This window comes from Sus scrofa, chromosome 13 (assembly GCF_000003025.6).
Source record: "Sus scrofa isolate TJ Tabasco breed Duroc chromosome 13, Sscrofa11.1, whole genome shotgun sequence".
NCBI classification, from domain to species: domain Eukaryota; kingdom Metazoa; phylum Chordata; class Mammalia; order Artiodactyla; family Suidae; genus Sus; species Sus scrofa.
Genome location: NC_010455.5, coordinates 138,279,295 through 138,387,691, shown reverse-complemented (window position 1 = coordinate 138,387,691; position 108,397 = coordinate 138,279,295). Strand labels below are relative to the sequence as shown.

Sequence of the window (108,397 nt, the reverse complement as noted above, 5' to 3'; positions counted from 1 at the left end):
GCGAAAGACTGGTGTTAATTCTTCTTTAAATTATGGTATAATATATCTGGGAAGCCAAAACTGATAGAAGAGAGAAAGAGACAATTCAATGATAATAGCTGGAGATTTCAATACTCCAGTTTCATCAATGGATAAAACAATTAGGAAGAAGATCAATAAGGAAATAGACTTAAGCAACAGTATAAATCAGCTAGACCTAAATGGACACCTGTTTCAAATATTCCACCTCTAAACAGCAGAATACATAATCTTCTCAAGTACACATGGGTCATCCTCAAAGATAAATTGTGTTATAGACTAAATGTTTGTGTCTCCCCCAAAGTCATATATTGAAACGTAATCCCCAATGCAATGTCATTTGCAGATGGGGTTTTGGGGAGGTGACTGGTCATGAGGGCAGAGCCTTATAAAAGAGGCCCAGAGAGCTTTCTTGCTTCCTTTCCCATGTGAAGACACAGAACCAGGAAGAAAGCCCTCGCTAGACACTGAATCTGCTGGTGTCTTGATATTGGACTTCTCAGCCTCCAGAACTGTGAGAAATAAATTTCTATTGTTTATAAGCCACATAGTTTACGGTATTTTGTTACAGTAGCCTCTGTGAACTAAGACCACAAACCTCAATTAATTTTAAATGACTGAAATCACACAAAGAATGTTTTCTGACCACAATGGAATGATTTTAGAAAGTAATTACAAAAAATTCAGGAAATTCACAAATATGTGGATATTAAACAACACATTCCTTAAAAATCAATACATCAAAGAAGATATTTTCTAGTATATCCTAAGTCCCTTTTTATTTCTTTTACTATATTTATATATATTTTAGTTTTCTTAGTGATTGTTCTAGGGATTGCAATTGACATATTAAAAAAACCCAATTCAGATAAGCACCACTTAATTTCAATAGTGTATAAAATCCTTTCAAAGCTCACCAACACAGCATTATAATTATACTTTGTGTGGTTATCTTTTAAATTAGATAGGAGAAGAAAAGCATTACAAACAAAAATACATTTACACCCTATCTTATATTTATCTATGTAATTACCTTTACTGGTGCTACTTATTTCTTATGTGAATTTGAGTTGTTGTCTTGTGCCCTTTCATCTGAGCCTGAAGTATGACATTTAATATTTCTTGTAGGGCAAGTTGCTCAATTTCGTTGTCTGGGAATGTCTTGATTTCTCCTTTGGTTTTGAAGTACCAAGTGCTGAATACAGAATTCTTGGTTGACATTTTTCAGTATTTGAACATGTTTGTGCCTTATATCAGGTGGGTCTAAAGGCTGTCTAGTTTCTGAGAATTCTTCCAGCAGCTGATCTCACTCTCACTGAGGATCCCTTGTATATGATGAGTTGCTTTTCTCTAGGTATTTTATATTTGTCTCTGCCTTTTGACAGTTTGCAATGTCTAGAAACAGTTTATTCAATTTTTCTACTTTGATTCATTGAGCTTCTTGAATGTACAAATTAATGTTTTTTAGTCAAACTTGAGATGTTTTCCACCATTATTTCTTCAAACATCCTTTATGCCCTTTTCTGTCTCTCCTCCTGAAATTCCCATTATATGTATATTGAAATTCCTGATGTTATCCTACAGGTCTATGAGACTCTTTAGTTTTTATTCTTTTTTTCTCTTGAATGAATAATTTCAATAATTTGTCTTTGAGTTTGCTGACTCTTTCTTCTGCCAGTTTAAATACGAATACTGAGTTTGTTCAGTAAAAATTTTCTTTCAATTATTGTACTTTTCGATGACAGAATTTTTATTTGTTTCTCTTTTTTGGCCACACCCACAGCATGTAGACGTTCTTAGGCCACAGACTGAACCTGAGCCATGGCAGTGACAACACTGAATCCTTAACTGCTAGGCCACCAGGGGACTACTATTTGTTTCTTTTCATAATTTCTTTCTTTTTTGATATTCTCCATTTGGTGAGACATAGTTCTCAAACTTTCCTTTAATTATTTGGACATGAGTTCCTTCAGTTCTTTTAACATATATGAAATAGCTGATTTAAAGTCTTTGTCTAGCTTTTGAGTAACTATGAAGCTAGGAGATCCTGGCCAGGAGGACATTGGATCTCACTGTTCTTCCAGCCCTTCGACCCTCCTCAAAGCCTCTCAATAAAATAGGTTGATAGCCCCTAAAAAATAATAACAAAGTCTCTGTCTAATACATCCAACATCTGAGCTTCCTCAGAAACAATTTCTTTTGACTGTTTCTTCTTCTGTAGGACCATACTTCCCTTTTAATTTTTTTTTTAATTTTGCATGTCTTCTAATTTTTTGTTGAAAGCTAGACATTTAAAATAACAAAGAAGATATGGTACATATATACAATGGAATATTACTCAGCCATAGAAAAGAATGAAAAAAATGACATTTGCAGCAACATGGTGGAATTAGAGATTATCATACTAAGTAAGTCAAACAGAGAAAGACAAACATCATATGATATCACTTATATGTGGAATCTAAAAAAACAGACACAAATGAACTTAACTGCAGAACAGAAACAGACTTACAGAATTTGAAAAACAGACTTATGCTTACCAAAGGAGACAGGTGGGGTGAGGGATGGATTGGGGATTTGGGACTGGCATATGCACACTGTAGTATATAGAATGAATAATCAACAGTGAACTGCTGTATAACACAGGGAACTCTACCTGTGATAATCTATATGGGAAAAGAATCTGCAAAAGAATGGATGTGTGTATATGTATAACTGAATCACTTTGCTGTACAGAAATTATCACAACATTGCAAATCAACTATACTTCAATAAAATTTAAAAAATAAAATAACATAACATAGTATATCAATTATGGAAATCAGATCCACCTTACTGCAAAGTTTGTTGTTGTTGCTGTTTATTGTTTCTTGTTTGGTACCATTACCATTCCCAGACTAATTCTGTAAAATCTGCATTCTTTGTGGTGTACAGCCACTGAAATCTCTGCTCAGTTAGTTTAGTAGTTGGATAATGACTGGACAGAGATTTCCTTAGGACCAGTACCACTCAGCTTTTGTTGAAAGGCTTTGTGTGTTGGGATACGCCTTCAATGCTCCCACAGGCAATTTACAACTTGCCTGTTTATAGTCTCATGGTCAGACGTGAGAAGTTACAGTATTCTCAGATTTTCCTGGGCTTGTACACAGTCCTGCACATAGACATAACAGGCTAGATTCCAAGAAATCTGTCACAGCTTTTTTAAGTTTCCTATGGACATCTTATTCCCCATATTTTTTTTTTCTTTTAAGGTTTTCAATTTCTTGTTAGCCTCAACTGGTAATGCCACATCAGGCAGCTGTGATGTTAATTACTGCTGACTGTTTTCAACAAATGCCCAGAAGGTAGGGTCGTTTGCATCGGGGTGAGCTCTGAGTGAGGTCAAACAAAGGCAAGCCCTAAAAATGGAGTTTTTAAACAAGTTTCTAGGCGGGTAAATGGTGATTATGCTCTAGGGATGGGGCTTTGGGGAGCTTTTTTCATTCACTCAGTAGCTTCTAAGCTGCTGGTTTTCACAGCTACTGTAACTGCATGACCCTTGGCTGTCAAGGCTATCACACATCTGGGGAAAGAAAGACAGGAAGGCAAGGGAAAATGCCACAAGATTTGCTGTTCCAATTAAGGCTCCACAGATTTTCTTGAATAAATACTTTTCTGATTGTTGTAAGACTTTAATTTCCAGAGTTCTGAAAAACTTGGCAATGTCCATTTTTGCCAATGTTCTAATTGCTTTTATAGAGGAGATTTTTAGAAGTCCTTACTCTATTATTCCAGAAGTTAAGGGCTTGATTAAATTTTTTATTTTTTATATTTTGCCTTTTTTTTTTTTTTTTTTTACAGCTGCTCCTGTAGCACATGGAAGTTTCCAGGCTAGGGGTTGAATCAGAGGTGCAGCCTCTGGCCTTTGCCATAGCCACAGCAACACTAGATCAGAGCCGCATCTTCAACCTACACCACAGCTCACAGTGAAGCCAGACCCATAACCCACTGAGCAAGGCTGGGGATTGAAACCTCATCCTCATGGATACTAGTTGGGTTTGTTACCACTGAGTCACAAAGGGAAATCCAGGGCTTGATTAAATTTTGATCTTTTATATTTTCCTATTAATTTTTCCATTTTATCCACATTGCCAAATATATTAAAATAATGAATTTCTTTTCAACCATTATAGCTATGTATACTTTTTGTTTCTAATGACTTTGTGATTTTTCTCTCTTTTTTGACTGACAGCATTCATCTATTTTGTTGGTTTTCTCTGGAAAAAAATAGTATTGGGACATACCTCTGGCCGGACTCACCAAGAAGAGGAGAGAAAAAACCCAAATAAAACGAGAAATGAAAAAGGAGAAATCTCAGTGCATACTGCAGAAATACGAAAAACCATAAGAGAATACAATGAACAATGGCATTGTTTTTAATTTTGATTTCCACTTTGTTACTAGTACATAGAAATATGATTGATTTTTGTGTGTTGCTCTTACATCTTGCAACCTTGCTCAATGTACTTTTTCATTCTAGGAGTTTTTCTATAGATATTTTGGGTTTTGTACATACACAGTTATGTCATCTTCAAATAAAGACAATTTTATTTCTTTTGCCTAAAAAAAATAGTATTGGGCTTTTTTTTTGCATGTTTGTATTTCATTAATTTCTCTCTTTAATTCTATTAATTTTTGTCTTCTATATTTTTAGACAATTTACTGTCCTTTAATGGACTTAAATATTTAGCTACTTTATGTCTAGTCTCTATTTTTTTTCCATGGAGAAAATTTCAGACTATACACTTTTCTCTGAATAATGCTTTAGCTAAATTCAACGGGTTTTTTATATGTTCTACTTATTGCTAAATAATTTATAATGTCAGTTTTTATTTCTTCTTTATTCTAAATATTATTTAGAATAATTTTTGTTAGTATACAACTGTAGAGAGTTTAAATGTTTGTGTGTTTCATTGTTTTATTATGATTAAGACATGCAGCTTTCATGAGGTCTACTTTGGAGTATTTGTTGAGATTTTTCCAAATGATTTAATATATGGCTAATTAAAAAAATATATTCTAGAAGTGACCAAAAAGAATTTATATTCTCTATAGACTGCAAACTTTTATGCATATATGTGTGCTTAATTATCTTCGTGTACTACTCATATGTTCTATGTCCTTGCTCATTTTTTAATCTGCTTGATTTTTTAAATTTCTTTTAAAATGTATCTTAATTTTCCCCCTATGAATGTGAATTTGACAACTGTCTTTGTGCTTCTAATATGTATTCTTTTGTACATTTCAAAATAATCTTTGGTATATCAGCTGATGTGCTTTTTGCTCTTGGTAATGTCTTTTTTTTCCCCACTGTTTTTTCCCCCATTCAAACTAGACTTTGAATCATTCATTTCTTTGGGGGAAGAAGTCTACTACAGAAAAACAGAGGAAAAGAAAGTCCAATATCAGAGTCAAAAGCTTTTGGGTTTTACATGCCTGGGTTTCAAGGCATGGATTAGAGGTCCAAAGCCATAAAATAAATTTGCAAGAATTCCTAATGTTATAATAGCTAGTTTTTAACTACCTCAGACTAGATCAGTATTCCTTGGACTAGGACCAGGAGACTGAAAAGGAATTAAAAGAATTGGAGAATGATGTGTCCTCTTGAGAAACTGACAAGCTCCCTTGCCCCTCCCTACCCTAGGATAACTTACTTTGGTTAAAGGACATACTAAAAACCAGACAGGATTAAAGGATCCAAGATCAGAGGGACCTGTGTTGTTGCTTCCTGGGTGAAGCCTGAAGAAGTAGCAAATACTCAGAGTTATCTAGCATGAAATATGTAATGGGATCAGTAGAGGTGGCTGCATTCACTAATATCTCATACAATGTTGAAGAATTTTCTAAATATTCCCATGAGGGACATAGAGGCAATTAAGAGAGAGTTGGGCCTGGAGAGGCACTAAAATGAGGACAAGAAGAATACTGCCTCACAACACTGTAAATCAACTATAATTCAATAAAACTTTAAAAGATGAAAAAACTATAATTCAATAATTTAAAAAGATGTATTGGAGTTCCCGTCGTGGTGCAGCAGAAACGAATCTGACTAGGAACTATGAGGTTGTGGGTTCAATACCTGGCCTTGCTCAGTGGGTTAAGGATCCAGCATTGCCGTGAGCTGTGGTATAGGTCACAGATGCAACTCGGACCTGGCATTGCTGTGGCTCTGGCGTAGGCCAGCGGCTACAGCTCCGATTAGACCCCTAGCCTGGGAACCTCAATATGCTGTAGGTGTGCCCCTAAAAAGACAAAAAAGACAAAAAAAAAAAAGAGATGTATTGTACAGCATAGGGAATATAGTCAACATTTTATAATAACTTTAAATGGAGAATAATCTATAAAAATATCAAATCACTATGGTTTACCTGAAACTAATTTAATGCTATAAATCAACTATATTTCGATTTTTTTTAAAAAAGAATGTCACTCTATAAAAAAAAAAATCCTGCTCAAGCAAATAATATCCTAAACTTACCATATGCATTGATCAGATCAATTATAGGAGCCCAGACTGAAGGAAACAAACCACAGCACATAGTAAAGGAAGCAGACAATGTATGAGAGTCTCTAAAACCTGCCTCATGGATAGCTGCTGAAAGAACTGAAGTGTATGGCTTTGGGAAGGGACTTGTGCTCAGAGAGAGATAAAGACTCACCACATATAAGAAGGAGGAGACTGGAGTTCCTGTCGTGGTGCAGTGGTTGACAAATCCAACTGGGAACCATGAGGTTGCGGGTTCGGTCCCTGCCCTTGCTCAGTGGGTTGGAGATCCAGCATTGCCGTGAGCTGTGGTGTAGGTTGCAGACACGGCTTGGATCCCGCGTTGCTGTGGCTCTGGCGTAGGCTGGTGGCTACAGCTCTGATGCAAACCCTAGCCTGGGAACCTCCATATGCCGTGGGAGCAGCCCAAAGAAATAGCAAAAAGACAAAAAAAAAAAAAAAAAAAAAAAAAAAAAAAAAGAAGGAGGAGATTTATTCTGTACTGTTCTGGAGGGAGGAAGTATGAGTAGCAAGTTTTAGCTCAACATAAGTTGATTCAATTCAACAAACATTTATGAAGTCTATTATGTGTCGGGAGCTGTATAGGCACTGTGGACAAAGCAGTGATTGAAATAAAAAAATTTACCTATTCTCAATAGTTTACATTTTTGAAGAGGGATAGACAATATCACGTAAATAAATAGCATATCTGATGATTAGGTGATGTATACCAAGAAGATAAATATAGCAAGGTATCAGCAAAATACAATTACCAAAATGATTTTAAAAGGATATCACATACTATTGCAGAAAAACACATTAAATACCTAGGAATAATCTAGCAAAATATGTGCATGACTTATACACAAAAACTAAAATTATTTGGAGAGATATTAAAGAAGACTTAAATAAAAAGGGCATCTTGTGTGTTCATGGGTGGCAAGCCTAAATATTATAAGGATGTCGATCTTCTTCTACACTGATCTAGTCCTTTAATGTAATCCCAGTGAAGAATTAGTGTGGGGGCATGTGTATATGTGGGTCTGTGTTGACAAGATGATTCTAAAACTGTATATGGAGAGAGGCAGGATAAAAATGGTGGAGGAGCAAGACATGGAGCTCAGGTCTCCCACAAAAACATAAAACACACACACACACACACACACACACACACGTAGAACAATTCACACAGAACATCCACTAAATGCTGGCAGAAGACCTCAGACTTCTGAAAATGGCAAGAAACCCTCCATGTAACTGGGTAGAACAAAAGGAAAAAAGAGAGTGAGTGAGAGAGAGAGGAGAGAAAAAGTTATCAAGATAGGACCAGCACTCCTGAGAGGGAGCTGTGAAAAGGGAAGGAATCTTCACACTAGGAGGCCACCTGACTGACTAGGGAGATCAGCCAGGATGGAGGGGAGCCTCATAGCCTCAGAGAAAAGTGCAGAAGCCAGTCTAAGGAGTGAAGAGCAGAGAAAGAGCAGCATGGACCATCTGTACCATTACTGGCATACCACAGCCTAAGACACTCAGGCAGGGGCTGGGCACTGAGACTTGGGCTTTGGAAGTCAGTAGGAGACTAGGGTTGGTTGTGTGGAAACAGCCTGAGAGGGCTAGGGAGTGGTGTGCCATGGGCTAAGGAGTGCTGTACCACAGCCCAGGGAGAGTGGGAGGAGGCACCATTGTAGGAGAGGGCAAGAGAAAGGGTGGGTGAGACCAATATAGGAACTTCTTCCTCTGCCCAAGCACAAGCTCACAGGAGGCAGGGTGCCTCTTGTGAAAACTACAAGGGCGAGTGCAAACTGCCATGGCCAACCCAGACTTGAGAGGTGGGCACAGCCCACCACCACTAAGGATCCCGTGAATAGGCACAGGGGCCACTGCGGTGCAGGGCCCTGCAACAAAGTACTGTCTGTTGCTTCCACCTTCCTAGGAACATAAACACCCTGTTATTGCTGCTGCCAAGGGTCCTGGGTTCTGCCTCCACCTCCCTGAGGATCACTGCCACTGCTGAGTGCCTGCAGCCCCCATCTCCCCATGGCTCCCTGACACTGCCAATGGCCCAGCAACAGGGTGCTGCCCACTGCCCCCACCTCCATGGAAACAAGTGCAGGCTGTACACCTTCACACCCACCTGCTGAGAGGATAATGGCCTGAATGCACTGAGGAAAGAGACAGCAAGCATTCAACCAAAAGGACCCCTCACTATTTTACTACCAAAAAAAATAGTAAGCCATCATAAGCTACTCAGGAGTGTTCCCGTATATAAATAGCTCTCCAAGACTAGAGTAGATAATTGTTTTCCCTAAACTCACAGAGTAAGAAAAATATAAGCAAAATGAAGAAGCACAGGAACCATTCCCAGTTAAAAGAACAGGAAAATTCCCATGAAGGAGCAAACAATGAAACAGACCTCTGCAGTCTAATAGACGTTGAGTTCAAAAAGGAAGTAATGGAAGTATTGAAGAAATTAAGAATAGTAATGCAGAATACTTTTAAAAGGACCTAGAAACTATAAGGAGGAGCCAAGGAAAATTAGAAAATCATTTGCAAAGATGAAAGCTGAGTTAAAGGCATTAAAGAGCAGAATGAATAATGCAGAGGAAGGAATAAGTGACTTAGAAGGTAAAATAATAGAAATCATCCAATTGGGATAGCAGACAGAACACCAAATGAAGAAAAAAAAGAAAGAAAGCAATGTAGGAGAGCTATGGGATAATATAAAGCATGCCAATCTACACATAAGAGGGATCCAAGAAGGAGAAGAAAAAGGGGATTGAAAATGTATTTGAATGGAGTTTCCATCCTGGCTCAGTGGTTAACGAATCTGACTAGGAACCATGAGGTTGCGGGTTTGATCCCTGGCCTTGCTCAGTGGGTTACGGATCTGGCATGGCTGTGAGCTGTGGTGCAGGTCACAGACGCAGTGGCAGTGGTATAGGCTGGCAGCTACAGCTCCCATTAGACCCCTAGCCTGGGAACCTCCATATGTTGCAGGAGCTGCCCTAGAAAAGGCAAAAAGACAAAAGAAAGAAAGAGAGAGAGAGAGAGAGAGAGAGAGAGAAAGAAAAGAAAGAAGGAAAGAAAGGAAGAAAAGAAAGAAGGAAAGAAAGAAAGAAAATGTATTTGAAGAAATTATGGCTGAAAACTTTCCGAATCTAAATAGGAAACAGATACCCAGATACAGGAAGCACAGAAAGCCCCAGACAAGCTGAACCCAAACAGACCTACACCAAGACATATCACAATAACAATGGCAAACATTAAAGGAAAGGATCTTAAAGGCAGTAAGAGGAAAACAAAATATTAACTATGAGGGAACCTCCATAAGGCTATCAGTTGATTTCTCTATGGAAACACTATAGGCCGGAAGAGAGTGGCAAGATACATTCAAACTTGCAAACTAGAATACTCTACCCAGCAGGCTTATTATTGAAAATAGGCAGAGAAATAAAGAATTTCTCAAACAAAAACTAAAATGATAACAGCAATACTAAACCTATCCTAAAAGACCAGATTAAACAAAAGCCTACAATATGCTGCCTATAAGAAACCCACCTTAAGGCAAAGGACACATATAGATTGAAAGTGAGGGGATGGAAAAAGTTATTTCATGTGAATGGAAATGATAGGAAAGCAGGAGTTGCAACAGTCATATCAGACAAAATAGACTTTTAAAAGAAGGCCATAAAGAAAAAGGACACTACATAATGACAAAATAATCAATTCAAGAAGAGGATATTACACTTATCAACATATACGCCCCTAATATAGGAGCACCCAAATATATACAATGAATACTAACAGACATAAAGGCAGATATTGATGGTTATACAATAATAGTAGGAGACTTTAATATCCCATTCATATCAATGAACAGATCTTTTAGACAGAAAATCAATAAGGCAATAGAGACTCCAAATGATACAATAAAACAGTTAGACTTAACTGATATTTTCAGAGCATTACATCAAAAAAAATATATATATATTCTTTTCAAATACACATGGAACATTTTCTAACACTGACCACATATTGGGGCACAAAACTAACCTCAACTTATTTAAGAGGACAGAAATTATTCCAAGTATCTTTTTTGACCACAATGGCATAAAACTCAACCACAGGAAAAGTAATGAGAAAAAAAAAAAACTGCATGGGGGCTAAACAACATGCTACTAGAAATACAATGGATCAACCAGGAAATCAAAAAAGAAATTTATACATACCTTGAGACAAACAAAAATGAAAACACAATCATAGAAAATCTATGGGATGCTGCAAAAGCAGTTCTTAGAGGAAAGTTCATAGCAGTACAGGCCTTCCTCAAAATAGAAGGAAAATCTTAAATCAACAACCTAACTTACCATCTAAAATAATTAGAAAAAGCAGAATATACAAATTCTAAACTCAGCAGAAGAAAGGAAATCATAAAGATCAGGGAGCAAATAAAGACTAAAAAAAGATAGAAAAAATAAATAAAATGAATAGCTGTTTCTTTAAAAGGATAAACAAAATTGACAAAACTCTGGTCAGGCTGATCACAGAGAAATACTGCAGAAATTCAAAAAAAAAATAAGAGAATACTATGAACAATTATATGCCAACAAATTTGACAACCTAGAAGAAATGGACAAGTCTCTAGAAACATACAGCCCACCAAACCTAAATCAAGAGGAAATAATCAGAACAGACCAATCACTAGAAATAAAATTGAATATGAAATTTAAAAACTTCTTACAGGGAGTTCCCGTGGTGGCACAGTGGTTAACGAATCTGACTAGGAACCATGGGGTTGCGGGTTCGATCCCTGGCCTTGCTCAGTGGGTTAAAGATCCGGCGTTGCTGTGAGCTGTGGTGTAGGTCGCAGACGTGGCTCGGATCCCACGTTGCTGTGGCTCTGGCGTAGGCTGGAGCTACGGCTCTGATTAGACCCCTAGCCTGGGAACCTTCATATGCCGCAGGAGCGGCCCAAGAAATGGCAAAAAGACAAAGAAAAAAAAAAAAACTTACAAACTAAAGTCCAGGACCAGATGGTTTCAGAGCCAAATTCTACCACACTTACAAAGAACTTATACCCATACTTCTTAAACTCTTCCAAAAGACTGAAGAAGGAACACTTCCAAAGACATTCTATGAAGCCACCATCACCATAAAACCAAACCAGACAAAGATACTATCAAAAAAGAAAAGTATAGGCTAATATATTTGATGAATATGGATGTAAAAATTCTCAACAAAATTTTAGCCAACCAAATCCAATAACACATAAGAAATATCATACACCACAACCAAGTGGGATTCATCCCAAGTTCACAAGGATGGTTCAACATATGCAAATCAATCAATGTCATCCACCACATTAACAAAAGAAAAGTCAAAAACCATGTGATTAACTCAATGGATGCACAAAAAGAATTTGACAAAGTCCAACATTCATTCATGATAAAAACTCTTACCAAAGTGGGTATAGAGGGAACATATCTCAACATAATAAAAGCCATTTATGACAAACCCACAGCCAATATAATACTCAACAGAGAAAAGATGAAAGCCTTCCTACTATAAGCAGGAACAATACAAGGATGCCCACTTCATCACTTTTATTCAACATAGCATTGGTAGTCCTAGCCACAGCAATCAGACAAAAATAAATAAATGAAAGGTATCCTGGAGTTCCCGTTGTGGCACAGTGGTTAACGAATCCGACTAGGAACCATGAGGTTGCGGGTTCAGTCCCTGCCCTTGCTCAGTGGGTTAAGGGTCCGGCGTTGCCGTGAGCTATGGTGTAGGTCGCAGACGCGGCTCGGATCCCTCGTTGCTGTGGCTCTGGCGTAGGCAGGTGGCTACAGCTCTGATTCGACCCCTAGCCTGGGAACCTCCATACGCCGTGGGAGGAAATAGCAAAAAGACAAATAAATAAATAAATAAATAAATAAATAAATAAAAGGTATCCAAATTGAAAGAGAAGAGGTAAAATTGTCACTCTATGCAGATGACAGGATTCTATATATAGAAAACCCTAAGGTCTTCACACAAAAACTATTCAATTTGATCCATGAGTTCAAGAAAATAACAAGATACGAGATTAACATTCATAAATTGGTTGCATTTCTGTATACTGTCAATGAAACAATAGAAAAGGAACATAAAAAAATACCTTCTAAAATCACACCCCCCCAAAACAAAATATCTAGGAATAAACTGACCAAGGAGGAGAAAGACTTACATGCTGAGAACTATAAAACATTAATAAAGAAAATTAAAGAGGATACAAAGAAATGGAAAGAGATTCCATGATCCAGGATTGAAAGAATTAGTACTGTTAAAATGGCCATACTAGCCAAAGCTATCTACAGATTTAACATGATCCCCTATCAAATTGCCCATGAAATTTTTCACAGAAAGAACAAATAATCCAAAAATGTATATGGAACTATAAAAGACCTAGAATTGACAAAGCAATCCTGAGAGGGGGGAAATCAAAGCAGACATAACTCTCCCAGACTTCAGAAATTACAGAACTACAGTAGTCAAGACTGTGGTACTGGTACAAACACAGACATATAGACCAATAGAACAGAATACAAAGCCCAGATATAAACCCAGACACCTATGGTCATTAATCTTCAACAAAGTAGGCACGAATATAAAATTGGAAAAAGACAGTTTCTTCAGGAAGTGGTGCTGGCAAAACTGGAAAGTTGCATGTAAATCAATGAAACTAGAACAACATAACATCATGCACAAAAATAAACTCAAAATGGCTTAAAGACTTAAACATAATACATGACACCATAAAACTCCTAGAAGAGAACATAGGCAAAATATCCTCTGACATTAACCATACAAATGTTTTCTTAGGTCAATCTCCCAAGGCAATAGAAATAAAAACAAAATTAAACAAAAGGGACCTAATCAAACTTACAAGCTTTTGCACAGCAAAGGAAACTAATTTAAAAAATAAAAAACAACACAGAGAATGGGAGAAAGTCTTGAAAAAGTGCTCACCACCACTAATTATTAGAGAAATGCAAATCAAAACTACAATGAGGTACCATCTCACACTGGTCAGAATGGCTATCACTAACAAATTAACAAATAACCAAATGCTGGAGAAGGTGTGGAGAAAAGGGAACCCTTCTACACTGTTGTTAAGAATATAAATTGGCACAACCACTATGGAAAACAGTTTCAATGATCCTCAGAAAACTAAATGTAGAACTGTCAAATGATCCAGCAGTCTCACTCTTGGGCATATATCCAGACAAAACTTTCATTGAAAAAGATACATGCACCCCTATGTTCATTGAGCACTATTTACAATAGCGAAGACATGGAAACAACCTAATGAGTGGATTAAGAAGATGTGGTACATATATACAATGGAATACTACTCAGTCATAAGAAGGACAAAATAATGCCAATTGCAGCAACATGGATGGAACTAGAGATTCTTAGACTAAGTGAAGTTAGAAAGACAAATACCATATGATATCATATATCTGGAATCTAAAGAATGGCACAAATGAACCTATTTACAAAATAGAAACAAACTCACAGACATAGAGAACAGACTAGTGGTTGCCCAGGGGGACAGAAAAGGGACTGGGATGGACTGAGAGTTTGCAGTGAGTAGATACAAACTATTACATTTAGAATGTATAAGTGATGAGGTTCTACTCTATAGCACAGAGAACTTTATCCAATCTCTTGGGGCAGACCATGATGGAAGATAATATAAGAAAATGAATCTGTGTGTGTGTGTGTGTGTGTGTGTGTGTGTGTGTGTGTGTGTGTGTGTGTGTGTGTGTGTGTGTGTGTTTATATATATGTATATATAAAACTGGGTCAGAGACAGAGCTCACCTTCTCTCATAAAAACAGCAAAAATTACAGCCAAATACAGAACAACCTTCAACCAAATGGACTGGAAACTTTCAAAAAGATATCATACTCCAGAAGACAAAGAGGAGGCCACATTGAGAGGTAGGAGGGGTAACTGATTACATGATATAAGCAACCCCACGCCTGCCAGGTGGGAAGCCCCACAGACTGGAAAGAAACTATATCACAGAGACCCACCTAGAGGAGTGAGAGTTCTGAGCCCCATGTCAAATCCCCATGCCTGGGGATCTGGCACTGGGAGAAAGGGCCCCCAAAGCATCTGGCATTGAAGGCCAGTGAGGCTTGTGCACAGGAGCTCCATGGGACCAGGAGAAACAAAGACCCCATTCTTGAAAGGCACACGGAGGCTTTCATGTACACTGGGTCCCAGGGCAAAGCACAGATGTAAGAATCTAGGTTGGACCTGACTGTAGTTCATGGAGGATCTCCTAGAAAACAGGGGTTTGCTGTAGCTTGTTGTGGAGGAAGGGATTTGGAGGCAAAGATGGTGGGAATATTAATCAGTGTGTGTTTCTCTAGAGGCGGCCTCTTGGGAAAATCTGGCCCCACCCATCAGGGCTGAGAAGTCCCAGTTCAAACAATAACCCAGATGGGATCACAGCCCTACCCATCAGTAAACAGACTCCATAAAGACCCCCAGGCACAAAGTACTTCTAATCTCATCCAGAGACAAAACTCCACCCACCAGAGGGACAGGAATCAGCCCCACCTACCAGTGGGCAGTCCCTCCCATCAGGAAGCCTATAGCAAGCCCCCTTACCAACTTCAGCCACAAAAGTGGCTGACATCAGAAGTAAGAGAGGCTACAACTCTATTGTCTGCAAAAGGAGACCACACCAAAACCTATAAAAATGAAAAGGCAAAGAACTATAACTCAGATAAGGGAGCAAGAAAAAAACCCAGAAAAACAGCTAAGTGATCTGGAGATTCTCAGCCTCCAGGAAAAAGACTTTAGATTGATGATGCCGAAGATGATGCAAGACACTGGAAATAAACTGGAGGCAAAGATTGATAACTTACAACAAACACTGAGCAAAGAAATACAAGATTTAAAACTTAAGCAAGCAAAGATGCAAAATACAGTAACTGAAATAAAAAATTCATTAGAAGCAACCAGCAGCAGAATACAAGGCGCAGAAGAATGAATAAGCAAGGTGGACAGACTAGTGGAAATCACTGATGCAGAACAGAAAAGAGAAAAAAGATTGAAAAGAAATGACGACAGTCTCAGAGAACTCTGGGACAATGTTAAATGTACCAACATCCATATTACATGGGTGCCAGAGGGAGAAGAGAGAAAAGGAACAGAAAAAATACTCAAAGAGATAATAGCCGAAAACTTCCCTAACATGGGGAAGGAAAACCACTCACTCAAATCCAGGAAGCACAATGAGTACCATGTAAAATAAACCCATTGGAGGAATACCCTGAGACACATATTAATTAAATTGACCAAAACTAAAGACAAAGAGAAAATAGTGAAAGCAGCTAGGGTAAAGAAACAAATAACATACAAGGGAACCCTGACAAGGTTACTGGCAGATTTTTCAGCAGAAACTCTGCAGGTCAGAAGGGAGTGGCACAATATACTTAACATGATGAAAGGAGAAAACCCCAACCAAAATTACTTTACTCAGCAAGGCTCTCACTCAGAGTTGAAGGAGAAATCAAAAGCTTTACAGGAGTTCCCGTCATGGCTCAGTGGTTAACAAATCCGAGTAGGAAACATGAGGTTATGGGTTTGATCCCTAGCCTTGTTCAGTGGGTTAAGGATCTGGCGTTGCCATGAGCTGTGGTGTAGGTCACAGATGCAGCTTGGATCCCACATTACTGTGGCTCTGGTGTAGGCTGGTGGTTACAGCTCTGATTCAACTCCTAGGCTGGGAACCTCCATATGCCGCTGGAGTGGCCCTAGAAAAGGCAAAAAGACAAAAAAAAAAAAAATCCAAAACAGCTAATAAAATGGCAATAAGAACATACATATTGATAATTACCTTAAATGTAAATGGACTAAATGCCCCAACCAAAAGACATAGACTGGCTGAACGGATATGAAAACAAGATCCACATATATGCTGTCTTCAAGAGACCCACTTCACTTCTAGGGACACATACAAATGGAAAGTGAGAGGATGGAAGAAAATATTCCATGCAAACAAGAATCAAAAGAAAGCTGGAGTAGAAATACTCATATCAGACAAAATAGAACTTAAAGAATATAAGAGAGAAGGAAGGACATTACATAATGATCAAAGGATCAATCCAAGAAGAAGATATAACAATTGTAAGTATATTTGCACCCAACATAGGATCCCCTCAATATAGCAACTGCTAATAACCTTAAAAGGAGAAATTAACAATAACACAATAATATTGGGGGACTTTAACACCCCACTGACAGCAATGGACAGATCATCCAGACACAAAATCAACAAGGTAACACAGGCCCTAAATGAAGCATTAGATCAGATGGACTCAATAGATATTTATAGGACATTCCATCCAAAAGCAGAAGAATACACATTCTTTTCAAGTGCACATGGAACATTCTCTAGGATTGATCACATTCTGGCCACAAAGCAAGCCTCAGTAACTTTAAGAAAATTGAAATATCAAGCATCTTTTCCGACCACAGCACTATACAACTGGAAATCAACAACAAGAAAAAAACTGCAAAAAAAAAAACACAAACATGTGGAGACTAAACAACATGCTGTTAAACAACCAATGGATCACTGAAGAAACCAAAGAGGAAATTAAAAAATACTTAGAAGCAAATGACAACAAAGATATGACACTCCAAAACCTATGGGATGCAGCAAAAGCAATTCTAAGAGGGAAGTTTATAGTAATACAAGCCTACTGCAGGAAACAAGAAAAGGTTCAAATATAACTGCGTCACTGTGCTGTACAACAGAAATTGCAAAACATTGTAAATCAACTTTAATAATAAATAATAAATAAAATTTTAAAAATAAAAATACACATGGAAATGCAAAGGTTCAAGAGTAGCCATTAAGTTGGAGAACGTACTGTACCAGATTTCACAGCTTACTATAAATAACATAGTGTAGTATTTTGGCAAAAGAATAGATAATAGGCAATCAGAGACAACTGAATTCATAAACAGACCCACACATATGTGGGTATTTGAATGCAATAGTGACACACAGAACAGTATGGGAAAGTTGATCTTTTCAATAAATTGTTCCAAGCCAACTGGACATTCTTTGGGGAAAAAAATGGATACTAGTTGAGTTTCTTACCACTGAGCCACAATGGGAACTCCCTGGCCTCACTCAGTGGGTTAAGGATCTGGTGTTGGCATGAGCTGTGATGTAGGTTGCAGACTCAGTTCAGATCTCGCGTTGCTGTGGCTGTGGCACAGGCCAGTAGTTGTAGCTCCGATTGGACCCCTAGCCTGGGAACTTCCATATGCCGCAAGTGTGGCCTTAAAAAATAAATAAATAAATAAAAATAAGACCTTCTCTTCATGAAAAGGCACTATTAAGAGAGTGAAGAGGTTGTACACCTGAAACTAACATAATATTGTAAATCGCCTACACATCAATTTAAAAATAACTGAAAAGGCAAACCACAGTATTGGGAAAAGATTGTCAACACCAATAATTGTCAACAAGCCTACAATATAAGCTCAAAATATTAGAAAAAAAATATATTGCTAAGGAAAAAGAGCAATAGTCCAATTTTTAAAGTGAGAAAGGGAAGGGAGACATAGACAGACACTTCATTAAAGAGAATATCTAAATAGCCTATAAACATATGAAAAAATACTCAACTTCACTGGTCATTAAGGAAATACAAAAAAAAAACTGCAATAAGATATCAGTTTAAACACACAGGAGATAAATAAGAACTTTCATTTATACTGGTATGACCACTATGGGAAAATTCTTTGGCAATATCTTCTAGGGCTATACGTATGCATAACTTTTAACCAAGTAATGCTACTCCTATATATTGCCTAACAGAAATGCAAGCACATGTACACCAAGAGACATACACAGGAATGTTCATGGCAGCATTATTCATAATGTCTCAAAACTGGAAGCAATTCAAATGCCCACCAATAGTAATAAAAGCAATCAATAAATTGTGGCATGGTCACACAATGGAACAATAACCAACAATGAATAGCAACGAACTATTGCACAGTATGGCTGAGTCTCACAAATTGTTGGGAGAAAGAAGCTAGGCATAAAATTGTATTTACTGAATGGTTCCATTAACATAAATATTAAAAAATCCGTGGCGTTAAAAGTCAGGATAGTGGTTACTCTCTAGGGATTTTATGGAATGGAAAAGGGTGTGAGCGCTGGTCAAATTGCACTTTTTTCTAAACATGTTACACTCCAATAAAATTAGTTAATTAAAACAAAAATGAACTAAAAAGACCCTATTTTTAAGAGTATCGTGAGAGGGGTCAGAGTAAAAAAAGGGACTTGAGCTACATGTGACAGTATGAGAAAACCTCACAGTAATGAAACAGGAGCCTAGGGACCCAGGAGGAAAGACAGACAACAAGAAACTCACAGTAGCTAGAATCCTGAAGTGTTTGTAAAGAACAGAGTATTTAATATTCATGTTTAGTGTTTTCTGTGCTGTGATTTGCTCAAATCTCTCTGTGACCCCATCACACCCACCCCAAATTTACTGCTCTCAACCCACCAGAAAATTGATAATACACTTAAAAAACACTAAAGCAGGATAAAGAAAGAATGATGGGAGGGGTGAAAGAGAGGCTATGCTATTAGAGGATAGGAATCCCAAAAGAAGGCCTCTCTGAAAAGCTAACACTTAGAATAAACAGCAAAAGAAGTGAGGCACAAGAGTGTTCCAGACTGAGAAAAGTAATCACAAAGACTCCAAGGCAGGATATGCTGGGCACTTCAAAAACCAGCAACAAGGAGTTGTGGCTCGGTGGGGCTACGAACCTGACCAGTATCCATGAGGATGCAGGTTCCATCCCTGGCCCCGCTCAGTGGGTTAAGGATCCAGCACTGCTGTGAGCTATGGTGTGGGTCGTAGATGTGGCTTGGATCCTGCATTGCTGTGGCTGTGGTGGAGGCTGGCAGCTGCAGCTCCAATTCGACCCCTAGCCTGGGAACTTCCATATGCCATGGGTACAGCCTGAAAAGAAAAAAAAACCAACCAAACAAAAACAAAACAGCAAGGGAACCCAAGGGAATCAGTGTGTGGAGCCAAAGAAAGATTATAGGAGAGAATATAAGAAAAATAGCCAGGGGTCAGATAATGCTGGCCTCCATGGGCCAAGGATATTACTAGGTTTTACTCTGAGATAGGAAGCTCTTACAGACAGGGTTCTGGGCAGAGAAATGACATATCAAAGTTGTTTTAAATGGATCAGACCAGTTGCTGTGTGAATAGACTATAGTGATCTTGGCAAGGGTGACATAGGACAAGTTAGGAGGTTTTCTAAGAGTAAGATAATGCCGGCTTAGATGAACCAGTGTTGGTGGAGGTGGAAAAAGAAGTTGATTCTGGATATATTTAGATATAAGAGCAAGCAAGACTTGCAGATGGATTGGACAGGAGTGTGAGGGAAACATGCATCTCGAAAACCTCAGGAAAGAGCTTTCTAACCCAAACAGCTGCCTGACAATTGAATGAGCCTTCCCTTGATGCAGTTATCTGAGTGAAGGCAGTTACTCCTTCATGGGACCATCTGGATGCTCTTCTCCCTCCAGCTTAGTTGTCAAATAAGCTCCTCAAAGGATTTCTACCCTTTGAGGCAATGGACCCAGGTGACCTCTAAGATATCGCATGTGCCACATATTCTAGAACTTTAACGAAGTCAGAACATGGTTCTGTACATCATAAATTTTAGGCTAAATGGTTGCAAAGCAAACTTCCTACATGGAAATAACTTTTGAAATTGCTGTTTACCTTTTCCACCACCTATGTTTTTATATACTGGTCAAAATGGGTTTAAATGAAGAGCAGGAGCAGCTGCTTTGGGGTGAGCAGACACCACAAAAGCCTGGGGCTGGGAGATGCTGATGTGTGGAAGAAAGGAGCAGCCCCGTCCTCGTAGCCCTTGGCAAGGGTTTTGAATAGAGGTTATTAAGAAGAAAATGTAATTAGAGAGTAAATGAATAAATTGTAAACAAACACCCTAACATTCTCAAGTGCTCCATAAATCACATAATTGTCACAGTGGTGCTGCTATTGCTCAAAGCTCACTTGGAACGCTTCTTCAGATTTTATCATCAAGGGGAGTTAATGTAACTTACTCCAATATCCAGATTCTCCAGTGGCCAGTTCCCTGGGAAGCTCTGCTTTTAAAAATCGCAGGTTCTGCTGGTTGGCAGGAACTATAACCATTCTAGCCCATCTGCTGTTTGATTTCCCATGGCATCATTCATGACAAACAGGCATCTGATCTCCTCTTCAACCCCTAGCATGAGGGGAATGTGGTTAACACCCCCAGGACAGCCCTTTCACATCTTCCTAGACAGCTTTGGTTGTCAGAAAGTTCTCATTCATTTTGAACTGAAACTCGCCTCATCATACCTTGCATCCACTGATCATTACAGACTATACAGCAGTATCTCCCAAATGTCAGGCATCAGTGTACCATCTCCACATTTCCCCCTTTTCCCCCATACCTAAATATCACTGGTCCTAGTAGTTCCTTAATATCTTCCTTTCAAATTACCCAGTTTTCCTGGCCAAATCATTTTATCTTAAATGGAAACTACATCACCAATTAGTGAAAAACCTACACCAATTAGAAAAATCTAGACCAATCAGAAATTAATAGTATAAGGAATAATATCAAAAGGAAGAGAAAGGGATGATGTTAAATTCCACTTAGGAGCAGTTGCCTGGCAAAGATGCTGATCCTAATGTAGGCTCTCTCTTTGTTACAACAGGAGATTAGCAAGTGTAGAGAGAGGTAAAATCAAAGTACCACAAAAAATGATACTTCTTTCTTGACATTCACAGGTTCAAGAGAACTGAAGAGAGCATAACTTTCTTCACCATGTGATACACTGTTATTTAACTTCACTGTCTGTGCACCACTCAAAAGCACAGCTTATACCTCTAGTGGGAGATGCACACACTGGGACCCACTGGCAAAGTAATCAAGCACCTTAGCTGTGGTCAAGCTGATCAGATTCAGGTACAGTTCTGCCACAGTCTAGCTGCCCAACCCTATGCACCTTAACCTCTGTAAGCCTCGGTTTCTTCATCTTTAAGATGGAAGTAATAATAACTCTTTAGCATGATGTTTCCTTAAAGACATTTGAACATTTTGCTCCAGTTGTAAGTTGATGATTAAAGAGTATAAATTCAGACTAAGATTGAAATATCATTCAGTTTTGGGGCTGAATTAATTCAGCCTTTGGGCACTGACCAGGCTGTGCTGGTTGCCAAGTAAAATCTCTACGATGTTTTTATATGCAAATCCCCCACTACGTACGAACTTGAAATCCTTTAGGCCTGAGAGAGGACTTGGCATTTATTCTTATTATCTAGATTCTCTTCACTTTAACCTGGTGCTTGAAGGCAAGGAGGTTAAACCAGCAAAACTGGGCTAGGATGAGGATGTATGTGAGACTCTAGATGTGAGTATGTGTTTCTCTGGAGCAAGAAAATGGAAACTTTTGCTGAGTATCTACTATGTATCAGGCACTTTCTCCAATATCTCATTTCATGCTCCAAGAACTCCTGAAGGTAGGTGCTACCTTCATTTTACAGAGAAGAAATCTACATTTTTATTTGATGTTGTTAAGCATGGTAACTATGAATTTTTTAACTCTTTTGGCTTAATATTATTTTGTAAACACTTCATCATGTTGCTTTATATCTTTTTTTTTTTTTGCTTTATAAATAAATAGATACCCCCCCTTGTTGTAAAAACATTTTGAGGCCCTCCTGCCTTGATGATTGTCATTATAATGATTGTATAATATCTCATTAAGTTACCCTACCATAATTTGTTTTTACCAATTTCCTATTGTTGACAGTCTGGCTTTGTTTCTTTGCTTTCCGTTGTTTTTTAAATTATTATTTTCTGTAATAAAATATCCTGCTACGAATATCTGCACATGAGTATTATTTTGTTCTGGAAATTTCCCCAAGAATGGAATTAATGCATCAAAGAGGATAATAACTTTTGTAGCTCTTTATAGACAGCAAATTGCTCACCCAAAGGAGTAGGTGTTATTTGAGGCTAAAAGGAAATAACTGGCTTTCTACAAAAGAAATTAATTTTCCACTTATTCCTAAAATATTCGAGCCCTTGATAGGTGGCAGGTGCCATGCCAGAGGCTGGGGACAAGAATGAGCCAGGCAGGCCGGGTCGCGGTCTTCAAGGAACACATAGTCGGGTTGGGCAGAGGAAATGACACGCAACAGGTGTCTGCCTCTGACCAGAAAGAACCAAAGCGCCCTTTCTCACAGGAAGGTGGAAGAAGGGAGCCGTTTGCAAGCACAAGGAGGTCTGGCGGTGTAAGCAGCGCTTGACCTGAGTCTTGCAGAATGAGTAAGAACTTTGATACGCGATTTGTATTTATTTTACCTTGACTCTCTGGTCTTTTATCAGAAAAGAAGCTTCCCACTCCTGGCACAGAGACTGTTGGCGGAGTCATAAGCCCCCAACCTCTTAAGCCTCTTTCCATCTTCAAGGAAAAGGAGGGAAGGGAGGTGGGGAGGGGGTCTCTTCGACCTCAGAAGCAGGATCTGGGGTCCAGGAAAGCCCGGCGCGGCCCCAGAAGAACAGGAGAGGACCCGAGTGCGGGGCCCGCCGCCCGGGGAACCAGACCCGACGCGCGGCTCTCCGCCTCAGGCTCCAGGGGAATCAGCTCACCTCATCCTGGGAAGTCGGTGAGGGGACCGAGCTGCCGGGGGTGGATGTTAGAGAGCAGCCCGAGAGCCGGCTCAGAGGGGAGCTGGGCCCTGCAGTCTGAGACCCCGAGGGGGCGGGCGGGCGTGACGGGGGCGGGGCTCCCAGGCCGGGCGGCGGCTGCGGCGCAGAGGGTCTGCGGGGGCTGCAGTGGCCGGACCCTAGGGCCACCAGCCGCTCCAAGATCGTGACCTTGGCGTAGGCAGCGGGCCCTGCGCGCTGTCTTAAGCACGTCTCGTGAAAGACCCACGGCTGAGGGGCCGGCGCTGCCCCGGGTGAGGGAGCCCGGGCTGGGGCGCCAGGTATGATGAAGGGCGGCGAGGAGGGCGGGCAAAAAGCGCCCAGGTAGGGGAGGGGCAGTGGCGGGGCTGGGGGCCGCGAGCTGGGGGCTAAGCCGAGGGCTCACGCCAGAGCAGCTCGGTCCTGGGAACCCTGGGCGCGGAGCGAGGGCAAAGTTGGAGCCGAACTTACAGGACCCGGGCTTAACAGCCCTCACAAGGGGCAGCAGGTTGCCCTCGCGGATGAACGGGAGTGCTCAACAAGACGCAGCTGTGGATAGCGTCTGGTGCCTCCACCGTGTTTCTGGCATGACACGGACGGAAAGAACTCCTTTTCCTTGGAAACGGGGACCTTTCTAGCGTGTATGCATGTGGAAGGGACCCAGACTCTTGGGCCATGAGTCCCCTCCAGCTGCCTTGGGGACCTTGCCTCGGTGACACCAAATCTAGGGTGTCAGTTCCCAGATCTGGTCACCAGCTGCAGTATTCTTTGGGGAGAAAAAAAGAAGTACCAATTTGATGGAGTCTTTTATTGTTTTTAAAATTAGTTTCAATAGATTTAAGTCAAATAATGCGAGTTTATCCTCTAGGGAATTGCTGTAATAGCGTTTGTCTATTTATACCTCCTTTTTTTTTTTTTTTTTTACCTATATCTTTTTCTACCCTGCTTCTTCTGTCCTCTCCTTTTGATTCTTTATCCCACCTCCTGCTTAATGAACCAAAAGAAAATGACGTCACCGCTACTGCCCGCATCCGCATCCCTTAATCTCCAGAGTTCCTTACGGGCACCACCCCTACTGTCTTCAAAAGTCCTTCTCCGGGCTGGCCCTTGGGGTAGGAAGGCCACTCCAGACGGGACATCTCTTTTTCTTGCCTTAATGTCCCAGAGATTCAAAGAAAGGAGCAGCCCTGGGGGAAAGTCCCTGGCGAGTTCTATACTGCTTGTTCTTTCTCTTAAACTGGACTTTCCAAAGGCAATTTAAGTAGAGGCTGGTACTGAGGAAAATTAATGAAGGAATTGTCCTCAAATGCTCTAGATTTCCAGAAATTAACCTTTCACTAGTCTCTATTCCTGAAAGCAGATCTTTGACGATCACACCTCCCAATCTCTTTGCTGCCTCCACCCAGGACCAGCAGAGTAAGACACATAGGATTTTTTTTTTTTTTTTTTTATCCATAAGAACCTCAGAGGGTGAATGTTTTATATTTGTGAAGAAGCTCAGGGACATAGCTTTGTGATAGACAAGAAGGGAGGGGAAGATGTAGGACGTTGGAGGGGATCAAGAGATTAGGAAGGAGGAGCAGGCCAAGACCCTTGAGAGGGGAAGAATCATGGAGCCATGGCCCTGTTATTTAAGAACAACCCCCAGATAATTTGGCTAGGAGCCACACATGTGGCTGGCTTACTTCTTGCCAACAATCAGCACAATTCAACTACTTTCCAAGACTTTCTCTAAGCAAAGCCAAAATATACTGAGAAGTGGAAAAAATCAGCAAATAAACCCACTTTTGTCTGTATGATGAAAAAAAAGTGATTTAAATTATTTTTACTGAATTAATAGGTTTTTTAGGAGTTGTGTAGGCTTTAAAATAACCCAATAGCTCCTTCAGTCACTATATGTTTTCCTTTGCTGAGTTCATTATTTCATGTTGCATGATCTTGACCTGGATCCCACACAAGTCAGGAAGTTCAGGTTGGTTAGAAGTGGCCACTTCTAAGAACCTTTTTGAATGGAGGTATGGGAGGGAAAAGGATTAGAAAATAAGGACTCAGCCTGTTTTCTAATGAAGGGGAACAATGAAGAGGAATGGATTGGGTATCAGCTTGAGTCTCATGAGGAATCATGTATAATTCTTAGAACAGGACAATGCGTGAGTAAGAGGTGAAGGAATCATTCATCATTCCTTCAAAATATTTATAGAAATCTTGGCTATGTATCAGTCACTGGGGGGAAAAATGATAAAATCAGGCTAGGTCTCTGATCTCTTGGGTTTACAGATGCTTTGGGGAATTGACCATTAGCAAAATAACGGAGAATTGACTATGTAATTACAAACTAAGATAAGCTTCCTAAGGGAAAGAAATAAAGATCTTAAAGGATATAGATAGATAGGTAGATAGATAGATAGATTGTACTGTGAGATCAGGGAAGGCTTTCTCAAGGATGTTTCCCTTGAACTGAGATTTATGGGTAGGTGGGAATGTTAGAGATATATATGGCTTTAAGGTGTGACCAGAATGTATCAATTTGGAATACCATTTGGTGGCCAGTAATGAAGAAACCAGGCTACTGTGTAGTGTTTGCCAGGCTACATATGTACAGATGTAAAGTTGGCATTTCTGGAATTTGGGGGAAGGATGCTTTATCACAGCATCATTTGTTTTGCCCTAAGTTGATCATGGTTTTCCACTGCTGTTATTTTTGCTTTTAAATTAAATGTTCAGATTGATTTTATTCTTGTGCACAACAAAATGTATGCATTGTGTTTCAAATGTAAATCATCTATATCCACCCAGCTAAGGCTAGATATGTATATAATTCCTATACCAAATTTGGTTTGTATGGTGATATCTCATTGTTACTAAATACTTTCCCAGGTGAAAACAGTTGTAACAGGTGGGCTACAGGGTCTTCTCTCCACTCCTATCCACTGCTCTCATTTTAGTTACCCTAAAGCTGCATATACCTCTTCAAAGTTTCAATATATAGTCCTTAAATAAAGAAAAAAAAAACTTACTAATTGCATTGATGCTGTAAAATAAAAGTAATATGTCTCACAGCATAATGGCATGGTGAGCTTTGACCAAGCACCATATTTTATGTGCAAACAAATGTTTTTATTCATTCAACAATATTGACAGTACCCATTTAACATGCCCAGCAATCTGTTAGGAATTGGGATAAAGTGGATTAGAAAGATGAAGTCCCAGGATTTAAGGATTCATAGACATCTAAGAGGAGCCATATTTATCTATGTAAGGGTAGGAAAGGATTGTGGTTTCTATGATGGAAGCATAAAGAGAGAACAGTGATACAAAGGGAGGGGCATGGTCACTTCTACCAGAAAAGGACATGGGGAGTCCAGAAAAGGCTCATGGAGGAGTTCCCACTTGAGCTGAATCTTGAAAGACAGACAAAGGTGAGAGGGCACTCTAGAAGAGGGATTCGTGTGCCAGAACAAGCAAAACCAGGCATGAAACAGCCTGTCAAGGTCCATGACATGCAAGTGGCTCAAAGCTGGAGCATAAAGGAGGAAAGAGGGGCTCATTAAGAGATGGGGCTGACGTTGTGAGCAGGCAGGTCACAGAGAACCTGCATGCCATTACACCTATAGTATGGTGGTTAACGTGTGTGCTCTGAGGTAACAGACCCAGATATGAGTCATGGTTCTGCCCCTTTCTAGCTGTGGGGCCTTGGTCAAGTTACTTAGTCTCACTAAGTAATGGTAGTGATGGTCGTACCTCCCTCACAAGGTTGCTACAAGGACTGAGCTGTCATGCCGTACCTGGCACAGATTGTGCACCCACTTGTTAGCTATTATTTTCGTCTTTTTATCCCAGGGCAAAAGGAGCCACTGGAGGGTTTTACATAGAGGAGGGACTTCCTGAGCATTTTTGTTTAGAGACCAGTCATACTGGCTGCACATGGATGCCTGGTTAAAGGGGTTGGGGGTAAGTTTGGAGTGAAGCAATCTTTTAAAGAGATTATAACCATTCAGATAATCATGATGATGGCCTGAACCACAGTGGCCATGGCTGTGGACAAAAGGAGATAAGCGCTTGAGATGTTTGCAAGGTAAATGCCACAGAACTCAATTATCCATTAGTTGTGGGTGGTGGGATTCTGGTCTGTCATCCTTTAGTAATATCATCTAATTGTTCTTAGGTTAAACAAAAGGAAGCCAGTTATCAAGGAGGATTGGGGAAGAGACGTCTAGGAAGTGCTTGTATGCTGAAAACTTAATGTTTGGCACCGAAAAAAACCTGTCTTTCTAATTCAGAAGACCCCTTGACAATTTCCATCTCATAACATTAAATAGGATCAGGACAGTCTAGTTCATCCATAGCAGATTTTGTTCATTCATTCATTCTCTGTCTGTGTGTGTGTGTGTGTGTGTGTAGGGGGGTGGTGTATCTCATTTTTGGGAGGTTTTTTGTTCAAGGTGGATGACATTATACTTCGTCCATTTGCCGTCGTCATAAAGTGGCACATAGAGCCCTCACTCATGCCTAGTACTTTTGGTTGACTCTTGCTTGATACTAGCATAACTGAATTTTTCCTTCTTTTTTTTTCAAGTGTCCTCCTACAACCCAAAAACCACTGGTTGAGGTGCCTGTATTAAAACCACTAAGAATTAGAGGATTTAGGTGGTCCCTAAATAATATAGTGTAGTCTTGGTAGCCATATCATCCATTCATAAGAGAAAAAAATCCAGACGTGTATGATAACATTTGCTGAAAAATTATTGGGAGCTTTATGCCTGTTCCCCCAAATTTGGATCGTGGAAAATGCTGATTGAATTGTGGTTCTGTTGGGTTCAGTTGCTTGAACAACTAATTATTTGAAGCCACAGAAATGAACAGACATTATAATTAGGCATGGCCAATGAATGAGGTGGCAAAATGTGGAATTGAGGGGACTGTCTGCCTCTACCACAGACAGTCTAGAGTTTGGCTAAAAGTGGACTTTCCATCTTTGTGACCTTGGAAATCAGAACTAAACTCTGTGAACTTCAGTTTTTACTGGTGGATATTCCTCTGATATCTATAAAACTGAGGTAATGTTTCCTCCAAAGGGTGATTGTGAGCTTTAAATGAACTGTATATGGACAGTGCTTAACACAATACTTGGCATATTGCAGCTGATTACCCGGCTGGTATCCTTTGCCCCAGTTCATTTATGAGGTTTATCCCTAAAAAAAAAAAAAAAAAAAAAAAAAAGGCAGGAAGAATGAAGATTTCTTAGGTTAAGTAACCTGAATTAATTGGCTTTTATGTATTTCTCATCTAAAATTGATCTCCACCCCCACCCCCAGGAACGGGGGTGGAAACTTGTTTTCCTCCATCCTCAGGGAATGCTTATCAGTGATGATGAGGGCAAAGGTAATATGATGCTTACAGAGAGGAAGCTAATTTTAGATATTTGTCTTTCAACAAATCGTTCACATACACACAAGCAAAATTACTAGCAAGTAGAAAAGTGGAGTTATTTGACTTCTTTCACCCACGCTTTTTTGTTGATGAAATTCCTAACATGCATGTTTCTTGTTTAAACTGTTTTTCATGTAGAAAGAAAGATGCAGGGTCAAAGAACTTGTAATTGTTCCCCCTAATAATTGTGAGCTGTTTGTCCTTAGAGAAAAAGAAAAAAGTTTTTTTTTCCTTGTAATAGAAGCTGATGGTTGAGAGAATGATGATATCCTCCAGAGTCACTCTAAATATTCTGTAATTTGACATAAGCCTTCAGTTTAGTTCAGCAAGCATCAGCTGATCTCCAACTGCATGGTAGGCATGAAGGTGTCACTGTTCACTTGGAGACATCAGCCATGGTACCCAGATCTCCAGTTTGGTAGCCCTTGCAGAAGAAGGTGGCCAGGGAGAGGAGGGGATGCCAGCTGAGCTGAGAGAGCTAGTGAGAGGGGAACCCTCAGACGGAGGTTCTCTTCCACAACTTTAGACCACATGTTGACCAGATCACGAGCACCCTCAGGAGGGGATCCGGGTCTGCTTGCCCCTGACCCACAGTGGCCCTATTGAGAGATCATGAGACGAAGGTAGTGAGGAGACCAAGTAGCTTTCTCTTTCTGCACTCTTAAAAATGGAAATTTTCCAAATAAACTTTGGCTCTGTGAAGTCGTCAGCCAGTTTTTAGTCTTGTCTTAGGCGAGGCAATACAGTGTTGATTCAGAGTCTGAGCTCTGTAGCTGGACTGCCTAGGCTTGTGTCCTAGCTCTACAGCTTCCTTGTTGTGTGACCTTGGACCAAGTTGTTTGATCTCTTTGTGCCCGGTTTCCTCATCTATAAATTGTGATTATTAATATTACCTACTTAATTGATTGTTAAGGGATTTAAATGAACTAATATACTTTGTTCAAGGTCATCGAGCACAGACAGCATGTCTTATTTAACACTGGAACACTATGCCAGAATGCAGCATAGTGCCTGGTACAATGGAGGAGCTGACCGAACGAACAAGTCTAATACGTAGGCTGGTATAACAGTCAATGATTGACAAAGTGTTCTTTTGCCATTACCTCTTTTGATCCTCAGAACATGTCACAAGAGAAATAAGGGGAGTGGGCAGGATAGGTGTCAGCATCTCCATGTTACAGATGAGGAAACCAGAGCACTGAAAGGAAGAGTGACTTGCCAGAGAAAGCTTGACTATAAATGACAGACCTGATTAATGCTCCTGACCCTGTTTCTAGCCCTGTGCTCTTCCCACTGTCTGGCTGTCTTTCAATCCTCTGCAGATTTCATGGAACTTAAAGGATATTTGTCTGAAAAAATGAACAGACAGAGCTTGTTTATCTTTCTGGAAAATGAACTTCTTACTGTAAATATACTCAAATTGTAACTTCAAGTTAAAACTTGAAGTTTGGAAAGTTTCTGCTTTGGGGGTTGCGGAGGAAAGCAGAGGGTATTTTATGGGAATGAGGAAGTTCTTTCAAAGTGCAGAAGTGACAGAATTGTGAAGGAAAATTCTGACAGATTTTATTAAGTAAACATTTAAAACAAATACTTATGTATAAAATACACAAGTTTAATATATAAAATATTTATATATAAAAAGTCATAATTAAATAAAAAGAAAAAAAATTAAAATATTGCAGCAAGTACCACATACACCCACATGTTCATTGCAGCACAATTCACAATAGCCAAGACGTGGAAACAACCTAAATGTCCATCAACAGATGAATGAATTAGGAAGATGTGGCACATATATACAATGGAATACTACCAAGCCATAAAAAAAATGAAATAATGCCATTTGCAGCAGCATGGGTGCAACTAGAAATTCTCATATTAACTGAAGTAAGTCAAAAAGAGAAAGACAAATACCATATGATGTCACTTATATGTGGAATCTAAAATAGGGCACAAATGAACCTATCTGCAGAACAGAAACAGACTCACAGACATGGAGAACAGACTTCTTGTTGCCAAGGGGCGGGGTAGGATGGATGGGGAGTTTGGGGTTAGTAGGTGCAAACTATTACATTTAGAATGGATAAGCAATGAGGTCCTACTGTACAGCACAGAGAACTATATCCAATCTCTTGGGACAGAATATGATGGAAGATGATATGAGAAAAAGAATGTGTATGTATTATGACTGGGTCACTTTTCTGTACAGCAGAAATTGGTATAACATTGTAAATCAACTATCATTTTAAAAAGGAAAGAAAAAAGTAATAAGGTAAAATGTTATAGAAAATATATTGCAACAAGTATACCACATGTTTAAAAAAAGTTTCAATATCTAAAGAGCTCATAGAATTTAAAACCTTGGTTTCAAAAAAGTGGGTTAAAGATGTATCACTTCTCATAGGAGGAAAAGCATGTGGTTGGTGAACAAGTAAAAAATGTTTTAACTTAATGAAAGAAATAAGAATTTTTTTTAATGATATACCAGTTTGTAGATCAAGAATGCTAAGACTTGGGAGTTTCCGTCATGGCTAGGTGGTAAGAAACCCCAATAGTTTCCATGAGGACTTGGGTTTGATCCCTGGCATTGCTCAGTGGCTTAAGGATCCGGTGTTGCCGTGAGCTGTGGTATAGGCCACAAATATAGCTCAGTTCCTGAGTTGCTGTGGCTGTGGTGTAGGCCGACAGCTACAGCTCCAACTTGACCCCCAGCCTGGGAACTTCCATATGTGTGGCCCTAAAAAGACAAAAAAAGAATGCTGACTTGAGGTTCCTGTTGTGGCTCAGTGGGTTAAGGATCCTACGTTGTCTCTGTGAGGATGTGGGTTTGATTCCTGGCCTCACTCAGTGGGTTAGGGATCCGGTATTGCTACAAGCTACCATAGGTCACAGATGCGGCTTGGATCTGGTGTTGCAATGGCTGTGGCAGGCCCAGCTGCAGCTCCAGTTCAACCCCTAGCCTGGGAACTTGCACATGCTGCATGTGTGAATTTAAATTAAAAAAAAAGGCGGGGGGAATGCTAAAACTTAAAAGATAGTGCTGGTAAAGTGATGAAATGGCTCCCTTCATAACAGACTGTCTGGAAAACAATTGCCTTAAAATTGCTTTCACCCTTGACCAAAGATTTTAATTTTTGGAACTCTATCCTAAAGAAATCATCATAAATATGGTTAAAAACTTATGCCCAAATTTATTCTTCACAATAATGAAAGTGAAATATTAGAAACAGCCTATATGTCCAACAGTTAGGGACCAGTTAAATAAATTATAGTGGAGGTGAAGCAACACAGGCTAGTCTCACTACCTGGGTTTGAATCCTGACTCTGTCAATTATTAGCCCTTTAACCTTGGAAACTTGCCCTGTCTCATTTTTCTCATCTATATGCTGAGGATGACATGAGTACCTACCACAATAAGGTGGTTTTGTGACTTAATCGATATAGGTTTACAATTTCAGAATCCTCAAAGCTCTAAAGATGTAAAGATTTTTTTTAGAACTTTTTTTTATAAGGAAAACATGATTGAATAACATAAACTAGCATAACCTTATCCCACTTACTGTGACTATTTTCTGCTATTATGGTCAATCTTATTTCTTTTCCATAGTTTTACTTTCCTTGTAGAATCTCCAAGGTTCTCTTTATAAATCAGTAGCCTCATGCACATGTGAAAAGATTCATTTTGAGGGCAAAGCTAACTGGAATCGGGCGAATCTACTTTGAGCTAATCTCTAGGCTGAGAAACTCTTCCAAATCCTGCAGTCCAGGGCTTTCATACTTTAAGGTGGGGGATATTATTAACATGTAGACTGCTAAGCTCCACCCTCAGAAATTCTGATTAAGTAGATCTGGGGTGGAGGTAAATTCTGCCATTCTTACAACTCACAAGGTCATGCTAGCAATGCTGATCCCCAGACCACATGTTAGGTAGGCTGTAATCCATGCCTTAATTTTTATTTATTTATTTTTTTAGGACTGCACCCTTGGCATATGAGGGTCCCAGGCTAGGGGTTGAATCAGAGCTGCAGCTGCTGGACACAGCCACAGCAACACAGGATCCAAGCCACATCTGTGACCTAAACACCAGATCTTTAACTCACTGAGGCCAGGGATCGAACCCACAACCTCATGGTTACTAGTCAGATTCATTTCCACTGCGCCACAATGGGAACTCTGTACCTTAATTTTAACCCCCTTTACATTGTACCTTTTCTATGTGAACATTTTCATTTCTGGAAAGCTTCAGCGTGTTTTTTCATATTACCATTCTCCTATCCTCTTATTTCTAGGCTATGCTTTTATGTCCAGGAGTAGTAACATAATAAACTTATCTGTCACTTCGTAAGCACTCATCATGTGCCAGTAACTGTATGCTTTATTCATATTATTTTTTCATCTTTTCTACAACCCTGAAAGGAGGGCATTGTTATCCTCATTTTAGAGGTGAGAAAACTGTGGTGCTAGGACTCCCAGTAAGTGGGAGGAACAGTTCATTTTACATTTTACTACTCTACCCCTATCACACAATAGCACACATCACCAGGTCTCCAGTGACACGCCTTCTCAGTTCTGCCCTAGCTTCTTAGCCCCCGAGTGTGGAAGCCCCCTCTCCTCATCACCTTTCCAGATCCCACCCAGGCCTTCTACACCAGGAAGCTTGCCAAGCCATGTCCTCCCACAACCCACACCCCTCTGCATCTTTTGTTCTTACCTGGCCATTGATCATATGTGTTTGCATTTTTGTACCAAGGGATTTTGTCTTCCTGACTGGACTTGGAACCCCTGGAAGGCAGGGCCCATATCTTTCATCTCTGGGTCCCCCTTGAAATAGCTATGGTGGGACTGATTGCCTGACTCATGCTCCTTGCTGCTCTTCCTATATCCCTCAATCCTCACCTTGTTCCTTCTTAATTTGCTACACCAACAAGAAGGCAAAAAACAGGCTAGCTAAACCCTTGCTAATCCCCTTCTCTGCATTGCACTTGTGGGTGGTTTGCTAGTGTTTGCCCTCTCGTTCCACAGAATCACGAGAAGGAATGTTTCCACAAGTTACTGGGCAGAGAATATCTGCAATGCCCTCCAGTATCTGCAATGCCTTTGGCTCTTCTTGAGGGTTTCCAGACAACCCTCCCCTCCTTTCATTTTTACTCAAATTCCATTTCCACTGTTTTACTTCCCAGTTTCACTCTGCATCCTTGTTTTCATTCAAGTGTATGTCAGGAGTTCTCACCGGCCCACTCCCAACTTGAATGTCTTTAGAGCCATTACACCTCAAATGAGACCTACTAGGGCCACTGTGATGGGATACATTCATCTGGTCTGCACCCTTTGGTTCTTTTCTCCCCTTGCCTCTGCTCTACCTCTCTCTCTCCCTCCCTCCCTCCATTTCTCCCTTCTTCTTTCTTCTTGAGGTCATTATTCCTGATATTGCTTGGGTGGAATTAGCCCCCCCCCCCCCCGGCAGCTTACATACCTCAGGGCGTGTATCTTCCTTTTGTAATTTTCCCAGAACTTGTGAGGTGTCTGCGGAGCAGCTGGGCCTCTTAGGAAAAGGGTAAGACTTTGAAGATGCTTTCATTTCCCCCTCATCCTTTAGTAAGAAAGTGCTGGTTGTGTCTGGGTTACAGTCTCCTGTAGCTACACTGCTAAACTGACCCCAGCGCTAGTCATAATTTTAGATTCAGTTTTCTCATGCAGAGGCTTTTTGTGACCCCCATTTACAAGCCAGCTTTGTGGTGATCCCACTGCTCTCCTGCAGGGTCTCCTGGGGCCTCAGTTCCTTGCTGCCTCATTTCATGTGCTATCTTGGAAGCTTTCAGAGTGAAACCCTAGGAAAAAGGTGATTCTGAGGACTACCGTTTACAGCGTATCAGGCATGGTGCTAAGCATTTTTATACCTTTTTTTGTTTAATCTCACCCAAAACTTTAGTTAGGTATTATCCCAATGCAATGGGGAAACTGAGGTTTAGCAAGGTTAAAACCAAGCTACCTAACTTCCTTCCTTCTTTCTTTTCTCTCATGCAAGTTTTCTTTTCTTTTTTCTTTCTTTTTTTTTTTTTTTTCCTCATTGGCCCAGTGTGCCCTGGTGTCCTGACCAGGTTGCCTCCCAACCACCTGTGCCCTTGACTCATACTGGTCTCCCACACTTATCCCACTGCCTCCCCGCCTTTCAGGCCTCAAGGCCTCTTTGAAAACACCTTCATTCTTGGCTTGGATTTTCTTTCTGTTCCCACCACCCTCATCATCTCTCTGCTGCTTCCTTCATCAACCCCTTTGCGTTCCCTTTTTCTGTTTCTGTGGGGCTCATCTATCTGTCTTTCATCTATTTATATTCTCCATTTAACTGGTAATCCGTGGTCTGATCATTTTATCCTTTGATGTGGGCCTTCCCTGAAGTGTTGTTTCGGTCTTTTAAAAGCAAGTTTTACCACACACTCTCCTGAGAGCAGGGAGGAGTCTTCTGACACATGCCTTTTTCTTTAGGGCCTAATCAGTTGTCAAAGAAACAGTTTAACCTCAGAAAAATAAAGTACTAAAACAAAACATTAATTGGCATTCACTCCATTATATATATATTATCCCTAACTAACCAAAAAAAAAAAAAAATTGTGACATGGCATCTCTACCTCTGTGAATGAATCCCGAGGAGATAATCTGGCAAATGTTAAAAGACACATTTGAGGAGTTCGTGTCTGAGTAGGTTAAGGATATGGCATTGTCATTGCTGTCATTCAGGGTGCTGCTGTGGCATACGTTCAATCCCTGGCCTTAGAACTTCTGCATGCCACAGGCGTGGCCAAAAAACAAAAACAAAGAAGTATTTGAAACTAGGTTATTTTAAATGTTTTGTTTGTAATAGTAAAAAAAAAATATATATATATATATATATATATATTCTAAATGTCCAGCAATAGATGATTGGCTAGGTAAATTTTGACTCATATATACCATGAACCACTATAAAATCATTGAATATGAGTATCATGTATTTAAAGCAATAAATAAACTAGGTTGCAGGCCAGAATGTATAAGATGATCCCATTTCTTTTTTTTTTTTTTTTTTTGTCTTTTTGCCTTTTCTAGGGCCACACCTGCGGCATAGGCATATGGAGGTTCCCAGGCTAGGGGTCGAATTGGAGCTGGAGCCACCGGCCTATGCCAGAGCCACAGCAACGCAGGATCCGAGCCGCATCTGCAACCTACACACAGCTCACGGCAATGCTGGATCCTTAACTCACTGAGCAAGGCCAGGGATCGAACCTGCAACCTCATGGTTCCTAGTCGGATTTGTTAACCACTGTGCCACGACTGGAACTCCAAGATGATCCCATTTCTGTAAAATTATGCATATATGTCTCAAGAGTCACCAAAAGGAAATCTCTTGATGATGAACTTTTTGGATTATTTTAAATTTTTCTTTCTTTTAATTTCTTCTTTATGCTTTTCTACATTTCTTGCATATTTTACAGTTAGAAAAATTTTGTTTTTAAACAAAAAAATCTTAGTTTATTTTCTTAGTAAATTACATGACTTAATTTTTGACTGTTCATTTTATATTTTCCTAACATTTGTTATGAGAACATCCTTTACCTGACTTCTTACCATGAAACTTATCATTTATACTAGAGATGATATGTAATTTATATGTATAGTTTAAAGAATAATAATATAGTGGATATCTACATACCTACAATCCAGCCTAAGAAAATTAATTTTGGGGGACCCCTATGTGCCTCTAATAAGTCTTTCTCCTTTTTCCAAAGAGGTGACCACTCCTGGATTTGTATTTCACATTCCCTTATAGTTTTATGAGATACATATGTTCAGTTCATTATGCCACAACTTGATGTTATCATAATGCACATCCGTTCATATGCAATCAGTAAATAAGGGAATTGTGTCAGTATATACTGAAGTAACATTGTTTATACAATATTTTCCCTATATATAAATATTCTGTATCACCAAGAAGCAGCAGCTGACTGCAGAGTACCCTAACACAGCTGGATGAGGCAAGCTGTGAATTTCTATTCAAGAGGCCCATCCACTCCAAGTTCTTCTCTTGGCTTACTTTGGCCTCATACCCTGGGTAGGAAGTGCTTGGTACACAGTCCTTCCTGATCTTTTGGCATTTTGTCCTAAGGCAGCTTTCTCAACCTTTCTTAAACCTTCTCCTGAGCAGCTATATTCCTCTTTTCTCGTATTTGCAGTAGTAGTTACATGTTAAGAATGTAATGTATTGGCGTTCCCGTCATGGTGCAGCAGAAACTAATCCTAGTAGGAACCAGGAGGTTTCAGGTTCAATCCCTGACCTCGCTCAGTGGGTTAAAAATCCAGTGTTGCTGTGAGCTGTGGTGTAGGTTGCAGACACAGCTCGGCTCTGGTGTTGCTGTGGCTGTGGTGTAAGCTGGCAGCTGTAGCTCCGATTTGACCCCTAGCCTGGGAACCTCCATATGCTGCAGGTGTGGCCCTAAAAAGCAAAAAAAAAAAAAAAAAAAAAAAAAAAAGGAAAAGGAAAAAAGAATGTAATGTATCTTGTTATTATCCTAATTTTTATGAGGATTTTTATTTGTCTAATATTCTCTTTACAAGTGATATAAGGGTTTTTTTTTCTGTTTTTCCCATAGGAAAACAGTTCATAATTTCTCTTTTAATCCATTGTTTTGTAGGATGAGAGGGTAGTTTTCTTAAAAAATACATATATCTCTTTATAGCAGAAACATCTGTATCCATAAACAATACTGTTTAATTTGCACTGTTTTGAATTTTGTACAAACAGCCATGTTCTTTCCATCTTCTTCAGTGCGCTTTATTAAAATATTGTATTTGTGAGCGTATTCCATGTTAACGACTATAGCTGTGGTTCACTTAGTTTCACTGCCGAATAGAATTTTATTGTGTGAGTGCACTAAAATTTATCTATTCTCCTATTGACCAGCAACTAGTATTTGCAGTTTCCTGCTGTTATTACAAAATGTTATAAACATTTTTTGCACATGATTTCTTGGCATATGTGCAAAAATTTGTAGTGCATTCTTGGATCCTGCGTTGCTGTGGCGTGGTCCGGTGGCTACAGCTCCAATTCAGCCAACCTCTAGCCTGGGAACCTCCAAATGCTGCAGGTGCAGCCCTAAAAAAAAAAAAAACTTGTAGTGCATTCTCTCGAGGGATAGAAGTGCTGGGCTTAGGGTATGTACATCTTCCTGTTTACTAGGTAAATTGAAATGGATTTGCAATATGACTTTTATCATTTCAAACTTGTACTGTTAGTGTATCAGACTTCTCGTTTATTCACATCATTGCCAGCAGGTTGAGTTGTTGCCAAATTGTTGTGTTAATTTGATTACAAATATATATATGTTTCTCCCCTTATCTACTCATTTTTTTCTCTACAAAATGCCTGATGATGTCTTTTGCCCATTGTTTTTCCATTGGGAGATTTCTATTTTTCTTTCAATAGGAATGCTGTGGGGAGTTCCCATTGTGGCTCGGGAGTAACGAACCCGACTAGGAACCATGAGGTTGCAGGTTCGATCCCTGGCCTCACTCAGTGGGTTAAGGATCCTGTGTTGCTGTGAACTGCAGTGTAGGTCACAGATGAAGCTCGGATCCTGAGTTGCTGTGGCTGTGGCATAGACCGGCTGCTGCAGCTCCAGTTCAACTCCATATGGGAACTTTAGGGGATGTGCAGCCCTAAAAAGCAAAAAAAAACAGTTTAATTTTTTAAAAATAGGAATGCCGTGTATTCTAGATAACACTCCTTTTTCAGTTACATTGCTGTGATTCTCCTCTTCCCATTTATGGCCTTATCGTTTCACTTTCTGAGATCTTTTTATGAATGGTAGTTCTTAGTTTAATATAGTTGAATTTATCCTCTTCTCTTGTTTGTGGTTTTTTTACTTGTTTAAGAAATCTTTCCATATTTGAGGTTATAAAGACATTCCGCATTTTCTCCAATTTTTTTTTTTTTTTTTTTTTTTTTGTCTTTTTGCCTTTTCTAGGGCCACTCCCGCGGCATATGGATGTTCCCAGGCTAGGGGTCAAATCAGGGCTGTAGCCGCTGGCCCACGCCAGAGCCTCAGCAACTCAGGATCCCAGCCACGTCTGCAACCTACACCACAGCTCACAGCAACACCGGATCCTTAACCCACTGAGCAAGGCCAGGGATCCCACCTGCAACCTCATGGTTCCTAGTCAGATTCATTAACCACTGCACCACGACGGGAACTCCTTTCTCCAAATTTTTTTTTAAAAAATTGCCTATCTCATTTAAATCTTCAAGCCATTTGCAGTTGATTTTTGTGTGTGGTCTGAGTATAGGTCTAATCCTTTTTTCCCACATGGTTAACCAGTTGTCCTAGTACTGTTATTGCATAGTCCACCCTTTCTCCCACCAATATTCAATGCCATCTGTCAATTATCAAGTTTCCACTTATGCATGAATCTGCTCTTGGGCTCCCTGTCCTATAATATTTGTCTTCCCTGTCATTGTTGTGTCTCGATTATTCCAGCATAATACTGTTTTGACAGCTAGTAGGGGGAGCCTTCCTTCCATGTTCTTCTTCTTCAGTATTGACTATTGCTTATCCATATAATTTTTAGAAGTAACTTGTCAAGTTGTGCACAGGTAATACACATACCTACTGTCAACTACACACACACACACGTTGAGATTTTTATTAGAATTGCAGGAATTTATAGATCAATTTGGGGAGAATTGACATCATAACAATATTGAGTCTTCCTATCCATGAACACAGTGGAGACCTCTATCTATTTCAATTTTTTCAAAGTCTTTCAATAACATTTGAAATTAAAGTTCTTGTACACCTTTAGTTCATTCTATTTTTGAGAAAATTACTTTTTTGTGTTAGAATACTGTCTCTTTACAAAGTAAATATTCCGTTATTGATGATTAATAGAAATGCAATTGATATTTTTATACTGTATAGTAACTTTGCTAATTTCTCTTATTAACTCTAATTGTATGTAAATTCTAAGATTATCATGTCTGTAATTAATGATCATTTCAATTTTTTCTTTTTTTAATTACTCAATGAATTTTATTACATTTATAGTTGTCCAACAATCATCACAACCAAATTTTACAGCATTTCCATCCAAAACCCACAGTGCATCCCCCCACACCCCAACCTGTCTCATATAGAAACCATAAGTTTTTCAAAGTCTGGAAGTCAGCATTGTTCTTCAAAGAAGTTCATTGTGTCCTTTTTTTAGGTTCCACCTGTAGGTGATAGCATTTGATGTTGGTGTCTCACTGTCTGACTTCACTTGGCGTGATAATTTCTAGGTCCATCCATGTTGCTAAAGATGCTGTTATTTCTTACCTTTTAATGGCTGAATAATATTCCATTGTGTATATGTAACACATCTTCTTGATCCACTCCTCTGTCAATGGACATTTAGGTCGTTTCCATGTCTTGGCTATTGAAAATAGTGCTGCAATGAACATCGGAGTACCTGTGTCTTTGCAAGTCATGGTTTCCTCTGGATAGATGCCCAGGAGTGGGATTGTTGGATCAAATGGTAGTTCTATTTTTAGTTTTCTGAGGAATCTCCATACTGTTTTCCACATGGCTGCACCAATTTACATTCCCACCAACAGTGTAATAGAGTTCCTTTTTCTCCACATCCTTTCCAGCACTTATTTTTTGTAGGCTTTTGGATGGTAGCCATTCTGGCTGGTGTAAGGTGGTACCTCATTGTGGTTTTGATTTGCATTTCTCTAATAATGAGTGATGTCGAACATCTTTTCATGTGTTTTTTGGCCATCTGTATGTCTTCTTTGGAGAATTGTCCGTTTAGATCTTCTGCCCATTTTTGGATGGGGTTGTTTGGTTTTTTTGGTATTGAACTGCAGAAAGTGTTTACACATTTTGGAGATTAATCCCTTGTCGGTTGCTTCATTTGCAAAGATTTTCTCCCATTCTATGGGTTGTCTTTTTGTTTTGTTTAGGGTTTCCTTTGCTGTGCAGAAACTTTAATTAACTCCCATTTGTTTATTTTTGTTTTTATTGACATTACTCTAAGAGGTGGATCTGAGAAGATGCTGCTGCCATTTATGTCAGAGAGTGTTTGGTCTATGTTTTCCTCTAAGAGTTTTATAGTGTCTGGTCTTATATCTAGGTCTTTAATCCATTTTGAGTTTATTTGTGTGTATGGTGTTAGGAAATGTTCTAATTTCATTCTTTTACATAATTCTAATTATTTGTGTATAGAGTCTAAGATTATCATGTTGTCTGTAATTAATGATAATTTCATTTTTTTCCAAACCTTACCCTGTTGCTATCTTTTTGTTATGTGACTAAACTGACTAAAACCTCTGGGAAAATGTTACAAAGTGAAGATGGGGCATCCTTGTCTCATTCCTGATTTTGAAGGGAAGGCTTTGAATATGTTGTGTTCAGCACCTCTAGCACCAAGTTGCTGTATGTTTTGGAGATACTTTTCTCGAGTTTACTCTTGGAGAAAGAGGCAAGATTGTCTGCTGTGGAGCACGATCACCCAGGCTAACACAGTAGAGAAAGAAGTTCCTCCATGTGGTTCACCCCCAGTCAGTAGGGTTTGACATTAGGGTTAGAGGCCAAAGCCCAACTAATATTTTCTGCACCTGGATTTTCCTCTGAAACCTTAAGGGCAAGATTTGAGAAGTTCTGAGTCCCCAGCCATACCACCTCCTAATGCAGTGGGTGGGTATCAGAATCACACACTGTCAGGTCCCACCCCAGAGTTTATGACTCTGCAGGTATAAGTTGGGGGCTGAGAAGTTGCGTTTCTAAGAAATTCCCCGGAGATGTTGATGCTGCTGGTTCTGGAATCACACTTTGAAAATCACTGTCCTAATACTGCCTCTTTAAAACATCCCAACAGTGGGCAGAACAGAGACAAGGAAAAAAATTATTGAAGTGCCTGAGAAGGAAGGAGGAAAACTGCAGAGTGACAGCAGCTACCATGAGTACCACCCCTGGAGGAAGACAGATAGCCACCTGCAAATATGAGAGAAAGGAAGGAGAGGGAAATGCTGGAGGAAATGGGAGATTTGGGACAGAACAATGGAAGGAACTCATGGGAGCGTATGAAGGGAGACCACGAAAAACAAATACACCAGGTGGGGCTGATTGTTCAGCTTGCCTCACACAAAGAGCATTGAGGGGAAGGATAACAGTGAGACCTGTGTAGCTTTGGGAAGGAAAGTAGCAAGATGGCCACTTAAGCCACAGTTCCTTGAGGTGATCTGTTCCACAGAGATGAGTGTCTGCCCGGTAAGACAGTAAATGCTGGATGAACTAGAAACCCAAGCCCCAGGAAGTGACACAGACCTCATGCTTTTCCTTTTAAGCTGATAAACTGGATTTATGCTTAAAGTGGAAAGGAAAAGGGGAAGTACTGCAAGCAGACAAGGCTTAAAGTCATGTTCATCACTTTAGGAGCTGCAATGCCTGCCAGAGACACTTTGATTTGGACTCAAGGCCAGCAAGGTGGCAAGAGTGGGACAGGGAGAGTCACCGGAGGAAGAGGAGGTTGGGGCATTAACCTCCTGGGTGGAAAGCAATATCAGAGGTGCCATAGAGAGAGCGCCAAAGAGTAACTCCACACATAGGACAGGGATCATATGATGCTTGAATCTGGGTTTTTACTCAACAACAATATGAATAAGGGCATGAGTTCTCCATTCCCCCTCCATACCTGCTGCCAGCCACCTCTCTGGCAAGGGCTAACTGGCTCTCTGGGACAGTATGTCTTAGAGCCACCTCTGACTTTGATGGTGTAGCCAGAGGCTGTCCCGAAAAGGTGATCCTCACTGTTTCAGCAGAGCACTGGTCCAGACAGCAGGAGTGACTTGCCAAAGGTCAACCAGACTAACTGCCTTCATTTACTTTATTTTACAAATTTGTCACTAGGGCTGCTTGACATTAAAACATATAAATCAGTATCCCCATATTTACTCTATAAAACTGAAAAGCTTGCCTTGGATTTTTGTAGTATCTTGTCTCTGGGCAAATTCAAGCAGCTTCATATGTATAAGTGCATAGAGACACTGAGAATTGTATTCGTAGGAAGGGTTTTGATCTCAGATCAACTGCGAACAATTTTTATGCAAGTTGCTTCATTGCTCTGTGTTTCACTAAATCTTGTGAGACTAGAGGTAAAAGCACTTTAAGTTCCAGGAAAGAAAGGTGCAACGTAAATTCCAGCTAGTTCTTAGAATTGCAGGTTCTGCTAGTTGGTCATGCATGTCTCACATCCACTCTCACCCAGCACCAGATACCCTCTACACTTCCCTCACACCTGATCATCTAGCCTCTTTCTGAAAGCTTTTATGCATTTACTTTGGGAGGCATTATTTCCGTTGCTGCCTAGTCCTACTTGTTGTAATGGGAAATTCTTCTTGTGCTGTGTTGGAAACCGAGGGCATTATTGTTCGGTTCTGATAGTTGGAAAATTCTTCCTTATATCTCTGAAATCGGTCTCCCTGGAATTTCTGCTTGTCTGTCCAGTCCTATTCTCTGCACCCACCTAGAAAAAAAACCTAAGATCTCTCTTAGCATCCTGAAGGTCCCAATCATGTCCCAACTAAGTTTTATTTTCTCCAGGCAAACTCTTAGGGTTAATTCCCACAGTCGTTTCCTCCCCATGGCTTCATTTCCAAGCTTTCATTGTCCTGTTTGTCTTCTCTGAACATAGACCAGCTTGTCTGGGTCGCCTTCTCTAAGATTGAAGCACATACCTGGACCCCAGACCATATAGGAATCTAGGCTGAGATTGATAGGGTTCTTAGTCCCCCGATCCTTGCTAACAACCCATTTCTTGAGTAATCACCTGACCCTGAGGCTCATTTATTGTCATCTATCTTTTTTCCTAACTATTTATGTTCAGTTACTAAGCCAGTATCAAAAACACCTATTTGGGAGTTTCCACTGGGTGCAGTGGGTTAAGAATCTGACCGGAGTGGCTTGGGTCTAGGAAGAGGTACATGTTCAATCCTCGGCCTGATGCAGGGGGTTAAAGTATACACATTGCTGCAGCTGCAGCATAGGTCACAGCACAGCTCAATTCAGTCCCTGGCCTGGGAACTTCCATATTCTGCTGGTGCAACCATTAAAAACAAACAAACAAGCAAACAAAAAAACAAAAGCACACACACACACAAGAAAACCCACCTTTCTGAATTACTGAAATCACTTATTCTCTAGGTGCCATTTTGATGACCATGCACGAAAAGGTCAAGGATAATCTAGGATGACTTGTTCAAGGTGGCTCCTTCAACCACCTTGAGCAAGTCATCCTAGTTGACTGTTTCAACTGTGGTGTCTAAGAGGTGCAAGCTCTCCACTTGAAGATGTCTTTCTCGTGTCTTCTATGTGGCTGTTCCTCTTGACCGGGTTCTGCCTCTTGTGCAGGGTCTGTATCATTGCATTGTCTGCCCACACTTAACTTCTCAACGAATGACCCTGTGTTATCCCCTCTTCTGGAAAACTCCAAGGTGACCTTTGGAAGTGCCTGTTTTTGTATTTTTGTTGTTCTTTATACTCTTTGCCTACCCCTTTGTCCGTCTGATCTCTATGCCAGATGATGTCATTTTTTTCTTTTAGGTTTGTTAAGTCTTCTTTATGATTCTGGGTTTTTTTCTATCTACTGTATCCATTTGAAGATTCTTTGAAGGTACTTTAGTGGAGAACATCCATTTTGCCCATTAAAGTCCTTGATCTGTGCTATCTTCTAAAAAAAGAAAAAAGAAAGGAAAAAAAAAAAAAGAAAGCTTTCTTCAGAATTTCTCAAAATTCACCATGGTAGCTTTATGGTATCTTAATGGGATGGGTGTGGGTGGAAAAGTAGTTTCAGAGCTAGAAGAAGACCCAGTTGTCCAGTTTCTCTCTTGTGTGTCTCAAACAATAGGAGGGAGACGTAACTTGACTATTCTTAGTTCAGAAAGTTCATAAGCCTCTGGGAGATAGTGGGGCTGGGTGGGAGGTGGGGGTGCTGGGCTGGGAACATCCAGATCCTCTAATGCCACATACTGAACACATCTGAGTCCGAGCTCAGAACCAACAGGAAAAGGTGTACTGAGCTTTCAGGTATGCTCAGTTGTCATTCATGTTGTACTTGGAATGTATAGGAACACTTTACAGTCTAGACTCTAATGGCTAAAATTTAGCCAAATAAAATCTTTCTTGGCTGCTAAGGAGTCCTTGTAATGAGAGTGACCAAGAAAAGACCCTAACTGGACACGTGGCAATGGATGTCCTTATTTGAAAATGCCCATAGCACAATATTTTTTCATTGACTTGATTGAGGGTCACATAAAAGCTCATGATAAATGCCTCACTTTTCTTCAGAGTCATTTATTAACCTCGGGAGTGTGGAATGCATCACCAAGAGACTAACCTATGCCACTGAAAGGACACAAACCAGAGTTTTCTGGACGTGTAAGGGGGAGGGTAGAGAAAGGGAGGAAGTAGATTTATCCTTGCATTTGCTACTTTCTCAAATAAGGATGCCTCACCATCTAACAGATGGAGACAGTCTTTGCCTGCTCATATGAGTAAGCTGAGCCATACAATGATCATAGCCTTCTGTCTCCAGGAGTAAACCAGGGGCACACCTGGACAGCTGGGCTGCAAATGAAGCATAAAATAACTTCCTGATTTATTTTCAACCAACACACTGGTATGGTCACCCCCAAATGAGTGTGAACTTTTGCAAGGCTTTCCAGTGATTCTATGATGCTTCTGTTGCTCAAAAGCTTGTTGGGGAATTGAGTGAAAAAAAAAAAAAAACATATGCACACAAAGACAATCTATATCTACAACTCAGAATTAGCTAATAGTAATTCGAGGAGTTCCTGTTGTGGCTCAGTGGTAACAAACCCAACTAGTATCCATGAAGATGAGGGTTCGATCCCTGGCCTCAGTAAGTAGATTAAGGATCCAGTGTTACCATGAACTGTAGTGCAGGTCGCAGACTCAGCTCGGATCTCATGTTGCTGTGACTGTGGCATAGGCCGGCAGCTGTAGCTCCTATTTATCCTCTAGCCTGGGAACTTCCATGTGCCATGGGTGTGGCCCTAAAAAGACTACTACTAATAATAATAATTTGGCATAATTGCTTCCAACATTTTTCTTTATTTAGGATATATCTGGGAGTTCCTGTTGTGGCACAGCAGAAACGAATCCAACTAGTACCCATGAGGATGCAGGTTCAATCCCTGGCCTCACTCAGTGGGTGAAGGATCTGGTGTTGCCATGAGCTGTGGTGTAGTTCAGACATGGCTCAGATCCCTGCATTGTTGTGGCTATGGTGTAGGCTGGTAGCTGCAGCTCCAATTCGACCCCTAGCCTGGGAACCTCCATATGCCACATCTGTGGCCCCAAAAAGCAAAAATAGAAAAGAAAAGAAAAAGAAACCTCTGTTGTTTCTCATTAAAATGAGATTAAAATGAAATGTGGTTTATTATAGAGATTTCAATTAATGTAGAAAAGAAAAAAAATTAAATGGCTTTTTATCAACACCTAGGAGTTCATCATTAATACTTGGTGAACATTATTCCAGGCATTTCTCTGTATTTCCCATTCTTTTGAATATCAATGGTTTGGTCAAAGTTTCCACCTTTGAAGGGGGATTTGATTTGGGGATAGGTTCAAGTTGCCAGGAGCTGGCTAGGTCTGGTAAGGTAATGATTAAGCTGAGTAACAAGATTTTGTTGCCAAGTCAGGTGTAATTGGTTTTCTTGGACAGCTCTGAAATGTAAGAAGGGTAACCATATCCAAAGTGTTCTGAGCATCAAGGGGCTGTCTCCAGAGGACATGAGCATGGAGTGGCAGAAGCCTAGGAAACCATAAACTCCGAAACTGAGCCAGGCTTGTGCCCTTTGAGGACTGTGGACTCGCTTGGGTCCTTACCCTTGCAGAGCCTCTGTTTGCTCATCTTTAATGGGATGTTCATAATGTCCACTTTTCATGAACTGTTATGAGAATCAAATTAGGTCATGGACGTGAAAGCTCTTTGGCAAACTGTCAAGCCCTAAACAAATGTAAGGCACTATTATTTAAGTATGTTTGTCAAATTAATCTTGTTTCTTGATGGGTGCACCTCCCCCAAACACAGTCACACCACGGCCACATCATTAAAGCATTGGTGGGTAAGACCATTCTCTTCTCGTCTGCTCTCCTCAAGCTGTTATTATCCCTTCAAGGCTGTTTTGCCCTTGACCTTATGATCACTGAACCTGATTTTTCCAATACCCAAGTGTACGCAGGGGAAATCAGAGAAGGCTGGTGGGACACAGGTTGAATCATTACCACAGGCATTTCTAGCTTTCAGCAGCCTCGGGAGGTATATGTGGGTAGGTGTGAATGAGATCAGCCTGGGTGTCTGTCTTGGACTTTTAAAAAGATATGGTCAGTATACTATTTACCTGAAAGTTCTTTTGACATTTGAAACACATCATTTTTCACAGAACAAGGGAACTTGAGTTCCCATGATGCATTTAAAAAGGGAAGAAAGATTCAAAACTACGGTTATCTCCTATATAAAAATGAGACTAATAACTGTACTATCCAATAGGTGGTTGAGTGGGCTAAATTCCAGGAACTAATGCAGTCTGGCACATAAGTGCTCGATAAATGTTAGCTATTATTTTTGGTATTATTATTAACACAAAGATTGGAAGTTGTTGACTGTGGGTTGGAAAGATGTCAGTGTGTTTGTTATCAGTGACTTTTGCCACATGAAAGACAACCTCAGCAATAATGAGCTACTGTCACCCATGCATAATGTATAGCATACCTTCACCATTTGGGATGTCTGCTTTTTATTTGTATTCAGTCATCATATATTTATTGAGCGTTTACTCTATCTAAGGCATTGTGCATCCACTGGAGAAACAACAGGAACCAAACAGACATAACCCTCATCCCTGTGGCGCTTACTGTGTGATGAAGACTAGCTGTAAACAAAGAATTACAGAGATGAATCTATTAGAACTTAAGTACAATAATGGGAAAGTATAATTCTATGAGGTCATGTAGCTGAGTGGACCTAATGGTGTGTGGATGAATGGGCTGTGGGTAGGGAGTATTTAGAGAAAGTTTCCTTAAGTAAATGATGTGTGTGCTGAAATCCAAATAACCAGCAGGACAAATATAGCAAAGAGTGAGGAGAAGCAGGTTTCCAGGGGATGGAATGACAGCTACAAAGGCCCAGAGGCAGGAAGGAGCAGGACATGGTCACATCTGGAGTAGGAAGAGTGATGGATTGTGGAGCAGACAACGAGGTTGGGAGCTGGCAGGGACTGAAACAGGCAGGGCCTTGTCGACCATAACAATTGTGACCTTGACCCTCACAGCAAAGGAAGTCATTGAAGTGATTTAAGCAAGAATATGAAATGACCAAATTCCTGTTTTCAAAGATCAGTTCCAGTACAAAGTGAAGCATGGATTGGAGGGGAGCCCCAGTGAATGCCAGGAGACAATGTCAGAGGCCATCACAGCTGGCCATGTGAGGGTTGACAGTAGCTGGACCTCAATGGGAGTAGTGGAGCTAGAAAGAAGTGCAAAGAATCAAGAGTTATCTAAGAGGGAACAATCTCTCAGATCATGTGATGAACTGGATGGTAGGAAAGGGGAGGGGTGAGTAATCTGTTCATTCAGCAAATATTATTGAGCTCCTACTAAATTCCAGACATATACTAAGTACTGAAGATTCAGCTATGAACAAGACAGGCAGATCCCCGCCCTCAATGGGTTACAATCGAAGTTTGGAGCTAGAGAATTGACAGAAAATAAGTAAGCAGATAAACAATTACATGTTTGCCTTTGCAAATTACAATTACATGTTAAAAAATGTGTGACTACAGATAAGTGCTACAAATTAAAAATATGCAGGGATGTTTGAGGACTGGGTGAAGCAGCTTTAGATACAGTAGTCAGAAAAGACATTTGAGGTCAGACCTGAAATATGAGAAGGAGGCAGCCAGGAGAAGAGCATTCCAGGTAGAGGTAACAGCAAGGCCAAAGAGCTTGGTGAGTCCCAGGAACAGGTAAGAAACTAGGGTGGCTGGATATAATGAGCAAAGGGAGACTTGTACAACATGGGGCTGGAGAGGCAGATCATTTGTCAGTGTTTAAAAGATTACTTTAACTGTGTGAAAAGTAGAGGTAGGGTGGGAAATAGATTATTTTATTATATTATTTTTTTCTTATTACAGCCTCACCCACAGCATATGGAGGTTCCCAGGCCAGTGGTCAAATCAGAGCTGTAGCTGCCAGCCACAGCCACAGCCACAGCCACAGCCACTCAGGATCTGAGACGCATCTACGACCTCCCCAGCAGGGAGGAGCCCTTCACATCCCTGAACCAGAGAAAGGTTCTGGAGTCTCAAGCTGCTGCCGTGTCATTACCTAATGTTAGAAAAGACTTTAGAGTAGACTGGCGTGCAAAAAGTCTATACAGCAGAGATGTCCAGAGAGTTCTGATACAAATATATGTTCTGGGGGGAGAGGCAGAGAGAGTGGGTAGATCTAGCTGAGATTCAGCTGATGAAAAATGATGGCTGCTCTTCCCAGAAAAATGCACATCTGCACGTAATTCTGTCTGTCTCAGAGGTTTCATGAACCTGAAAAACAAGGGTAGGTGATGTGCCCTCAGAGGCAGAACCAGAATGGAGGCCAAGTTTCCTCATTCCTCATGCAGCATCCTTTCCCTTGCTCCAAAATGCTTATTCCATCACGAGAGGCAACAACCTTTGAAGGCACTGGCTCTGGATGAACTCAGTGTTCAAATCTCTGCTTTGACAACTACTAGTTGGTGAGTTGGGGAAAGTTGTTTAATTTCTGTGACTTTGTTTCCTCAAATGTTGTTATATTCCTATATAACAATACAGGAATACAGTAGCAGGGTTGCTATGATGATTATAGTAAAATAATAGCACCAGATCCTTAACCCACTGAGCAAGGCCGGCAATTGAACCCACATTCTCATGGATACTAGTTGGATTCTTAACCCCCCTGAGCCACAACAGGAACTCCATGGGAATGGATCATTTTAGAGCAAGCATGAAAGCAGAGAGACCAGTTAAGAACTTGTCATCCAGGTGATAGAAGATGATGGCTTGGACTAGGTGGGGTGTCACTGAATCAAGAAGATGTAGACAGATTTAAGGTGGACAGATGGATTTCATACATAAATCTAACTGGTTTCATTTATGATCCAGATAGCACCTTGGGAATTCTTTTGATGGTTTAGTAGTTGGGATTTGTCACTTTCACCACTATGGCCCACGTTCAATCCCTGGTCTAGAGATCCCACACCAAACTGCTGCATGCTGCAGCAAAAAAAAAAAAAAAAAAGATCCAGTGGCCCTTAAAGCAGTGGCGACATGATTCATTTGCAGAGGTTGACAGCCTGGTGCAACCTACCTATAGAAACAGAATATAGGACTCATTTCCTGAGTTCAGGAAAGAATAGGGCTGAAGTTTTCCAAGTTCCAGAAGAGTAGATTGTTGGCGAGACCCAGCCTGGATGGTTCAAGAATCAGAGACCCAAACCTGGGTCTAGGGTAACTGGGATCAGAGTTCACCAAGATGAGGGTTACCAAAGTCACAGCAGCCCATAGTGAAGGGACAGTCTCAATAGGTCTAGGTCTTAACAGGAAGAGCTGCCTTCCTGGAACCAAAGGTAGGAACTGGTTCAAACCCTGGGTTAGGGCTGGGCCAGCCATGGAGGTTAGAATGGCAGAGCTGCCAATTAAAGGTTAGAAGGATGGAGATAAGGCCACCTGTGATACCAATTTGATGAGATACTTGGAGGATGATTCAGACATTGAAATCTATTGTAGAATAGCAAATAGTATGAGCTCAGTGTTCTTTATGTCTTTGTGATTTAAACAGGAGGCATTTCTGCCTCCCAGACTTGATATTTTTAAAATATTTATTTTATTTTTTAAATTTTATAATGATTTTTATTTTTTCCATTATTGCTGGTTTACCGTGTTCTGTCAGTTTTCTACTGTACAGCAATGCCAATCCATCCCACTCCCTCCCCTTCCCCCGTGGCAACCACAAGTCTGTTCTCCATGTCCATGATTTTCTTTTCTGTGGAAAGGTTCATTTGTACCATACATTAGATTCCAGATATAAGTGATAGCATATGGTATTTGTCTTTCTCTTTCTGACTTACTTCACTTAGTATGAGAGTCTCTAGTTCCATGATACTATATATAGAAAACCCTAAGGACTCAAGCCAAAAACTACTGGAACTGATCAACAAATTCAGCAAAGTGGCAGGATATAAGATTAACATTCAGAAATCAGTCACATTTCTGTATACTAACAATGAAATATTAGAAAAGGAATACAAAAATACCATACCTTTTAAAATTGCACCCCCAAAAATCAAATACACCTGACCAAGGAGGTGAAAGACTTATATGCTGAGAACTATAAAATATTAATCAAGGAAATTAAAGAAGGTGTAAAGAAATGGAAAGATTTCCATGTTCCTGGGTTAGAAAAATTAATATTGTAAAAATGGCCGTACTACCCAAAGCAATCTACAGATTTGATGCAATCCCTGTCAAATCACCCATGACATTTTTCACAGAACTAGAACAAACAATCCAGAAATTTATGTGGAACCACAAAAGACCCAGAATTGACAAAGCAATCTTGAGGAACAAAAACCAAGCAGGAGGCATTACTCTCCCAGACTTCAGGCAATATTACAAAGCCACAGTCATCAAGATGGTGTGGTACTGGTACCAAAACAGACATACAGACCAATGGACAGGATAGAGAACCCAGAAATAAACCCAAACTTGATTTGATGAAGCCTGAGGCCTTCTATTACTCTTGCTAGGATTACTTGCCTTCCTGATCCCATTCTGTTTCTCTGCCATTTCTATAGCATTTTGCACAAAAGGTAAAACATTCAGAATTCTGTGACAAGTTTCAGACCGATGCTGCCATGCTGTCAAATCTGCATGCAAATATGTGTAAACACATGTTGTGTCAACCATGATGAGCACGTGTGGCAGCTGGGGTGTGAGTAATAGCTACATCAAGGGGCATTAACTTGCAGGGCAACAAAATCACCCTGACCTAAGTTACAAATGAAGTTAAAGATAAGCAAAACTGATCTCAAGTAATAGAAATCAGAATAATAGTTGGAGATGTAATTGACTCAGGGTGGGGGTGGACAGGGGCGGGCAGTGAGGAAGTCTTCTGGGCGGCTGGGACTGTTCTATGTCTTGATCTGAATGGTGCTTTCCTGGATGTTGTACATGTGTTAAAATTCATTGAGTTATACTTTTATGATTTGTGAACTTCGTTATATGTCAGTTATACTTCAACAGAAATGCTTTTATAAAAAACAGGAAGAAAAGTGACACCTGATTCCAAGGCAGACAAGACAAAGAAGGATGGTCCATTCTGCTGTCAATCACAAGCGGCAGCAGCTTGCCTCCTCCCAGAGCTTGTCTGCATCTGACTACTCCTTCCTGCTCTTCTCCCAGTCTCGTTCCCAACCAATGCTAAATACCAAACACCACATAGAAAGGCTGACAACTTATGGTAATAACCCTGGAGCCAGTGAAGTATCAGATAGTACAGATTATTTACAACTCTTGGGAATTTAGTGTGACACAGACTGAAAATTTCTTGAGAAATACAGAGCAGCATCTCTGTTAGTCATCATCACAGAATCACAGTTAACCACAGTTGAATTAAATAAATCACAGAACACCAAGGTCTTACAGCACTTTGAACTTGAGATCCAGGAGAAGAGAAAAAAATAAGAACAAGAAAATTAACAGAAATAACTTTTGAGGGGTCTTAACCTTCAACTCTACTGTGTCCTTTTCTTGGAGATTCTACAGTGCACATTAGACTATGAAAGACTCTGATAAGTTCTGAGATTAAAAAGACATGTTTAGTTTTATATACAGTGTTTCCACATATATTTTACCAAGAAAACTTGGGGAAATTCTACTTTCAGGCTATCATTCATCTTCTTTTCCCCCTGCTGTCTTCCTTAGAGAATCATGAATCCTCACCATTTCGGCTGCCTTTCTTGTCTCAGCCCCAGCCCCAGCCTTTCCCTGCCCATAGCAAATCTTCACTAGATGGTCCACCATGGGACATAGTAGGGTCTACAGAGGTTTGGAGAAAGCTCTGAATTTATTAATCTTTCATTCAGCAAAATGAAAAACGAACCTAATGGTATGGAAGAGGCTTTATTTCTGCCATTTTTATTAAGCCACCTTGAGAACTGAACTTAGTTCTTTTATGAAAGATGCAGTCTTTACTGATCTATTACAGCTAGAAAGACTATAATAATAAAAACAACAACAAAAATCTTTAGTATACCAATGAAGTCTTCTGGGAACAATCTACCCTAAGTTTAAATTCCTTCTCCATCATTTCTTGCAGTGTGACTTGGCCAAATTGCTTCACCTCTGTGAGTCTCACAAAGTTCATCCTGTGAGTAGGGAAACCATCTATGGAGATTGTTGGGAGGATTTAATGAACAACTATGGCAAATACCTATTACCTTTAACTCGCCTCTCTTTTTTTTTAATTATTTTTAATTTTTCTTTTTTTTTGTCTTTTTGCCTTTTCTAGGACCGCACACAAGGCATATGGAAGCTCCCAGGCTAGGGGTCTAATCAGAGCTGTAGCCGCCGGCCTGTGCCAGAGCCACAGCAAAGAGGGATCCAAGCCACATCTGCAACCTACACCACAGCTCACGGCATGCCAGATCCTTAGCCCACTGAGCAAGGCCAGGGATCGAACCCGCAACCTCATAGTTCCTAGTCGGATTCGTTAACCACTGAGCCATGATGGGAACTCCACCTCTCTCATATTTTACCATTTAATTCATATTTTCCCACTTCCTTTGTGACCCATTAAGCTAGCACTTTCTCCACGCAAAATACCTGAATCCACATCTATTCAAACCCCTACTTTCTGATCCAGGAACATCAACTGAGAAATCTACCAGAAAAGAACTGCCTGGCCCCTTTCTTTCAGATTTGAGGTGGAGGTTGGTCCTTTTCTGGGAAAGCCTGTAAAAGGCAACAGCATTATTTCAGAGTAGATTCTACAAAGTGAGATAATGGGACTGGAAGGAGCCCTCGGGAGTGTCCCTTCCCAGCTGGGGTTAAAGACAATTCCCTTTGTCTTGACCCTTGGTTTACTTATTTGCGAAGTAGTTTCCAAGGTCCCCACCAGCTCTAATAGCCTAGGTACTCAGGGTGTGTGCCTAAGTGCCTGGCAGCTTGCCCATACCACTTGCCCACAAGGAATTCAGGAAGCATGGAGGATGTCTGGTGAGCATCATTTCATAAAGGGGAAAAAAAACCCTCCAAAACAAAACAAAACAAAAAATCCTATATTTATAAAGATATCTAAATGACTCTGTGGTAACATGTCCTCCCTGAAATGTATCTATGGCTGAGGGACAGCAACAATCTGAGGAAGGAGTGGATTTTCATTGAATCATGGAAGAACATTGAATCAGGAATGTGCTATCTGGTTCCAGCTAAGGCTTTGTCAGTTGCCAGTTATATCAGCAAGTATGTCACTTAATCCCCACGAGCCTCAAGTAATTTTGTTTTTGCTGTTATCAGTTTGTTTTCAGCATCGCGGGACTAACGCTAGTAAACTCTTCCCAGTTGAGCTCACAGGGATGTTAATTCTCCACCTTTGCTCTCTTTGTCTATTCATATTTTGAGAACTAATTGGCTTCACTGTACATCCTGTTCTGTAATTTTGTTTTTTAAATTTACTTAGCAGCATATCATGAGTGTAGTCTCATGTCATTAGGTAGTTTGATGGTGTGCTTTGGGGAACTACAGGCTTCCGTTGTGAGACTGTACCATCTTTGCATGCCAGTCCTCACTTGTTGGGCATGGAGTTCCATTTGCTGTTAGAAAGAGCATTGCCAGATGCAGAGAAAAGGAATGAATCTGGCTCTTCAGATCGAGATCACACCTCTTGTGTTCCACTTATATAAACCCTCCTGTCTCTGGCTGGAATTGAGACCCTGAAAACGAGGGACTGAAGGACTAGGGGTGTAGAAGGGAGGAGGGGGCTGAGTAGAACAGAGCCAGAGCTGTGTCTGTTTATTGAGGGCTGACATGCCCGACGCTTTATGTGTGTTAGAACCACAATCTTTTGAGGTGCGGGTTACCCCTGACTAAGAACAGAGCCACCACTGTGCCACCCACTCCTGTGCCTTCACCTACTCGTCCCCTCCCCACTACCCATCCTCCCCTCCCTCCCCCTTGCCTGGCCAAACCTCCCACACCCAACGCCCCTCTCCTTTCCAATACATCTTTCAGATATCCACTGATTTATCCTTTCTGCAATTCTCAGTCATATATTTAGCACTTTATTATAAATGATCTAACTCTCAGATTCTTAGGGGTACCACAGTTGATTTACAGTCTTGCCTATGGGCCATGAAGTCCCTACAAGATAGACAAACTCTTTGAGCTTAACATTTAATAATCCCGCAACACCATAAAGCTACTCTATACTAAGTGTATGTTTTATTGTAACCAGTCTTAAATTTTAAAAATACATTTTTTATGTCTGCCTAACACTTTGTGCCAACCTCTATACTTTTCCCTCCTACCCCACCCTCAAAATTGGGATACACACTGGAAGCAAAATGTTCTTGTTTCCTGCTGGGGTGTGTGTGTGTGTATGAGTTTTATTTGTATTTCTGTTAAAATGAGTTTCTTTGTTTATTTCATAACAGCTGTGGCAGAGGCATGTCCTCTTCTCAGCCACTAAGCAGTCCATAACTGAAATGAGACCATGAGCTAGAAGACCTCTAATATCCTTTCCAAATTAAAAATTGTGTCTCATGTACACCAGATATAATGGGGAAAAAATCATTATAAAAAAATTAAAAAATAAAAATTCTGTATCATTTGGACATAATATGTAAACATTCCAGTGGGATGGATATTTCTGTCAACAACAACAAAATAATGGATAGCTAACGGATAGCCGATCTAAGAAAGAAATAGAAAATTTTATTCGAGCCAGACTGAGGATTATAACTTGGGAGACAGTCCCTCAGAGAGCTTTGAGAAATGTTCGGAAGAGGTAAGGGGGGAAGTCAGCACGTATGTGGTTTTGGTGAAGCGGGGTACGTGCAGTGAAGCACACGTCTTGGTAGAAGGTCACTGCTAGTCATGAGGAACAGACGTCTTAGTTAACAGTTTTGGTGCTTTTCTAAGTAGGGGAAGATGCAAGAATCCAGGTTCGTAAAAAATTTCTCCTGACAAAGTATGTATCTGAGGGCCAGTTCTGTCAGTTTCCCCAGAGCAGATTGCCTCATTCTGATCTTTTACCCTGAATTTCTTTTAGGGTGAATGGTAGGTCAGCGACTGCAGTGGCTAATGACTTGATTATTGAACTGGAGCATGGACAACATTCTTTATGTCACAGTCCCTTCCCTTTCAGTCTTAATTTCAACCAAGGGGGTTGGGATGGAAATGCTATGAAAGTGGGTTGTGATGATCATTGTACAACTATAAGCGTAATAAAATTCATTGAGTAATTGAAAAAATTAAAAGGATTAAAAAAAATTTCGACCAAGGTTTGGGAGGCATTTTGTGACCAGTTTGTCCCACAGTGTCAGGAATGCTCATCCCTAGGTCAGGCAAGGATTTTGTTGACAGGCCACTCAGTGTGCTATTACCAGACTAGGCCCTGTTAACAGCAGCCAAAAGCTTCCGCATCACCTGTCTTACTAGTCTGTTGTGGTCCAGGAAATGGTTCCCTCTTGTTGCTTCCTCCCATTAGCTAGAGTTATACTATTACAATTATTGATCTTATAAGACTGTATATTTGATGTGTTGTTTCAAGTTGCCTAATCATTAATTTTATGAATCATGCATTTGCTAATGCTAGAAACAATAAGCTTATAAGCAGAATACAAGTAACACAGCTAGTAACATTAATAAGGTGGTACATAAGTATTTAGCCAAGAACTTCCAATAGGGGTGGTCCAGTATCTCCCCAGGTCAGAAACCCAGTTGTACCAATCAGAATCTTTAAGGGAAATAATATATATTGGCACTGGTACATAAAATTCACCAAAGATGTCTGCACATCCAAGGCAAGTTGTAGGTCATTGTGAGTTTACACTGCGACCTCTAAGGTCATCTTTATGGGATTGAGAAAGGAGTGTTATCTTCTGAGGAGTTAGATGGCTAGCTCCAGAAGAAGAAACTTGGTCTTTATAGTTAAGGAGGTATTTCTGCCATTGAGGAGGTCTGGTTAAGGCAAAATGCACACTAGAGAGAGGAGGCCAGATGGATAGAGAAAAACTTTATGTTTACATTTTTCTTGTCCTGTCTTAAACTGTGAATTATTTCATCGTGTCCGTTGTTTTACTTACTCTTGTAAAAAGTTTGCATGCTAAAAAATTTTCAAAAACCTTCAGTTCCTAATCTAAGTAAGCTCTATGAAGTGAGACAGCATTCACATCCTGCTCCTAGTTCTGCTAGAGTCTGGCCGTGTGACCTTGGCAAGCTGCTTCCCCTCTCTGAGCCTCAGTTTTCCCTTTTTTAAATGGGAGATTTAAACCTCTGGCTCAGGCATTACTGGATTCCAATTAGAGTATGTCTCTTGTCTTAAGTTATCAATAACCCACGGAGGGGCTAGAACCCTGGGACGCATCCTCCAAGCCCAGCAGAGTGGCGCAGTGACAGCCCTTCAGAGGAGTCCTGGACCAGGAAGGCGCAAAGGCAGCGTCCCCTTGCCATGGGACCGACTCCCAAGACCAGAGGGCCTCTCCTTTAGCCTCAAGCATCACAAGTCAAAACAACCTCTCTCCCCTGCTGACGCCACGGCCAGGTGGAGCTGAAAATCGATCTGCGATCTTTCTGCTCCAGCACAGCCGGCTCTGAGGCGGATGCGGGCTCGAGAACGCAGAACGCGCGGGCGGAAAGGCCGAGGGCGGCGCCTCGGCGGCGGGGGTGGGCTGCTGACAGAGGAGAAAGCCCGCGTTCCGAGGGGCGTCTTTTCCCTGCGCCACCCCTGGCCAAAGGATGGTGGCTGTCCCCAAGAGGTGGGCGGTAATTGAGAGGGAGGAGGGAGACCCTCTCACCCGAAGGAAACGAGGGGAGGGGACAGGGAAAGTGGCCACTTCCAAGCCCAGCCCTCTACGGAGGCCTTCACCAGCTTAAAAGGGGCCTCGCAGGACTCCCCATACCCACACTGCCCAACTCAGCCATCTTACAGCTGAAGGGACCGACGCCCAGAGAAGGGCGGCAGCTGGTCCCAGGGGTCAGTGGCAGAGCCGAGACTAGAACCACAAACTCCAGACCTTTCTCTTCCACCGTCTCCCCCACCCGGTTTCTTCAGCAGAAGGGCTTTCTCTTGGTTTCTTCACTAGCAGGTTTCCCAGTTGTTGCATTGACCAATCAGATTATACAGAAAGGATAAGAAATTTAGCCCATTGGAAATCTGAAACCCATCACTCCCTATGGAATTTACAGCAGACCTTTCGTGCTTGTTCTGCTTGCCATCAGTTCAGACTTTTTGCATCTTTCTCAGTGTCACCGTCTGGCCTGTGTCACCTTAGACGTGTTGGCAGATGTTTTGATCATGCTCCCATTGTAGGAGTTTGTCACACAGCTAACTTCATCCACCCTGTGGACAGGATGCTAACTGCATTTGGGAAGGTTCCATTTCTCTAATCTAGCTATTGGGTGGCTTGCCTGGCTTTCTCAAGCAGTACTGTCTCATCATCATACACTTGCTGTTTGAAGGTAGCCATGCTGCAGGTGAACTAAACCAGGTGTTTTCTAGGACCAGAGGGAGATGGCAGATTGACAGTTCTGTTCAAGTTGAGGGCGGGGAATCACTATCCTCATGATACTAAGAACCAAGGTTTCTTGAGCATTTACTGTGTGCTAGGCTCTGTGCCAAGAACTCAGGAGTATATATTTATATTTTTTTACTATAATCATTATAGCAATCCTGCTACTGTATTCCTGTATTGTTATACATATGAAGAAACAAAGTCACGGGATTAAACAACTTGCCCCAACTCATCAGCTGTTAGTGGTCAAAGCAGAGATTTGAACACTGAGTTCATCCAGAGCCAGTGCCTTCAAAGGTTGTTGCCTCTCGTGATGGAATAAGCATTTTGGAGCAAGGGAAAGGATGCTGCATGAGGAATGAGGAAACTTGGCCTCCATTCTGGTTCTGCCTCTGTGGGCACATCACCCCCCTTGTTTTTCAGGTTCATGAAACCCCTGAGACAGATAGAATTATGTACAGATGTGCATTTTTCTGAGAAGAGCAGTCATTGTTTTTCATCAGCTGAATCTCAGCTAGATCCACCCACCCTCTCTGCCTCTTCCCCCAAATCATATATTTGTATCAGAATTCTCTGGACTATCTCAGCTTTGTAGCCTTTTGCATGCCAAGGCTCTCTTGTAACATTAGGTAATGACACAATAGCAGCTTCAAACTCCAGAACCTTTCTCTGGTTCAGGAATGTGAAGGGCTCCTGGCTGCACACTGGCCTTTCAATCACACCCGCATGTCAGATAGCGATCTCAGGAAAGACGACATTGGAATGGGATCATCAAATTCATCCTCCACCTCCTTGCAGTGCCTCAGCATTTTTACTTTAGCCTGTTGTATTCTTTACTTGCAGCCATACTCTACATTTATATACAGGCCCCAAGGGAAGAGTTCAGACTCTTTTTTTTTTTTTCTTTTCACTGTACTATAAAATGGATTCTAGTGGTAGAGCCTCCAGAGGCTTGGGGTAATGCATCCATTCATTAGTGAGCATCTGCTGTGTCCTGAGCATACGGCAGCGAACTAGACAGAACCCTGATGCATGAAGACTCAGAGGGGGCTCTGGTAGTGACGTGCTGGAAAAGTGCTCAGGGTGCAGGGGAGTGAGGCCTGTGGAGTTAGGAGGGGCCTGCTTGAAAAGTGGTGTTTGAGCCAATCCCTAATGGTGAGGAGGAATGGATTAAGCAAGAGGTGCAGATCACAAGGGTAGGAGAGCACTCCAAGCATAGGAAACAGCTTGTGGGAAGGGGCTAAGACAGTAAAGACCCTGGCCCCTTGGAGGAACTGGAAGGATGGGCAGACAGGAACATGGAAAGAGGGAAAGCAGTGTAGACTCCTTACACCTCTGGATGAGGCTGATGAAAAAGGAGATATGGCCAGTGTATGCGGGGCTTCCAGAGTCAAAACAAAAAACAAAAAAAACATGGGTCCCAGTGCCAGTTGTGACACTAACTGGCTGTGTGACATTGGCAAAGCAGATAACATCTCTGACCTTTCATTTCCTGGATTTAAACATGGGAACTGTGAACTGGGTGAATTCAAAAGTCCTCTCTGATTCAACCAGCCTGTGATTTGTGGCTTTGGAAAAAACAGTGGTCAGTGAAAAAGAGAAAAATGGACCCTGGTAGCAGGGAGCTGGGTGGTAGTATGAGCAAGGCCCTAGTGTGCTCCTAGGAACATAAGCAATTTCATAGAACATCACCATCAAACACAGCCACTCTGTGACTGTGAGGATAAAGACAAAAGTAAGGCCACTCCACAATCACATTCAAACATGGAGAAATAAAAAAATTAACATTGTCCAAACCTCAAAAATGACCAAACATCCCCCTGTCCTCGCTCAGATAATGCTGCTTCTTTACCAGTTACAGAATTAGCCTCACTCTAGTCTTCCTTCCTTCTTTTTTTTTTTTTGTCTTTTCTAGGGCCACTCCCATGGCATATGGAGGTTCCCAGGATGGGGTCTAATTGGAGCTGTAGCCACCGGCCTACACCACAGCCACAGCAATGCGGGATCCCAGCCGCATCTGCAACCTACACCACAGCTCACAGCAAGGCCAGGAATCAAACCCGCAAGCTCATGGTTCCTAGCCAGATTGTTAACCACTGAGCCACGATGGGAACTCTTCCTTCCTTCTTGACAAGATTTACTAAGATACCAAACGTAGAGTGAGCCCTGCTTCCTGAGGGCATGCAAAGCTCTGCTTCCTTAAACACTCCCCAGAATCGTCACAAGTCCCAACCCCATAAGTCCTTTCTAACAGCCTACTGTTCTGCAGTGAGTAACAGACCCACCGTGTCCAACCACAGGGAGTAGGGACTGGAGCCACCCTAGCAAACAGTGTCTCTGACATTTTGCATCTTCACTGCCTCTCCTTCCTCACCCTAGTTCCAGCCGGGTCTGGTGGTCTTTGACTGAAGGGCATTACATCAGCCTCTTCCACTTCTGACATTCTCTTATCTCACCAGGCTCCCAGCTCTGGGCCTCAAGGCATTAGGGAGTGGAGCCTTGAAGTCAAGGAGAAGAGAATGAGGAAGGGACTTGCAGGAGGACAACTTCTCAAGGGAATTTTCTCCCATCCAATGGTGAAGGAGCAGGATTAAGACTATTTCCAGAGTGAACATTTCTTCCTTCACTTGAAGCCCTGGGCTCCCTCTCTTTGGGCCTACACCCCACCCAGATCATGCCCAGGCTACTTGCCAGGTAGTGATAGTTCTGTTTCCCAACCCAACGACACCAATCATACCCTCCCTTAAAGTCATCTTCACAGGAAGGTAACTCGCTCCCAGAGAACTGACTCATCTGGCAGTATTAAAGGGGGCAGAAAATGCGGCTGGTGGTGATTCAGCTTCTCAGCTTGGACTTCCCACCCTTAGCTAAAGTATTTTCACTGGGTCAGGGTCGGGGAGAGTCCCACTACACAGCCCACTCTCTTCTGTTCGTGTGACCACATGGTAAACAATCACCACCCCTAATACCTTCTGAGTCAGATGGCAACCAGGGGGCAGAAGTGACTTGTTTCTCTGGCTTCCAAGCAGATCATTGGACTCATACCTCTGAGAAAGCTAGTGGAGGCAGCTCCTTCTCCTTGCCGAAACCACTGCTTGCACCAGGCAAGTAACGGTTTCCCAAGCTGTCAGTGTACAGTCATGGCAAAAGTAAAGTTTTCTCTGTGTTCCGTTTAATACAGGGCTCAATACAAACTTTCTCTGTAAAGGATCAAATAGTAAACATTTTAGGCTTTGGGGCCAACCAGTCTCTGTCATCACTCTTCAGATCCGCCCTTTAGGCCAAAAGCAACCATTGATAGTATGCAACTGAACAGGCATGTTTGTGCTTCAGTCAAACATTATCTACAAAAACAGGTGGGCTAGATTCGGCCCACAGACTGTGGTTTACTGACCCCTGGTCAAATGTAATCAACACATGGGAACAGCTTAAAAAAAAAAAAAAAAAAGTAGGAGTACTCTTTCCCATAACTTTTAAAAGAGCTTTGTTTTTCATCACAAAGATAGGAAGAAGAGTTGGTTTTTTTTTTTGGTTTTTTTTTTAAGTTTGGAAACTTCCAGAAGGCAAAGGAAAAAAAAGAGAAGAGAGAAAAAAAGCAAAAATAAGAGAATAGGATTTGATTTCAAAAAAGGAAATGGGGAACTGAAATGGGGAGAGCTCTTTGTAAGGCCTCTTGGGGCTGCTGCTTGCCCTGCCCATCTCTTCAGGAGCCCCTCACTGCTCAGGGGCAGGCAGAGAAGAAAGGAGAAGGCAGTGGATGGCCAGGGATTGCAGAATGTCCAGACTATTTCAGTTCCTAGGAAGAGGCCTTTCTGAGTTCCTGGAAGGAGTCTCAGAGGCAGTAGAAGAGACTAGTGGTCTTGGACAGAGGGCATTTATAAAGGTGACTTCTGATGGCCCCTTGTAGACAGGGTGCTGGACTTCCCCAGGCTTCTGGGTCTGATGCACTGGTTGTGAGGAATATGTACCTCAAATTTTGCAAGTTTGAAAATGGTTAATAATGAAAGATTTAGGTTGAAAAGAAAATCTCCCAAGATTCCGCCAAGGAAAGGTAGAGGACAAGGTAACTAGGTAGGTAAATCCCCTCCATTTGGCTGGGAGAAAAGGCAAGAAGTCACTGTTCTACGGTAAATGGCCATTTTCTCTAGTTCCCATACCATCATACTGATTATAGATTCAGAAAGTCACCTATAGAGCAATGACTTCTCAACTGTGTTTCCTGGAATACTAGTGTCATAAAATGTTAGCAATATTGCATGAGAAAGATTTCAGAGAAACTGAAGAATGAACTGTGACATTAACAGGAAACTTGTATTCCTGTGCATATTTGTTTTGGTAGCTTATGCTGGGGGTGGGGGAGTTATAGTGTTGGGGAAAAACAGTTCATTTTGAAAACCATTCTTAGGAAACAGATTTCAGGGTCAGGAACAGACTACTAAGGTGAACTGATACAGTGGTTCTCAAACTTGAGTGTATGTTAGATTCACCCAGGGGGCTTGTTAAAAAAGAAACAGGTTGCTTAGATCCCACCCCCAGAATTTCTACTTCAGTAGGTTGGGGTGGGACCAAGGACTTGCATTTCTAACAAGTTCCCAGGTGATGCTACTGCTGCTGGTCCAGCAACCTCACTTGTCTTGCAACCAGCCTGACAGATACAAGGCTCTTTCTATAGTCACAGTTCTGCCTGAGGGGTGCTGCATTATAGCAAATCAATTGAATGGGTTTCTACCATGTGTGAGGGTATATTGGATAATCCAGCTTCAAAGGCAGGCTTATAGAAACTTACATGTGATTTATTTGGAAAATAACTTTGAGACAGGCTTCCTCCAGATCACTGCAGATGTCATTAGCAATGGAGAGTCTTCTCACAGGGGCAATGGAAGGTGGCATGTTCCAGGATTTATTTTTTAAATGATGCTTTATGATTCTCCTGTGCAAAGTTGGAGAGGGCAGTTAATAAATCCATAAAGATTTATTGACATTTCCTGACAGGGATATACAGTTCTGCAAAAATGGGTACAAAATCCAAAATGAATTTAACAGGGGGCTGTAATTCTTCATATGAAGTAAAATTCAGCTCGGACAATCGCAATGTGATGTATTTGGGGATTTTAAAAAATACCAATGTAAATTCAGATAGGACTGCTCAAGCAAATGTATATTAGAAAAATGAGGAGGACCTCGATGGCCAGAATGTGGATGTGAATCAGCCAAATTATGGTGTTATGGACAAAAAGGCAACAAATGCATCCTGAGATCTGTCATGGAAGGGCTGGGACACAATGCCTACCAACCTCAGGTCAGTCTCAAGCATGGTACCAATTTTTGTTAGCATACTCTAAAAAATGATGTAAAGGAGTTAGAAAATGTCCATGGAATATTAGTGTATATTTCTAGAAAATATGAAATAGCCCCAACCAGAAAGATTTGAAAGAAATTTCAGTTGTTAGGCATGGAAAAAAAAAAAAAAATGAAGGCCATTATCTTCTACCCTTAAATGGGTGAGAGTTTTCTGCCTCTGGTCTTTCATTTTAGTAGTAAAGTAAGCAAGAGGAAGTGGCCCTACTTTTAAAAATATGTGTGATTTTAGTTAACTTTGAGGAAAAATATCTTCTTTACAACAGGATGAAAAAACCTTGGGGTTATGTCATTTTGGCCTTGCAGATTTGCAAGAAACTAGTAACAGTTATCCATTGATTGATTGATTGACTGATTGATTGTCTTTTGTCTTTTTAGGGCCACACCAGCGGCATATGGAGGTTCTCACAAATGGAAGCTTCAGCTGCCAGCCTGAGCCACAGCCACAGCAACACAGGATCTGAGCCGTGTCTTCGACCTACACCACAGCTCATGGCAACACCGGATCCTTAACCCACTGGCGGAGGCAGGGATCAAACCTGAGTCCTCATGAATGCCAGTCAGGTTCTCTAACCACTGAGCCACAACAGGAACTCCAGTTAACCATTTTAAGTGCCTTTAAAATTTCATAGAGCTCTTGCATGATTTCTGCAGTCCTGGAGAAAACTCGAAGGAAAAAAATTGTCATGTTATTGAAACAGTCCAAATGCCCATCAGTGGGAAGGTACCTGAATAAATGTGATCTATTCATACAGTGGACTATTATACAGCATTCAAAATGATGAACTACAGTAAAACAATAACATAGGTGACTCTTATAATATTAAGTGATAAAAGTAAGTCTCTGAAAATTATATGCAGTATGATATACTTTTATAAAGATTAAGACAACATAAAAAAATACTTTCTAGGAATACAAGTAGATATAACCACATACAAGGAAAGCAAGAGATAACTACAATATAAAAGACTGACAGCAGTTCTCATGGCTCAGCAGTAACAATCCCAACTAGGATCCATGTGTGGGTTCAATCCCTGGCCTCCCTCAGTGGGTTAAGGATCCAGCTTGGCTGTGAGCTGTGATGTAGGTCACAGACGTGGCTTGATCTGGCATTGCTGTAGCTGTGGCCTAGGCCAGCAGCTATAGCTTCAATTTGACCCCTAACTTGGGAACTTCCATATGCCATGGGTGGTGAAAAGACAAAAAAAAAAAAAAAGACTGACAGTACCATGGGTAGATGAGAGTATGGATCAATGGAAATTCTTATATAATGCTTATGGGAAGATAAATTGATTACAACCATTTGAAAAACTTTTTGGTAGTATCTACTGGAGCTACACGTACACAAACTATGACACGGTAGTTCTATTTCTAGACATGCACTCAACAGACATGTAGGTTTTTCACCAAAAGACATGATCAAGAATGTTTGTAGAAGCACTATTCATTAAAACCTCAAATTATGTATTAATGGGTAAATGAATAATGTGTGATATATAAAAATACTGTGTAACAGTGAGAAAAAACATACTGTGGTGACATACAACTATATAGATGAATCTTGCACATCATGTTGGACAAAAGAAGGCAGACAAAAGAGTGTATATTACATAATTCCATTTATGCAAAGTTCAAAAATGTGGACAACTGATTTGTAATGGTAGAGGTTAGGCTGTTGATTACCTTGGGTCAAGAGTGGTGACTGGGAAAAGTCATGACTGGGGCCTTAGGGTTTCTGGTTCTTTGTTTGATCCGGGTGCTGCTTGCATGGATGTTATTACTTTATGAAAATTCTCGGAGTTCCCATCGTGGCTCAGTGGTTAATGAATCTGACTGGGAACCATGAGGTTGAGGGTTCGATCCCTGGCCTCGCTCAGTGGATTAAGGATCTGGCATTGTGATAAGCTCTGGTGTAGGCTGCAGATGCAGCTTGGATTCCACACTGCTGCGGCTGTGGTATAGGCCAGCGACTACAGCTCTGATTAGACCCCTAGCCTGGGAATCTCCGTATGCCTTGGGAGCGGCCATAGAAAAGGCAAAAAAGACAAAAAAAGAAAGAAAGAAAGAAAGAAAATTCTCTTATGATTTTTGCACATGTCTGATGTTTTATTAAGTAAAAGTTTATTTTAAGAGAGTGAGAAGAGTTCACATTGTGGCTCAGCAGTAATGACCCCAACTGGTATCCATGAGGATATGGGTTTGATCCCTGGCCCCAGTCAGTGGGTTAAGGATGCAGCGTTGCCATGAGCTGTGGTGCAGGTAGCAGATGAGGCTCAGATCAGACGTGGCTGTCTGTGGCTGTAGCTGTGGTTTAGCCCATCCACTGCAGCTCCGATTCAACCCCTAACCTGGGAACCCCCGTATGCTGCAGGTAGAGCCCTAAAAAGAAAATAATAAATAAATAAATAAATAAATAGAGAGGGAGAAGAGAGAGAAAAGAAGTTAGGTGAAAATAAGAAAAAAAAAGGATGGAGAATATGAAGAAGTAAGAAGTATCCATAAACATATTTTTAAAACATATTTCAAAGTATATTCAGTGTGACTAGACAGTAAAATTTTAGTAAAACCTCTTTGCAGTGTTTTTCCTTCTTATTTAGTGTTTATATCTATTTATATTGTCATCCTCTTAAATAACATTTTATAATAACTTATTGGATTCAAAAAGTAATACTTTTTTTTTCCCAAAACAAGGAAGAAATACATAATCCCATCACTGAGATCCAGTCACTCTTTTAACATTTTGTTTTGTATCCTCCTCCCTTTACTACGATGTAAAATTGTTTTAAGTGGAGTTCCCATTGTGGCTCAGCGGAAATGAATCTGACTAGTATCCATAAGGATGCAGGTTTGATCCCTGGCCTTGCTCAGTGGGTCAGGGATCCAGCGTTGCTGTGAGCTATGGTGTAGGTCGAAGTCTCGGCTTGGATCCAGTGTGGCTGTGGCGTAGGCCGGCGGCAACAGCTCTGATTCCCCGACACCTAGCCTGGGAACCTCCCTGCTGGTTCAGCCCTAAAAAGACAAAAAAATTGTTTTCTCACTTTATCATGATAATGTGAGAAAAAAAAGAACGTATACATGTATGTGTAACTGGGTCACTGTGCTGTACAGTAGGGGAAAAAATAATATATTGGGAAAATAAATAATAAAAAAGAGAGAAAAATTGATTTAATGCAGGTGTTCTGGAGGGTGAGGAAGAAAGCAAGGAAATGATGGACATGTGGTTTAGGATGATGGTTTCTTTGGTGGGAGAGAGGCAGGACAATAGGATGCGAGAGAGGAACATAAGATACTGCTGATGTTCTTTGTTTTGGATGGTAGATTCACAGGTGCTTATTCATTATTAAAATTTAGAAATAAATAAAGGTGGGTAAAGTTGGTCAAAATGTACAATCTTCCAGTTAGAAACTAAATAAGTCATGGGGATGTAATGTACAGCATGGTGACTATAGTTAGTGATACTATATTGTAGATTTGAAACTTGCTAAGAAAGTAAACCTTAAAAATTTTCATCACAGGAAAAAAAACTTGACTAGGTATGGTGGTGAATGTTATCTAAACTTATTGCGGTCATCATCTTGCAATGTATACAAATGTCAAATCATTATGCTGCACCTGAAACTAATATAATGTTATATATCAATTATATCTCAATAAAAAAAATATTTCTAGAAAATACTAGAGAATCAATGAACAATAATGCTAACTTATATAATAGAAGAACTCAGGAAGATATCAGGATATATAATTAACATGAAAATCAAATAGCTTTCATAGATACAAACAGTAACCATCTAGAGGATATAATAGTAAAGAAAGTCCCATTTACTAATAGCAAAGGTGATTAAATACTTAGGAATAAACTTGACAAAAATGTGCAAAACCTAAAAGATGAAACACTCTTGAAAGACACAACATTAAACTTGAACAAAAGGAAAGGCATTTCTGTTCCTAGGATATTTCATCATCGTAAAGATGTAACACAACCCCAGCAAAAATAGCTACAAGCTTTTTTTTTTTTTAATGGAGCTAGACAAGTTGATGCTAAAGTTCATAAGGAAAAACAAGCATGCAGGAATAGTGGGGAACACACTAAGAAATAAAAGCTACAAATGTTCCTAGTCGTACCAGGTATTAAACCAAACTATAAATTTCCACAAAGATGACAGGGCGTGACTGCCACAAGCATAGATGAGTAGACCAGTAGGACAGAATAGAAAGTCCTGAACTAGATCTGAGTAAATATGGAAATAATAAATATGGCATCTTAAGTCATGAAATCAAAGGTGGGCTTTTTAATAAAGGTCACTGGCACAAAGAGGCAGCCACTTGGAAAAAAAAAAGATAAAATTAGATCTCACACTGTACACAAAAATAAACTCCACTCTGATCAGGAAATTCAGTGTAAAAAAAATTAGACAGAAAATAATTCAGTAAACTAGAAAAAACATGGTGAATTCCTCTATAAACTCAGTATAAGGAAAAGCTTTCTAACACTTACTCAAAATCCAATGGCAGTAAAAGAAGTAATTCATAAATTTGACTATATAAAAGTGTTTTTTAAAATTGCATGGTAAAGTCAAAGAAGAGCTACCAAATTGGAAGAAGCTATTTGCAGCATATATCACAGATAAAGAGCTAATCCATTATATCCAAAGAACTCTTAAAATTTGAGGGGAAAAGGACCAAAACTCTGATGAAAAAAAAAATTGGAAAAATATATGAACAGCAAAAATAATGATAAAATAATAAAAGGAGATCAGGCATGGATCAAGGATTAGGAATTGTCACCAACTAAGGATTATGATTAATCCAATTTTGTGCACCTGAGGTCCACTTAAAACTATGATAATTCCCATAATAGATTTTAGGCTACAGTTAAAAGTAAGTTTAGTTTCCCAAAGAGCTGAAATAATTATAAGACATGCTACAATGTACTAAGTCAGAAAAAAAAAAGAAAAAAAATGGCTTCCCTTCCTTTTCATCACTAAACTGCAGATTTTTTCAGTAAGTTCTGAATTCCAACTTCTGCACATGGTAAAAATGGCCACCACCATCGATGTGTTAGAAGTTCCAGTGTGAACTGGATACACCTCCCAGGTCTCCTCTGCTTGTAGAATTCTGTATTTTAGACCAATGACCTGGTGTCCCAAACAATCTGCCTGAATCTACCCACTCAGTTAATGAGGCAAAAATTAAAAATTTCCCAGGCCCCTTCCTTCTGATTACACAGAGAATTTCACGTGGGACAGTTAGTGCCTGAAGCAAAACTCCAGATTTATGCATTTGGTTGTGTGTTTATATCCCTATCATTGTTATAAAAATGAAAGATTTAGTATGGTGAGGAAATTGGGGTGAAATAAGAGCAGGAAGAAAAAAGGAATATCATAATTAACATTAGAACACAAAAATGCATGCTTTGGTGTCTATCTTAGCTAGAGCTGGGCCACAAATTTGGCTTACAGCTTCCTAACAGTTGGAGCACAGAGGGAAACAGGTGGAGATAAAAGATTCATAATGCCTATAAAGTAATTTGGGCAATTTCCGAAAGACCAGTGATTTCATTTGCTCAGAGATGTGTCCCAAGGGTAGTCTGCAGTAGATTTTACCAGTTCACAAGAGCTGATGGTTAAATATTAAGGATTTTTGCAAGTTGGTTGTTAAATCATTGGTAGCTCGAAATCAGCCAAGGTGGGAATATTTAGCAAACACTACAAATCAGGTTTGTTTTTGTTTGTTGGTTGGTTTTTTCTTTTTGCCTTTGGAGACCCGGCTTCTCAACACACCACTGCATGTTTTGGTGGTCCTTGTAGGGGTACACGCTAGAGGAGCAAGTAGGAGAGAGAAGGCTTGGTGTTCAGGCTTGTTTAGTACAGCAGAAACTCCCTCTGGAAAAGGGAAAGCATATATGTTTAGGACCAGAGCACGAGTGCAGTCTGCATCAGCACTCACCATCCCCTTCCCCCTGACCCAGTCCTTCCTGCTTTCCAGTTCTATCTTTTGGAATTTCACAGCTAGAGGTACAAAAAATGCTAGGTCCAATGAGACGCAGACATCTCACCATTCAAAAAATTCATCCAGGAGTTCCCATCGTGTCTCAGTGGTTAATGAATCTGACTGGGAACCATAAGGTTGCAGGTTCAATCCCTGGCCTCTCTCAAACGGGTTAAAGATCTGGCGTTGCCATGAGCTGTGGTGTAGGTCACAGACGCGGCTTGGATGTGCTGTGGCTGTGGTGTAGGCCAGCGGCTACAGCTCCAATTAGACTCCTAGCCTGGGAACCTCCATATGCCTTGGGAGTGGCCCTAGAAAAGGCAAAAAGACCAAAAAAAAAAAAAATGCATCCAGAGAGACTGGGAGAGGCTCAGGTGAGGGGTTTTATGCTTTTCACTAGGTCAGCTCTTCCCAAGCCTGTATTTCATAGCATTGTAACAAGTGTCCTACAGGGGGGAAAAGTGTTCCAGGCCAAAATGAATTTGAAAATGAATGGGTTAAAGTTGAGCCATTTTCTTTACTGCAGGACTTATCAGAGCCTTTGGGAAGTGAGTGTGCCCTTGTGGCACAGAGTACACATCAATTTCCAAACTTGTTTTTACTGCAGGACTCTTTGTGCTGGCACCAGGTTGGAAAAAAATGCCACCCTGGATAGTCAGGGTTCCCTGCAATTTTGAAAGGTAATGCTGAGATGTTATTCCACAGAAATAGTTCATGTCGAACTTGAAACTCTGGCATTTTTCTTTATAAGAACATGACTTGCATGTCTTTAATTTTCACCTGAACCGTTTCATTAAGTCTGTGGCTGTCCACACATCCATCAGCAGAGCTTACTTAAGGGAAATGTTTCAGAACAAGGAATTTCGTCGCCCATGGCCCATGTCCCCAGGAACTCAGTCAGAGCCCAAAGCCAGCATCTACTTTCAAGTTTCAAGATTCTGGATTGGAGAAATGAGCATTTCTTGTTATTTTTCTAAACTTGAATTTTCACCCCCCTCAACTCCTATTTCCTTCTTTCTTTTTCTGTCCTTTCTTCTTGCAATAGCTTCATAAATGTCTAAGACAATTTTCGTGCCATGGGCACTCCACACAGGTAGTCATTCAGTCATTTACAGAGTTAGCCCCTCCATGTCCCAAGCCATGAAAAGGACAGACCAGGTCCCGTGTCAAGGAGCTCACAGTACAAAATTAATGGATGTTCGTTTCCTCTCCAATTTATCTTCTTTATTTGCTTTGTCTCAGCTCTTTCCCCTGACTTTGCTCAGCGCCCATGCTGGTCCTCCCCACCCTTATTCATCCTTTCTCCTCCCTTCCCTGATAGCTTTTTCCAATGACTAACAGGAACCCAGCTCAGCTGGTTTTTATCACGCTCCTGTCCTTGCATTTTTCCGACTCAATTAAGCCATTACCAGAGCTAAATGAGGCATGGACTCTCCAAAAGTCACACCTGTTGTCAGGGAGATGGCGGGTGAGACCCTGTGCAGCTGGCGGGCAGGCAGCAAACAGGGTTTGAGAGAGGCAGCCGAGTGTGACCCATGACCCAGCAGTTTGTCCTCTCCTGGTGCTGAAAAAGGGCCCTCATTGTAAAACAAGATGTCCCTTGCTTTAATATAGAAGGAACTATGTCTGATCTGATACAGAACTGAGGATGGTCACATTGGTGCTGACAGATAAGATGTCCCTAAATCTTTGGCAAATGTGTACCCGGTGCATATAAAAATCCACATTGTGTGAGTTCCCATCATGGCACAGCAGAAATGAATCCGGCTCGAAAGCATGAGGTTGTGGGTTCAATCCCTGGCCTCACTCAGTGAGTTAAGGATCCGGTGTGGCTGTGAGCTGTGGTGTAGGTCACAGACGCGGCTGGGATCCCATGTTTCTGTGGCTGCGGCATAGGACAGCAACTGTAGCTTTGATTAGACCCCTAGCCTGGGAATCTCTGTATGTGGCAGGAGCAGCCCTAAAAAAAAAAATCCACATCGTGGATGTGGATGTGTCCTCAGCAAGAGGTAAAGAAAGCTGTAACCAGAGCCGGGTACACGGGGTTTTGCAATTATTGGTTGACTTTCACAGGTTTTTCTCTGTTCACCTTCATTAAAAGGTACATGTTTCACCTCTCTGCAGTGGTGGCTTCACACCTTACTGTTAGTATTCTTTATGATCACAGTGATGAAAGAGGGCAGAGATTACAGTACAATAAACCGGAGACAAATAAGTGTGCTCACCCTAGGAAGATAAATGATAACTAATCTCTACTGCAAATCAATTTTGGTTTCATAACCACCGTTTTTCTAGGCAACCTAGAATTTTTATTTCCTCAGCCTAGGAATTAAGAAATTGTAACTTCTGAGCATCCTGTTCTTCTAATTTACTAAGTGGTTTTATATTCAGAAGGTCTATTTTCTCTAGTTGAAATGTAGACAAAATCATTACAGTCTAGTTACACAGTTTCCAGAAATGTTAAGGCCAAGAGTCAAGAGCCAGGGTTTTTACCTTGATGAAAATGAAGTGATGCTGTAAGTTAGCCTTGCCTTTCTGTGTTAATTTGTCCATGACCTTTGAACTTGGATGAAGCCATCCAATTTTTTGGACAAATGCAAGTTCAAATGCAAGATATTTTTTGATCATTCATTCAGCACCAGGTTCCATGTTGGGGACACAACTGATCACAATGAAGCTCCTGCCCTTGGGAGCCTTCAGTCTTGTGGGTGAGGCCTTCCCTGTTCTGTCCTAGAATTGCCCAACCAGCCCCCAGTTTTTACTGGTTATGCTTCATTCATTTATTCATTGATTAAATCAGCAAATATAGGTGGAGCCTCTGCTAAGTACCAGACATTATGCTTGGAGCCAGGCTACCATGAGAAAAAGAAAGGTTCTACCCTCATGAAGCTTCCAGGCCCCACCTCAAACTAATTCTCTCTCCTGGCAGACACCAGAAAAAATGTCACTCCTCTCTTTGTACTTTCTCAATACACAGTTCATGCTTCTTCCTAGCATTTGCCTCACTGTAATTATAGTGCATCTCCCTGTCTCCTTTTATTTTTTTTATCCTTTTTGGTTTTTTTTTTTTTATTTTTGTCTTTTCTAGGGCTGCTCCCACGGCATATGGAGGTTCCCAGGCTAGGGGTCAAATCGGAGCTGTATCCGCCAGCCTACACCACAGCTCATGGCAACGCCGAATCCTTAACCCACTGAGCGAGGCCAGGGATCGAACCCGCAACTTCATGGTTCCTAGTCGGATTCGTTAACCACTGTGCCATGACGGGAACTCCTCTGTTTCCTTTTAAACCATGAGCACCTTGAATACAACAGTCTCCACTTCCTTTCCAGAGTACCTTTTACTCCCTAGTGTCTAGTAAAGGAGCTCAATCAATGTGGATCTTTTTGAATGAATAAATAATTGCATGAATTTATAAGTTCATAAACCTCTGGAACCATAGACCAGCCTTTCCTGACCTCCCATCTCACCTCTCTTGGATGATGAGGAACTCAGAAATCAATCACCTGTCAGTTCTGAAACACTCTTCTCAATTTCAAGGACCTTCTAAATATAAAACCAGCTGGTTCATGGGTCATTTCTTCTTCCAAGCATATCTACACTTCAGATAAAAAACAAATACTAGATTCAGCTTGTGTTTGTGAAACTTTTTTGCAGGAGGGCAAACATGATTGCTTATGATTAAAATGAACTTATAGTAAGGAGAACAAATGAGTTTATTTGTTGTTCTTAGATAGATACTGTTGATATAGCTGCAGTAAGAAAGAAAAAACAACAGTTTCTTAAACAAGCTAGAAGCTTTTTTTCTCTGTCTTGTAAAAGTCCAGGAACAGTCTGATATTGAGGTTCTGCTCCATAAAACCCTCAGCTCATGGTACCATAATCCCCTGGGATGATGCACATGGTTCATGGCTCATGGCTCAAGATGGGCTCAAGCTGTTACATCCACCTTGATGCAGCAGAGTAGAGGAAGAAGAAATGAAAAGACAAAGGAAAAACACCAACTTTCTCTTACAGTTTCCTAGAAGCTTCCACAGGGCACTTCAGCCAACATCCCATTGGCCAAAATATAGTCATATGGCCACACATAGTTACAAAAGACGTTGGAGAAGGTAGGCTTTATTTTGGAAAACCACTTGTCCAGCTAAAAACTATTTTACTGTGGCATAAAAGGAGTACGGTATAAGGGCTACCATTAGAAGTGTCCACTACAGGCCCTAAAACCATAATGTTAGTGATTATTCAAGAACTTTTGCACTCTGGTTATTGTAAGCTAAAGTCATAATGATGAATCCAATCATTAATCCACTGTGCTATGATCATGCTTGGTACTTCTGTAACTGTCCATATCTATGGGGTAGGAGGAGTGAGGTAAAAAGAAAAGAAAGCTTTTGCAACAGGGAAGCGGGGGGCGGTGGGGGGGGGGCGGTGATGGGAGTCTGGCTAAGGCACTGGCACCCAGAGTGGAAAGGGGAAGGCAGTGGTGAGAGAGATGGTAGAATCAATGGAATAGCGTGATTGGATATGAGAGGAAAGGGGGAAGGTGGATCTAGAATGATTCTCAGCTTTGAAAGCAAATTAGATCCTGGTAATTGGACTTAAAAGGGTGATTTGGAGACTCATAGAGTTAACCGCTGCAAATGGACCCGAAATCTCTCCTTCATCTGTTACTTCTTGCCATGAATTTTCTGTTGAATGGACTAATGATGTTAATCAATTTCTCCAAGTAGTTAATTTTTCACAGGAAAAGTTTAACCGGTCTTAGTGACTTCCCCTAACCAGTTATAATGTCCCCTCTCCTAATGCAGTACACTGCATGGGACTCCTTAACATTCTGAGTTCTCGAGGCATTCTTAAATAAAGTGCCAGGATTTCTCACTTGAGTAATCCTTTCCCCCATCTAGAAAGTGGAGTTGGTATTGTCCTCTTTACCATTGTGAATTTTAAAATACTTTGGATGCTTAAAGGACTTGACATGATGCTTGGTTCAGTAAATGCCAATTTCAGTCTCCTTCCAAAATACTTTCTTTTTTATGCATTCATTCAACAAACATTCACTTAGAAGTTACTATTGCAGACATTGTGCTATGTGCTGGGGAGCAAAGTTGAATTTAGTCATTGGAAACAAAGTTACTATATATTTTTTCACTTTTAAATGTTGGGGTGGAGTTCCCGTCCACCCCAGTGCTCAGTGGGTTAAGGATCCGGCATTGCCGTGAGCTGTGGTGTAGGCTGCAGACACAGCTCGGATCCCTTGTTGCTGTGGCCCTGGCGTAGGCTGGCAGCTACAGCTCCGATTCGACCCCTAGCCTGGGAACCTCCATATGCCACGGGAGTGGCCCAAGAAATGCCAAAAAAAAAAAAAAATGTTGGGGTAAATGCTGCCCACTGGGAGCTCCTGAGGTCTGGGAATAGGCACATATGCAGCACCTTTATATTTCCAACTCTTAGCATATGTACTTATTAAATGTATGAATGAATACATGACCAAGATCAACAAATGACGACAAATTTTTAAGACTTATTTTTTCTCTATAGTTTATTTACAATGTTCTGTCAGTTTCTGCTGTACAGCAAAGTAACCAAGTCATATATATATATATATAATACTTTTTCTCACATTACCCTCCATCATGTTCCATCACAAGTGGTTAGATATAGTTCCCTGTGCTATACAGCAGAATATCATGGCTTATCCGCTCCAAATGCAGTAGTTTGCATCTACTAACCCCAAACTCCCAGTCCATCCCACTCCCTCTCCCTCCCCCTTGGAAACCACAAGTCTGTTCTCCATGTCCATGAGTTTGTTTCATCTCTGTAAATAGGTTCATTTGTGCCATATATTAGATTCCAGATATGATAAGCGATATCATGGTATTTGTCATTCTCTTTCTGACTTACTCCACTCAGTATGAGAGTGTCTAGTTCCATCCATGTTGCTACAAATGGCATTATTTTGTTCTTTTTTTGTGGATGAGTGGTATTCCATTCTGTATAGTACCACATCTTCTTAATCCATTTATCTGTAGATGGACATTTAGGTTGTTTCCTTGTCTTGGTGAAGCCAGGAAAAAAAAAAAATTAAGAGCAGGACTGGAGTGAGATAACTAGGATGGTCATGGATGGTCAGATATTATTAGATACAATTCTGCAGCTTCTGGGGTGCTCCTTCCACTTGGAGCCCATCACCATCTGCTGATATAGCTGTTGGAGAAGGATATGGGTTCCTGAGGGGCAGGGGCAGCATATGACGATAGTTAAGAGCTTGGGATCTGCAATCAAACAATTATGCATCCAATTATAATAAAGTGTGATCAATCTTCCACGAGAGGAATTCCAAGATCCAAGATGTAAGACTATAACAGGTAGGCCTACTTAAATTGAGAGTCCAGAGAAGGCCTCCTTATAGAGTCCACTAAGTGGCTCACTGCACAACTGAGGAGTTAATGTGGGTAGAAAGCCAACCTGTGCTCCACTCTCCAAGCTGGACACCTTACTATAGGGTTGTGTCTGGCCCACAGGAATTCTTTTCCCCATGCACACAATGACCCCACAGTTCACCAAGACATGTCTCCACAGTTAAAAACATGGGAAAGCTAAAAGACAAGTAGATGTTTTCCAGGCAAGGTTTAGGCCAGAGGGACCACAGAGGGGGCAATGGCGTTTTTTAAAAGACCTGTACTTGAAGATCTAAAATAAGTTCACTATGGCTGGAGTGTGGAGTTCAGAGGGAAGACTAGCAAGAGTGAACCTGGAAAGGCACTCATCACAGCTGGCATTTTCTGTGACTTTACTAGTTAGATTGTGCTAATGGCTCTCCATGCGTTATTTTATTGAGATCAAAGGTTAAGTGACTTTCTCAAAGTCATATGTTAGGAAATAGTGGAACTGTGATTCAAAGCCAGGTTTAACTCCAGAGGCTATGCTCCAAAGCACTTGTTCCAAGGCATCCAAAGATTCACAAAGATGGATTGCAAAGGGACAAAACTAGGAGCAGGGAAGCCAGTTAAGAAATAGTTGCAAAGTGGAGTTCCTGTCATGGCACAGTGGAAACGAATCTGACTAGGAACTGTGAGGTTGCAGGTTCAATCCCTGGCCCCACTCAGTGGGTTAAGGATCTGGCAATGCCGTGAGCTGTGGTGTAGGTCGCGGACGCAGCTCGGCTCCCACGTTATTGTGGCTGTGGTGTAGGCCAGCAGCTGTAGCTTTGATTTGACCCCTAGCCTGGGAACCTCCATATGCCACTGGGGCAGCCCTAAAAAGCAAAAAAAGAAAAGGAGATAGTTGCATAAATCCAGATAAGAAATGCTGGTGGACTTAAGAGGGAGTGGATGGATTCCAAAGAGATTTAGGAAGTAAAGTCTATATGACTTGGTGGTTGTTTGAATCTGAATGGCAGTGATGAGAAGAGGGAAGAGGCAAGGATGAGTCCTCATGTTGTGTCTTTGGCAATGGCATGTCATTTACTGAGACAGAAAATAGCAAAGGAGGAACAAGTTTGGGAGGAAGGTGAGTTTAGAGTCTGTCAAGTTGGAAGCACCATGGGGCATCCAGGTGGAGATGTCCAGTTGACAGTTGAATGCTTGGGCCCGAACCTCCAGAAAGGCTGTACAGTTAGCCTTCATTGACATGTAATTGGCAATCGACCCACTGAGCGGGTGAGAGAGTATCAAGGGAGAAGAGCAGAGAGTTCCTAGTAGGATAAGCTTGCTAAAGGAGAAGGACTATTCCCTAGATCCAGCTGGAGAGCCTGGGAGAACATAAGCTGACACTTGATTTATCTGCATTCTTTGTCTTTTTGCCACTTCTTGGGCCGCTCCCGAGGTATATGGAGGTTCCCAGGCTAGGGGTCGAATCGGAGCTGTAGCCACCGGCCTACACCACAGCCATAGCAACGCGGGATCCAAGCCGTGTCTGCGACCTACACCACAGCTCAGGGCAATGGTGGATCCTTAACCCACTGAGCAAGGCCAGGGATCGAACCCGCAACCTCATGGTTCCTAGTCGGATTCATTAACCACTGAGCCACGACGGGAACTCATCTGCATTCTTTATAAGAACTCTTCCTCAGAGGTTTATGGAGTATCCTTTACAAACTGGAACCAGAGATCTGGAAATGAGGAGGCCCCCAAAAGGGGGGACTGCAATAATAAATAAAAGTAAGTGGATAAGTAGCTTTTCTGACATTTTTTGTTTGAAGTCAGAATTTAAATTTAAATGTGACTGATTTTCTACTTTCCATAAAAATATATGCACTAAATAAAATAGCATTAATAGTATTATAACACAAGGAACTGCTACCACTAAGCCAGTTCTATGCCTTATACTATGAAAATGAGACTCAAGAATTCCCTTCATGGTGGCTGCTCAGTGGTTAATGAACCTCGCTAGGATCCATGAGGACTTTGGGTTCTTCCTTCAGCTGGTGTTCCACTAAGAAGTTTTCTGAGGAGTTCCCATTGTGGCCCAGTGGTTACCGAACCTGACTAGCATCCAAAAAGACTCAGGTTTGATCCCTGGCCTCACTCAGTGGGTTAAGGATCCGGCGTTGCCGTGAGCTGTGGGGTAGTTTGCAGACGCAGCTCGGATCCCAAGTTTCTGTGGCTGTGGCGTAGGCTGGCGGCTGTAGCTCTGATTCAACCCCTAGCCTGGAAATCTTCATATGCCACAGGTGCAGCCCTAAAAAGCAAAAAAAAAAAAAATGAGACTCTAAGCGATGCCCTCCCCACCTGCTACCCCTTAGCCTCTCTAATTAGAAATTCTGAGCCACTTCTGTAGCAGTCATCGTAAAGACATTGGATTCAGGCTTAGTTGAATTCATTTTCGTCTTTTTTTTTAAAGAAATCTCTACATGATGTGGCTTCTGAAGACTCAAGAACGACCTACCTTACTAGCCTGCAATGAAGAAGGCAGAAATAGAAATTCACACACCACGGTTCCGTCCTGCTATTAATTGCTCTGCAGACATGTGCCCCCACCACAGGGAGTGAGCCACAGCAACGGGGGAAGTTCTCAGGGCCCCCAGACCACCTGCACTCTTGGTCCTCCCCCTGGAGGGAAAGCAGAACTATGGCATTTTCCAGCTGCTGTTGGATCCTCTTGGCTTTGACTTGGTGTACGTCTGCATATGGGCCCGACCAGCGAGCCCAGAAGAAAGGGGACATTATCCTCGGGGGACTCTTTCCTATTCATTTTGGAGTAGCAGCCAAAGATCAGAACCTAGAGTCAAGGCCGGAGTCTGTGGAATGTATCAGGTAAGGGCAGGAACCACCGCAGAGACTCTCTTCTCTTCTAGGTGGTTGGAGAAAAGCTGTACCAAACCCCAAATAATTTTTGCAAAACTCATTCTCTCTGTTCAAAAAATGCTGATTGGTAATCCTGCTGAAGCTTATTTTTCCTCTCCCCCTCAATTTTCTAAAAGAAACTTTTCCAAAACCAAAACATCAAAGACACTGAGTAGAAAAATCTGTAGTCTATTGCTCGGTCCCTTGGTAACTGAGTCATCATTGTTCACTGGGAGGCAGTGTTGCTTAATGGAAGACTAAGTACCTAGAAGGATATTTGTTGTGGGTTTTATAAACCTGAGTAATAAAATTTCCTATTGACCTTAAGTGCTCCAACAGTCATTAATACCTGAGTGCTGGCTGCCTCACTTTTTTTTTTTTTTTTTTTTTTAAGGATTTTAAAGTTGAAAGAAACCTCAGTGGTTGGCATGACCCGGGCATCTTCAAAACACAGCCCATGACATTTTGGAACCACTCCCATTAGAAAATCTCATAGAAGGCAGAAATCCCCTTGCGAACACAGAATCCATCTAACAGAGATGGAGAAACACAGAGTCCAGCCAACTCTCTCACCGGACTCTCTTCAGCCATTTGAAAACAACTAACATGTCCCCTCGAATTATTACTTTTCCAGGCCAAATAGTCTGTTTTCTGAAAAATGATTTCATGACATGATTTCCAGAGCCTCACCATTCTGGTTGCCCTCAATCCGATGTTCCCCAATTTATTACAACTCTTTTAGAATGTGGCATCTAAAACTAGGCACGATTCTTTCAAATAGTAGCTGACTTCCATAGAATACAGGGGGCTATATATCGCCTCCCTCAATCTCAACATCAGAGACCAATACTGCACCCCAAGTCCTGACCCATTTTCTGAGCGAAAAGAGCACTTTCTCTTGAGATTTGCAACTTCCAGAAGGGAGCCAGTACTTCTCCTGATAGCTAGAAAAAGAAAACGAAAAGTAGGATCATTCCAACAAAACTAGATTTCTGCTCAGGTTCTAACGAGGGCTCACAAATCAGATAACATTTTCACATTTTTTTTATGAATGTACAAAAGCTAAGGGTAGAATTTCATTGATGCTGTGTATAGCCTCCACATAACCAAGGTGGACATATACCCTCTTTGTGATACCCTGCTGCACAGAGTTGTGCAAGTGCCACGTACATACCTGGAGATCAAGCAAGGCCTTGCTGTGAAATAATATATTTATCTTGGTAATGTTAAAGAAAGATAGGGAAATCAGTTTAGCTTTATAGATGTTTTATGTAACGAAAAATTCTGTCATTTGTCTTCAAGACTTTGTGGGATTATTTTTATTTTTATTTTTGTCTATTTTTTAGGGCCGCATCTACAGCATATGGAAGTTCCCAGGCTAGGGGTCTAATCAGAGCTGTAGAGGCCGGGCCTATGCCAGAGGCAGGCCAGATCCAAGCTGCATCTGTGACCTACACCACAGCTCAGAGCAACGCCGGATCCTTAACCCACTGAGCGAGACCAGGGATGGAACACGCAACCTCATGGTTCCTAGTTGGATTCGTTTCCGCTGTGCCACAGTGGGAACTCCACTTTGCGGGTTTAAAACAAATAAATAAATAAAGGAAACATGAAGAAAATGACAAAGAGAAAATGGCGCCTTTAGGAACCTAACTGATACAGTGAAGTATAACAGCTTGTATTTCTCTCCTCCTGTCATTGAGTGAAAGTCCTGAAACCCAGGATGCAAAGAGAGAATTTGCAGAGTGGTTAGGTATCTTCTCTGGGCGCTGATACACTGATTCAGAACATTAATCAAACTCTCACTACATGTTATGTCCTGGAAGAGTAAAAACTATGTCACTGACCCTATTTCTCTTTGTTAATCAGCTTGATTTTTATTTAAAATTGTGTTCTTTGAAAAGCAGTGCATGCTCTTTTTTTTAAAGTATAAACAAGATCGAAACACACAGTCTAAAAACTCATCATCCTACCACCCAGGAGTAACGACTGCGTGTGAACAGCCTTCGTGAATGTTTGTTTGTTTGCTTGTTTGTTTCCCTTTCCCCTTCGAACTCCAGGAATGTCATGGTTTAAATTGGTGACTGCAAATCTCAAGTTATTCTTAGGTTCCTACATAGTAAAATCCTAGTCCATTTATATTTTCCCTAGTCCTTTTTGCTTTTTAAAACTCTATTACTTTATTATTAAAGTACCTCATATCAGCTACTTCAAATTCTTTGCTAGACGAGGCAGATACAAATTACTCATTCTATTACTAACCACAATCCTCGTTATTATTGATCCCTGACTGTGTGTCAGGCACCATACTGAGACTTCTGCATAATGATCTCATGTTCTCGCCCACCCCCTGAGGTAAGCATTATCCCCATTTCACACAGAGGACTTGAAGTCTCAAAAAAACAATGTCATGAAACCAGAGTAACAGAGCCACGTACAAACCCAGCTCTGCCCAGTCTGTACTCTAAAGCAGTTGACCAGAAAGCCTCTTGCTTTCTCCCATTTCTTCTCTCTTCCAGGTATAATTTCCGTGGATTTCGCTGGTTACAAGCTATGATATTTGCCATAGAGGAAATAAACAGCAGCCCAGCCCTTCTTCCCAACATGACGCTGGGATACAGGATATTCGACACTTGCAACACCGTTTCTAAAGCCTTGGAGGCCACCCTAAGTTTTGTGGCCCAGAACAAAATTGATTCTTTGAACCTTGATGAGTTCTGCAACTGCTCAGAGCACATCCCCTCTACCATCGCCGTGGTGGGAGCAACTGGCTCAGGCATCTCCACGGCAGTGGCAAACCTGCTGGGGCTCTTCTACATCCCCCAGGTACCCGAGCCGGCTTAGGTGGGGTCCCAGGGCAGGGGTCAGGAGAGGCAGACACAGAGAACCGCCACACCCAGTGTCCATACAGTGGACTTTGCTACTTTCTCTTCTCTGGCTTTACTTTGGCACAAAAGCTCTTTTAATTGTCTGTATTATGACCATCTGGGAGTTCTGAGATCCCAGAGGCAACAACGTCAACTAGTCCTTCACCATTCTCCCAAAATTCTTTTAAACACAACCTTGCATAAAACTTTGTCCTTTTTTCCCCAAAGAGTTCAGTTATTTTCCACTCCATTCCTTCAATAAATGGCTATCCTTCTGCCCTTACTGAAAGGAAGGATACCAAATGATGTAAATCTCACCCTTTGAACCCAAAATATCTGCCCCTAATTCTATTCTCTTAAAAGTCTTTGCCTCTCTCCACTCTGGTTGAAAGTTTAGCTCAGAGGAAAGCAGAGCATATTTTCTCACAAAACTGGAACTTAATCATTATCTTGCACAGTCTAGAAATTGAAAATACTCAGTTTCATTCAACACATACTTGCAGAATGTATGTGACTAAGCAGTTTCCATTCTTCAAGAACTCAGCCTGGGCAGGGAGATAGATGTCTGCATTTTCAGATACTAACAATTCACTGAAAGAAGTGCTTTAATAAACATTTGATAAAATTTGCATATTTTTTCACCAAAAAAAAAAGACCGCAAACTCTAAATGCTATTTTATAACCTGATTTTTTTCCCCATTAACACTACAGAGCAAACCTTTTTTCATGTTAATATTTATAGATATATGACATCATTTTATAATAGTGAAAAATTGGAAACAACCTAAATGTCCATGAAAGGGAGAATCAGCTCAGCTGTGTTGCATCTCTTGTGTTGATTTTTAAATTATAAATCATGCTTTAAATTATTTTTTTCAACATCTAGTATTTAAAATTTGTGAGAGTACCTTTGATAAATTCACATTGCTATGTCGGGAGGTCTCTATTTCTTGGTGTTAGCCATTATTCCTTTTTATACACGTGGCGACTGAGAAAGTCTTGTCATCATTTCCCAAATCCTTACTTCAGGGAATGAAAGGTATTTCCCATGGGGAAGCCCTGGCTCTGTAATCTTTGTGCCAAAGTGATCTGACAAAGCCCACAACAGCAAATGTGTTGGGCAAGATGCAAATATGCATCTTTTAAATTTGGCATATGGCACAGTATTATTTTAAATACACAAAGTAAGTTGTCATGGCCAATGGACATAAGATGTGATTGCCATCAAGTAAAGAGAGAACACGAAAGGGAGAGTTTAATTCGTTGTGACTTGGATGAAAGATTATGTTACATTGAACTTGAATTATAACAAGTGCTGAGAGGACTATAATGATTTTCAGTCAAACCAGTGTTCATGTATCAACAATAGCAGTGGGTCTCTGTCATAGCCGCATGTTGGAATCACATGGGGAGCTTTAAAAATACTAATGCCTGGGTCTTACCCCCTAGAAATTCTGGTTGAATTGATATGCGTCAGGAGTCCTGAAAGTTCCTGAGCTGATTCCTATGAGAAGCAGAATTGGGAATCGCTCCCCTGCAGGGTGGCAGCAGAGGCCCCAGTTGTATTTCTTGTGCCACTCACGCCACCAAGTGGAGGAACAAGCCAGACCAGCTAGAGCAAGTTGTGGTTACAAGTTTTTAAATCATTCATGAAACTCTCCCCTCTTAAAATAAAAAAGTTTTGTGTTTTTAAGGGGCTTTTTTTTTTTTTTAGGGGGGAGAGGTTAATTAAGTGATATTTATTCCTGCTTTTCTAGTTTGGTTTTTAAAAAGTAGACAAATATTATAAATGCATTCTTTAAGAGAAACATATCCATGGGGGATAGATTTATTTGCAAGTTTTATATTTTTAAAACCCTTTTTGGCCCATTTTTCAAAAGAAGATCAAGTAAGCAATAATGAAAGAATTTACCAAAGGCCTGAGGAGATTTTTCGTTTGCAGAAACCCAATTAAGAAGCCTGTTGTCTGGGTCTGCAAATTGAGCTCTCTAAAAACAATAACATCTCAACAATTACTTAACCTAACTACCTGCCTCATGAACTCTCATAGTAGAGCAAGAAGGAGCTTATTTCAATAAAAAGAAAAAAAATCACTTTCATATTATAACCCCCCTAAATCAAAATCTCTTGTCAGAAAAATTATGCCTGCTCTTTGTTTAACAGAGTTGGCCCAGGTCTTTCATATACCAATGCCTTTTATGTTTTTGATGTAGAAAGTATTTATGGATAAGAAGAAATATGTAGAAAAATTCATTTTAAAACACTGAAATCTAATTGTTTCAAGCAATGAAAAATATTAAAGAGGCATTTTCCTAAATTTCAACGTAAGTTTTTTAAATTTTAAATCTCTCTAGAATATTGGAGGACGAGAGGTAGTATACTTTCCTTCATTACCAAGAAGAAATCCCATTCAGTGTAAAAATGCTTTGTCCTTCAGAAGAAATGGTCCAATAACTCTGTACTTCCTAAGTTGTGAGCCAGAACATACAGGAGCGCTGCACATGGGCTAAGATACTGATCCTCTCCCGGTTTGGGGTGTCAGTTGGGGTCTAGAGTGGTCAGAGCACACCCACCAGAGCTGGTCAGCCTCCTCCATTCACTTCATCTTCTATGTTTGCTACAATGTGAAAAGAAATTGGGAAGCTCTGCCCTAACAAATGCTTTCCACGATATTTGGATAGTTCTTCAGGCAAGGATCTTTTACCACCAAAGGTAAGGCTTTCTCCCCTTGGCCCATACTCATGCCCAAATATAGAACTGGCTATGTCCTAGGAAGTGGAAACACACCAAGGCAGCTTCCCCAGGGTTCCTTTTCAGCCCCTCCAGGTTTGAGAGACCCACATCAAAAGCCTGTCAGTCACCACCTGAAGTTGCACAGAGGAAAGGGCTCTCTTAGTGGTGGTCGAAGTCACTGAGAAGCCAGGAGAGGAAAGGATGTTTTTCTGACCATATTTAATGATGTACATCATTGTTATTGTGGTGAAGGGGAATTGAGCCTAATGAACCTAAATGGCTAATTGAGCCTAAATGACAAGCAGTTCTTAGAAATGATTGCAATTGAGGGTACTTTTAACTAACATACTGCGAAGGTGGAGGAGGTGGGGAGACAGGGGAGGGGAGAGAAGGAATAGCTGGAGACTGGTAGGGAGAAACTAGGCAGAATAAGAAAGGGGAACCCCTTGGGGCTCCTCTAAAGATACCTAGGTTCATAACTCAAGGGGAACATGATTCCTTCCAGAAGTGAGTCATGGACAAAGTTCATTATAGAAGAAAAAAGGGGAAGCTAAAATGTTCAGATGAGAAGCTGGACCCCACAGGCAGAAGCTGTGTACATGGATATGTTGTAGTCAATGAAGTAGCACAGAGGAATGTTAGGAGAAACTGGAACAGTGCAGAAAGACTTTCCTCGAAAGGCTAGGGAGATCCTAGTGTTGCTGGGTTGACTTTATGGCCACACCTATTTTTGAAGGTAGCATTGTGAAGAGTTGCCTGCCATAAATTAGAAGGTTCAACAGATGCCTGAGTGCTAACACTGGAAAGGAACAGATTCTGGTGGTCCTCACCCTTTCATCCCATCTGCAGTGACCAGCATGTCTGATATATTAGATCGATGAATGCTCAAAAAAAAACCTCCTCCACACACTCTCAAGACTCACCTGGCACCTCACTCACTCATTCATCCTGTGTTCTTTCCAGGTCAGCTATGCCTCCTCCAGCAGACTCCTCAGCAACAAGAATCAGTTCAAGTCCTTCCTCCGTACCATCCCCAATGATGAGCACCAGGCCACTGCCATGGCTGACATCATTGAGTACTTCCGCTGGAACTGGGTGGGCACCATTGCGGCTGATGATGACTATGGCCGGCCAGGAATCGAGAAGTTCCGAGAGGAAGCTGAGGAGAGGGACATCTGCATCGACTTCAGCGAACTCATCTCCCAGTACTCTGATGAGGAAGAGATCCAGCAGGTGGTGGAGGTGATCCAGAATTCCACAGCCAAAGTCATTGTCGTGTTCTCCAGTGGCCCAGATCTGGAACCCCTCATCAAAGAGATCGTCCGGCGCAATATCACGGGCAAGATCTGGCTGGCCAGCGAGGCCTGGGCCAGCTCTTCCTTGATTGCTATGCCTGAGTACTTCCATGTGGTCGGAGGCACCATTGGATTCGCTTTGAAGGCGGGGCAGATCCCAGGTTTCCGGGAATTCTTGCAGAAAGTCCATCCCAGCAAGTCTGTCCACAATGGTTTTGCCAAGGAGTTTTGGGAAGAAACATTTAACTGCCACCTCCAAGAAGGTGCTAAAGGACCTTTAACCACAGACACCTTCCTGAGAGGTCACGAAGAAGGTGGTGGCAGGATAAGCAATAGCTCCACTGCCTTCCGACCTCTCTGTACAGGGGATGAGAACATCAGCAGTGTCGAGACTCCTTACATGGATTATACACATTTACGGATATCCTACAACGTCTACTTAGCCGTCTACTCCATTGCTCATGCCCTGCAAGATATATACACCTGTATACCTGGGAGAGGGCTCTTCACCAACGGTTCCTGTGCAGATATCAAGAAGGTTGAGGCTTGGCAGGTATATCCTTAGATAGCAGTTCACTTTGTAATAAAGTAGAATTGGGCTGATCCAGGAAAGAGAGAGAAAGTGGTTACCTCAAAAGGGTAATATCTAAATGAGGTCACTAGATACAACTTTGGATCCAAACTGCCTTTTCAAACATCTGAGCAACTGCTGCAAAATTGATAATAATTTAACTTGATTGTCTTTTTAAAGGCTTGAGCTCAATTATTCTTTAGCCCAATAGTTCAAAATACCTAGAGTATGGCCCCTAAATGTTTTTAAATATCCTGGAACAGATTCAGTACTACATGGAGTATTTTTATAGTGCTTAATTTAAAGATACTGTTCCCTCATAGGTAACAAGTATTTGTTAAGTACCTCTTACATTCTGTATGCTAAAGGGCATAAAATTAGTGTTACTATGTTTAACCACCAGTTTTGACATTATATTACTCATGATATAATGTGCTGGATACCCCAACAGGTCAACTAAGCTTAGGACACAAGCAAATCAACTGCACAGAAAACGTCTTAAACGGATAGTGAATATTTCAAAAAGAAGCATTGAAGTAGTTATAAGAATAGTCAAAACTTACGTGGAATCCCTATACTTAGAATTTTAGTCTGGGCTTGTACTTTTTAATTATACACAGGAGAGACATCGTAATCTTTTTTTTTTTATTTCATAGAACTCTGAAGATTAAAGTCTAGCTCAACTTATATCCCATGGAGCCATTCATGTCTTGCTTATATACCTTGTTTTTTTTAAATCAGACCATGTTTTAATGGTCCTTATGTATTTTCCTCAGTCCCAGACTGCCCTATCAGAGAGTGCATGATAGTGGAGGGGGGGTTGTATGGAATACATGAATGTGTGTTCAATGACTCAGCCTCCAGCTTCAGCTTGGCTTCCCCATTTACCGGCTACATCACCCCAGGCAAGCCACTACTCTTCATATAAAGTGGCCCTAATCCTTAGTTTACTTTGCATTCAATTTCCTTTTGAAGAGGAAATGAGATGATATATGTAAAAGCAATGTGTACATTTTCAAACTCTAAACAGGGGGTGATTATTATAAGATTTCAATATGCCTCCAATTAATCAAGCAGGTAAAAAATGATAATGAAAACAGCTTTGTATACGAAATCCAACCTCCACAACTCTTGGGAAAAGATGCCAAGAAACAGAGAAAGTTTATCCTATGTCATTCATTGTAAGATTCTCATGGGATGAGGAGTACCTGTCTAGGCTGGTAGAATGAGCCAGGAGGACCTACAAGTTCTTCTCCCTTCTTATGTGTGGAAAGTCTCACCCAGACATCATTGTTGGCTAAAGTTTCAAATATCTATGAGGGATTCGTTTCCATTGCTACAAGACGGGAACTCCTCACAGGATCTTTTTTTTTTTTTTTTTTTGGACAAAGGGATAGGCACATTTACTTCATATGGGTCATGCTCTGAACCTAAAATGCAAAGCAAAAGATCAGCATGAACTTAATATGTATTTCAAGTCTTTGTAGAAAAGAAAACTCATTACAAAATTTAGGTATGAAACATCACCATCACTAAAGATACAGTTGATTAGACAATGGCCTCCATGTACATCTGACTATTGAGCCTTAAAGAGTAAAAATGAATAGGAGTTCCTGTCGTGGTGCAGCGGTTAATGAATCCGACTAGGAAACATTATCATACCTTGCGGGAAAAAAAAAAAAAAAAAAAGGAGTAGTTCCTGTCGTGGAGCAGCAGAAACAAATCTGACTAGGAACCTTTACTAGACACTAGAGAGTTAAAGGTACTCTGGAAAGGAAGTGGAGACTGTTGTCTTCAAGGTGCTCATGGTTTAAAAGGAGACAGAGGAGTTCCTGTCATGGCACAGTGGTTAACGAATCCGACTAGGAACCATGAGGTTGCGGGTTCGATCCCTGGCCTTGCTCAGTGGGTTAAGGATCTGGCATTGCCGTGAGCTGTGGTATAGGTTGCAGATGTGGCTTAGATCCTGTGTTGCTGTGGCTCTGGCGTAGGCCGGCGGCTACAGCTCTGATTCGACCCCTAGCCTGGGAACCTCCATATGTCATGGGAGCAACCCAAGAAAAGGCAAAAAAGACCAAAAAAAAAAGTAAAAATGAAGAAACTGCAGACATCTCAGGTTCTTATACTAAACTGTTTCAGTAACACGGACTCAAAGAATAGGTATCTTTCCTATCATTGACCACAGTAAAAGCCTACAGAAAAGAAAAGTGTAAAGAAAAAGCCCAGTATGGGATTGAAGGGAAAAGAGGCTTTCCAGTGGGTAGTTTGATAGTTCTGCTCTTCAGTGATGCCTCTCTTGGATAAGGAAGTAAGATCCAGATGAACAAGACCAAAGCTTTAGCATATGAGAAGAAAAAAAGAAAGAAAGAAAGGAAAAAAAAGCCAAGAATTAGGCTATAGTCAAAAGTGGGACTTTCAATTGTGTGCAACAGAAAATTCAAACCAAACTGACTTAAACAAAAGAAATAACATTATTAAAAGTACATAATACTGAAAATCTCAGAAATATCCCAGGCACAACTAGATGCTCTCATCTTCACCTCTTCGTTCCTTATTCCTTGGGGTTAGCACTTTTTAGTCTCTGCGGCAGCTTCAAGCTCATAAAATCCTGACTGCTGGGCTCTCCTTACTTCCCAGGATCTCTTGCAAAAGCTCCAGAAACCACACTGATTGGCCAGCCTAAGACCACATGTCCATCCCTGGAGCTAGGCATGCAGTCCTCCCAAACTACTTAGACTAAGAGGAAGAGGCGGAGTGGATTCCCAAAGGGCAAGCAGAAAGCTATTACCAAAAGGAGGAGGAAAGAGAAGCAAAGTGGCCAAAGTTAAAAGTAGCCATAAGAAATCCCTGGTGATCTAGCGGGTTAAGGATCCAGCTTTGTCATTGCTGTGGCTCAGGTTCAATCCCTAGCCCAGGAACTTCCGCATGCTGTGAGTGTAGGCAAAAAAAATAAATAAAGAAAGAAAGAAAGGTGCCACGACACAGACATCTCAGCTGACTCTAGTACAGGTAAATGTGTGTCCTCCTGACTCACACACAGTCTGGCACAATTCATCAGGAGAGAAGACAGATAGGAAATAGGTTCTGGGAGTTCCCTTTGTGGCTCAGCAGGTTAACGAACCCGACTAGCATCCATGAAGATGCAGGTTTGATCCCTTGACTCACTTGGTGGGTTAAAGATCTGGCATTGCTGTGAGCTGTGGTGTAGGTCGCAGATGCCACTTGGATCCCAAGTGGCTGTGGCGTAGCCTGGCAGCTGTAGCTCCAGTTCAACCCCTAGCCTGGGAACTTCCATATGATGTGGGTGCAGCCCTAAAAAGCAAAAAAAAAAAAAAGGGCGGGGGGGTCAGAGCTCTAGGGATAAGTAACATGTGGGCATTGGCCAGAGTGTCCTTGTACTTGCTGTAAGTCTTTAAGCCTCAGAAACCCAGGCAGTTGGGTGGGCATTCTGGAATCTAAGATCTTGGCCACATCTCTGTCTATCAGGAGATAGACCAGCAATTATTCACTCTCATTATTAAGACCTGCGTGGAGACCTATCATTCGTACAATCTACAGGGTCTAGTCCGAGTATCTCCTCCTGGAATTCCACCCCCACCTTTTCTCAATTCTCTTATAAGCCAGTCTGCTTGGCTCCTTCCCACAAAGCACTTATTAGTTTAAGGCATAGAACTTTGCTTAGATCATATCCCATACCTGAAGAGTTATCAATTTTTGTCTCTATCATTGTTCACTATGAAATTTTAACTTTTTCAAAATTCACTTTCTCCTGGAAGTCTTTTTTTTTTTTTGGAAGTCTTCAAATCGTATTCCCCCACACACACTTTCTAACCATTCTTTCTTCCCCATTTTTGCCATCCATGCATACCCATTTCAAGCTTCCACAACTCTTCAGCTGACCAAAATAGTTTATTAACTAAACTTATGGTTAAATAAGGTCAGTCATAATTTTTTTGTTGTTGATCTTTTCTCCCCCCTAAAATTTGTCAAGTCATTGTGCTTAAAGTAACACTAGCAGGTAACTTAAGAGCACATGACATATTTCCCTCCAGACCGCCACAAAGAGCCCCAAGTCCTCCTCACACTACTCAGCTGTCCATTCACTCTGACTCCTCCACTGTACCCTGAGCTTCATAAGGGCAGCAAGTATGCCTGCATTGTTCAGCAAGGTGTCCAGAATACTTGACACCTGATATGTGTAGAACGAATGAATAACAATCTAGTGGATTTGACCTGACAATATGACCCAGAGTCCTTTGCAAAGAACTGTTCACCCCAACAACCCAGCCCTGAATCAGTCACTCTGCCCAGGATATGAAAAGCCTGAAACATATACTCAACAATCAAATTTGAATAGAACATCATGGAACCACCTGCTTCCTTCTCTCAGGATGATCATGCATAAGGCATGCTTCCTACTTTCCCCCACCTTACACCAACCAGTCACTGGCCAAAAAATAGGCATGCATGATGAAGGAACTATAGTGATAACAAGTCCAGTGGAACTGAGCTTTCCAGAAATTGCTGGTACTGTTGGGGTTTGGGGGAAGGAGATTAATTGAGGTGAGAGCCAGAAAAGATGGAGGGGGGATAAGAAAATCTGGCTGAGGGTAGAGAAAGGAAATGATCCTGGATCTTCCCTACATTCTTAGCACCAGAAGTGGCCAAGAAGCAATAGTCTCTTTATCTGTGTGAACTGTCTCTCATTACCTGTGGGTGTGCTTTGTACATTCCATCCCATTTTCCCGCTGTGCGAAGAATCGAGGCCCTATGTAAGCACTGGAAATTCTGGTTTCTAGTCTTTGGCTTAATTTAATCGACTCTTAGAGTATGTACCAAAAGGTGATTCCCATTTATGCTTGTAATGAGCAATACTTTGATTTTTTTTTAATTTTTATTATTTTTTTACTTTCTAGGGCCACACCTATGGCATATGGAGGTTCCCGGGCTAGGGGTCTAATCAGAGCTACAGCTGCTGGCCTACACCACAGCCACAGCATCGCCAGATCTGAGCCTCATTTGTGACTCGATAACACCAGATCCTTAACCCACTGAGTGAGGCCAGGGATCAAACTCACAACCTCATGGTTCCTAGTCAGATTTGTTAACCCCTGAACCACGACGGGAACTCCAGCAATACTTTGATCTTAAAATTCTTTAGTGGACATTTCTCTACCATCCCATTTTTAAAATATGTCCATCTTCTCAATCTGCACTCTATACTAGTCAACCTATTATAACTAGAGATTAACAACCTAATGGATAGGCTGTTTAATCTGAATCCTATACCTGTGTAGGGAGTATATAGTGTAAAGGTTGAGAGTTTGGGCTCTAGAGCCAGACTAACTGGATTTAAATCCCAGTTTCGAGCTAACAGCTTTATGGCCTGGAGTCATCTTGTTATCAAGGTCTCCACCTGCTACTGAATGTCAACTCCACCAATAAAGTCACATTTCTATATTTTAAACCCCTTTTCCATACTTTCCTTTGTGCAACATCTTTATTGAGATACAATTCATATACTATACAGTTCATCTGTTAAACTGTATAGATGTTCCCTGGTGGTCTAGCAGTTAAGGATCTGGTATGGTCACTGCTGTGGCATGGGTTCAATCCTTAGCCCAGGAACTTCCGCATGCCATGGGTGCAGAAAAAAAAAAAAAACAACTGTACAATTCAATGGTTTTTAGTACATTCAGAGTTGTGCAGCCATAACCACAATTGATTTTAGAACATTTCATCATATCAAAAAGAAACCTCATACCTTTTAGCTGATCCCTACCTCCTCATCACCCCCCGTTCTTGAATAACCACAAATCTACTTTCTATATCTATATATTTGGATATTTCTGGACATTTTATATAAATGGAATCATAAAATATGTGGTCTTTTGTGACTGGATTCTTTCACTTAGTAAGTTTTCAAGGTTTATCCGTGTTTTGGCGTATCTCAGTACTTCATTTTTATACATGATTAAATGGTATACCATTGTATAACACATTTTATTTATCTATTCATCCAATTCATGGGCATTTAAGTTGTTTCCACCTTTTGGTTATTATGAATGATGCTGCTACATGTACAGTTTTTGTGTGGACTTCCATTTTCATTTTTCTTGGCTATCCACATAAGAATGCAATTGCTGGGTTGAAAGGAAACGGTATGTTTAACTTTTTGAGGAGGTGCCAGACTTTTTTCAAAAGTAGCTGCACCGTTTTACATCCTGACCAGCAGTATATGGATGACTCTGATTTGCTTAGATTTTTTTTTTTTTTTTTGCTTTTTAGGGCCACACCCATGGCATATGGAGGTTCCCCAGCTAGGGGTCAAATTGGAGCTGTAGCCACCTGCCTATGCCACAGCCACGCAGGATCCGAGCTGTGTCTGCAACCTACACCTCAGCTCATGGCAATGCGGGTCCTCAACCCACTGAGCAAGGCCAGGGAGCAAACCTGCCTCCTCATGGATGCTAGTCACATTTGTTAACCCCTGAGCCTTGATGGAAACTCCTGATTTCTTTAGATTCTTATCAACACCTGTTATTACCTGATCCTATCCCTTTTGATATGAAATCTGGCCTCTTTGCCTTAACTCCTCTTTACCTATCAACTTTATTTCCCCTTGTTTCCCAGCACATACACAGATTTTTAAAAGTTAGTCTCTTCACTGCCCCCATAATACCATGGTTATTCTTTGCTTGATATTTTTGCCTATCTTGTACCCACTGTTTCTAACATCTTCCTTCCCTTTGTCCTTCACCACTCCAAATTCCTACCCTGCCTCAAGCCTGCATTGACCATTTCAGCCCTTTTTTTGTTTTGGGTGGGGCTTTTTTTGGCCGTACCCATGGCACGTGTTATTTCCTGGGCCAGCTATCAAACCCATACCACAGCAGCAACACAGACTGCTGCAGTGACAACACTGCATCCTTAACCCACCATGCCACAAGAGAACCCCCATTTCAGCCCTTTTTAATGTCCATTTCTTCTGAGTTTCTGTGTACTTAGAGTCAATACCCTATAAGTTAGGCATTAACTTTACTTTGTCTTGTACTGTTTGCTATTTCATCCAATAGGTCTTACATCTTATCACTCTAATCCATATGTAAACTCCATGAGGACTATATTACTACATCTCGTGCTACAGAGCCCAGTTCAAAACACACAGTGGATATACTATAAATATTAGTTTGTTGATTGATTCTAAGAGTATACAAATATAACCTTGTATTTACAATGGGTTTTTTTTATAGAAACTTTTTAAAAAAATGATTTTGACTAGTTCCCTTTTCTTTCGAGGTAGGATATGGCAGAAATCACTAGCCTGTGCCAACAGCCATGCAGAAGATTATAACCAGTGATGATCTTTGAGTCACTTTTCTATCCAATCTGACCACTGTGGAAGATGGCTGTTTCATTAGGACATGATCTTATTCCAGCTCCCCTTCCTATGCACCCACTGTTGCCTGGAGAGTTTCATTGCAGAGAAGCTGTAGATTGAGAAAAGGAGAGAGCCTATTGCCCAGGGTAACAAAAACCAAGGAATTGATACCTGGATAGGAGGAAGAAAATTTATGCTAATGACTTTGGTTTTACTGCTGTATATGCCTTTGAAAGCAGACTTCAAACAAGAATGATGCTGTTTTAAAATATATTTCATGAACAAATATTACTGACAAATACTTGCCATGGGCATTCTCAACAATGTGTGTTGAAGGCAGGGATGTGTAGCAGAAAAGCACATGTTTAAATCACAGGTGGAGAACTTACTAGCTTACAACTTTGGCAAGTTTCTTGACCTCTCCATGCCCCGGTTTCTTCATCTATAAAAATGAAGATATGAATAGTTCCTATCCATTGATGTGTTATAAGGATTGGATGAGATAGTGTGTGTAAAGCATTAGTACAATACCTGGCACGTAGGCAGTATATATAAGAGGTGGTGCCCTCCCTCTCCACTCTCTTCATCTTTTACATCAGGCCAAAGACAGAGTCAGCATGACACATGGAAAGGATCTGATGAGGATAAAACATTTTCGCTGAAAGTAATGGTAGATAACCTGGGATCAAAGTGTGGAAGGCTTTGGAAGCTACCCAGAGAAGTCGGAAGCCTATTTCATCTGAATCCTAATAGGTCCCCTGTAGGAGGTGGAAGGACATGATGATGGAATGGAGAAGGGTGGATTGGCCACATCAGAACAGTTCCAGAGGAGGTGGGAAGAATGAAGTTCTGGGTGCTACAAGAGGAGTCATTCTTGTAGAACAGAAGGAATAGGTATTCCTCTAAGAGAAGGAGATGTGTTGGGACAGGGATGTGTTAGAAACAAAAGGATGTGCCCTGCTGTACAGGAGCAGATCAGATCATCCCAAGAGCAAGAGGGAAAAGGAAGGAGAGTTGGAGTCTAAGAAAGGAGTGTGTTTAGGTAATACCACCTCTCTGAGGATTGTTTTAAGGGCTCAACAAAAATGAAGGAAAAAAAGTAAGATTGATGATCACTGAGGAAAGGTTAGGAGTCACAGGTGGCATGAATCCTTAGTAGAATTCATTCTCCACCTTTTTTGAGGCCGGCTCAGCAGCTCTGGTTGCAGAACAGAAGAAGCAGGTAGCAAGAAGTGAAGGGTGTCCCTACCCCATAGGCCTGGGACAAAAGTCAGGGCAACCAGGGGCTGTCAGGGCACGATGAGGGCCCTAAAGGAGTAACCCAACTACGCAGCAGATTACCATCCTGTGCCTGTGCACACATGTGGCTGCCACAGACTCTGTCCCCAAACTCAGGACTGTTTATGAGCAAATTCAGGGGACGACTTTTCTTTATTTAATTTCTGTTATAATAAACATCTATTTTAAAGTCAAGGGAGTTTCCATTGTGGCTCAGTGGGTTAAGAACCCGACTAGTATCCATGAGGATGAGGGTTCAATCCCTGGCCCTGTTCAGTGGGTTACGGATCCAGTGTTTTTGTGAGCTGCAGTATAGGTTGCAGATGTGGCTTGGATCTGGCATTGCTGTGGCTGTGCTGTGGGTCACAGACGTGGCTCGGATCCCACATTACGATGTGACCTAGACCAGCAGCTGCAGTTCTGATTCAGCCCCTAGGCTGGGAATGTCCATACGCTACAGGTGCAGCCCTAAAAAGAAAATAAAGTCAATATGGTATAAACTGTTAAAAAGCAGTGTCATCTCTGGAATGAGGTGGAACATAAAAGGTGTCTTCCCTTCATCATACATGTAGATAGTAGATGCTAGGCTCAAACTTTTCCCCAGTGTCAGCTTAGATGTTGTGGTTTATTTATTTATTTATTTATTTTTTGGTCATCGTTTTGTATTTTCTAGCGCCGAACCTGCAGCATATGGAGGTTCCTAGGCTAGGGGTCTAATCAGAGCTGTAGCTGCCAGCCTACACCACAGCCACAGCAATGTGAGAGTCGAGCCACGTCTGCGACCTACACCACAGCTCACTGCAACGCTGGATCCTTAACCCTCTGAGCAAGGCCAGGGATTGAACCCGCAACCTCATGGTTCCTAGTCAGATTCGTTAACCACTGAGCCACGATGGGAGCTCCTGATGCTATTTTTTTAGGTACCTTAAAAAAAATGCTAGGAGTTCCCTAGTGGCTTAGTGGGTTAAGGATCTGGCATTGTCACTTGCCAGACAATGGCAGGGATTCAGTCCCTGGCCCAGGAAGTTCTGTACGCCCCTGGCACAGCCAATAATAATAATAATGCTCAAAGGAAGAGAGAGCTCTAAATGTATTCCTGAGGACGCCAAACCACAGAACAGAGAGAAGTTTGTATTAGAACTTGGAGATACCCTGCAACCTCTCCGGCCTAGCTTCTCATTCCACAGGTGAAGAAACACTCAGAGCCAGAGAGTAAGAAGGACTCATGAGTCGTGGGTACAGTGAAAGTGAGCACCCTACTCTCACAGTCTGAACTGTGTGTTTCACCTTCTCATGGTGCCTTTCCCACATGAAAGATAAGCTGCTGAGTGTCCACTGCCTCCCCACTCCTTTTTTTTTTTTTTTTTTTTTGGTCTTTTTAGGGCTACCTGAGGCATATGAGGATTTCCAGTCTAGGGGTCAAATCAGAGCTGTAGCTGCCAGCCTACACCACAGCCACACCACCGCTGGATCTGAGCTGTGTCTGCAACCTACACCACACCTCATGGCAACCCTGGATCCTTAACCCACTGAGTGGGGCCAGGGATCGAATCTGCATTATCATGGATACTAGTCGGGTTCATTAACCACTGAGCCACAACGGGAACTCCCACTACCTCCTTTTGACTCAAACCAGGGGCACACAGAGACAGAGGCAGGAGCCTAAGGACACTGCAGTGGAGCAGAGCTGTATGAGCACAGGCTTGGCAACGCTTGCTGTGCAACCCTGGACTAGATACCTCTGTCTTCTATGTCTCAGGTTACTCTCCATCAATAAAATGGGGGTAATAAGATTAGATAACAAATATATAATGTATTTAGCATTGTGCCTCAAAGGTAGTAAAATGACTAGTAAAGTTTAATAATTATTATTGTTACTTTTTTTGAACAAGGGCTTTGTGACCCATAAAGCCCTGTAAAAAAAAAATAAGGGATTGGCCCTGATTATTACAGGGATGGCCAAGTCTCATCTCACAGCCCTGTTTCTTTCTTCCTTCTACCCCTTTCTCTGTGATTTTTGGCAACAAGACACTTCTACAGAAGCAGTAGCATAAGGAAAGATGGTACAGAGCATAAAAGTACTTAGGGCCTCCACTCTTTCCAAAACCCATCTCAGAAGACACCAGGGGTGGCTCTGGCTTACAAAGCCTCCCCCTTCTGGGCACTACCAGGTGATGGTACACTTGCAAACACCTTGCCTTGGCCAATGGCCTTGGTGAGGTGTATTCCTTTTCCTTTCCTGACTTCCAGAAAGTGTTTTCTACCCCAGTTACAATTCAAGTACCAAATAAAGTCCATGGTTTACCAGGGCTGCCCCTAATACATGCGAGTACCTTGGTGTGACTTAGAAAAAGGCTCATCTTCCTCAAGTCGTGTTTCTTTCACTTTGTTTGAACAAGATAGTTCACTGTCCTTATGCAGTGCACAACCTACAAAACCATCCATGGTTAGCCCTGTGGCTTGTGTTCAGAATATTCATCTCTGTTCTCCTTTAGGTCCTGAAGCACCTACGGCACTTAAACTTTACCAGCAATATGGGGGAGCAGGTCACTTTCGATGAATATGGTGACCTGGCAGGGAACTATTCCATCATCAATTGGCACCTCTCCCCGGAGGATGGCTCCATAGTATTTAAGGAAGTTGGATATTACAATGTCTACGCCAAGAAAGGAGAAAGGCTCTTCATCAATGAGGAGAAAATCCTGTGGAGTGGATTCTCCAGGGAGGTACGTGCTGTCCATCAGGACACCAGATGCCTCCACCAAGAACCAAAACCGTGTTGGGCTTTGGGAGGGCCTTGAGCTTCACCACTGGACATCCAGAGTCATGAATCCACTTCCCTCAACTCACTAACTCTGCATTGCCAAGGCTCCCTGTGAAATCCATGGGTATTGAGTGTACAGAGGAGAATGCTCAGAACCTGAACCCCATGCTTATTATATTAAAACAATTTTATTCTTTACAAATCTGATTCCTTGACTAATAATAGTTTCCTTGGCTGAAGCTCTCCCCAGCCAAAGCAACATATTTAAGCAACATAAACATCACTCAAGGCAGGGAATGGACAATTCACAGAGGTAGTTCCCTGTCATTCACGTAGCTCGGGACTGACCTATAAATCAAAAGGACAATTTATTCTCCTACCATGGGAGATATATAATAAATAGGATGTTTGTGACCATGGATCAGGACCCCCTTCTATAAGTATCACTGAATCTAGGGGCCTGATTAATAACCAGAAGCACATTACCCAATGAATATGCACTTAAGAAAAAAGATACATGATATGCTGAAATAATAAACATTCGATGACAGTTGTGTCCTAGAATATAGTATCTTCTGAGGACCTAGATCCTCTGTAGGAACAGACCCTGGACCAGGCATCCTCTTTAACTTTCCCAAGAAGCCTGGATGAGACCCACTACATTTCTCCTTGCATTTGCCTTTCTATAATCAGCTTTGAGCTACTTGGACCACTTTTTATAACATGACCAAAAATTCAACTTCATCTTTTTACCAAATGCTTCCTAGGCTGATGGGTTTCTGATGCTACCATTTCACTGTTTCCCAGTATATAGCATAAGGTGGCCATGAGAAGGGCCCCTATAGACAGTGAATCTCATCCACAGAATGTAAGTCCTTTTTAGCTTAAGAGTAAACATGTTATGACCTTTTCCAGACAGAGATTTTGAGGTTCCAGAAGTTATACCCTCTGTGCACTAATTATACCCTTGTCTAATTTTTTTTTCTTGACTGGTGTGTGCAGCAGCTTGATATGGGATCTCAGTTACCAGACCAGGGATTGAACCCGGGCTGCAATGGTCAAAGCGTGCTGAATCCTAACCACTAGACAACCAGGGAACTCCCTACCTTTGTCTAAATTATCACAAATTTCAACTGATTGGAATCTAAATTGATTGGCTATGCTATCACCTGTTCCCTGCTGTTGACTCATCCAGGTTATATTTTACCTCCCTCGATGTACGTAATTGATTGTCTCTGACTGGTGTAGCTTGATCTATTGTTATTTTGTTACTTTGAGGTTTTTGCCAATCACAGCTTGACAGAAGCCAAGAGGGAAAGCTACTAAATTCATTTTATGAGGCTGACATAATCTTAACACCAAAACCGGACAACAGCAGTACAAAGATGATTATAGGCTAATCTAACTTAAACACATAGATGCACTCACATCCTAAACAAAATATCAGCAAATCTGGACCAGCAATACTTAAATATATAATCTATTATGATCCAGTAGAGTTGATGGTGAATTTGCAGGAATATAAAAAATATAGCCAAACATTACAACATTCATAGATTCAATTTATCACATTAACAGAATAAAAGAAAATTCTACTACAATATCAACAGATGCAAATTAAGCACTTGGTAATATCCAGCACCTTTTTAGACTAAAACAAAAACTTTATAAATCTAAGGAAAGAAGGGAAACATTCCTTACCTTGCTGAGATAAAGGATACAGTAACCATCATTTTTCAATAGGAGAAATCTAGAAGCATTCTTATGTGTGTTTGGGAAACAGGGTTCATCACTTTCATTAGATGATCAAATGGGTTGGCAAGTCAGGAAAAATTAAATCTCTGATCTTGTTACTGTAGTTGAACATTATGAATATTTTCTATACCTCGCTACTTCCTTTCCTTTTCTTTCCTTTCATCCAGGATTCTGAGAGTCTGATATTGCCATTTCTATTCCTCTTTCATTGGAATATAATGCGAATAATCTTCTGTTCAAGTGCTTTAAAACTCCTTGTCAAGCCAGTTATTTCCTTCTTTCCTGAAGCACTAATAATTATTTTATTGCTTTCCATGTTTCTAACTTTGCAAGATGTCTCCAATTCAAGCAAGTAGAGGGAAGGGGGTTAGTTTGATTAAAGAGATATTTTGGAAATAGTATGAGCCCCACCATGTATCAAGCATTATTCAAAGCTTTGTAACTGGGGTTACAAAAGTAAGACTTGCTCCCAACCTTCAAGAAATATATGCTTTTGCAAAATAGACATCATTCTTATGATATATTTATTATCTCTGATACACATAGACTCTTGGGTAGTAAATACCTGATACTCAGTTACATAGCATGGTCAGAAAATGAGATAGACACAGAACTTCTGAAACAGTGAAGCAATGGTAAATTGGGCAAAACTATCAAAACAACCATTTAAGGACCTGGAAATCAACCAGTATCATACAACAAAAGACAAAGGTTTTTTTTTTTTTTTAAAGAAAAACTAATTAAACAGTTAAGAACAGTGGTAGTCTGTGACATTTTAGCCTGGGGCTGCTCTCCAGTTATTTCTAACGTGGACAATCATATCCTCTGCAATTTTACTCAAAATAACAGTTTTGTTTAGCCTTTTTCAATAAGTTTGCCCTGTTTTTCTTACCTTATTCCACTAGCTAGGAACTCCAAAGCAACGTATAAGAATAGTGGTGATACTGGGCACCCTAGTTTTAAAGGAAATGCTTTTACTATTGTGTCATATAGAATGATGTTTAAGGATTTTTATAGGCTTTTTTCCAAGTTAAAGGTATTTCTTCCTACTCTTTAAGTTTTTAATCCCTAGTTTGTGTTGAATTTCATCAAATACTTTTTTTCCGCTTGTTGATGATCATATTTTTTGTGTTAATTTAGTACTGCAGTGAATGACACAGATTTTATAATATTAAGCTTGTTTTCATTCCTGGCATAAACTCAGCATGATCAGGGTGTATTTTCTTTTTCATGTCCTTTGAGTTTGTTAATTGTTTTAGTATTTTTCATCTATTTTCAGGTAGATGAAAGCAGTTGAACTCTTTACAGATCCTTTCAGATTCCCTGCCCTTAGCATGTACCTCCAGGACTTCTGTACATTTTTACTTCCGATAACCAGAATGTACTTTTCTTTTTAGAAGACTGCCTGTAGGCTAATGGAATGCACTTTTCCCATAGGCTCAGAGAGGCAAAGAAGAGCCTAGGAGATTACTTTTCCCTTAACCTATGAGGGGAATGGAAGTATGAAAACCCTAGCCTTTTTCCTCAGGTTGGAACAGCTCCAGGCATAACCTACAGTCCAGAGCTCACCTGGGGGATCAGGCAGAAGCTATTGTCTCTCTCAGGGACTTTGCTGGAGTCACACCTTTGCTTGTCCTCCTGCCTTCTATATCCTACTTCCTCCCATGTCCCACTTCCTCCCTTCTCTTCCTGGTTTCCTTGGGAAAACTTTATAAATCACTCAGACACAAATCCTCCACTCAGCTCTGCTTCTGAAGACAACATAAGTGAGATGGGCTTGTAATTGTTTTTCTTTTTCATACTGTCCTTGTCTCATTTTGGAATCAGGATTATATTAGCCTTACAAGAATGAGTTGGAAGTGCTCCTTTTTCCCCCTAACCTCTGGTAGAGTTTGTATAGATTGATCTGTCCCTTGAGAGTTGGGCATTACTTGCCAGTGGTGAACCCAGGATGATGGTCGTCTCAGCTGACTATGTAGTGGGGAAGAAGTAAGTGGAGAGGGGAGTGTATAGTTAGATGTAGGCTATTGTCCTTGTCTTGTTTTTGTTTTGGCTGGTAGTCATTAAAAATGACTCACCAAAAGTGGTTCAAACATGAACAAGTAATGATGGAAAGAAGCAAGAATTGTGACTAATCCAATTCTGTGCACCTGAAGTCCACTAAAGAAATAAATTAAATAAAGTCTATGTTATCTGAAATTAATGTAGCTATTGAAACTTTCTTTTGGTTAGCAATGACCCCCATGTATTTTTCTGATCCATTTACTTTCTTTTTTTGTTTGTTTGTTTTTTTTTTTAGGGCTGCACCCATGGCATATGGAAGTTCCCAGGATAGGCATCAAATCGGAGCTTCCACGGCCACAGCAAAGCAGGAGCCGAGCCACATCTGCAATCTACACCACAGCTCATGGCCACACCGGATCCTCAACCTACTGAGTGAGGCCAGGGATAGAACCCACATCTTCATGGATACTAGTCAGGTTCAGTACCAGTGAGCCACGAAAGGAACTCCTCTGATCCATTTGCTTTCCACTCCTCCATCCCTGTCCTGCCTGCCTCACTGAGCTGTTGCAAAGATCTAGGACATCACCCTGTAAAGCCTAAAATAGAATTGCAGGAGTTGCAATTCACTGCAAAGTTCTAAGTCTCATTTTCAAACAAATCACCCCTTATCTCAGCATCTCCCTTTGTGACTGTCCCTCTGTGTGTAGGTCCATGTCCCTGTATCTTTTAACTTATCTCAAATGTTCACCTCCATAGAAAGTAAACACAGTCTCATTCTGGGACTTGGAGAGGATGGAAGGGGAGACTGTTTAAGAAAAATTTAGGAGTTCCCTAGTGGCTTAGTGGGTTAAGAATCTGGCATTGTCACTACGGTACAGGTTTAAACCCTGGCCCAGGAATCTTTGCATGCCACCAATACAGCCAAAAAAAAAAAAAAAAAAAAAGATTTTCTTACCGTTTAAACTCCCAACAATTAATCTTCTAGAATCTCACTGAGGGTGTGGGTGTGTGTGTCCCTGCCCTTGCCTGTAGGTATCCCTCCCTTTCATAGACAACAAGAACTAGGACGTCTGGACCTTTCTATGACTAGAATGGGCTTGGAGCCTGCTGCTCTGGTCCCGGTGCCCAGCTCCTCCCTCTTATACGTGTTGACAGATCCCACAGCTGGAGCCCCTCACTGTTGTGCTCCCCATCCTGCAGGTACCCTTCTCCAACTGCAGCCGAGACTGCCTGGCAGGGACCAGGAAAGGAATCATTGAGGGGGAGCCCACCTGCTGCTTTGAGTGTGTGGAGTGTCCAGATGGGGAGTACAGCGATGAGACAGGTAAAGGGAGCAGCCCCCCATGGACACCATGCAGAGCTCAGTTCACTTTGGGACCCTGGGATCAGTGAAGTCCCTGGAAGGGCTGAGCTGAGATGGTGCTTGGCACAGTTTCTTATTTAGCAAGGTATATCTGAGCATCACACTGGGCAGAGGACTGGGGGAGGTGGGTAGAAGAGGAATGTTAGATATCTCTGTAAAGCCACAAAAGCTTATAAACGTATCTGTTGCACATTTCCCCTTACTTTGATATTGGTCTCCAGTATTGCTTTCCTCTCCCCCCTTCCTTTTCAGCTGCACCCTCAGAATATGGAAGCTCCCAGGCCAGGGAGCAAATCCAAGCCACATCTGCAGCCTCTGCCACAGCTGCGGCAACACCAGGTCCTTAACCCACTGCACCACAGTGGGAACTCCTTGCTTTCTCTTATAGCTCAGTGGCCCTGACTAGACAAGGTTCTATCTGTTCCAGGGTCCAGAGTTAATAGGTCATGATAAATTGCCTGCTGAGTGCCTGGCACCATACTTATTATCTTATGTTTTTCCTGTGCCTCAGTTTCTTCATCTATAAAGTGAGAATAAGAATAAACCTGTCTTACAGAGATTGGGGGATTAAATGAGTTAACACTGGTAAAGAACATGGTAAACTCTAGATAAATATTTGTTAAATAAAAACCTTGATTGGCATATTGAAAGCACTCTATAAATTAACTATAATTGTTTTATCATTGTTATTAACACATTTCATCCTCACCACAATTACTGCCTCCATTTCACAGATGAGGAGACTGAGGCTCAGATTTGTTAAGGAGACTGAACGAAGTCACTCACTAATAAATGGCAGGGCCAGGATTCCCGTCCAGATCTCTGACTGCAAAGCCCTTTCTCCTTTCACTCTCCAAAACTGCACACTGCCTGGTGCTTAATAAATTGCTCTGCTTAATAAGTTGCTCATCCATTGAGCAAAGGAGAACCTCACTAGAAAGCCATGGATGGAGAGTGAGGAATGCACAGGCCATATGTGTGGAATACTTTGCCTTGATCTAAGAGGAAGTCTGCTCTGGCATGTCCAAAAAGCCCATCCTGTTTCCAGAAGGAGTCAGGCTGAGTGTGAATCACTGTGAAAAGTTGATGCACAGTGCCAGACCCCTAATGTTCAGGGTAGCCACCTGTCCAGAAAAACTGGTCATTCTCTGCTACAAGCCATCAATAGGTAGTATTAAAGGAAACAAGTAGCCCCCACTATGTACAAGGAGGAAAAATAACAGAACTGTCAAAGATCAATGAAATTAAGTATAAGCATGAATCAGGGTTCAATATCTTATTTGGTAATGTAAAAATCACAATTATTTCATATATAAAGAAAATATAAAGTGACCTCACCACCCCATTCATGCTCACAAATTTCAGTCTATGCCACACAGTCTAACCCTTCACTGGGACTTTTTACAGACGCAAGTGCCTGTGATAAATGCCCTGACGACTTCTGGTCCAATGAGAACCACACTTCCTGTATTGCCAAGGAGATTGAGTTTCTGTCCTGGACTGAGCCCTTTGGGATTGCACTCACCCTCTTTGCCGTGCTGGGCATTTTCCTCACCGCCTTTGTGCTGGGCGTCTTCATCAAGTTCCGAAACACGCCCATCGTCAAGGCCACCAACCGGGAGCTCTCCTACCTTCTCCTCTTCTCCCTGCTCTGCTGCTTCTCCAGCTCCCTGTTCTTCATCGGGGAGCCCCAGGACTGGACCTGCCGCCTGCGCCAGCCGGCCTTTGGCATTAGCTTCGTGCTCTGCATCTCGTGCATCCTGGTGAAAACCAACCGTGTCCTCTTGGTGTTCGAAGCCAAGATCCCCACCAGCTTCCACCGGAAGTGGTGGGGGCTCAACCTGCAGTTCCTGCTGGTCTTCCTCTGCACCTTCATGCAGATTGTCATCTGTGCCATCTGGCTCTATACCGCGCCCCCTTCAAGTTACCGCAACCATGAGCTGGAGGATGAGATCATTTTCATCACCTGCCACGAGGGTTCGCTCATGGCCCTGGGCTTCCTGATCGGCTATACCTGCCTGCTGGCTGCCATTTGCTTCTTCTTCGCCTTCAAGTCCCGGAAGCTGCCGGAGAACTTCAACGAAGCCAAGTTCATCACCTTCAGCATGCTCATCTTCTTTATCGTCTGGATCTCTTTCATTCCAGCCTACGCCAGCACTTACGGCAAGTTTGTCTCTGCCGTGGAGGTGATCGCCATCCTGGCGGCCAGCTTCGGCTTGCTGGCCTGCATCTTCTTCAACAAGGTCTACATCATCCTCTTCAAGCCATCCCGCAACACCATCGAGGAGGTGCGCTGCAGCACCGCAGCCCACGCGTTCAAGGTGGCGGCCCGTGCCACGTTGCGCCGCAGTAACGTCTCCCGCCAGCGCTCCAGCAGCCTGGGGGGCTCCACCGGATCCACCCCCTCCTCCTCCATCAGCAGCAAGAGCAACAGCGAGGACCCCTTCCCGCAGCCAGAGAGGCAGAAGAAGCAGCAGCCTCTGGCCCTGACACAACACGTGCCACAGCCACAGGCACCCTCCACCCCGCAGCCACAGCCACAATTGCAGCAGCAACCCAGGTGTAAGCAGAAGGTCATCTTCGGCAGTGGCACAGTCACCTTTTCGCTGAGCTTTGACGAGCCTCAGAAGAGTGCCACAGCTCACAGGAATTCCACGCACCAGAACTCCCTGGAGGCCCAGAAAAACAACGATGCCCTGACCAGACACCAGGCGTTACTGCCGCTGCAGTGCGGGGAGGCAGACGCAGAACTGACCGCCCAGGAGACAGGCCTGCAGGGGTCTGTGGGTGGGGACCACCATCCAGAGATGGAGGACCCTGAGGAGATGTCCCCAGCACTTGTAATGTCCAATTCACGGAGCTTTGTCATCAGCGGCGGAGGAAGCACTGTTACAGAGAACATGCTGCATTCCTAAAAGGAAAGGCCAGTCCATATAGAATCCAGAAAGCTGTCCTGGAATCATGTTCCTAGACAAGGATAGGAATTGCCCCAGACGCCTTCCCTCCAAGAAGGAGGAAATAGACACCAAACAACTGGAACTTAGTTGTGCTCCTGCGAACTGACAGTGAACTTAATATTCCCTTTAAAATTAAAGAGAAGAGCCGTGTGCTTCTGTACGGGTTTGTCAGATCGCTGCGATCTCCGTAGTCAGGTTTGCTGTTCATCTCCCTCCCTCTGTGCTCCTGCTCTGTTCTGTCCCACTCAACAGCCCAGAGATGAAACCGAGGCTTTAAGCTACCTACCTATTCCCTCCATTTTTCTTTTCTTTTTTTTTTTTTTTTTTTTTTTTTGGCTTTGGTTTTTTGGTTTTAATATTGAAATGTCTGCCCTGAACTTTGCAGACTCTGCAGACAGCCTGGTACACAGTGACAGGACATCAGATTGGCCACCACTAGAGTTCAGAGTCCAAAAGACAGAATGTGGCTGTTCCCGTCCTGGCTTGGCAGTTGACAAACCCGACTAGTATCCATGGGGACTCAGGTTCAATCTCTAGCCTTGCTCAGTGGGTTGGGGATCTGGCATTGCCATGAGCTGTGGTGCAGGTCCCAGATGTGGCTCAGATCCCACGTTGCTGTGGCTGTGGTATAGGCTGGCAGCTTCTGCTCCCATTGGGACAGTTCCCCTGTCCTGGGAACCTCCATATGCTGTGCGGGTTCGGCCCTAAAAAGACAAAAAAAAAAAAAAAAAAAGACAGAATGTCACCAGTACTGCCCCACACCTTGACAATGGGAGAAGATTGAAATGCTCAAAACTGTTAAGGTGACTGTGTCCTCTCCTATTTATGAAAACCATAAAATACTTGTTTTCCTACTCGCTGCTGCTATCGTGTGACACCTAGAAGATTAGCATTTCTCCTGTACCAATATATCCAGTTTTGTCCAGAATGTGACAGTGATGCTCTGTTTAGATTCCAGGATCACAAGAATCACCTCAGATTGTTGGGAAGAGACTGCATAACTCCAATGAGCTGTATCTGTAATTAATATTGTGATATATAGCTTTATCCTTAAGAAGATGCTTCTGTTGGCATAGTCGGTGGACAATATAAACTGGGAAAAAAAAGTGTCACGGTCTGGTTTGATATAAGGCAGTATTTTTGAGCTCCGTTTTCTTTGTCCACTGCTTTACTCACACCCGATGAGCTAAGACCTATATGAGCCTTTTCAGGGCACCAGGGGCCCAGAAGCTTCCCCTTCCCTGCCCCAAATGCTCCCTGAAGCTAGATTCATGCCTGCCCTTGTGGAGAATAAGCTCCCAGTCTCTGACCTCCTATCAGTTGCTGGAGTAAGAAATATGACTCCGAGAAAGCTGTCACAGGGTACCACCCTGGCCCTCCACCCCAAAAGTGCCGTACCTACCTTCCCTCCAGCAGTGAGAGTCGGCCTGTGGGTGGTTACGGGCTCCAGAGCAGAGCTGGTTTCAAGCGCTGGGCTCAAGCACTGGGCTGGTCACTAACAAGCTGGGTTAACAAGCTGACGTCACTCAGCTGCAGCTTTTTTGTGTCTAAAATGGGAGTAATAATCATTCTTTTCCCTCAGAGCTCTTATGTGGATTAAACGACATCAATGTATAGTACTTTAGCATAGTACCTAGCACATAGTAAGCACTCAATAAATATTAGTTAATATTATTACTGATATTGTAATTTTTTTCACTTGTTTAAAATATGAAACAGTTATTTATTTACCATTGAGATTCTGATAAGCCCCCTAATCACAATAACTTTCTCCATAATAACCCCGGGAACTCTGGGGCCCAGTTCAAGGGGTCCTGAGCAACACAGCTCATGGAGAAGAAGACAGAAGATCAGTCCCCTAAGGACCCCCACACTCTGCCTCTGTGGTGCCAGCACCCAGATCTCCAGCACCCAGGGAAGACCAGCCCAGTCTGGCAGTGGTTTCTCAGATTGCTCTAAATGCTGCTCTTCATCCAAGACCAAATAGAGCAATGAAACCTGTGTGAGGCCACCAAGTTTATAGCTCCTCCAAAGGGCCACGTTTCCACCATTTCTAAAGTGACTTATGGATATACATTTGTCAATTTAGATTTGTCCAAAGGCATTGGAGGGCGCCATGTGGGAGCATGGCTGTGATGCAGAGAAGGTCTCACCCAGGAAAACC

The 108,397-nt window shown here is 41.5% G+C and overlaps 1 protein-coding gene across 4 annotated transcripts; it reads left to right on the top strand.

Moving 5' to 3' along the window:
• Window positions 22,758-107,907, top strand: CASR (calcium sensing receptor). 4 transcript variants are annotated; one of them, XM_005654038.3, is made up of 7 exons: window positions 22,758-22,981; window positions 78,823-79,235; window positions 81,785-82,091; window positions 85,829-86,713; window positions 97,886-98,116; window positions 103,114-103,237; window positions 104,684-107,907. In XM_005654038.3, the coding sequence occupies exons 2-7, from the start codon at window positions 79,051-79,053 to the stop codon at window positions 106,189-106,191; spliced, it is 3,240 nt and encodes a 1,079-aa protein (XP_005654095.1). In that variant the 5' UTR covers window positions 22,758-22,981; window positions 78,823-79,050; the 3' UTR covers window positions 106,192-107,907. The 4 variants fall into 4 exon arrangements, with proteins under 4 accessions (XP_005654095.1, XP_020924106.1, XP_020924105.1 ...); XM_021068447.1 differs by lacking the exon at window positions 22,758-22,981 and adding an exon at window positions 22,995-23,322; XM_021068446.1 differs by lacking the exon at window positions 22,758-22,981 and adding an exon at window positions 23,445-23,643.

Coding starts and splice junctions, on each gene's coding strand:
- CASR (NM_001278748.1), top strand. CDS start 79,051: ATGGCATTTTCCAGCTGCTGTTGGATCCTCTTGGCTTTGACTTGGTGT. Junction 79,236..81,784: donor GAGTCTGTGGAATGTATCAG/GTAAGGGCAGGA, acceptor TCTCTCTTCCAG/GTATAATTTCCGTGGATTTC. Junction 98,117..103,083: donor GGAGTGGATTCTCCAGGGAG/GTACGTGCTGTC, acceptor CCACAGCTGGAG/CCCCTCACTGTTGTGCTCCC.